This window comes from Theropithecus gelada, chromosome 6 (genome assembly GCF_003255815.1).
Source record: "Theropithecus gelada isolate Dixy chromosome 6, Tgel_1.0, whole genome shotgun sequence".
Taxonomy (NCBI): Eukaryota; Metazoa; Chordata; class Mammalia; order Primates; family Cercopithecidae; genus Theropithecus; species Theropithecus gelada.
In genome coordinates, this window is record NC_037673.1 from 158,623,990 (window position 1) to 158,768,168 (window position 144,179).

Consider the following 144,179-nt stretch of genomic DNA (forward strand, 5'->3'; position numbering starts at 1 on the left):
AGTACTGCTTCCTGCATACCTTTGTGGTGGTATCTTGACTTCAAAGAACCATGAAACACTCCCCCACTTTATTTTTCACGATTAATGAAAGGGATTTCCTCTGTGGTGGATGAACTAGTTTGGTATAAAGGGGGTATCTTCTATATATTAGTATCTATAGTAACATTCTAGGCAAGAAAGTAGCATGCTAATACCACTCATCCAACCTAAAAACTTTCAGGATTATTACCAAGAAGAACAAAATAATCAATCCCCTACATAACAAACAGAAAACCCTTTGCATTGTTAAATGACCTCCTGATTATACCCCTCTGCCCACCCTTCCTTCAAAAAGCGGCCCTCCTATTCTGTGGTGTGTAATCTTTACTCAAGCAGCTATCCCTGTGCAATTACATTTGTCAAACTTCAAGCAGTTTTGTGCCTGTGCATTTTCGCTGGGGTTGGAGAACTGACAAGGGAGGAATGAATTCTGAGTAGCATAGAATTTCTCCATGTCCTTTAATTCTATCAATGTTTTCTTCTCTCATTCAAATTGAATTCACCAAATCTGTCTGCCTACAGGATGACTTACTGAGACACTCACACCTCCCCCACTGTCTGCTCCCCCAGCTCTAACAATGCAACCATGATTTCTAAGACTGTACGAGTTTAAAATAAGGATTCTTGGCAGATCTGACGACCACAAACCTTCTGTCATTGATGATGTAGTTTCTGGGCTTGCTAAAGCATCTCTTGTCCCCATGAATGCCAGTCCTTGCGTGCTTGTGTGTGCAGTAAAGGGTTAAAAAGCTTTGGAAAGACACCACGCATGTGTTAATTCGTGCTGCAGCAGCGTGCATCACTTCCACTTTGACCTCATAGTTAATCTGCGTGATAGTTAATCACGCAGAGTCTCTAGTGATTTTTTTCCTATTTATTTTAAATACACACACACGCACAGGGCGCTGCCCCCTGTAAAAGAAAAAAAATGAAAACAAACAAATAAATAACCCCAAAGAGATGGACCCAGGGGAGAATGCGTAAGTGTGAGGGGCATGAGTATACACGAGTGTGCGCGTCTTTCCCTCTCCCTTATTTGTCTCCGTGTGAGTCTCTCCTTGTACCCTCCCCCTGCCTCGATGATATTACTCCCCCAGACTTGGAAGCCGCTGCCAGAGTGACGCTTTGATGGTATCTGCAAGCGTTTGTGCTGATCTTATCTCTGCCCCCTGAATATTAATTCCCAAATCTGGTAGCAATCCATCTCCCCAGTAACGGGACCTACTAGAGGCAGGTGGGGGGAGCCACCACAAGATCATAAGCATAAGAATAATACAAAGGGGAGGGATTCTTCTGCAACCAAGAGGCAAGAGGCGAGAGGAGGAAAAAAAAAAAAAGCGATGAGTTCGCCAAATATATGGAGCACAGGAAGCTCAGTCTACTCGACTCCTGTATTTTCACAGAAAATGACGGTGTGGATTCTGCTCCTGCTGTCGCTCTACCCTGGGTAAGATGTGCCCTTTTTGGCGTCGTTTTGTTCTGAAGAGGTGGGGAGAAGGTGTGGGGAGGGGGAACTCTGGAGACCACCCAGATTTAAAACACTCTCCTAGGATGGGAGGCTTTATAATTTAGGGGAGAGTGAATACATGGGGCGGGGACTGGAGGAAGAAAAGTGGAAGGTCACTTTCGTTAATGTATTCATTTATTGGATTTTATTTTATTTTTTGTTTGGTTTTAGAGTGGAAAAGGTAACCTCATAAAGACTAAATATTTGGGGAGTAGCATTTTGACGTTACTGCAGTCTGATGTCGGAGTGGGCTGTGCTGATAGACGCCGGCATTTGAGGCCATGTTGCAAGCGTTTTGGGTGGGGGTCTGATGAAGAAATTTACAAACGGGTCCTGGCGCACACCGGAGAGATATGTGTGAGGGAGCTGGGGGGAGGGGCGGCGAGCGGCCCTGTTCCTGTGTACTAAGGCATCGCTTGCTTCTGCACCTGGCATTCTTAAGGTCAGCCAGGTTTTGCATCCAGTCCCATTGACCCAACAGCCAACTCCCCGTGTGCAAACATGGTTCAGCACCAGGGACAGCAGTCCTGGTTAGGGCCAAAGGGATAGAGAGGCTTGTCTAACCTGATAGAACGTCTCTAAATATACTCAGGGCATCCATAAAATCAGACAGAAGGCCAGTGAAGCCACGGGACACTAATGAAATATAGAGATCCTGATCTTATTGCCTCTACTCCCTCTTTGATATGGGAAGAGGACTATTGGGCATAGGGTGGAGAATGTAGTTAAATTATTGCATAGGGGAATATGTGTCTGGAAAAGAGTTGGCCTTGCTGCAGTGTTGGAAAATATGCTGAACCAGGTGATTGTGATGCCAAAATCGTGAAGTATGCATTAATGCTTTAAAACCTTATTGCACTGAATAGAAACAAAAAGGACAGGCTGGAGACTGGACTCCTGAAAACCCTGAGAATGTATATGCTCTGAAGTGCTTGGCATTTAAATTTACTTGAACTTCCTTGAGCTAAGAGTATTAGAGGAGTAACCATCCATGCAGTTTAGTTGGCTACTGGTCTACCTACCTAAGTACCTCCCCCACTCTCCAAACCTTCTAGCTAGGACCAAAGGCATGTTAGAGGTCCACTATTTACATTACTTGCATTCTTCTATACTTTCATTTTGAAATAAAGTTCTATAAATATACCTCTCATATCCTACCAATGTAAAGAAAGAAACAAACGAAAACTAGCTGTAGAAATTATATCAAGACAGTGCCCTAATATTTTTTTGTGAGATGACAATCTTACATGGTAGTTGTAACAAATGCAGCTGAAAGGGATGGAGGTTAAACTAGTTTTTTTAAAAAAATCATTGAAACTAGACAACTTCTCTGACCCCCTCTTATCTAAGATGGGTAGTAAGACAGATAGATTTATGATAAAGAAGTCCAACAAAACAGAGAGAAAATCTCACTTTAGAGTTTCTAAACAGAGGGTCTGCTTAACTCTTCCAGCACTTTTTGTACCTTCCTTATTTACTATAAAAATAGAATGTATTTTCACTAGGATTATAAGATTTCAGTAGTTTTCTCAGAATAGGCGAGGGCCTTTTACTGGAAACAGTCTTATATGTAAGATAATTTAGTGAAATCCTGAAAAAAAATTTTTTTTCGATTCAAAATTTGAACTCATTTTTATACTTAAGGTTGTGGATAGCTGTTAATTTGTTTCAGAAATTAGAAAATAGATAGTTACTTACTAATAGAAAATATCTTTCCTCTATTTTTATCATTAATGAAACCTGTGGATTAAAATCTAGACAAGACACAAGGGAATGTCTTTATTTTTGACTCATCTCCATCCTAGTAAACAATTGTCTAACTTAATAGATAAAAATATTATGCATTTTATCTTCAGTAACCCTATTTTAACCTAAACATGTTTCACTTTACTGTAGTTCATAGTAAAATATTATTTCAGGTGTCTTCTTGTTGCCACAGCCCCACCTTTTCCATTTCAATGTCATATAAAAAGTAAATTTGATGATACGTTCTAATTTTCAATTTGTACCAGACTATCTTAGATGAGTTTTTTAAAAGAGCTCTAAAAACATGAGCTATCTGTAATGGAAACTCCCCAAAGTGGTAATCTTTGCATTCTCTCATAGTGACAGAGAATGGAGTCATTGCTGTTTGGTGCAGAGAATGTGATCCGAGTTTCAGTCTGCTGCAATCCCATAAAAAAAGTCATTTGAATCGTTTAGTAGGACTGGAGGTAAATAGAAGCTTTGATCTCTAAAGTTGATCCTAAGGAAGGACAATAAATAACTGGGAAATATTTGAGACACGAGGAGCCCATAGGAAATGGTATTTATGAAATAATACTTTTGTGGTAAACAGTAGTAGCAGAACCACCTGGAAAGTTAAAGAGAAATCAAAATAAATAATTGGTTTTTTATTTATATAACTCAAAAGATTGTTTTCATCCTCATTAAATGACAAAGTTTATTAGTCTGTGTCTTTACAAAAGTAAAACAAGGAGATAAATAAAGCGTCGAAGTGAGAATATTAATAACTAATATGTCTTCTTATAAATGAAATAGTTAATTTGTGAAACTCAAAATTTTTAAACATTCACATATCTTGTGCTGTCATAAAAAATAACCTGCAGAACTTGCTAAAATGGAGATTCCTACACTATACACTGAATGCTTTTGAATCATTATGTCTGGGGTGGAGAACAGGAATATTCAACAGGAATATTTTCAACAAGTACCCTAGATCTCACTTTGAAGAAAAGTGGTCTATACTTTGCTGATTTCCAAAAGTTTATTTATTGCTATTTTTAATATTTAAAAGTGTTTTGATAATTCATACTTTATTATTCAGCTGGGCAGGATGAATCAATTTAACATCAATAATCTTTTATTTGTATGTCAATCATTGAGAAAATTATACATATAATAAAGCGTGAGGAATAGTATAAAGAACACATCCACATTAGTTATGAGAAGATATTGGTTCCAAAAAAAATAAAACATACATACATATATAATGTGTATGTGATTATATTGAAAAACTATATATATACCACATATATGTGAATAGAGATTTTAAAACAAATCTTATACTCTTATAAACTTTTTTGGTGTAATTTTATTCCATGTCAGAGTAAAAATACACTAAGGGGAAGAAAAAATATAGAAAAACATAAAAAATAATTTAGAGTAAACAAGAATAAGTGAAACATAAAGTGTTTTCATTTTATTAGAATAAAATAAGATTTTATAATATGCTTAGAGTGACAAACAATTATTTTTCAAGGATAGACTGAGCAGAAATAAATTGGACTGAATTTTTGATGATCCATCCAAACTTTAAAGTGCTCATTCTGAATTTTTTTCAAAAAAATGCAGTTAAAGGTTTATACATATTTTCTACTTTTAGCTGTTGCCTAAACTAAGATGCTTTCCATGATGTTTCTTATGAGCTGCTAAAGTGTTTTTATTCTATAATTTTGTTTTACATATTTCTTTAACAGGCTAAGACTAAGCATGTAGAAAAAAATATTTTGATTCTTCAATATACCCTTATTTGTTTACAGAATTAATCTCTACAGACAGGCTTTTTATTCCTTATCTTTCTAAATGCTCCATCTGGTATCCTCCAGAAAAAAATTTATTTCTTCAGCATCCTAAATTGCTTTACTTGTAGACAAAACATTTCAAATAGTCTATCCTGAGGTAGACTGGGTAGACTATTTGAATGGTAGGGTTATTCTACCTTCCAAATTTGAAAGGTTATCCTGAAGCCACCATTAACCTGAAAGAAAAAATAAAGAAGAACAGAAAGAAAGTAAATACTCATCACCCAGTATTTCCTAGAACCCAGTTGCCCACTACTATCTAAACAAAACACCTGAATTGCAGGCAGAAGTTGAAAATTGGCTTGTAATTTAAATAATGAGTTATACAAACGCCTGTTTCATGTCCTAGATTCATTTAGAGCAGCTAATTTCCTCAAAATGATTGATTTAAAGCATATATATTTTAATGATAGAGGTCTCTGTTCTATACTTTAAAAAATTGTTTCATGCCAAGGATTTCCACTCAAATTGGAAGGAAGTTAAGACTAATTTTAGATACTGTATTTCTTTGCTATAAATATTATGCTACTAGGGTCCTGGCTACCTCTCTACTACAATTTCCCAGCCATTCCAAGACAGACTTTTCAGTTTAAGTACAAGTAGGCTTTACTGGAATTATACATACTTGTTGTTCTCCAAATACTTCTGCCAAATTGACTGATTATAGAAGACTGAATTATAATTAAAAGTTATAATCAGAGTAGTTTGGAGATGGTTTGACCACTACGGGTGTCAGGACTATTTAAACGCTTAAAGATTCAGGATTTCAGTTGAGATGAATATTCCAGATATGATACTTTATTCAGGTAGTCATGCAGAAGGCAATGCATCTTTCTCCTGCCAGGGTATCAGACACCTATGTGACCTCTTCAAAGTCAGAAATCAAATAGTCATAAGATAATATCAATTTTATGCTCCACTTGTGTCACGTTATACATACACATTGAATCAAATAAGACACACACACACACACACACACACTTAATCCTCACTATGACTCCATAAAGTATTTATCATCAACTACATTTGAAAGACTAGGAAACCAAGATTATAGACAGATTAAATAACTTGCTTAAACACAATAGATTAATAGAAGCAACATAATATAATAAGTATGAATGTGGATATGTCAACATGTATACATATATAATGATGTTTATATATGTGCATACATATGAATCATAATAACTTGGTTTTTTAGATCTGTCAATATTATCTTCTGTGTTTTTTAAATCAGTTTGGAGTCTCAGTCCATCAGTAGTGTTCCTAGAAGTGTAACAGGTGGACTGGATTATCTACAAGTTATTTACTAGTTTTAATATTCATGATTCTCTCATTCTGTCATCAGATGATAGAATCCACAACAGATACTTTACATCCATTCAGTCCACTGAATAAATCAAAATGTCTAATCTATATAAAGACATGGTTTAAGATACTCAATCTCCAATAATGACATCATTATTACATTTTCATTGTTTTGATTGAAAGGTCTAGACAGAAATGCTTAGTAACAGTCTAAAATTCAGTTTTTCTTAATTTAAGAGCATATTAAATGGAATTATTTACAGCTGAACCAAAATTATGTTTAGAATATATATTTCCTCATTGGTTGTGTCCACATAAGTAAAGCACAGTTTAATCTGCACTTAATTATTCATCCAGAACATCCAGAAACTTAACTATAGCATGTCATTCCATTTTTAAAGAGGAGACTTTGCCTTCTATTGAGCAAATCTGTAGGAAACTTGCTCAATGTTGTCCTCTAGTTTTCTTACACAAATTCTTAGAAAAGTGGAAGACAAAATTGAGGCAACTATACTCAATATTAAAGTAGAAATAATATTACAACTTCATATATGGATATGTATAATTTTAATATGTAGGTATTGAATGATGACATATTTTGAATCACCCCAATCATACGAGCAACCAGTTAATTAACGTTACTATGCGGTAACAACATAAAAGCTCTTACATTTTAATTTCTAGGGTAATAAGAAGTTTTAATTTCTAGAAAGTAATAGGGATTTTACATTTTTACAGGAATGTTTGCATTCACAGTTTTATTCTCTCAGTAGACTCATGAGTTAGATGAAAAAGATAATATTTTCTTCTGACAACTGTAGAAAATGAGATATTGAGAGATTAAGGGACTTCTTCAAGGATCCTTTACTATTAGCTGTAGAACAGAATTAAGATCCCCTCCTTGAATTCATATCGCAATACATCACATTGAACAAGTATAGTCACCCCCCGCCTCTCGCTTTTTTTTTCTAAATGTAAGGAAATACTTTGGTTGTTTAGAAATGTAAAAGTCCTCTCTAACTTGCGTTACTGGGGAGGGTTATTTCCTATTCATTTGTTCCCCATACTACAGAATAAATATCCTTTTAAAAAGGAAATAAAAAGCTCCTTTAAAGTTACACATTAGTGGTTTGGGGTAAAAATAAAACTTAACTTCAAATCATATTAATCCCTACAGTATTATGATATAAGAGCACAAACTATGGTAATAATTCTATATTATTATAAAAATCATTGTATAACTCTGCATAGATAAAATACCATGTAAATGCTAAATAAGTAGCTCTGATACTACACTCTCCACCCATTCATAAAGAAAACCACATAAGTACCAAATAACATAATCGTGGAGAAAACAAGGGATGTTTTAAAGCAAAGATCCTTTGTTATAATTGAAACCCTGCCATGAACCCAAGTGTTGCTGTAAAGCCAAAGTCTACCTAGTAAGACAAATATACAGTGTGTATTTGCTTAAATACACCTAAAGAAATAGCAGAACTGACTGTATATTTATATCAGTAAAACAGCTAAAACAAACTGGATATAATACGTCGTTAAAATCTTGATAGGAAAAAATAAATGACTGATGCTTTCACGTGTTCTTTTTTTGTTGGTTATCAGTTCTTTTTATAAATTGCTTTTGAAAACACACTTGAGATACATAATTGAGGAAAGCAACTCCAAACATAAAAAGAGAAATAAATGTGTAATTTATTAATTAATTTATGAAATGAATTGTATTTGAGTCAAATCTGGGATTTTTGCATTATAGAGAATACAGGCCAAATTTCCCTAAAGAATTTTCTAACCACTTGTTTAGAGAATGCTAAGAGGTTGTAAAAGTTTTTGTGTTTGTAGTAGAGATAACAATTGGCCTCTTAGTCTTTTTTGATGGTGGACATTTATGAGTGAATCCTGATTTCCGTAGGCAGAAGTGGAGCTACCTCCCACTATGGTAGGAGATAAGAAATTGAACAATTCCTTCTACTCCTAAGCCAATAACCTTCTTCCACAAGTACTCCTCTGCCATTTAATCCTTAAACTTCTACACGTAGCTGCGAGGACGGGGAAAGAAAAGGCACCGAGGGCTGTTTTACTAGTCTTTTAAGTCTGTTCCTTCTTAGCAGTGTACCATCTATACTAAATGAGAATAGGATGTTTGTCTTCTTCTTTTCTCAGGATCGGAAAATTAGTCATGATAACATAGGGAAAAGTTTGTATAATATTGTGTTCCCTGTGCAATGTGTTTCTCTCACATATCCACTGATTAACTCACCTTTTGGAAGCTTTCGCTCAAACCTCACCTTCTCAACAAAGCCTGCACCTACCACTCAATGTAAAATTGCAAACTTCACTCCACCCTGTACTTCCAAGTCCTCTAATCCTCTCTGCTTTACTTTGCCTTAGTACTCACTTATAGCCTTTAGTAATTAATCAGAAAAAGATGCATTATTTATTGGTTTATTGTTTTTACTTTTTAATTTTCTAACTCTCTCAGCTAAAAGCTAGGGCCCACAAAGGAAGAGATGCCATTGATACAACTCACCTTTCATAGCACGCCTAGTCTCTAACAGATGTTCAATAATTGTATGCTTAAGTAATACAAATTGCACTCATTTTCCCCCAAATTTTTATTCTTTTCAATAAAAGGAAACATTTTCAACTTGTTTTACAGTATCTCACTCTAAGTCAGCATATATGGCTGTCAGAAAAAAAATAAAAGAAAATAAGCAAAAAAATAGTTTCCACAGCATAGTATACTTGTTAATAGCATAAGCTATGGAGACACACTTGATCAGGGTTCAGTTTGTTGACCCTCAGTCAACCAGTTTCACTCTATCTTTTCATATATATATAAAAGATGAAGATTTGGAAAGCTGAGGCAGGAGGCTCGCTTGTGCCCAGGAGTTCCAAACTGGCCTGGGCAACATGGTGAGACCTTATTTCAAGAAAAAAAAAAAAATTATCTGGGTATGGTCCTAGCTTCTTGGGAGGCTAAGTCAGGAGGATCACTTCAGCACAGGATTTCAAGGCTGCAGTGAGCCACGTTTGCACCACTGTACTCAAGCCTGCATGACAGAGTGAGATCCCGTCTCAAATAAAAAGGAAGATAATAATTTTTCATAAGTTTATTTTGAGTAGGAATTGATACAATACATATTAAAGGGCACAGAGTAAGTGACCTTTACTGGGTATTATTTTTGCTACTGTTATTGTTATTGTTGGTTTTGTTATTAATACAGAACATTATTTATCCCCTGATATATCCCTGGAGGCACAAGTAGTCCCCCCATCCCTGCTAAATTCTGAACTTTGTGGGAGTGTAGAAGAGGGATTTTTTTAAAGTACAACTTTTCTAATTCTTCAGTTTGTTGCTTTGACTTGTATGAGATAAGCAAATTGGGTAGAGGTCCCTAAATTTTCAGAATGCCTATTTAAACATTGAACTTAATAATATCTCTAACAGTGTGGAATAGCTTCTATTTAAATGAGAAAAGATGTACTGTCATACAAGACTCCTTCCTGAAGATAATTTTGTCACTGTATGGAAAGAAGGATATTTTCCCAAAGATATTGTAAAACATTATCACTGAGTTGCTAGGCAAATGTATTCAACTCATTATTCAGAGCAAACTCAGGTTGCTACTCTTGATGGTCAAGTTTATATTGGACAGCATGAAGTGGAAGCAGTTGTTGTGGAATCTGGAGAGTAATGAGGAAGGAAACAATCTAAGCTGGCATTTTGCTCTTCAGGGTCATGACTAACTTTTCAGTTTTCTTTGTGCCTCATACATCTGATCATATAACAAAATTCGACATCATCTGTCACCTGGGTTACTTCAACACTGCCCAAAATACCTTTCTGAATATGTTTTTGCTACCTTCCAATTCACTCACCACATAATAGACTTTTCCCCCACAACTATTTTTTTTAAATAAAGACATAATATAGACTCAATAAATTATTCAGAATTTAATATACAGTTAGATGAAGTTTTTTTCCAAATGTATGCAGCATTATAACCACCACCCCTGTGTGTGTGTGTGTTTGTGTGTGTGAGAATGTGTGTGTGTGTGTGTGATTTTTCTATCACATCGCATGTTTTATTGGGCTTCTTTAATAGTCATCATTCTTCCTCTCTCCAATCCCTGCTTGCCCCTGGTAGCCCCTTTTCCGATTTCTTTAATCATAGATTTTATTTTTCTGTTGCACAACTTCATAATAATGAAATTAACAATATGCTTACTTTTTTGTGCCCAGCTTCTTTTGCTCAACATAATATTTTTGAGATATAATACTTTTGCACATATCATGAGTTCTTTTTCATTATTATGAATTCCATGGTATGAATTACAGTACATTTACCCAGTGTCCCCTTGATGCTTCTAGTTTGAAGCTAATTGAAAACAAACTGTTATGGATGTTATTGCACAAGTGATGCTGAAGGCATCTGTTATTACTCTTGATGAAATGTCTAGGACGTAGCATGGATGTATTTTATTGTAAGAAATTTAGCAAAACACTATTTCAGTGTATGACAGTTTAAGTTACTTTAAGTCATTGCAACCTTACATATCATCTGTCTTTGCATTAGTTATCTAACTCTACATCACCAGTTATTCAAAAGTTAGCAATTGAAAATAAGAAATACTTCTTATTTTGCAGTGTTTGAGGAGCAGGAATCCAAGAATGGGTAGTTTGGTGATTGCAACTTAGGATCTCTCATAAGATTGCAGTCAAGTTGTTGAACAGGGTCCTGGCCATCTTAAGGTGCTAGAAAATCAATTTTCAGGCTCACTCCAATGTGGCTATTAAAAGGAAGTTCCAGTTTCTTGTCTTATGAGCTCTACATGGTGTTGGAGAGTTGGAAAGAGGAGACAGAATGGATTGGGGGAGGAAAGAAGGAGGGAGGAAGGGAGTGGGAGAGAGGGTTTTCAAGATGAAAGCCATGGTCTTTACAATAAAGTGTCAAAAAATTATACACCATTGCTTCTGTCATATGCTGTTGATGATACAGACCTATCCTTATGCATAATGGGAGGGATCTACATGAAGTTCATTCCTTAATCTGCTGCTGCTACTAAAACAAAACACCGTAGATTACATGGCCTATAAACAACAGATATGAGTTTCTCAGTTCTGGAGACTGGAAGTCTGAGATCAGGATGCCAGCATGGCTGGGTTCTGGTGAGGGCCTTCTTCTGGGTTGCAAATTGCTCTTCTCATTGTATCCTCACAAATAGTGTTATGCCACATTAAACTTCATCAGATCCCTTTAAACACTGGGCTTATTTTCCTATCACCTTTCACAGGCATTGCTTTCAGAGCAGCTTACCATATGTGTGTGTGTGTGTGTATTTTTTTAAAATTTATTTATTTATTTTAATCAATTTATTTATTTATTTATTTTTTGAGACGGAGTCTCGCTCTGTCGCCCAGGCTGGAGTGCAGTGGTGGAATCTCGGCTCACTGCAAGCTCCGCCTCCCGGGTTCACGCCATTCTCCCGCCTCAGCCTCCGGAGTAGCTGGGACTACAGACGCCTGTCACCACGCCCAGCTAATTTTTTATATTTTTAGTAGAGAAGGGGTTTCGCCATGTTAGCCAGGATGGTCTCTATCTCCTGACCTCATGATCCGCCCGCCTCGGCTTCCCAAAATGCTGGGATTAGAGGTGTGAGCCACCGTGCCCGGCCACCTCTTATCTATTTTTTTTAAATCATGTCATCTTTCTTCAATACAGAATTTTCATCAGAGTGATGGCTCAGTGTTTGAGATGTAATTTTGTCATAGATATTTTCTATTTAAAGTTTAAAAAGTGAGGTCATACATGGAACGATATTTAGCTAAGCGAATTATTGTATTTTAAAGCCTGAAATAATAAAAGTGACTTTGTCTAGACAAACAAAAATCTACAACCTTTCAGTCACATTGCATGTCACCTCATAAAAAATATTTTATATATAATCATTAAATTTATTAAATTTGTTTAAATTAAATGCTTTAATATTACATAATTAATAATTTTAAAAATGCAAATAAAATGAACTCAGTGTCATAAAAACAAAAATATATGAGTACTCACATACTCCTCAAAACATCTATTACAGTTGATTGTAATTTTCCAGGTACTCTTGTGCTCAACAGGCCATTTACACAGTTTCCATGGTCCATGATGGAAGTCCTCTTGGGAGATCGACTTCCCTTTGCATGTGCAGCTCAATTTCTCTGATGACCAAGCATCACAGTAAATTCTAGAAAGTCATATGAGGATGGAGAGATTTCTTGATTCAATTTTAGTCTCCTTTACTTCAGGTTGTATGTGATGTACCAAGCAGATTCTTAACGGTTGTTTAAGTTTTAATAAAATATATCAGAAAAGTGCAAATGCGCATAAAGCACAAAATTAGAGATTGTAGTTGTATACTCTGATTCAGGTAACCCACACTATACCCTCCTGGATTACTAGTTATTTTGTTAATCACGTTTTATTAATTCCTACCCACTATGTTGCTAGCACCGTGCCTGCTGCTGAAGATACGGTGCTGAACAAGGCAAACAGAATCCTTGCTCTTGTAAAGCCTATATTCTAGAAGAAGGACATAGTTTTAAAAATATAATATATTATATATAATGTAATAATATATAACACTGCTTTTATAAATTTACTTATAGACAATGTCATACCTATATATTGATTTACTTCACTTATCGATTCTGATATAAGGTAATTGTGTACCCAGATATACATCCTATACTCAAACATTATTTATTTTTATTTTATTTACTTATTTTTATTGAGACAGGGTCTCACTCTGTCACCCAGGCTGTAGTGCAGTGGTGCGATAGCTCACTGCAGCCTCCACCTCCCAGGTTCAAGCAATTCTCCCACCTCAGCCTCCTGAGTAGCTGAGATTACAGGGGTGCACCACCATGCCTGGCTAATTTTTGCAGTTTTAAACCAATAAACCCACATGATTCTGTTCATTTTTCCCCTGAAATAAGCTAACATAAGATACCATTTGGCCCCTGTTGAGCTCTGAGGTAATGTGTTAAATGCAGAATGAATATAAATGCAAGGTGGACAAATTCCTTCCTGCCTGCTTCCTGCCTTCCTGTCTTCAATAAATGTTTATTGAGTTTCTAATACTTGCATGGCACTGTACTAGGAAATAGACCTTGCTGTCTGGGGGAAAGCAGACAGTAAACAAACAAATTAAATAAACTTCAAATTGTGATAGCATTGAGGAAATAACAAGTGTGGTGTGATGAACATAATCCAGGAAATTTTACTTTGCATATACTGGCCAGGAAAGGCAATTATGAATAATGGATAAGAAGTTGAGACTATGAGAGGAGGAAAGGCACCCAGCAATGAAAAGATTGAAGGGAAGACCACTATCATCATAAGTAACAGCAGGTACAAGAATCCCCAAAGAAATAAGCGCTTGGTGTAATTTAAGTATGAAAAGAAGGTCCAGGTGGCTGGAAGATAGATTGAGACTGAAACAGTCAGGGGGAAGAACTTGGGAGGCAGAAAACTATTTCCTAATGTATGGTCTCAAAACCATGGTAAGTAATTTGAATTGTATTCTAGGGAAGGAGTTTGGATTGGTGTAAGACTTCATATACTAATACCAACAGTTTCATTCTTAGGGAAAAGTGTACCTATATAATCTGGGGAATGGTGAGAGTTGCATTTTACCTACCAGTTTTCAGTTGCTTGCCAATTAACTCAAGCGCTGACTTTTAGCTTCATCAGAGTTATGTAACGTGTTGTTCTAAATCCTACTGCAAAATCTTAGTGAGACCAAGAACCAGTTATTGATTTTACTATTATGTCAATGATTTAAAACATACTTATTTTATGGCATTGTAATGAAATTATTGCATTATATTTAACTAATGTGTGTAAATGTGTAAATAGGTTTGTTTTTATAGAGCTAAATACTTTGCGTCTAATAAATGGCAAAGACTATTGCTAAATTCCAAGTTAATTATTATGATTTGGACATTAATTGAACGTTTAAAATTTTAAGGGATTCTCATAGAGACCACTGACAAAAGTATACTTATTTCCTATCCATAAAATTTGTTATTGAACTTAATCTGTGTATAAATCCAGGCAAATAGTAAGACAGAGATTAAAAATTGTATACAAAATTAATAAGAAACCAGAGTACTAGTTCATTAATGAAATTTTATTTCTCCCCACAAAATTTTTAAAATTTTAAGCCCAATTATCTCATACTTTATTATTAGAAAATTTCCACAAATATCTAATGGCAGAGAATTTTTTTAAAGTTTAATGATGATTACAGAATAATAATTGTATTTTTAAGTTATCATACAGCATAATTGACCTCTTAGTGTATACTTACATACATTTTAACACATATATTAGTTCATAAGCATCATCCAATCAGTATTCTTGGTTTGAGTGGTACTTATGGTACTCACAAGAACAAAACAAAAGCAAACAACAACAACAACAAATCCTTTACTCCTTGAAACTGATCTGTTATTCATCATTGAAGATTTTTCTTTCAAGAGTATAATTAGAGACACATACAGTTCAGTTAGCATAATACTTTTGAGATTCATCTAAGTTGTCGAGGTGTCAAATAAACACAAGAAAAGAGGTTCAACATCATTAGCCTTTACCTGTTAGACAAATGCAAATTAAAATCATAATATGATATCACCTCACATCTATTAGAATGGGCAAAATAAAAACCACTCTGGCAAGACCAAGTGTGGTGAGGATGTCAAGCAACTCGAACTACATAGCTAGTGTGAATGAAAATGGTATAGCTACTCAGGAAAACAGTTTTGAAATTTCTTATAAGGTTAAATACACACTTAATATATTACACAGTAATTCCACTCCTAAATATTTACATGGGATAATTAAAAACTTATCTTACAGAATACCAGATTTTAAAACACAGTGACTGTCTAGCTAAGTTTTTTTTTTTCCAGAAACGCTTACATAAAAATGATCACGTTCAGTTTTCTAGACAAAATGGAGTTTTTTTTTCCCTTGAGAGTACATTCTTGATTGAATTAATTATTAACTTTTCAATGGTTACGTGTTCTGCTTTGATACTACTGGTGATTATGTACCCGATGATGTAGGAAGACTAGAGAAAGTAATAATAGGGAAGATGGGGGAAGAAGTATGGATTCTATAAAAGCCTAATTTTACAAAATGCACATTAGTGTTGCAGCCGTGTGTAAGAGATGGTAATATACTGCCAGCAAAGACGGTAACTTATCTTGTTATTTCATTAAGGCACTCTCATTTTCTAATATGAATTCATAATAATTTAAGGCTTTTAGCCTTATTGAGTGTTAAAAGATTTAAACTTGTAAATCTGTAAATTACACAAACAGCCCTCTTCTATTATATAAACCTTTCTGACTTAACACATGCTTAAAATTGGGGTGAAGTTAGGATGTTTTCAAATTTCATTGGGGATTTTTTTGTATTGTTCCAGAATTCCAGGAACAAATGTAATTTTGGACTTTCCGAAATGGGTTCATGAAGAACTAATTTGTTCACTCTGAATATGGAACTTTTAAAAAAAGTAATAATTCTAAGTGCTAAGAATAGTGCTTAGCTCATAAGAGATGTCTGTGAATAAACACAAACGAGTGAATGAACACAAATTTCTATAATCTGGAGTATTCATAATTCCTAGTTATGTAAATTCATATTATATAGAGATAAAAATAAGCTATTTATATAACGAGAGTAGGAGGAAAGAGGAACAAGAACAGTACTAACAACAAGACTAAAAGATAAGGGTAAGAAATGACTTGATTAACTTTTTAAAGTGAACAATAAAACCTTGATTTTGAGAAAATATTTTATCTATAAAGAGTCAATGAAAACTTAGTAGTAGTCTTCTAGAATTGGCCCTGACCACGAGGACAGTTTTGGCATTTGTTTACCTTGAATCTGAAAATAAAGTTTTAGCACAATTTTAGAAAAGAAAGAAACAAACAGAAAAGTATAAGAAAGATGAATAAGAAAAATTTCCAGAATTATGGTCATTCAGATGTATGCACATGTGTTGTTAAAACTAGTGTATGAAAATGAAAATTTAATCAACTATCTGAAAAATTTTGCTTTATCATTTCAAACATCTAAACATGAAAATAAAATTGGAATATTTCATTTCCTGTCACCATAGAACAATATGAATTTTCAAATACATTTGATACATTTGAATATCTGCCTAAATATGGAACCAGCCTTCATTTTCATACACTTGTTCTCAGTGACCTTTAAATGATTCTAAATCTGAGACAGTTTAATCTTTTGTTCATGTGTCACGTGAAAGTGCACAGAAAATCTCCTATCCATCTGTGAACTCCTTGCAAATATTTAAAAAATTATTCATGTTTATATATATGAACATTTTTGCTAGAGGAAGAATCAAAAGTTTTAACAGTTCCTCAAAATATTTTGTATTCTAGAAGAAAATTTTCTTCTTACCCACATAAATTGAGATTTGAAAGTGAATGCAAAAAAACCATTGACAGAAATAACCTCAATGTCAAGTTGGAGGTGCTGACAGATAGAGTTAAGTCGTGTTCTACAATGTGAGAACGTTTTTGGTATTGTCTTGCATTGTTATTTAAGCGTTGTTGTTTTTCTAGCTGTTCAGGTATTTGTCTCCTTAAATAGATAAGGAGTGTTTTGATATCAGCATTATACTTTGTACTTCTTTCCATCTGCAACTGTTTTCAAAAAAGAGTCTCAAATATAAGCCGTTTAGTGAAGGATCAAGAAATCTAAATCTGTAAGTCACTGTTTCCCAAATTCAATGTTTTCTGCCACATCTAAGTAATACACGATCATTTATGACTGAACTTTTTTCATAAAACAAAGTAGTTTTTAGTAAGATTATTTTATTTAATGCATTTAATAAAACAATACAAACTGGAAATCAGTGTCACTTTTCATATTAGAAGACAACAGCAAAGTAAATTCAATGATACCAGAACAATGTTATCAAATTTTAATTATGTATTTGGTCTCCCAGATATGCCAAGCTTGCTGTTGCTCTCTTTAGAAGGCAGATTAGCAAATTGAAAAGAGTGGCTAAAGATAAATTAGAAATAAACCGAGACTTTGCCCTCAGTATAATTAGATATGCTGAAAGAAAATGTAAAAGGGAAAAACTTTCTAATTATATGTTTCAATATCTTTTAATACCATACCTATGTGACACTTAATTAAAATTGTCTGTGTACTACAGCAGGTGTCCCAAGCTTTAGGAAATGCTAATACAGGGCTATCTTAATAGCCCAAAAATATTGAGGATGATGCTATTTTGAATTTTCAGTTTACCATGAAGCGATATAGCAAGTGACATCTGGCTTACCTAAAGCAGTTACCAAAGTAATTATTTACTCTAAGAAAAGAAAGTCCAGGTTGTTCTGTCACACTATCTTGCAGTAGCTCTTAATTACGGCTGCACCTTAGAATTAGTTGAATACCAAAGTCTTGGTCTCATGGAGACCAATTAAATCAGTATAAGAGGTAGGAGTTCAGCACTGGCATTTCTTTAAACCCTCCACTTAATATTAACACACAGCCAGGGTTAAGAATGACTAACCTATGTCCTATTTTGAAAATTCAGTATTTGCCGCACCTTGCATATTTATAATGTATTAGTCATCATATAAATGAAGAAATACAAAGTATTTCTTGCTTGATATATTTCCTGAGGGTAAATAATTACGTCCTTCTCTTTTATGGTTTGCATATCTTCTCTGATTAACATGGGTCTTGGATTTTCATAGAACATGGCAAGAAATGCAATCTATGTGTGTTTCTGGAGTGAAGGACTGGAAGCCTTCTTTATTACATTGACTTTATCACCGTGTTATCATTATAGTCCAATAACAAGACAAGTATAGTGTGTAAGTTCTACCATCTGATAAAAAAATGCTGCATGAGACCAACATATTTATGAACCCACTTCAGGTTACTGCCTTTAAAATCTTCCACGTTAGTGTGTAGTGTGCAAGAAAAGCTGTCCCAGTTTTCCCAAGGTCATGCAGATTATGAGGCTGTCAATATTTTTGTATGTAGCGATATTTCACAAATTTGCACTGTTGTACAGTATTTCATTATATGTACATGCCATATTTTATGTACCCATTTTACTGCTGATTTGAGTGTTATTTATTTCTGTATGTGACAATGCAACTGTGAGCTTCCTTGTACATATATTAAGTAGAACATAGTCATCGTAGCTTTTATTCTGTAGCAAGGTATACACGAATGAGAAAATGAAAATACTATTTTTAACGTGTTGTAAATAATTCTACTGAATGCTTTATAAAGAGATAAATGAGAAATATTCCAGTTTAAGAATCATTTCTCTACATTTCTTTCTAACCACAATTTAGCATGCACATTTTTCTTTCTGTCCTACCCAGCAGCCATGGACAGCTGACGTGACTTTAGGATTTGTTCTTGTGTTAACTTTGGCTTTGTTTCATTTTTTTTTTTTAGTCCTTTTTTTTCTTTTTTTTACTTTTTTAAAAACTTTTATTTTGAGTTCAGTGGTAGGTACAAGTGCAGGTTTCTTACATAGGTAAACTTGTGTTATGGGGGTTTGTTGTACAGATTATTTCATCACGCAGGTATTAAGCCTAGTGCCCATCAGTTATTTTTCCTGATCCTCTCCTTCCTCCTAGCCTTCACACTCTGAGAGGCCCCTGTGCATGTTGCTCCTCTCTATTTGTTCATGTGTCCTCATTGTTTAGCTCCCACTTATAAGTAAGAATATGCAGTATTTGCTTTTCTGTTCCCGTGTTAGTTTCATAAGGATCATGGCCTCCAGCTCCATTCAGGTCCCTGCGAAGGACATGATCTCATTGTTTTTTTATGGCTGCATACTCATCCATGGTGTAGATGTACCACACTTTTTTTTAATCCAGTCTATCACTGATGGACATTTAGGTTGATTCCATGTCTTTGCCATTGTGAATAGTGCTGCAATAAATCTACTCATGCATGCTTTGTTTCATTACAGTTTAAAAAATGTTTTAAACATATGTCATTTGAGTTTTCCCATGCAGAGAATCATCAGCACTTGATGAAGAGAGCAATGGCAACCACACAATAGCGATTTATATAGACAGCTCCTTTTAGTATTAACTCTAATTGTTACATGGGCACATATATAAAGAGAGTGAGCTACTTACTAAGTTGATTTCCACAAATACTGAATCTTCTTTTAAAAAATGAATACTCACGTTTTGAAAACTATTCATTGGGTGCCTTGCCAAAAGCCAGACACTTAAAAAGTTTTAGAAAACAACACCTTTGAAGACAGAAGCAGTTCTTGTCCTTAGGTGCTTAATGCTCTGCTTTTAACCTTCATAGCTAAACTTGATTAGTTTGTTTTCTTAAGAAGTATTAATGTATAAAAAGCATGGAAGATTAAAATATAACTCAATGCATTATCAAACACTGAAATAAAAACCCATGTAGTTACCAACTATGTCTGAGAATAAAATATTGCCAATGCCCCAGAAAACATCTTCTTTGCTTCCTAATTTCTGTCCTATTTCTCTTACCTCAAATAACTGCTGTCCTGACTTTGAGCACTGCAGGTAATTTTTCTTGTCATTAAATTTTATGTAACAGAAGTATTGCATATTTGTCCATGTATATAAATGTCCAGACATCTTTTGCTCAGATTTTCACTTTTCAAATTTATGTTGCTGCATGTAGCAATGTTTCACAAATTTGAACTGTTGTACAATATTTCATTATGTGTACAAGCCTTATTTTATTTATCAATTTTGCTGTTGATTTGAGTTCTATTTTTTCCTGTATGTGACAAATAATGCAACTATGTATTTTCTTGTACATGTCTTTAAGTAGATGTGTTAATGCATTTCCTTTTGGAAATAATCAAGAGATTAAATTTCTGGGTTATAGAATCCACAAAATGTTCATTATTAGCAGATCATGCCAAAATATTTTCCCTCCAGCAGTATAGAGTCCTATTTACTCTACATCTTTTCCCTTTTATTTAAGAAGGGTTGAGGCAAAGAATAAAAACAGTAAACTATGATAGGGAGGTGTAATCCATAGAAAATAAACTATAATGATAATTTCAGAATGTAACCTGACATTGATTATTTATTTCTGTTCTACTCTCCACAACGAGCGTAGTCACTGCCTCTCCACATTTTTCCTCCTCACCTTCTGAACTATCACAGTTTTAATTTGGTATCTGTGAAACTCACGTGCTTTTGGGGAAGCTGTTTTCATATTTTATGCTAGTGGTAGATTTATATAATGAAGGTTAAATATTTATCATTTTCTCATTCTCTAGTCACTGATATCAGTGTAATGTGTCTGATCTCATTTAGGCTAGTGATATTAAAAAACAGGAGGCTTTTGGGGGGGGCTTTTAGAAAAGTGACTCTTTTCTTCTTTTAGAGAGAGCTTTTGGAAAAGTCTATCTCTCTGTTTTTGTGGATACATACAAAGAAGCATAGAGGTGAAAAGCTGTTGCCAGAATCTTGTGACCACATAGATCCTTCTTTGGGTTGAAGTTGACACCATGGAGGATAGAAGAGAGAGATAGAAAAAAAATCTAAGATTTTGAATACATAGTTAAGGAACTGAGTCGAAACTCCCAGAAGCTCATCTTACCTCAGGATTTAAAATTATACCTGTTAGTGTCTCCCAATTTAGTTTGAATGTTGTGATACTTACAATCAAATTCATCTTAGCTAATAAAATCCCACAGACGTTTATTTGATATGCATCATTTGTGGCTGTTAATAAAGTAAACAATTTGCATTTTCTATATTGCAAACTAAGTGTCTGATAATTGATTCAGCCAAACACACCAACAGCTGTTAGCCTAATATCAAAAAAATTAAAAAGGATGTGAGGTGAGAAAAACATTTTAAGTAGGACAATTTGTTAGCCGAATGGTTTACTTTCCTGCCCTAATTCTACCCTCTTTGCATGTACACACTCACGTGTACCCACTTATGCATAGAGCACCCTCTGAATAGGTTTTGTACAGGGAATTTGCATGTCCTCACTGGGAGGAATAAAATCCCACAGGCCATTGAAGGACCTATATGAAGAAGCAACTAGCGCCCCAATAGCCCTGTCCATTGAACACCACTATGTCTCTAAAGAGTAGCCAGTCCTCCCGGATAGTACTGCGTAGAGTCTTCCTTACCACGATATACTGAGTTCCCTTTGCCTTCTGAGGATGTACACTCACCTACTCTGCCTCTTCCTACACTGTTTACCAAACTCCACCTTTTGCAGTGGCTGAAGGACATCCTTTAAACTGAACTAGCTTATATGTGTGTCTTGTCTCTGTTATATACATTGTTTTCCAAACAGAGGAAAGAGTTTAAATGAGGCAGATGATCACATCCATTATGTTAAATTGCAAGCTTTGCTTTTATTCCTCAGTGTGGTGAGATCAAATCATTGGTATCTGCAGTGGCAAGTTTATGAAATCTGAACGTTATTAACTTTGTGCTAAAGGCATCATGTCTTTTATTGGACTCAGGCATCAACTAATGTATTGTCCTAAGGGAAAATGAACTGGAACAATCATTTATTTTGGATGATCTTATTGTTTAATGAATGTATAGCTGTAGATTATTTGGTCTTAATTTCTTTCTCAAAGTCATAAAGAATAATGGTTCAGTGTTTAGTTTTGGCCAACTAAAGTGACAATTGTGATTGTAACAGTGCTTCTTTATCTGTAAAACAGGAATAATTACAGGAATATCAGTGTTTTGAGGATTAAGTGAGAGAATGTATGTGAAATCTTTATTAAGGTTATACCTAGAACATAGCGAATATTTTTAATACTATTACTTCTCTGAGGAAAACTGGTGAGCATAAAAATCATTTCCAAAAATCTTCATTGAGCATACACTCATGAAATTTATAGTTTAGTAATGAAGGCAGATAATAAACAAGTCAGTAAATGCACATTGTGATAAATTCTATGAAACAATCTCCTGGTAGAACAGATGATGGGTGGGTGGGCAAGAAATGTAGATAAGATAGTCAGAAATGGTCTCTATGATTAGATGCTTTTATTGAAACATGCTAAGTAGTAGATGGAGGAGTGGAGCAAAGGAAAGGTTGAAGGCAGAAAGGACAGTTACATGCAAATATTCTGGAGTTTGGCCTGATTTTCAGAACTCAGTTAACTCTCAGTTAACATGATAATGTAGGGAACAAGAGATTCCTGTATTAATGATACTTTTGGGACATGGGTTTCTCAGTGGAATCTACAGTCTCATGGGAATCTGGAGTAGCAATGAGTCCCTGTGCATGTGGTAAAGGAAGGAATAGAGATTTATGAGATCTAAGTAGTGGATATTCACAATTTTAGAGGTGACAATGGAGCAGAAAATCCAATGCGTGGGGATTTTTATTAGAAAAGGTCAAAGGTATCATTTTCCTGTGTGTATGTCTTGAGAGATTTGTTTTGACCTATAAAATAATTTGCATATAAACTCATTGCACTTATTAAAAAGTAAACCAAAAATTGTACCAAACAAATATTAGTGAAACCAACGTTGTGAAAGAAGGAAACACTAAAAATATAAAAATAGTTTAAGAATACAAATAATCAATTTTTAAAATTCAACTACTTACCTGCTTTAGAGAAGGATAAATATATATTCAGTCTTTATTATATCAAACACCAATAGATTTAAAGACATCTGAACAAGCAGACAAATGCCTTTATTTCTCATCCAAATATTTGCTGTTCTACTATCCTGGGCAATGACTAGATTTTCCTCCTCTACCCGTAAACTGAGAGCTTTATTAAATATATAGAAATCTGAAATACCTAGGTGGAAATTTAAAATTCCAGAAACTGCATGACTAATCTTCACAATGGCAAACATCCAGAATATGTACCCAAATTAAAAAGTCTAGAATCTTGTTAACTTGTCAGCAACCTCTCGTTGAACAATCTGTATGCAGTATTTGTTGTGTTTTATAAGCCACTTTTGTTCTTCTAAATAGGATTGATTTTTACTTCTAATTACAAGTATGAATTCATGTTTGTAATCATGCCTAAATTCAAATTATGCATAAAACTGTAATGACGAGAATAAAAATGAATAATCTAATATACAACATGGAGATTCAGATTTAGATCTAAAGCAGGAACCTGAGAAGTTTTATTTTAAAAAATCCCACCCCAACACATACACATACATGTACACATACAAGTACATATACACGTACACATACTCATACACATACACACAGAGCCAGGAATATGTGCCACTGATACAACCACTCTATAACTGAGATCCTCAAATATTAATATGCATATGAATCATTTGTGAAACTTGTTCAAATAGCAGTTCTGATTCCAGGGTCTGAGTGGGTCCCAAAGCTCTGCATTTCTGGCAAGCTCCCAGGTGATGTTGCTGCTGTGGCCCCAGGCTCTCAATAAGGTGATTTTCTAACCATTTTTTTGAATGTTTTCAAAGATGAAAACTTCACATTCTTTTCTGACACCATCACTCAGAAACTATCACTCAGATGACAAAAATGTTTTCATTATGGTTAGCTAATTGAAGGATAAGTTTAATTTCAGTTATTTTACTCTGTAAGAATATATTTTTAATTATGTGGTACCAGGAGGAGTAATAACTTCTAAAGGCCGTTCCATGTAGGTAAGTACCTTTAGCCAGAAGTTCAAATATGTTTGCTCTCTACCCACTCAACTGTTGAGTGAATTCCTCAAATCATTATCAATCTGTTTCTGCCGAGACATTCTTATGGAGCCTACAATTCCACAGAATGTCTCATCTGATGGTAAGACTTCATTATTCCTAGAAAGCCTACCTGTGAATGCAGAGGTTTTTATGTCCAAAGCACTCTAGAGAAAGAAAAAGCATAACTTTAATAAAAGAAGTTCCTTTCTTAAAGACAAATCTGGAAACAATCCCAGATTATGCATCAGCTCCTTTAATTTAGACCTCAGCTGGAAAAACTGTGGAAAAGAATAACTTTATTTATTTATAGTGTAGACACCATTATTTTTCTTCCTGACAAACATTTGTTTTTAGTTCTCCTCAACCCATATTGTATTAAAAGTCTTGAAGCAACATATGTAGATGTAGGGTTTTGGTACATGTTTGGAGCTGGTGTTATAAATCTATCAGTGGTCACTTTATAAAATGATTAATATAATGTTTATAATAATATTTGTTCCATTATTAATGAATTATGCTACTGATTCATTAATAATATAGTAATTGTCATGGACTTATTTTCAGTACTGTGTGTCAGGCACTGTGCTAAGCACTTAAGCATTGTCTTAACCTTACACAAGAATGTAATATGAAAACTAATATTAAACCTATTTTAAAGATGAAAACTTTGAGGCTTAGCAAGGTTAAATAACTTCCCCAAAGTCGTTAACAGTAAGTGTCAGGCAAGACAAGAATCCAGAAACAGAACTAGCATTTCCTGATTCCCAAATATATACTCTTAAGTACTCTATTTTACCTCTCGATGGCTAAGTAGACATCCTGAAGTGTGAAAAAAAACTAGGTGATGACTCTGAAGGAATTGTTGGAGCAATTCTGGAAATAGTCTTACTTCTAAAAAAGTATCCCTTATCTTTTCACTTTACGTATTTTCCCTCCTGGTCTGCCAGATAGTAGGAATGACGGTAACACAACACCATTATACTTGACTCACTTATTTGTTGGCGTGGGAGGTGTCATAAACAAACACATCAAACAATTTAGTATATATCCCCTTTTCTTGAAGAAAAATTAATAGGGTGCATGTGTCTTATAGACCTGAGAGAGAGACAGGGAGACAGAGGAGAGAGAGAGAGAATGAGATAGATTTTTTGAAAAGGCAGTTTTGCATGAACAATTTAAACTGTAATAAATTCTATTATGGTATCTGACGAACCAATCATATTCTTTTCTCAAGAGTTATTGGAGGGATTTGAAAATTACTTTGCCAGAGAGCCTTTTTTTTTTTTTTTTTCTTTCCCCAAACCAGGAAGATTTGGGTCAGGGGATTAAAGTTTTATTAGGCAGAGTTCAGCAGTGCTCTGGAGAAATGATGAATTGAGGCCCAAGAGGGATTTTTTTTTTTTTTTTTTTTCTAGCAGCACACTGGCCTCTGCTTGCATGGAGGCTTTTCTCTCTGAGAAATGACGGAAGCATTGCCCAGCCCATTATACCCACTATGGGCACTGTGTGAAATTAATGCTCCTTTAAACTTCCTATGCTCACTAAAGTGCAAGATGTAAGACAGTATGTTAGGCCTTTTGCAGATATATTTTCATGATGTTTCCTAGTCATAAAACTTTAAAGGAATGAAAAAAAGAGGTTACTGTAATCACTAAGTTGACCCATGACAGTAATTACTCCTAAGACTTCATGCTCTATCCTTACTTTAAAATCAGATTAGTCACATAATCATCTTCTGCAATACTTAGTCATCAAGATCTATATATACGAAGTATATAAAACATATATGTGCATTCATGTGTACACACACACATACACACATAGGTATGTATATTTAACTACCTTGTGCAAGTATATATACTTGATGACTGAGTATGACTGAAGAAAGGTGATAAATCTGACTTGAGAATATATGAATATATACATTTATTTATTCAAGGTAAATGTGGCAATTACGTCATAGCTGACCAAATTCATTCTATACTATATGCTTAGTAATATAAGGTAAAGATGGGGGCAGGGATGGGAAATGTTATATTTTAAGTTTGTATTTTTTTTTTAATTTTACTCTAAACTACAAAAGTAACCAATATTCATTCGGTGCTGATAAAAATGAAAATGGCAGATCTTGCAAGGGTGTGCGTTGCCCCTGGATCTGGAAAATATCATCATCTTGGCGGGGTTGCCCTGGGACTTGGGCTAAGGGGATTGGTAAGCTATAGGAATTCCAGTCCCCTTCCAGAGTCATTCTCAGGTGGCTTCCAGCCCAGTTGCTGAAGGGGTTTCTGATAGGTTTGGGTATAGCGAATACAATCAAAGAACATTGTGTGGCTTTTTGATCAGTTATAACAGGTCATTTCATTTCTATGACTGTAGTATATTAACCATTGGTATGAGTTTCCAGCTTAGAAATATTTGCCATGATAAAGGGTGGTTTAAAGTCTGTAACCACATTCTTCTTCATAGTACCAGGTTCTTCACAACCAAAGATAAAAGAACCGCCCTTGCCTTCAGTGCTAGTGAGGGGAAAAAATACACATAAACACACCGTGGAGGAAGCAAAGGCAGAGAGACTGAGCGCTCTCCTTAGTGTTCAAGTTAGTGGGGAGAGGCAGGTCTGGCAGTTCGTGGGAGGGGATCTAATTATCAGTCTCTTACTTTCATTAATAAGTTGAGGCAAGTGAACTCTTCAAAGGAGGAAAGAGGAGACATTATACCTGAATTCTTAGACTACGTATGGTCATTTAACCATCACTCTCACACAAATAGTTTCCTTATAATTCCTTCAGGAGACTGGGAAGTAGGCAGAAAGAATATCAAATACGGGAAAAGTAAAAGTAACTGGCAAAACATGGTTTATTTGTACATGGGAGGGCAAAGAATTCTGAAAACCTGAAGTGTGCACTTGAATACATTTAGTCTCCATCTATGCAGTTTAATTAGAATAACCCTCAAGTAAGACTTTTCAGTTTAAACATTGCTTTAATCCTGCTTTATTTCTTCTTTTCCACTGGTGGTCTGTGGATAAAAGTCAACTTGAGTATAATCTATATGTTTTTGACCAATATGTTTTTTTCTTAGCTTCACTAGCCAAAAATCTGATGATGACTATGAAGATTATGCTTCTAACAAAACATGGGTCTTGACTCCAAAAGTTCCTGAGGGTGATGTCACTGTCATCTTAAACAACCTGCTGGAAGGATATGACAATAAACTTCGGCCTGATATAGGAGGTTTGTTAAAGTCTTTTGTGTTGTGCTATAGATAGGAGCACATAAACATGTCTACTTTGTTAGAAAAAAACCATCAGTGTAGTTCAAGAGCAAGGAAGATTTAAATTATACTTTTTTATATGTTGTAAAAGTAGTGATTAAATAGCATTCCAGCCTAGGAGCGGGAGGAGTGTCAATAAATTCAAAATGAAGAAATAATATTTTCAAGTGAAGCTTGAGAGCTAGAGTTAGAAATTCAAATATTCCTAGATATCTCAGACAGAAATTGTAGAAAAAAAAAAGCAATGACCCCTTTATGAAGCAACATAAACAAATCAAACAAGTCACTAATAGTAAAGAGTGGATAGGTTGTTTACCTGTTTTTGTGTAACAAACAACCAGAAAATCTCAATGACATATGACAATAAACATTTATGTAATACCCCCCTGAGAGATATACTAATCTAGGCTAAAGCAAGCTGGAACTGCTTATTTAGGGGAACTGTACTGTGCATGTTCCTCGTTCTACTCCTGGGACCAGCGCCTAGCTAGGATAACCCTTCTCATAGTAGTAGAAAACAGCCAGAGAGTAAGTAGAATCTCATGAGGCTGAATGTTTAGGCCTAGCACTGGTACATTCACTTTTATATATATACTATTAGCTAAAGCCAATCAGATGATCCAGCCCAAAGTTGAGAGGTGGAGGAATAGCCTCACCCAGGAGAAGGCAAGAATGTGAATGCCAGTTATAGACACTTCAGTCCACCATGGTGAGTTAGGACATGACACTTTCAAGGAAAAAAATAAAGAAGAGACTAATGCTCTTGTTGTTCATTAAACGTTAAATAAAAATGGGGACCATGCATTTAGTCATGGATATTATACTACAGATTTTTAATATCAGTCTTCTCTGACAAATAGGTATGTAATGGGTTTCCATATGGTTTTCTCATATTATCTGTGGTATCACAGTGTACAATAAATCATCAAGGAAGATTAATTTTGTGTTGGTGAGAAGTGTGTGAGGATATTGTGGTAATTAAAGGAATCAACAGGGAACTGTGATCCAAAACCAATTTATATTACCAGTTTGCTCTTTATGTTCACTTCATGTTCTGAATGCTTATTTTTTTCTGAGTTATTAAGCAATTATTTTTCTATATGGGTCAAGTCAGGGACATGCTCAAGTCAATTTCAGAGCTTGAAAGAAACATGGTAAAATTCACAATATCTGAGAGAAAGATGGAGAAAAGCTAAGAGAAGCATTTTCTAATTTATTCATTTTTATGTTAGTTTTAAAAGGATAATTGGTTTCAAAACTCTACTATGCGTGCTTATTGCATGTGCATGCTTAAAAAAGATATTTCTTTGAAAACAAAATAGTTATTCAAATGTGGTGAATTAGTAACTGGTACCAAATTAGTTGTGAATAAATTACTTCTAATGTAGCTAAATAAATCTATTCTAGAAAACAAAGATTAAAACATTAAAATCTTGCACCTGTCTACGTGCACACATTTCTATGTTTCTCTTTACAGTGAAACCAACATTAATTCACACAGACATGTATGTGAATAGCATTGGTCCAGTGAATGCTATCAATATGGTGAGTTTCCAAGTAAAATTCTTTGTCTATTTTATTAGCATGTTGAGAGAAAATGCGATGTCATGGAAATAGCAAGAAACATGCCAGTAAAAAGTTTAAGTTTAAAACTTTAGAAGTGAAAGATAGTCATCCAGATCCTTTTTTTCTTGTAATATGAAGATAACTAAATGTTAACTATTTTTGTTATGAGAATTAAGTAGGATTATATATATAATTAATTTGTGTAAACACGCTATGCTGTTGAAATTCATCAATCGGTGTTTACTTGCCAAGTGCTACTGACTACAAAATAGGATATAGTACTCAAATACTTATTAGAATATCGACAGTTTTGTTCAAATCAGAAATGTTTCTCAGATAAAATAGTGTGTCAGATGTAATAATAAATGTAATTCTGTTCTTATGTAACACTTTCTACCCAAATGTGAAATACAAAACTAGACTGGAGTCCAAAATATCATATAATAGAGAACATAAAATGGAGTAGAGCAGAATGAAGTACAACATAACATAATGTAATATAATATTCTATATTATACCATATTATATATGGTATAATATAGTGATATATTATACCATATTATATATGGTATAATATAGTGATACTATAACTTTNTATAGTGATATATTATACCATATTATATATGGTATAATATAGTGATACTATAACTTTAAAACCATTTTTACCAAACTAGCAATAAAGATGCTCTGCTATGTCAGAGAGATTGATATGCCACTTGAGGTGATATACCATCACCTGCATACTCCAAGCTAGTAAGTTTGCTTGTTTAATCATTAAACAAATTCTAACTTCTTTATAGCCATAATTCTCAGAATATTTAGAGTTCTGAAATAAATTATAAATATCTAAGAATTAGAAGCTATATAGATAGTTTATTTAAATGCAGAACTTTCTTGTTTTAGGAATAACAGTCCCCAGAACTGTTCTAGGATCAAAGATTGTGAAATATTGTTTTAAGACTCAAAGTTTTTTATTTATGGCTTTTCTTGCCAAAATGCAGAATATAAATTAATTAATTATTCTTTCTACCGGCACATCACTAATTGGTTGACAAAGGATTTCATAAAACAGGTTCTTTCCTCATTACTTGTAGACTGTAAAAAGGAAACTAAATAGTGAACAAGGGTAGAATGGCTTTCTGGGGTAGAAATGTAGCTAATCACAATGACACCCAGTGGGAGGTGGTGCAAGGAAAGAAAACAGAACAATGTGAATGAGACAAAAGACTCAGGCCTAATGGTCTGAATTTCACACCATACCTGCTTTTCTTTTACTGAAGTAAAGCACTCTCCAGTTTAGTGATATGTATACTTGATGGAAATAATTACAGTAATTTGTCACTATAGCATTTAAGAATGCATTTTGTAATAGAGATTAGCACAGTATTAGAAATTATTTTTAATTGTTAATTTCATCTTGTTTAGAGAAAAGAACATTACAAGTAAATAGTGAAAAAAACCTCTCCTTGGGTGTTTGTTCTCTGCCAGGCATGATGCAAAGGACCTTTTGTTGATCCTTTTTCTATCCTAACACAGCCTACCCAGTTAGGTTCTTTATGATCCCCATTTTAATATAGGCCAACTGAGTTTCCAGATTTCCTGCTTAGGACTTTTTTGCATATTCTGTACTTTGTTTCACTCTATAGCCGTGGTTCTGAATCTGGACTTTTTTTTCCCTTTCAGGGGATGTTTGACTGTGTCTGAAGGCAATTTTAGTTGTCATTACTTGGCAACATTGAGTGTGGGTTTGTGCTTTGCTACTGTCATCTAAGGAGTAGAGGCTAGAATTGCTTCTAAACATCCTACAATGCACGAGACAGCCCTCACAGTAAGGAACTAGCCAGTTCAAAACAACACAACGCTCTGCTCTATAGACATGGAAAGTAAAGGATTGTATCAAGGCTATGCTCTTTTGCCAGAACTCACTTAGACAGGTCTACTTTTTCATAAAAGTATCTACAAAAGATGGCTGAAATGGTAATCTCCTCAGCAAAACTCTAGCTTTCTTTTGGATTATTCAAAGCCAAGATAGCTTTGCTTCAGATTGGCAAAGAGAATAGGAATGAAATATACAAATACTCAACAATATAATCTTACTGTGTACAAATTTTCTGTTTTATCATTTCGTTAAAACAGGAATACACTATTGATATATTTTTTGCACAAACATGGTATGACCGACGTTTGAAATTTAACAGCACCATTAAAGTCCTCCGATTGAACAGCAACATGGTGGGGAAAATCTGGATTCCAGACACTTTCTTCAGAAATTCCAAAAAGGCTGATGCACACTGGATCACCACCCCCAACAGGATGCTGAGAATTTGGAACGATGGTCGAGTGCTCTACACCCTAAGGTATTCTTTTGCAAAAGGAAAGGAGTAATTGTTAGGAAGAAAACAAACAAACAAACACAAAAATCAGCCACAAGTCAAAAGAAAGAAAGAAAGAAAGAAAGAAAGAAAGAAAGAAAGAAAGAAAGAAAGAAAGAAAGAAAGAAAGAAAGAAAGAGAAAGGAAGGAAGGAAGGGAGGAAGGAAGAAAAAGAAATGTCAAGACTACGTCTTGGTTGGCATGTTATCAAATAGTATATGACATCACAACATTAGTTTTTTTCTTTCTGCTATCAATGAGCTTTATCAAAGCCCTAATTATAGGCAAAGCTTATTTTTCCACAGCTGTTGTGAAAACTTTTTTTTTTCTCACAACTGACCTGAAATTTCCTTTGTCTTGCAATATCATCTGACCTTTGCACCTGTCTTGGCTTTTTATGTGTTTGCCTGTTCAGGTACTTTAAAACACAAAAATTAAAACATAACTGGTCATCCTCAGGACTGCCACCTCTTATGCTTGGAAATATGTTCATTTCCAAAGAAATAGTTGCTAAAAGAGAATTTTTGATGTGTATGTCTCCATACATTCTTCTCTTTTTAGCTTCACAATAGCAAGCACCTAGAATCTATTATCTTTAGTCTCCTGGCACCCCACTTCCCATTATGTTAATAGGCTGTTTAACTTAATTTATTGTCTATCTTGGGAATAGACATACTTGGGAGAAAGTTGAAGGAGCTATCTTTCAGCCTCTGAAATTAAATTCTGAAATTAAATTTTGAAATTAGAGTAAAATGCTACTTTAATAAAATAATGATTTTATGCCATTATCTTAGCACTTCATACTTTGCATTGAAAACATTTTTTACATTGAAGTTTCTCGTTGGTGGGAGTACATTATTAGATAAAATAATAGGTGAGTACATAGTCTTAGGAATCAGACATCTGACTTTGGTTCTTAGCTCTCTGTCTTATTATCTGCAGGAACTAGGGCAACTCTCCAGCATTTCTATATAAAGGGACTTAGGGGCAGCTATCTCGTAGGAGGACTTTTGGTGTTAGAACCTTTGTTTGCCTAGTAAGCATGATGTTTTTACATGGTCACATTTTTATTTAGGAAAATTAAGTGAGAACTGATGGAAATTATTGGGAAAGAAAGCACAACCACACTGTCCCACCCTGTACCGCCTCTCCCCCAACCTTGGCACCACAACTGAGCAGACTCTTTTACCTTCATTTCTTTAATTTCTATAAAACAGAGATACTTATTCTGACCTTATGGAGTTGCTACAAGGACAAAATAGGGTGATAAGTAAAGTGATTGACATAGAGCCTGATACATAGTAAATATAGAAAAATTAAAATTATTTATACATTTTAATCAAAATAAGAATAATGCAATTCTAAATCTTCGTATCTGAGAACTTCTAGCTTCAAATGATTCATTTTAAATGTGCTTGCTCAGCATACAAAATATAATATTGAAAGTGGCTCCAAAATCTTTATCAATTATATCAGTTATTAGAAAAAGCCACAATTCCAAAATGAATTCATTCCAGGCATTTTATATTCATCATGGCTTTCGTAAACTTAGAGATATAGTAATAACTGAATTTTTATTTATTTATTTATTTATTTAGAGACAGGGTCTCACTCTGTCACCCAGGCTAGAGTGCAGTGGCATGATCTGGGTTCACCTCAACCTCTACCTCCCAGAGGTTCAAGTGATCTTCCCACCTCAGCCTCCCGAGTGGCTGTGACCACAGGCACGTGCCACTACACCCTGCTAAGAATTTTTTTGTATTTTTTTGTAGAGATGGTCTCACTATGTTGCCCATGTAGTCTTGAACTCCTGGGTTCAAGCAGTCCGCAACTCAGTCTCCCAAAGTCTGGGGATTATAGGTGTCAGCCATGTCATCTGGCCAATGTCTGAATTTAGAATCTAGTGGGTACAAAATTCCCCTGATACATCAGAGCTCGGTCCAGCTTTCGAAATATGAAGTCAATCATACTATCTCAAGTGTCTTTATTGTTCTTATAACATTGTAGTCATTTTTGGACTTAATTTGTGGAATCACTGCATTAGTTAATTATGAAAGCCACCTCAAAAGTGTCACTAACGGAGATTCAATCAAAGCTTGAATGTCTATATAGAGAGACGATTTTGTTCTGGCTATCTAAAATGAACTATGAGTGTGTTTGTGTTTTTGTGCATGCCCAAAGACATTTAGATCTGTATCTATGTTTATATCTGCAATTATATTATTTTCAATTTTAATAATTCCAGTTTAATTTGGAGTAGTAATACTAATAAAATGTCAAATTTAATTGTAGCTTCCTTTATGACTAAAACTATTCTTCCCTTTGAAGAGCATATAAATATATAGTAACAATGATTAAAGCCTCCAGTTTTGAAGGTAGATAATCCTGGGCCCAAATTTCAACTGTGCCTCTAGTTATGTGACTTTGGACAAGTTCAGGTACAATAAATGCATGATAATACTTGTTAAATGAGGAAACAATTCACTCTACCCAGTGCTTCATAGTTAATTAAGGGCTCAATAATTATTAAATATATTTTAACATCAGTAATTGCTCCGTTCTCTCATAGAATTGTAGATTTTTAATTGTTTTCAATTAAAAGTTATACTAATTGGAAAATCTCTTAAAAACAAATTTCCCTAAAATAATACTTTTATTACATCAACAATAATATCTGCACAGTGTAAGAAATATAGCTAAAAATATGAAATTTTAGAAATCATCAACCCATTACCATTACAATTTGAGACTACATTCATACTTACCCAGAGGTGGTAAAGACATCTGACTTTCAAATCTTCTCCCTCCTGGAGTTCCAGCCCAGGACTTGAGACTGAGAAAATCTGTATGCTTTAACAAGCACTAACTAAGAAGACTTAAACTAAGTAAGATTTACTGGCAAACATTTTTCAACTATGTCTGTGTATGTGCATTTAACATTTATTGTATTCTATCAGATATTCTACTCTATAATACCCATTTAATGACATCCTCTAGAATATCCTATTTCGTGACAGTGTAGTGTAGAATGAATGCCACACCATTGTGCAACACAGGTATTTTTAAACTCACCTTTAGCAATTAAAGCTAACAGCTAACAAGTTCTTACAAACAGAAGGTCCTGCTTTAATTAGCAGATAAGATCTTAGAATTATCAACATTCATTTACATGCAAACAGTAAACGAGCTTAAGTTCTTAAAACAGTTGGTTCTCTTAAATATATTCACTGAGCAGTTTCATGTGAGCAATTAATTTGCAAAGAGAAAAACCAAAACCAAAAACTTAAGTGATCATAAATTTTCAATAAATATAGTTGAGGTAAGTGAGGTGCCATTATTTGATCTGTGAAAATGAACAGACTAGATTAAGTCTTATGTAATTTTTTCCTGGACTTGGTGGATTTCTTCATTGGGGATTACTCTGTGTTTTCAATCACAATGTGAGATATTCTCTACAAAAAAAAAAAAAAAAAATCATTTAAAATTGTGCAAATTTACAATTTAAAATTATGTCTAAAATCCATCTTATGTTTAATATCTTTCTACTTAGGTTGACAATTGATGCCGAGTGCCAATTACAATTGCACAACTTCCCAATGGATGAACACTCCTGCCCCTTGGAGTTCTCCAGTTGTAAGTAATATTCCTTCTCCATTTGTATCCTCCCTCACTTACAGTCTTTCTGATTGCCATGTTAATTAATTGAAAGAAACATAACAAATTTCAAAGTTGTATTAAGTTATGTTACTGACTTCAATGATTTTGACCATCTCTGTCATCCTAATCCCAGCTTGCTCCGATTAGAGTGATTCCTGCAAAAGAAGGACTGATTTTATTAAGAATTACAAATAGGTTTCATTGAGTTGCATACTTTTAATATATTGGTTGCCTAGAGCCTTTTTTTTTTTTTGTAATGGATTGTAAGACCAACACTGGACTCAATAGAAAGGGTGCAATCTTTAATTATATATCCTCTTCCTTTTTCTCCTATGGGCCTAGGAAGGGACTATAGCAGCACGTTGCTAGATAAGGTCTACCCCACAGCAAAATTATTTCATTGATAACATATATGTGAACTACTATTTGACACACAATAAGATCAAATATAAAACCATTATTTTTATATTTATTATTTTTATCAGATAGATAATAGAATGTAGCAAGAGGATCCATGATGATCTAATGCAGATTATGCTTTAGTAACCTTTACAGATATTTTCTGCCTGAACCAAAGTCAAGCAAACTTAAATTTCCCAAAACGTTTTCCTTACTATTTGTTCAGCATCCATGAAAGGTCAATCACTTCTTTTAAAATTTTTGTCTGCCAGTTGTGCATATTGGACAGAATAAAAATCTGATTATAGATTTTAAAATTATGTTTGTAGAAAGGTAATTTCTCAACCAGGGAGTCCACTAAGTCATAGTAATCACAGTTTGAAAAAAGTTGATGATCAGAGAAGTAATCACATGTTTATCTTTTCATCAATACCAGAGGAAAACAGAGGACAAATATCACTGTACATCATATTTATCTAGAAAAATTCTCATTATAAAACTTATTTCATGTTTTACTGAATCAAAGAATAAAATATATTTAATTATAAAGTTAAAGCTTCCCTGAGTTTTAGAGAAATTAGCTTTGCTTATTTTTAATTTTCCAAGTGGGACTACTTCTTTCTTGTGTCAGCTAAAACTCAAGAACTGTTGATTTCTGTGGCATCAGGTGGCCAGTTGAAAATGGTCCTCTGAACCCAAACACAATTTAATATTACTTATTGCTATCTGAACAATTCAGTTACCAGCACATTCTCTGCACAAAGTTGCCTCATATCATCATTGTTTGTTGTTTTGTTTTGTTTTGTTTTGTTGTTTTTGACAGGGTCTCATTCTGTTGGCCAGGCTGGAGTGTGCAGTGGTATGATTTCGGCTCGCTGCAGCCTTTGCTTCTGGGGCTCAAGTGATCCTTCCACCTCGGCCTCCAGAGTAGCTGGGATTTTAGGAATGCACCACCATACCCAGCTAATTTTTGTATTTTTTGTAGAGATGGGGCTTCGCCATGTTGCCTGGATATTACCACTGTTTTCCTCAATTTTCATCACATCCTGTCATACCCCTCTCCATCCCCTGCAATAGTTCTCTACAGACTCTTTTTTTCCTCCCTCTTTAATTAATATAAACATATAATAGACAAAGCTGCATCAAAGGGAATAGAGAGGAGGAACTATGTGGGATTTTATTCCGAGTACTCAGTCAGTGTTCATAATCAAACTAATCTTTACATCCCGTTATTATTTATTTTCACATAATAACTGGCATTACTAGTACACAAACTGTTAAAATGGTTTCTGGTTTTCATTTATTTTCTTGAAAAAGTTAATTCTGCAGTTGACTTCATAATAATGTTTGTCCATTCAACAAATATACATTGACCATCAATTCCACGAGATAAGTACTATTATCCTCCCTATAAGGGAACAAACAATTTAGGAGGAAAAATATCCACTTATCTAAGGTAGAATGGCTGGGAAATGGTACTCATAACCACTACTTTATCTCACCTGCCAGTGTGATGTTTTCAACGAATACACTTTCTGTTCTATTAGTACAAGCTCATTGATATCGTCCTCTTAGCATTTCTACTTACTACTACTTTTAATTGTGTATTTCTGTGTCTATTAAAATGGAGTCCTGACAAATTGAGAAAGAAAGATAATAAATAGTTTAGTTTATTTTTTCCATCTATCTTCCACCTCAAATGCATCCTTTGGAGAAGTTTTGAGTCTGTTCTGTCTTACTATTTTCTGTTTCCATGTGACTCAAAATCTTGCTCTGTTAACTGCCTTTCACTGTGATACAAGACTTTGTATTTCTACTATTTATTATGGACTGGTCAGTTGGTATGTGCTATTCCAGATGATGGAAAATATGCATATGGCATATATAAAACCACATGTAGTATACCTTCTATGTCATTTAAATTATTTTCAAGAGTAAATTTGACCTTTGAAGTTTTGAATCTTACTTCCCATTAGGATGCAATGTCATTGTAATTTATGTCCTCACTGCAATGCCCTTTGGTCCAAGATCCTCATCTAGCTTGTAACTATCTTTCTCAGTCTTTACCTCTGTGTCGTGTTCATAGAAGATTGTTGCTATGTATTGCTACATATGCTAATTTATAATAATTTTTAATGTGAGCTTTCCTATCTCATGGCAGATGGTTATCCACGTGAAGAAATTGTTTATCAATGGAAGCGAAGTTCTGTTGAAGTGGGTGACACAAGATCCTGGAGGCTTTATCAGTTCTCATTTGTTGGTCTGAGAAATACCACTGAAGTAGTGAAGACAACTTCTGGTAAGATGCACTTGCAAAGAATTTCAAGTGACCTTTCCAGAGTTGAAATTTTGGTATATATGATTTAGAAGGTTTTTCAATACCTCTCTATGAATGATAATCAGAAAATTAAATGAAGTGTTTTAATTTTCTAGAGAAAATTATAATTGAAATTCAAGTAGAATAGATAAATATAAATATATTCTACCAATTTGGGCAAATTGGATTCAAATTGGATTAGTAAATTATTCCCTAATTTATTTAAGGAAAAATGAATACCAATTATGAAAAAAGAAAATATTTATTAGAAGTACTTTTTTTAGAAAGTATGTTTCCTAATGTACTGAAATCGCCACATTTCACACAGGAAGAGTGAATTTTTTACGAATGCAGAAAAGTGAGCATAGTGGATATGGACCCATTCTCCATTCAGTAGTTTAATATTTTAAACTTATCCATCAGTGGATAACAGAACAATTCTTGAGTATCAGAGAGGATTGGGTTCAAATCCCAGTTGCATCAGTTATAAGCTATAGACATCGGGCAAATGTATTGAATCTCTGAGATCAGCTTTTCCAGATGCCTAATGTGCATTTAAAAAATTGCATCACAGGGAGACAGTGTTTATGCAAAATATAAATAAAATGAAATGCTTAGAATGATAGCTGGCACTTAGCACTTGGTTAATAGTAGCTCTTACTAATACTAATTATGATTATTGGATGTGCATGATAATATGGTCAGGAATTGAGATTTATTTTAAGACAAGCTAAAAGTAAATATTTTTATATTAAATCTCATAATTTCTAATAGTATCAATTATTAATTTAAAACTCTATGTCGGGCAACTTACATACGTTTCCAGACCAGATCTGTCTCATGGGTGGCCAGTTTGAACTCTCAACAATGCTGCTTACATTTTCTATGTAGATTAATCCAACTACTCCTTTTAAAATTATGTTAATTTATATATGTTTAAATTTCAAATACAAACATTGTGTTCTCAGCTTACCATCTATTAAGATGTTATTTGAAACATATTTCCAAGAGTTGAGCTGTTTTATGTTGATTTAGTCACAAACACCTGATCATTTTCTAGAATTCATAGGAAATATTTTTTGCATGTGGAATAATTTGGAATCAGGCCTTCATCTACTTTACAGAGAGAAGCAAATAAAGGACCTACACAAAGATGGAAATTTATGATTCTACTTTCAAAAGTACCATCCTCCAAATCAAAGAATTATCTGACTGTAACATTGTTTTGAGCATTTGCAAATGTCTCATAAAGGCTCTTTTATTTGGAAAAAAGAATCTGAAAGAAGGTCATAGTAATGCTTGAGTATATTATTTTAAAATGGCCTTCTGTTCCCTTATGCACGAGAAACCTGACCATCAAGTATTAGAACATTTCTTTTTTTTTTAAGAAGGAGTCTCGCTCTGTCTCCAAGGCTGGAGTGCAGTGGCGCGATCTCGGCTCACTGCAAGCTCCGCCTCCCTGGTTCACGCCATTCTCCTGCCTCAGCTTCCCCAGTAGCTGGGACTTTAGGCGCCCGGCACCACGCCCGGCTAATTTTTTGTATTTTTTAGTAGAGAGGGTGTTTCACTGTGTTAGCCAGGATGGTCTCGATCTCCCGACCTCGTGATCCGCCCGCCTAGGCCTCCAAAAGTGCTGGAATTACAGGCGTGAGCCATTGCGCTCGGCGTAGAACAATCTTTCATTTGATTCAAAAAGGAAAAGTTAAGGATTGCCTTAGAACTGAAGTCTTCCACCTGCGAAAGAAAACACACACACACACACACACACACACACACATACAAACACACACACACCAGGTAAAATTAATCTCCAAATCTTCATGCTTCCAGATGAGAAATTGGCCATTAAGTTCTGTTGTATATTCATATTTCTACAATTATTCCAGGACTCTAAAACAGAACCCACAAACTCATGACTAGAAGGTTTCTTGTTCAGTTGTTTTGAGCCCAAGAGTGGTATGAAGGACAAATGGTGGAGACAGAAGGGTTGAGTTTACATCACAGAGCCTAACATTACCACCTCCCCAATGTCTCGTGTGGAGAATGATCTAGGGAATTTACTATCTATTAAGAGACACTTGTGGGAGAAAATTATCTACTTGCTTTAAGCATAGCAAAAAGAATTAACAAGGTCCCTCAAGGCTATTAATCTTCCTACAGAAATCACAGCAAAACAGTATTGAAAGATACTACGTTTCACAGTGTGTACCATCATGTAACTGATCTCATTAACTTCTCTGTGCGACCTAATATTGTGGATAGCCTCCATAGTTGGCCTTCTCTCCCACTCCTCACCCCGCTGGTTTGTATTTTGTGTGTAGTACTATTTCAATGGGCTCCGTGAAGAGAAAGGGCTGAATTGAGCATTAATGTTGATAATGAAAGGCAGCCTGATTTCTGTGACAGCTGATTTTTTAATGATTGGAAGTTTTTTCTCGATATTTGCTTGATTTTTGATGCTATTCTTATCTTCAAAGCATAGCTCTGTAACTAATGAATGTCTACAAGGAAGTTATGTTTACAACTTTCTTGGGAAATTATCAGGAGCTCAATCTTAGCCAATTATAACATGACTTTCTTTTACACTTGTGGTAAATGTATCTCCCTTTAAAATGCCTCTTTTGTAACTGGGCAAGAATATTGCCAAATTGCGACATAGCTTAGTGAAGGATTTTCCAACCCTTATTCATTCAAGCTTTGTTATATCCAAGTAGTGACTGTACTTCTGATTCCTATTTTTTCCTTTAATTGATTCGTGTGTGTGTGTGTGTGTGTGTGTGTGTGTGTGTGTGTTTGAATGCACAATGAATTTTATTATTTGTTTTAACTTTTAGGTTCAGGGGTACATGTACAAGTTTTCATATAGGCAAACTTGTGTCACGGGGGTTTGTTGTACGGATTACTTCATCACCCAGGTATTAAGCCTAGTATCTATTATTTATTTTTCCTGATCCTCTCCCTCCTCCCAACCTCTACCTTCCCAAAGGCCCTAGTGTCTGTTGTTCCCTTCTATGTGTCCATGTGTTATCATCATTTAGCCCCCACTTACAAGTGAGAACATGCGGTATTTGGTTTTCTTTTCCTGTGTTAGCTTGATAAGGATAGTGGCTTCCAACCCCATCCATGTTCTTGCAAAGAACATGTTCTCATTTTGTGTGACTGCATAGTATTCCTTGATACATGGTTTTTTTAATGAAATTAATTTTTCAAAGGAAAGTTAATACAAGGACCATAATTGGAAAACCAGAACATTTGACAAAAATATAAGTGATATAAAAATATGATTTAAAAACAAGTGAGTACTCTTACACTTTAAGTGCATATATTTGTGTTCCCTAGACTTTGAATATGTTGAAAACAAGAGAAAGACAGAGAAAAGGATATTAGAGCTTGAGTAAACAGCAATTAGCGCCAAATCAAGACATTCTCTTTGATATAAACAGAATAGTAGAAGAAGAATTTCACAGGAGAGAATTTACTCACCAGGAAATTTAATGCTATGTGAGAGTCCTTGCATCCACCACCTGAATCACCTCTTTTAATACTAGTTTTATCTGTACTACAGTTGAGAAAAATATTTCCCCTGAGGTAGGTCGATAAGATTTGAAGAATATTTTTAATTCGTTGTCAATATGCTAGAACAGATTCTGGATCCATGATTTCTTCTTCAAACTGTAATTCCTTCCTGATTGTTCTATATCTGGGAGAGAACAACCATTGCCCCAGTGAGCCAAGCGTGAACACTCAGAGTCATGTCTCTGCCTCCCACATCTAATGAATCATGAAGGCACTTATGCTTCTGAAATATCTTGTGTAACTGTCCTCTTTTCAGTTGCCATTGCCACTGTCCTAGTTCATGATTTTGTCTGCTCTCATCTGGAATGTGTCAGTAGCTTATTAAGTTATGTGCCTGTTGTCAATTTCTCTCTCATCTCCAGTGTATGCTTTTCACCTTAATTGTAAAAGCTAGCACTTACTAAGCACTAACTACATGCACCACAGCAAGCACCATGTGTAAATGATCTGCTTTCTCATAACCATAGTTACATTTACTGTTAACACTGATGGTATCACTGCAGATGAGAAAATTGAGACTTTGAGGGGTTCATTTACCTGCAGGGATCAAGTTCAAGTACCGGGACAGAAACTCAAAGTCATCTGCTCTGAGATTCATGCTCTTAATCACAACACTATTTGACTCCCATCATGGCCCAGTGAGCCCCTGATATGTCCCTTCCTCATGTCTCAATAATTCGGTAGGTTCAATTGAGCGCAAGCTATTGTTTCTAGTATGTAAGAATCTGGTCGCAGGAACTTTCCAGCCTTGTTTTCTATAATTTCCCAGCTTGTGAAAGAACCAATCTGTGAATACTTTTCTGTGTTTAACCAGTCTTACACTCACATTGAATCTCAATCTCTTTCTGTTTTGAATGGCTTCTTAATGCATCACTACCATCTCATCTCTATGACTTTAAGGCTTAAATCAATGGCATCTCTTCAACAGTGCCTTCACTGATCTTAATACCAAAACAACTTGAAGCAGTTTTTAAGAATGTTCACCACTGGAGTCAGACAGCTCAGGTTTCAACACCAGCTTTGCCACTTACTAGTGGTGTGACTTTATATAAATCATTTAATATATCCGAGCCCAAAATCACCAGTATCCACAGGGTTGCTCCAAGAATTAAAAAACATACTGCATTAAAAATGTGCCTGCCAAATGGGAAGAGCTTGGCAAATGGAAAGCAACAATATTACTATTATTATCACTATCATTATTATTCCATTAACTCCTCCAAGAGCATTGTCACCCGCCTTAAGAAAACATGATTTCTGCCTTGTGTTGCTTGGGCACTTGTTTTACCCTTCAGTCTCTGACCCCTTCCTCCACTACATAAGCTTCACAACAGAAACTTTTTAAAATCATCTCCAAGCCAGTCACCAGAGTGGTAGTCATCATGGACTATTAACCTGGTGGCTTACTTAGAGGTGATTATAGATAATTGTTATATTAATCACTTGTGACAATTACATTGATACAACAGTATATCATTCATCAATGAAATACATAATGCAGAATGCTATTATCTATGTTTTCCATTGCTCATTGTGTACTCTAAACTAGAAGAGTTTACTCTTTGTGTCATGTTGCCACGGCCAGCTCATCAAATTCTATCCATAATTTTTGACTCTTTTTTCTTCTCTGTTGTCATCCTGAGATGTGGGCTAGAAAAGTGGACAAATGGGTTTCTTACAGGAAACCTACATTAGTGGGATCCTTGTGCCATCATAATGAATCACAAAGAAATATACCACATTTCTCCCAAGTCAGAATACCACTAAATCATATTGTCTTTAGCAATGCATCCGAAACATCAGGGTTTCATGAAACATCTTCGTAACTATTTTTGGCATAACCATGTAAATTATTTTCTGTTTTTGTTGTTTTTAATCCCACTTTCTTCTTAGATTCCATGTTCTAGTTATATTTTCCTGATTTTTATCACAAGGAATATATAACTGGGAAAATGAAATTTATCTTCCTTTCTGCCAGTGACATGCAGATCACAATCGCGAAACACCAGCTCCATGGATGAAGTTCATGCTTGTTGCCTGATTTCTACAATATCCATATTCTGTATCTTTAAATGCTATGCATCATCATCCCATCATACTGTTCCCTTCCCTGAGGTTTTCTTGCTATGTTACACCTATCCCAAAGTCTCTGTTCCTATTTATTTTATTATTTAATACCAAGCTCAAGTCCAATCTTCTCTGCCTACATCAATATTTACATATGAATAAAATCCTTCCTCAAATAGAGAACAATAGCTTCCACCTTTTAGCTTGTTTCAATTTAAATGTCCTTGGTAAACTAAGGAGACATGCGTAAAACTTGACTCATCATTTAGATGATCTAGTTTGGCAGAAAAAAAGGAAGGTAAAAAAAAATACGAGTTAACGGTACTTTTTAAATTGAAGAGGTTGAAAGGGAAAAACAACAACAACAACAAAAACTAAATGAAAAAAAAAAAAAAAAACTAAATGAAAAAAGAGAAATAAACAACTACAGCACCAATCCTACAATCTCTTGTTACTCCTGTGTCTCAGTGAGTTGTGAGCCTATTTTAGTCAATACTAAATTTTTCAAACTACTTGAAGCAGCGTAATATCTTAAAATAAACCAGTGGATGATTGCACAGTAATAGATTTTAATTTTATTTTTAAGCTTCAATTTAGAAAGTTAGCTTTGGTCTCAGAAGAGAAAAGTGTATGAATTATGTAAATAGAGCTGGGCCTAGAGCAGCCATGGGGAAGTCACTTTCCCTCCCTGGAATGAAAGTTACTTATCTATAAAAGGAATGCATTTGATTAGATGCTTCTTTAAAGTCCTTGTCCTCAGCATTTATTCATAATCCCTGATATACCCAAGGTTACACTGTCAATGTCCTAATGTAAAAGCCACTTTCTTTATAAATGAATATTTTTCTAGAATGTTTTTCCATGATCAAGTTTTCAATAAAATTTCAAAACAAATACAAAAGCAAACTCCTTGGAATTTTTAATTTAGAGGAAGCAGTCCTCCCCCTCTATTTTGTTCTTAGTGATATGTTATTACACACATTAAACAAAAATGTTAACCAAAAATGATAACCTATTTTCTTTCCATTGTGATCCTGGAATATTCGTATGTTATGTTAAAAATCACACATTTGGATTTTAAATTCCAAGGTTGTGTTCACACTATCTAGCAGGGAGATAGTTTTTAAGGGGTGGAGGCAGATGGCATAGAGAAGTTCTGTGAAATCAAAGGAAAATTGTCTGGTTTCAAGGTGACACATGTCATTTCTGCTTATGTTCTATTGGCAAGAACTAGTTGCATAATCCTATAGAGATAAAATGGGGTTGGGAAATGTAGCTCCGTTTTGAGTTAGGAAGGGACAATGGATTTTATGACTTTCTAGTATCTATGTAATACACACAATGGTATTTTATTTCTCACAAAAGCTTCTGAGAAAGATATTATTTTTCCATTTGATAGATGAGGAAACTAAAGTTTAGATGGGCTAAGTTATTTGCTCAAGGATATTCAATGGGTAGAGTTATTTATTCAGATCCAGAATTTTTACTCCATAAAGAGATAAATTAAAATAAAAACTATTCCTAAGCTTGATAAAAGCTACTTTTACAGAGACTTGCAACAATGAAGTATTAGCACTTAATATGGTAGCCATATATATGAATCAACAGTATGTTAAACTGTAGGAATAGCAATTATGTTTAGATATAATAAAAGTATCAAGTGAGAAACTTAATTTAGCAATTATATCCTTTCATTTTTCATTAAAGTTATTTACTGCTTAGAAGATAGTATTATTTACTAGTTAAGTGGTCAATACTAGTCACTGGTTAATTGGATCTGCACATGACCATTCAAATCTGGCTTTAACTAAAAAATTATTGAATCCAGTGTATTTGTGAAAACTTGTTCTTTGAAAAAAAATCCATTTGAGAGACTATATAATAAGTGGTTTGCATGACTACTATTTATAATAAATTTAAAAATTAATATTTTGTCAGTCTATCAGAAGCAACCAGATCAAAAAATCATTTTTTTAATCCAAGTTGCTGATATTTTCTAACTCAACTGAAAATCCTATTTTGCTACATTTAAGAGAAATTTACATCAATGTGACTGATATAACTAACAGATCTCTCCTAAGCAGCTACTGCCCCAAAATAAATTTGAAAGAAATTTTTTTTGAAAATGCAAAAATGTGAGAGAATGAAGACTGAGCCTTTAGAGATGATACTCTACATGTAAACTAATTGAAGATTGCTTTTACCCTATTTGACGTAAGCAAATGATTTCTTCATCTTAGTCTTGCAGTTTCAGAAAATATTGCTATTCAGCATTGCAGATATGCACTTTTAAGCATATCACAGACTGGAAATGGGCAGCAAATAGCAATGAGGAAAATAATGTATTCTTTTTAACATATTTTACCTTCTTTTCTTTAAAAGGAAATTTTTATGAAGGCCACAACATTGTGTCGCACAACATTCTAGAAAAGAATTTGCTGGGCATACAGACTAGGGGCTGACCAGAGTTTATCTGCCATTTTCACCTGCCACTCATGTAATATATTTCATTTAAGAGATCAAGAACATCTAATTTTAGTGGTACATCCAGCAAAAGAGAAACAGTTAGTAAAACCCAAGGAAAAAGGATTGACCATTATGTTAAACATGGTTTACAATGTCACTTTTTTGTTTGCTTTCATTTTATTTTATTTTATTTTAATATTATTATTATTTTTTTGAGACAGAGTCTCACTTTGTCACCCAGCCTGGAGTGCAGTGGTGAGATCACGGCTCATGCAGCCTCCACCTCCCAGGTTCGTGCCTCAGCCTCCCAAGTAGCTGGGATTACAGGTGCATGCCACTACACCTGGCTAATTTTTGTATTTTTAGTAGAGATGGGGTTTCACCATGTTGGCCGAGTTGCTCTCGAGCTCCCAGTCGCAAGTGATTCAGCTGCCTAGGCCTCCCAAAGTGCTGGGATTACAGGTGTGAGCCACTGTGCCCAGCCTGGTTTGTTTTTATATATGGATATCTCTGCTGTTCAAGAAATTGACAGTGCTTTACAGTTAACATAGAAAACACATCATAGATGTCTAATTTTTCACATTTCTCTGTTTTCCAATTTATCCACTCCAAAATTAACTACTCTTTGCAGTACACCATGTTCCACAATGATGACAAGAAGATATACTAAAAAGTTCTATTCTCTTAAAATTAGTTCTTCTTCCATGCCCGCTACACACCTAATTGTTTTGCCTATAAGCACTTCACTAGCAGCTTTATCAGATGTCTTTCTTTAGAAACACTGGAGTACAATAAATAAGTTATATTGCTGACAAGACTCAAAGATGAAAGCTCCAGTTTAGACAAGTGAGTTTACTGGATTAGTTTCCAAACATAATTTGTAATCTGCCTATACTCACATGACTAATAGCACCATGTACCAATGATGTACTTTCATCATTACATCTACTATTCATTGCTAAGTGGTGAAGAGCTATGTACTGTAAAAGACAATGTGCAATTCAGGAACTGTGTAATGGTTCCTTGTTAAAGAGGTAATGCAATCATGGACACCAATTGTAATCGCCCAATGATCACTTTTCCTTGTGGGTGGTTTCCTGTTACCAGTATTAGTGACTAAGAGTGAAGTATGATTGGTACAAAAATAAAATTTTAGGGCTGAATCTTAAAGACCAAGCCCAGGTGTAATTTCACTTACAGGGAAATCACTCCAAAGAGGTAAAGTCAGAGCTTCTGAATTGGCAGCCAATTATTTGACTCCTGCCTGTGGCATGGGGCTTCAGGATGGGTAGAGTTAAATTTTATTTTATTTCTCAGCTAATATTAAACAACTGAGAATTTTCATGGGAAATTTAAAGACTTTTATATCTTAAACATCTGCGAAAGCCCTTATTCCCATGTAAAAACATTTATGTAGAGCTGAATTGTCACCTGTCTCAACGTGTGGGTGATACAATCTCCAGTTTACCAAAGTCTCTACTACTCCCTGTCCTATTTCCTATTTTTGGAGTTATGTTTTCTTCTTGAGTTACTGTTTTCATATTTTGTAAAGCAATGTGTATGTGTATCACTATAAAAATGGGGAAAATTAAAGATAATTAATCTCAAAATGAGATCGTGTATATATCTGTAGAGATGAAGAATATCATTTTATCTTTTACAATAAAAGATAACGGGAGGCTGAGGCGGGAGAATCCCTTGATCCCAGGAGGCAGAGGTTGTGGTGAGCTGAGATCGGGCCATTTGCACCCCAGCCTAAGCGACAAGAGCGTAATTCAGTCTCAAAAATAAATAAATAAATAAATAAATAAGATAAATAAAGGGCAAAGAGGATTTTTCTATCACAAAATGACACTCTAAAAAATGAATCCTAAAAGCATGACTCAACCAAAGTTTGCCTGAATATAAATATTAGGTGAATTGCAAAGAAGTACCAGAATCTTGTCAATCTAGGTCTCACCTCCTTTTGACATTCTGCAACTGGGCTTATGTATCATAAATATCTAACATAAGCAATTTTAAGTTCATTCAGTTTATCTCTACTTCCACTTTCATGGAAGATGAATTTTGAATAAAAATAAAATTGGGAAGTTCTATATGTGGACATCTGTGCCTGTAGTCTTCACTGTCATTTAGTTTCTTTTTCAACTCACATGTAAGTAGCTAAAAGCTTTGTTGCCATTTTTGCTTTGTTGCCATTTTGCTTTGTTGCCATTTTGCTTTGTTGCCATTTTCTTGCACATTAGCAGTCTTGCATTGTCAATCAAATCGATACTGTGTCCTTTTGTAGTTTTCTGAAGATCTACGTAGTTAATGTTCTGCAATAAAATCCTATTCTTTACTTACTTTGATAAAATGAGGCAGTTGCGTATAGAACTTTACATACCCTATGATTCCTATGTAAAGGTTTACATTTTTGTTGCAGTATCTGTAGCTGAATGACCTTAAGGAAGTCATTTTCTCTTTGAACCTGCAATTTCTTCACCTCAAAACAAATAAAAATCAGACTAGACTGATTTTGAAGGTCTATTTCACTCATAAACCACTGTCATATTTCCTGGTATTTAGCATCTCTGTTATGAAGCAAACATCTGGTGGGTATTTGCGTTCTCTATGTCCCCCAGAATTCCTAACAAAACTTTTGCCATGTTTTTTTTATTATGTCCCGTTCAGAAATTAACAGATCTACTCTGTCTGTCACATGTGGAGATCTTAGGTGAGAGAAGGGGGCCAGGGTGTTGCCATAGCGATGGTTGATAAGCTAGCTAAGGTCTGATAAAGTGAATTCAGCATGAAAACATAAACCTGCTGTGAATGGGAGGAGCAAGGGCAGATGCTAACTGAATTTATGTGAATGAGAAATTGGGGATGGGGTGAAGGTAGGACAGTGGCTGTGACATGGCTTTCAGAGAAGAAGGAATAGACACTTAGGTCTTCAAACAGGAAGAAGACTTGCAATCAAGAGTGCATAAAAGGACCTTAATTTATTAGCTTATTATTTTGTTTTAAATATTTTAATTGTATAAATTGGCTGAACTTGTATAGTCCTGTGAATCAGCACTCAAAATAATAATGGCACTACTACCTCTACAATAATAGTAATAATGATGATAATAATAATAATATGTGCTAACATTGTGAAGCACTTCGTATACATCAGCTCATTCATTTTTCATAGCCATTCTATAATGTGATGCTCATTTTCCAGAAGAAATTACCAGGTACAATCAACCTTGTAGTAAAATTGACAGAGAGGGTGGGAACCTTGTGCAATATCATGGTGTAAGTTACTGAATAGGCACTCATCTTTCCTGACTGACAGTCTGATTCCAATTATGAATTAAACACCAAGGGGTGTGTGTGTGTGTGTGTGTGTGTGTGTGTGTGTGTGTGTGTGTGTTTCCAGACAGACTTACTCTTGGCTCTATTTCTTTATCTAGTGTGTAATTTATGATTTATGTTCCTGTTATTGTTTTGACATCTATCCATCTATCTATCTATCTAAACTATCCTTCATCTATTTATCTTAAGCTGATTGCATGTAAGTATGGTAGAATCAGTCTATATTGGTCAGCTTAATCTAGACAATGCTATGGTAGCAAATAACCCTCAAAATCTCAGTGGTTTAAAGTAACAACAATCTCAATTGTTCTCCCTCCTGTGTTTCTTTATTCTGTGGTATATCATTCTCATAAGCCAAAGGGGAAATAATAGAAGAGTAAAATGGTCCTTAAAGCCTCTGCTTTGTGGGTCTTAAGTGATTTTGACTCATATTCTACTGACCAAAGCAAATCCCATGAACAAGTCTGATGTCCATGGAATATGATGCACAATGCTTTCACACAAAGGGACACCAGGGAAGGCCTCTATAGGGATGGACTTTGTAGAAAGGGGAAGCAAATATCTGGACTACAAAACCATCACCAACAATTAACAATAGTATAATCCTTTATACTACACGTGACTCGCCTACCTGGCCATGTCAGAGGGCCCAGTCACCAGTTCTCATGAAGTCTTCTCTAGAAGCAGTGGGGCAGGCAATACTCTGTGACATTTAATTCTGCAGTATGAGACCGTAACTTTGACAAAGATCCCATCTTCTTAAAGAGGTTGAAAGGAATTCCTAATCATGTGAATGGGGAACAGAGTCCCAGGCTTGTGATTTGCCAGTTTTAGTTTCTGTTGGTTTTCCGATCTCAAGATCATGTGTCAGGATAAGTTACTTTTAATAAGAGAAAGGGATACCATGCTCACAGAGAAAATATAGCCCAAGCATGAAAATATCTGTCTGAGAATTATCCTCTCAAAAAGAGACTGTTTTGGGTCAAGCCTGTCTCACTCTGTCAGTGACCTATAGCATGATTTCTAATTTATGTAAAATTGGTTTCAGAAGAGCAGGTGAGAACACATGATATTAACATGAAAATGATTGTAGGGTGATGGGAACTGTCATATTTTATAAACATAAGCAAAATTTTCTTTGTTGTACTGCTGGAACAGCTTTATTAATTACAAGTCCAAAATATTGGTCCTGTACTAAATTCAATGTTACAGTTATTAGCCAGTGGTAACTTCTAAGAAACGATAAACCAGAATCATCCCCTTATCAGTAGGAGGAAGTAATTGAACATGATTTAATAAAGAATGGCCACAAAATAATGTAAAGGTCAGATTGTCTTGATTGTTATTATTTTTTGCATGGAAAAATATCCTTAATGTCCCTAACAGTCCTGTGTAAGAGGAAGATATTGTCAAAAAAGTAGTTTCCAGCAACTTTTAAAATGTTTTCCTGTATTTAATCTTAACAATCGAGCTATGATTTAACCTTTTCTTTTATGAAGCATTCTTAAATTAATTATGTTCCTCTATTTTATAGATAAAGTACATGAAGCATAGTGCTAACAATAATTTAAAACATTGCCATATGGCCAGTTATTAGTAGAACTAAAGCTAATTAACAAGCATAGGGAACCCCAAGCAACTGTTCTGTCCTCTACCCAAGACTGAATTAGTACAAAACAGAATTGCCATTTCATTGGTTGACATTGAATAATTGAGTACTAAGAGATATTTTGGTCCTAAAAATCTGCCACTGTTAATATATGCACAGATAAGTAGTGTTCGTAATGATATGATGATGATAATGATGATGATGATGATGCAGATACTAAAGCCAACCGTTGTTGGGCATTTCACATATGAAAGACACCGTGCTAAGCACTTCACTAAAACTGTAAACCTGCAACAAATTTTTGCAGGGTTTTGAATTATAGATTCAAATCCTGAGCCAGTAGTTGATTTGAGAAGTCAGCCCCAGAATTTTTGTCAAGTCTTATTTGTAGGTAGTGGTGATTTGGTATAGCAGTTTTGTGTATTTTTTTCTCCTCAAATCTTTTTCTGCCATCCATAGTAGTTTTATCAAGGAAAAAAAAAAAAAAAAAAAAAAAAAAAAAACAACTATTGATATTCACAGAGGTTCCAATGCTGTGTGTGTGTGTGTGTGTGTGCATGTGTATCTGTAATAAACATGATAAAAACATGTATTTTCAAGGTACTCATGCCAATTATATACTGTAACAACCTGATAAGTTTTATTGACTGCAATTAATGGCCATAGAGGTTTGATAATTAACTCTAACCTAATATGCCTAGTTTTCTTTTTATAAAAACAAGAATGAGGCAGTAACAGGTGTAACTTGATCAAGGACATTTAAAATGCTTCCCATAACTGGACATATTATCTATGTCTCAAAGGAAAACTCTGGGTATAATTACATAGGTGCTATAATAGCACAACTAGGCTAGAGGTGAGAAGATCTGGCTTTAAGTCCCTGGTAAACTTATGAACATGTGAATATATTTGAGCAAAACTCTCTCTCTCTCTCTCTATATATATATATATATATGCATATATGTGTATATATGTATATATGTATATATATGTATATATATGCATATATATGTGTGTGTGTGTATATATATATGCCAGTAAGCAAATTGACACATGAAATAAATGAATCATTTTTCCCAACTCCACAAGAAGCAAGACTGAGATTGTGAGTCAAGTTCCTGCTTCTCACTCCTGGGTTCCTGTGATCAGATTTTGTCATCAGCACTTAAGAAGGATGACAAGCTGATAACTATCAACGGTGTTATTAAAGCAACACAAGAGGCAAAATTCTGACTTTTCTGTCACTTTGGTGGAAAATTGCTATTAAAAGATGAAGGCTAAATGTGGAAATAAAAGGATAAAGAATGCCTCACTCAGAGGAAGCCAGAGGAAGGCGGTATTGGGATGGTCCCTAAGATTAATGCACTTTAACCTAAAGTGAAAAAGGGACCTGTAGCATTGGACCGTCTTGAAGTCCCCAGGGGCATTTGAGAATGCTGGACCCAGTTAAATACAGTCCTTTAACTCATTTGGGAATTGAAAATTAAACTTTCAGATAAGAAATATAGGATGAAAAACAATTTGAAATTAGACTCCACAGAGAGATATAGAGAAATATTTAAGAGACTTATCCTTTCATATTAAAACATTCAATGCATTCTCTTGCCTGTATGTAGGGACGCAAGGAGAATTACAAAACTCTGTGTTAGCGCTAGTCTTTGTTCTGTCTGGGGCTGAGAGAAACAAATGCTTATTTCCTCCTGAAAACTGAGAACCTATTTTCAACTTTCCAAATTTCTCTCCAGATAATTGCTGTTTACTTCAAGATTCCATAGTTACCCAATGTTGTAATAAGTTATTAGCATATTTTATTTGTTGAAAACTACTGTGTGCGGCAAACTGCCCAGAGCACTTTGTTTATAGTATATCATAATTCTCTTTAGAACTTTGAAGTAGATATATGATCACTACCTCCTTTTAGAGGTAAGTTTCTTGATTATTTATTCTGGGCTCCCATGTTCCCAAACAGGGTTCAAGAAGGTAAATTTTCCTTGATCAGTCCACAGTCCAATGAAATGACAATGAACCAGATGTAACTGAACATTAAATAATTTTTATATGAATCTCTATATGCTAAGACTGATGAAGCACCTACCCTTACACTGAAATCTGTGCTTTTTACTACAACTGAGCACATCAATGCCTACATGCTTCAATAGCATGTCATTCTCATTTTTATTTTTTCTGAATGAAGAAATCATTATCCTAAATATACCTTAACTTCTTAAAATACCTTAGGATATGTTTGGAATATAATTTGAAGGTATTGGTACAGTCATAATGCTGTTTAAGAGCTATTGTAGTTCTTAATTGTGACGACTCCAGGGGCTTATTTTAGCAAGTTGCCTACTTCCACCCACTCCTCTTCCTGGCATTTGGAATGATCGCCCCCATGCTTGCCATGCCTAGTGCCTCTCAGACAGAGGCTGGTGGGAGAAATGTATCTGCAGCGTCCATCTGCCAGCCCTGCGCTGAAATAACTGGGGTTTACTTGAGGAGCCTTTGCTGAAACCTCAAAAAGTGGCAAAAGTGGTGTTTCCATAGCTGTGCCAAGTTAACATTAATTCAGGTGCTATATGGTTTATACTTGCCTTTCCCTGTCTTTTACATTCAATTTTTGGCCATGGAAGTACCAGGCACAACCTTTGCACCCGTACATATGTCATCTGTCTGTAATTCTAGATATGATAGTCATTTGATGTTGTGTCCAACACTTCCATCTTACCTCATTCCCTCAGGGGTTCTTTCTGAGGCCTAGGAAAATATAATATAATAGATCACATTTAAAGGGAATATTAAACTCTTTTTGCGATTATTACTGTAGCACTGAAGTTTCATGTCTGAACCTGAGGTTATGCCTACTTGAATTCTCTGTACAGTGGAGATGTTAGAGAGTTGCAGTTAGGACTCAAGAACTATAACTTTTGCTTGACTATTCATCTTTCACCATAAGATATAGACTTGGGAGAATTTTGGCTGAAGTATCAGATAATAGAGATGGCATGTGAGCTCTCATGACACCTCTGCAAGCTGCATGAACTTAGGCAGTTTCTAATCTACCTTAGCCACAGTTTACGTGCCTATAAATAGAAAATAAATATTCAATTTATCTGACCATCTAGGATCCTTGCAATTATTAAATGAGATTAAAGTATATGAAAATGACTCTGCAATTGCAAAGCACTATATAACTTTACAGGACAATTTAAACTGCATTATACAAGAAGAGAACTAGTCAGTTTAGATTAAGAATTCTCTTTAAAACCTGGTAGTAAAAGCCAGCATTGCTCTCTTTAACCAAGATATTACTCAATTAGAAACATTGTTCATTATTTGTTTAGTATTTGCTGAGCACATATTGTATATAAAACACTGTATCGAGGGATATCAGGTTCGAAGTTACACAAGGCAAGGATTCCCGTGTTAATAAGTTTAAAGTCTTACCTATTCATGTGAATCATTATAAAACTGTAGAAGCACTATGCTTTTTACTGAAACCTCCCTCTGTCAAAAGTATGGACGAATGACTGCGACAATTTGAACACTAAATGCTCATGAGTCATTCCATCGCATGTCCACATACTTCTGCTGAGTTTAATATTTATCCAGAGTCAGTTGTGTTTCTGCCCAAACCTGTTAATGAATGTTGAACTATTATTGCAATGATGCAATTTAAATATTACATAACGCCATATAATTAGGTGTGAGCTAATTATTTGCAAATGCTTATAAAACAGTGCATATTAGAAAGAATTTTTATACTTGATATTTTTAAAATTGATGAATTTGAATGTGATTTGTATATGAATGATGACACCTTGATAACCAGTTGGCAGACTCTAGCTCAAAGCAAAAGACCTTTGGATGTATTTTTTTTTTAATGGTGGACAAAGTGTACATTTTGTAGATTTTTAGTTAAAATGCATTTTGAAACATTCTATAAATCATATTCATTAGTAACTTATAACACATTCCTTTTCACCAACGGACCTAGTACAAGCTCTTTTTGTGTTTGATAAGAGGGTTTCTCCTTCATAAGAACGACTCTAGATACAATGCCACGAACATCCCATTTTATTGTTATCTCCTTAGCAACTAGCTTAGTGCCTGGCACACAGTAGGTGCTTTTTAAAGACATGCTGGAATTGAAGAAGGTAACTAGAAGAAAGATCATGAAATGGAAGCATTTGAAATGAATCTTGCAAATAGGGAGAAATTGGGTTTGATAGTGAAGTGGACAGAACAGAAAGAGCATCAATGTGTCCTCTTAAGATCAAGGGATTATCATTTAATGTAACTTAAGGCATTTGAATTTCTATATCTATAAAATGTAGAATAGCTAGCAGTCACAGGGTCACATAGAAACTGTGCATGCATAAATAAATTAGTGCTGCCATTAACTTTCCAATGTCTTAGTGTCACTGAAGGCAAAGTCAGGTTTAAAAACAATCTTAACTTTGAATTACATAAGAAGCATAAGAAAATTTGTGAAATTGGAAGAGTTTCAGATATATATTTCTTAATTCCTCTAGAATACACACAAACACATACAAATAAATGCTTACTTTAAAATTTGACAAGATATATATTTATGTAACTTGAACTAATTTTAAATTGTTTAGAACCAAAACAAGAGTTGAGTTGGCTAAACTTAGGGAGGAAGTTGACTACTTAAATGCAATTCATAGAACCTATACCCTAATAACTATGAGTTAGGCCTCTGCTGCAGTGTTGCGCCTATTAAAAGCAAATCAAAACAAACCAAAAATAAACAAACTAGACAAATGAAAACACACATACACAAATTTTAAAACAGACAAAAATAACTGAAGCCATTTAAAAAATTAAATGATTATAGAATTTACTTCCACTGAGTATATTAAAAGAGAAAACAGATAATCTATGTAATCCATTTGTCACATGTATTATTGAAGGCTTTCATCACTAGTGTAGAGACATTCAGGGATAGTCTGTTTTATACTTCAGATTATTTAATGCTTGTTTACCTTCATGACAGACAACACATTATATTTCAATTGTCTTGAACTGTCATTTTAAAAAGAGAGAAAAAATAAAAGATCAATGAAAGCCAAAAAGAAAGACTTTCAAAAAGACATCTCTAGATAAATGGCTTCATCAGTAAATATATTTAAACATTAAAATAAAATATTATTCTTATACAAATTATTTGAGAATGGAAAAGATAGAGCATGAATTTTGAGCCCATTAAAACCTGACATAATAGTAAAAGACTTTGTCAGGCAAGTAAGAAAATAAAAAATGAAGGAAGAAAAGGAAAGAAAAGAAAACATTAAAATTACCTTATTTTGTTGATTTTAAAGTTTATGTTTATTTTTCATTTTAATATCTCTAAAATTTAGACATTTAAAAATCAATGCTATAATATCTTGCAGTATATATCTGGGAAGTAACTTCTGGCACAGCCAAGAAAGTACCAGAGTGAAAATACCTTAGAATATATTCAACATGAAAATCATTGTATATTTGAAAACAAAGTGCTTAATCACAATTAGAAGATGACTAATTAGTTTGAATATTCTACAAAGAGTTAACTAATCATATTTGAGAAAAAAGAAGAAATAGAAGAAATAGATACTATTTGTTTTCTATCAATAAAATCTGAAAATCATCCTCCTGATATTATTTTTTTTTCTAATTTCTGTTTCTTCGCACTTCCAACATTAAAAGTCAAAGATGTGTTTGTTTGGAATTAGTCATGGATAAGACATAATCATCTTCGTTGGACTCTAATAATGTTCTATGCATATGAAACTTTTCTTTATCTAATGATTATTATTTTATCTAATTATTTTTGTATGATGATGGTATTCTCATACCACACATTTATATTTAAACAAATTTTCCTGTGGAACTTGATGGACATTAACCAAAAAAAAAATTATGTATTCTCAAAACAAATAAAAAAGTTTAGTTGAGCTCAACCTGTCTTGGGAGTTATAGCAAAAAGAAAAAGTAACATACTTATGTAAGTGTGTGTCTGTTTACATATAAACACATGTATATTTATAAAGACTGATGGTAGCTTCTTTTCACTGGGTATTTGCTATGTGTCAGGAGCTGAGCTAAGTGTTTTATGGCATTACTCAATTGATCATTATAGTAACTATGAGGACTTGTATTATTATTATTCTACAGGAGAGAAACAGATTTAGAGAAGTTAGGAAATTTACCAGTGAGTCACATAGTGTGTAGCAAAGCCGAGACTTGTAAATGGGCCAGTCTACCTCCAAAGGATGTGTCCGTAACCACTGTGTTAATGCTTTTGTATGTGTGTGAAACATTGAAAATAATTATAACTATAGATGCAACATCTTCAAATGATTGGTCATCAGGAAATCTGGGAGAAAAAAATGATTCTCTTTTATCCATATAAGCAAAATGCAGCAATGAATGATGAATCAAGGTGAGGAATAACTAGGGTTAAAGCAATGATCAGGAGAGGGCCTGAGAGGCGTGAGGAAACAAAGACGTTTCCTCAAAGAGAAAGTGGTTGAGCTGGGTCTTATTGTGAAATTTCAATTAGCTAAAGAGGAAAAGGGCGCATTTAGGCCAGTATAGTAGTATAAATAAAGGCTAATATGGCAGAATGACCAAGGGTTTTCAAATGATTGTGAATGTTTTTGTTTAAGAGTTCAATTGGCAACACCATCTTCTTGCCTCCCATGTTCTAAAACAATAGAAAAATACAACCAATAAAGTGAGTAGAAAGTGACCAAAGCATCATCTTTGTTATTGATATTCATGATATTGAAACATTTTGTTTATACCTATGAGAGAAATTGCTTTATAATATTAAATCCCAGAACTAGAATTACCTATCTAGCAGAATCAGTGTTACTCGCTCCTGGAAAAACAGCATAGAATAGGTATGCCCTTTAGAGAGCCCTCCCAAGAAAAAGGAATAGGAAGCAATGGGGCGATGCACATCCAGGTTTTTTTTTCCTCCTCCAGGGTAGAGTTAAAGGACAGACAGAGAGAGGCTGGTAGTGTTATTCTAATGGAGTTTCTTCAAGGGAAGGAAACATGAGGAGTGAAGAAAAAGCATCCCTCCAACTCGGCAAGACTTGAAAATCTGCATTTCTCAAAAAAGTGCTATTTCTTAATGTGCTGCATGACACACAATGCTAGAGATCCTGTCTGTTATTCCTAGCCCTTTCTAAATATTCCTGATAGCTAATAAATGGAAGAATTGAAATATGCTTCTGCAAAATGATGCAAGGAATCTCACAAGTCACCATGAAAGGGCGTTACCTACACATCAGAGCAGTCTCAAAATAAATAAGAAAATAAAACCCTGGGACAAAATATGCTATATTCCGAGAAAACAGAAACTTTCACTTTCTGATAGAGAAACAACTAGAGAAATCTATTGCCTATTTTTTTCTCTTAATTTCCAACATTTATATTTATTTATTCCCAGTTGAATTATTGAGCAAACTCTCTTTGGTGCAAGCATTCTTTTTAATCTTCTGGATATTCATTTTTACTCTGTTGTTTGCTCATCTATCCTTTCTGTTGTGAGTGTCTGATTTTAAAATACGTTTTAAAATGGTATCATGAAATATAATCAAAGAGTGTCTGGCTTCTAGTGACTAAGTTATTTCCCACCAAGAATTTGGGTGAGGATTCAAGGTAAATGTAGATAGCAGCTTCACTTTAAGGCATGATGCATAAGGTTTGAGGTCCTGTGCCATTTTTGATAGTTAGGATTCCCAGTTTTTAAACACTACTTGTTAACTACTGAAAAGTTACTAAGGCAAGAAGACACGTCAATTGTCCAAAGAACAGCAAGAAGTTCAGGTTGGTTGAGAGTAGGCATCAAGCAGAAGAAAACTTTGGTTTAATCAAAGTGGTGGTTTGGTCAGATGAACATAATGCAAGACAAGAGAATTGAGGGAGTGGTTGTAATGATCAACCAAAGAACTCACACAGAATAAGGAAGGAGTGACCACTGAGGGGATGAGGGAGGGTCGTAAGGTCATAGAATCAAGAAACTAAAGGTCTCCATAAAGTAAAAAGATTTGGAATGCTAGAGTATAAGAGTATAAGAGGGGCTTAATCAGAAACAAAAAAAAGATGTTGTTCCACAGTAAGATTTGTAAGATGTTGTTCCACAGTAAGATGTTGTTCCACAGTAAGATTCATGAAATAGACATTATGGAAAGGTTACAGTTATTAATTTAAAAATAGTAATGTCTTGAGTATGCCATTGAAGAGGGTGAATGAAATAGTATCGAGGTCAACCTCATATACCATCGATCTAGAGAAATGTAAGAAACTTAGAAGACAGAGATTTGTGGGTCATATTTTTGAAACCTCAAGAATTAATACAAAAGATGTGGAGTATGTGATAGTGCCAATAGTTAAAATCTTCAAGAAATGAGGGAGTAATGACATTTCATACTAAGATTAGACATAATAGATTCAAGTCAGCTAGTGTTGGTGCAGCTATTGAGAGTATGACTGAAGAAGTCGTACTTGTGGTTTCATCTTCACCCCTACAGATGAGGAAAGGCATTCCAGAGGATTGGATGTTTATCACAGTGTGCAATCCAGTGCTCCACCCACAAGTGGGGCTCTGATAAATGGAAAAGCCTATGGAAATCATTGTCCTAGAATAGTGTGTGAACTCACTTTTGACCTCTATTGTGGGGGGATGGAATTATATGAAGTGTGAGACTCCACTTGACATCTTCAGATAGAGTTAAAACTTTGGGAAAGGGAGATGTTATCCTAGCATGAGGTTTCCCTCTGCACACCAATGGTGGTAGATGGCCTAAGAAATGCTTCACATTGTCCCCAGGAGTAATTTCAAATACCTTAGCATGACATACATGAAACTTCATACTCTGTTCTTCGAGCCCATCTTTCTCCACCTTCCCCTTCACTTAATTCTAGCAGTCAATGTTATAGCCACATGAACTGTTTGTAGTTTTTCAAATAAGTGCAGCTTCCACATGCCCGAGGGACTTTTCACTTGTTTCCTCTGCCTGAAATGTTCTTCACTTGAAAACTCCTGTTTGTCCTTTATCATTACGTTGTGATGTGGCAATTTCTGAAAATATGCTTATTGTCCTTGTTCATGGCAGTTGTAACCATGCTTTGAATTGCTTGTTTACCTGAAGTCTCTCATTGTACACACAAGGCACTTTTCAGTCTGGAAACTCTCTTGTTTATCCTGTATCTACATTTCCTACCACTGGGAGTGGCTTATAGCAGTCAACATAAGCCAACAGTCAACAAACTCTGGTTGTTATAAGTTCATTTAATTTCCCATAGTAATTAATCATCCTGAACATTTTAAAATTTATGGTTAGAAAATTCCAGAGGTAATTTCCAGGCACCATTACCTCTGCAAACCTACCATCATTAGAATTCAACCGTAGCACTCTTAAGGATGAAAAGAAAGATAAAAAAGAGTCTTAAGTACAGACACATAAGTAATGGAGATGAAGATAGCAGGATTGCCAGAAGCTCATAACTCTTGTTAAGAATTTTTAAAGCAAAGTTATTAAATCTCTGCACACTGGAAAACCTTTGTGTTTTGAATATAAATGTAGTTTTTTTTCATGAAAATCATCTTGTCACTAGTGCCTGTACTTTAGATATTTGTGGCTAATGGCTTTTCCCCAAAATTAAAAGTATACTAGAAAAAAAAAAAAACCTAAGATCATTCTAAGTTTATTTGTTCTAGTTTGTTTTCTTCATCTAATCACCTATATGGTATGCTCTAGCATACGACTAAATCTAAGATTTTTGTAAGATTATAAAATTTGGGGTATCTTTACTTATAACATAGTTCAACCATCACTGGAAGCTCATATCTCCATATGTGAGCATCATTGAGATTGGGTCTTTAGGGCAGATTAGAGATTCTGTTTTTTCAATGAATGAATGAATGACAATGAATTTGAGGGCTATGGATATGATCCCATCCTCCTATGCACCATGATACCAAAACCCCATTATTAAATATGTTGTCTCTTGAATTCACAGCATTGTATCTTCAGGAATCCCCTAAAAATGCAAATTCCCAAGAAAGGCAATCATTAGACACCTAGTATATTATGCTTTCTATCAGATCAGTCAAAGGGAGGGAATGCAACACAAAAGGTTTGAGCATAGGCATGAAGAAACTGATGATCCAAGGATTTCAGTAACTTAAAGTCACACACTTAGTAAGAACCAGAGTCAGGGTGTGAATCCAGATTTGTTCTGAAAGCCACATGGATGTAGTGAGAGCACAGAGTGCTGCTCAGAGTAAATGGTCTGGCAGGTGCCCTGTGTGAAGTTATGCAGGAAGTAGAAAGCAGCTCTTTGGTCACATGGAACAGAGAGTATCAAGAGACCATTTCCCAGAGAAATGCAAAGCACGCATGATCTATAAGTTCAGTATTTATCATGCTTTTACTTCAAATTATTCAGAAGAAGGGAAACTCCTCTTTTCTTTTACCTGCTGGCCCAATTTCCTGAATACCCTCCCTTTCCTGGAGATCACAGAAGGTGGCTACACGCCAAGCCAAACGTCTCTTCTGCTTAAGTTTTCCCCAGTTCTCTTTTCTGGCTGAGATACAGTGAGGAGGTGTATTGATTTCAGCTCAGATTCTCATCTGGGTCATTCAACCCACATTCCGCAAGTGGCATTCTTTCACTGCTGGAAGCAGAGAGACACTGTCAGTCTCTCCCTGGAGGACAGTTGACTAAGTGTGGTAAGACTGTTTGCTGGCATCCCTTCCATTGTCTGGGTTTGTTTTACGTAACAGCATGCCACAGCTCTTCAAGAACAATGTTGGAAACGGCCCTGGCTTCCCTTCTCCTGACATATAGGAGGGAAACATGAGCATTTGCAAAATGCTGTTGCTTCAAACTCAGCTTTCAGCAGGCAGATAATAAATATTCCTCCGTGCTGAGCTCCTTCCTCTTCTCTCCTCTCCTTCTTCTATCACATGGTTTTCTATGAGAGTGAAGCTCTGATACTGTACTTCGACTTCTTGAGGAGGCAGGATGAAAAGCAAGGGGCTTCAGTTTCATCATTTCTAAGATGGAAGGATTGAAGGAGTTGATATCTAAATGTGCATAATTATGTGGTCATGGTTATCCTATTATTATTTCAGTAGCATGGACCGAAATCTCTGTGCATGTCTTTTAATGGAATGCCATTGTGAGAAATTTTTAAATTAAGAATCAAACAACTAAAATTCTACATCTAGATCTGGTACTAATTATGTGACCATGGGTATATAATTTCAACTCTCTGAGTCGCAGTTATAGCTGGATTAGGTGATCCTTGATATTCTTTCCAACTGCAAATAATCTATTATATCCTTTCTTTTTTCCAGTTGGTTTATCTTTTATTTACTTTAAAGTGATAGTATTTTAAAGAAATAATTTTAGAACTAAAAGCACAGGAAGCCTGTTCACATTTTATTAGTTGTTGACCAGCATATTTTCTTAACAATAACAATAGCCAAACTGGCATAGGAAAGCAACAAAGTTTATGAGCAATGTCTATGTCACCAGAATTTTCTTTGCCTTTCTACAGAAGATAAGCTACATGAAATCTTGGTGAATTTGACATTGGGTAAGGTTACAGATTTTACACAAAAGTTGATACATGGAAAACAGGAAAAGGAAGTGTTTATTTTTCTCCTTGTTCAGAACATAAGTCTTAAAACATCACTAAGGGCATCTTTCCTAACATGAAAAAGATTAAAAACAATTACGTTTAACTCAAAGCAACTATTTTCCATTCTATAATTCCTGTAGTTAGCAAACCAGTTTTCACAAACTATTCCTGTTACCTTTTTATCAACAAATTCTATATGTTGTTAAGGAAATGGTTGGAGTAAAAGAGTTATATGGTAATGTGAATAAATTCTACAAATTGTACATCCTATGGAAACTGCATAAAAAGAAAGAGTTTTTGTGGGTTTTTTTTTCCTCACTGCAGGGAAGGCTACAGAGGGCAAGAAAGTGACTATTATTTAAACACCAAAGTAGGCTACAAATTCATTAATGCCATCATCAAATCCTCCTTGAAAAATCTCTCTATATCATTTGGGCTGAGAAGTTGTTTCCTCAATGCTGAGAGAACAGTAGAGCCTTAGCAATAATGTAGCTCTTTACAATTAAGGACTATATTTTTCCCTGATTATTATTTGCAAATTATTAAAGCAGTTACTTCACAAGGCTAGGTTAACTCTGAAGTTTATTCAGGAACTCAAGCATGACAAAGGAGAGGGACAAATATATTAAATATTTTATGCTTAAACTGTAGTTCAGATTTACAACTTATAGTTTAGTTGTAAAAATGTTAAAATGACAGTATTGGTTAAAATATTAAAAGCACCCAGTGTAAACTGAGGGACCTGGCTTCACGTGCAGGTTCTAGGTGTGAGCAGTGACCTATGACAAGCTCCTGTACCTTTCAGGGCTCCTCTTGCTCACTTGAAGAAACTGGTCTAATCTATAAATTCTCTTTCAGCTCTGACACTGCATTATCAAATGCAAAATCTTTTTTTTTTTTTTTTTTTTTTGAGACAAGAGTCTTGCTCTGTCACCCAAGCTGGAGTGCAGTGGCATGATCTCGGCTCACTGCAAGCTCCACCTCCCTGGTTCACGCCATTCTCCTGCCTCAGCCTCCCAAGTAGCTGGGGCTACAGGCGCCCACCACCACGCCCGGCTAATTTTTTGTATTTTTTTTAGTAGAGACGGGGTTTCACCATGTTAGTCAGGATGGTCTCGATCTCCTGACCTCGTGATCTGCCCGCCTCGCCTCCCAAAGTGCTGGGATTACAGGCGTGAGCCACCGCGCCCGGCCATCAAATGCAAACGCTAAATCAGCAATGAAAGCACTGTCACTGAAAACTGTCCATATTGAGGCCAGAGAAAGTTTGAGTTTTGGTGAGCAGAGCGTCGTAGTATTGTTTTTGATGCTGATTAGTCATGGGGTACTACTTGTGAAAATAAAGCAAGTACCAACTCAAAAGAATGAAATTGCAGAGCCTTTGGTAATCCCCTATATTAATCCTATGGTAGCAGAAGCCAGATATAGGGCAGATGCCTACATACTTTGATTCACAGGATTCTTCTCTCAGAGCAGTGGCTCCTAGAAGCCTATTCTGCTCAAGAGTACAACCAAAATCTTCCCTGTGGACAGAAAATGCTTGACACTAACCTCCCCCCAACCCCCGGTTTGTCTTTTATAAAATGAAAGAGACTCAGTGCCTTATATGGCAAACAGATTGAGGCCAGAGTTCATTGTTTGAATACAAAATTAGCTGGGTGTGGTGGCAGGCACCTGTAATTCCAGCTACTAGGGAGGCTGGCGCAAGAGAAGAGCTTGAACCCGGGAGGCAGAGGCTGCAGTGAGCCAAGAGCACGCCACTGCACTCCAACCTGGGTGAGACTCCATCTCAAAAATAAGTAAGTAAATAAATAAATAAATAGGAGTAATTCTTTGGCATGTAAACTAAAAACCAAGACAAACTTGGTTCTGAATTCCAAATATAATCTGAAAATGCATATAGTTATCTGCTTTTTCCAAAGTTGTCATGTTATTTTACTTAGTGACACGATCAAGTCACAACAAAGGATTTTGATGTACGGAGGTAATTATGCTTAACAGTGGAGTAGAGGTAAGATGGCCCTGAAGGAACCCTTTAATCCGCAGAGTTTCATGTAGAGTACAAGGCCTGCTACCCTTTACTAGGCAGCATTCTTATATCATGGTTGAGCTGTTGCCTTCTCATATTTCTATGGCTGTGGTAGAGTCTTGCCAGGGAAAGAAGAAGGATAGATTGTCCTTCTTTCTTGACTTTACAATGCATGATAAAAGATCTTGTTAGAGGTACAGGTATAGAATTTTCAGATTTAAAACAGGAAGACGAAAGAATGAGACTAAGCATGTGATTTCCTGACAGGTACAGAAAAACATAAAAGATTTTTTTTTTTTTGTAAATGCAAACCCAAACAAACAACTGTGATATACAACTAGTTTCTTAAGATTATAAGACCCTATGAGTTATGTGAAAACATTTAAAAAGTGAAAAAAAATGGTAGTAACATTCAATAACATTTGTTAAGCACCCGATCTAAGTCTTTGTGCTAAAACACCATAGGAATCATTTATTTAATCTATTCAACAAATCTATGAGGTACAGATGATAATTTTTTCCTTTTTCATCTGTGAAAAAAACAGACCAGACAAGTAAGGTAACATTTCTTGCTCAACATTATAAAGCAAATAAAGGTCAAATTAAGAAATAACAGGGTTTTTTAAAATTTTTCATCAAATGTTGTATTCCTTAATTTTTCAAAAATAAATTTTAGAACTTCCATTGTTAGAATTTGACATATATATTATGTATGTAAATTTAAATAACACTATGAATTTTTAAATATCAAAATTAAATTTAACATTTACATAGAGTTTTCACTGATCTATTGTGTAATTGAATTTGTTATAATTTATAGGGAAGAGAAAGAGAATTAGAGAAGAGATGGGGTTCACCCAAGATCACACAAGGTCACATGTAGGCAGGAATTAGAAGCCAGGTCTGCTGACTTTGAATCCAGTGCTTTGCCCACCAACACAGAAATTTTCCTTATTCAGAGAAGTTGAGCTTTTTTGAATCAACTCTATATAGTATGTTAAAATGTACAGAGGTTTTAAAATATATATTGGCAATGATTTTTAACAGATATCTTAAAAATATCCTTGAATTTCACAAAATGAAAAACTTCCTGGGTGAAAGAATTCCATGGGGGCAGGGGTGTGGTAGTTTAAAATTGAGTGCTTGGAAATAAAGAGCAAGTAAGGTCAAGTTTTTAATCCTATAATTTTGCAGAGTATCCCCAGGAGTGATTTGACATCTTGGGGAACATTTTGTGATTTGACCTTTTGCAACCACTGCCTGCAGTTGCCTGAATTTGAACAATTTTTTTTTGTTTGTTTCTTTTCTAGCTGCTTTCAAAGCCATTTTAGAAAGCTCGGTATTCTGATAACATTAGGTTTCTCTACCTCTGTGGAACCTTTTCTTTAAGAAAATGTCAGTGCCTGGGTTACATTAATCAAGTCCAGCTTCAAATGCAAAGTTACCCAGACTCATCTAAAAGGTGAAAATGACAAGAAAGATAAAGCGTTACTACTAATACGCTTATTTCTCCAAAAGAGGTTTCTGGGTTTGGGGTTATATTTATTAATAACATCTCTCTCTTTATCTCTTGATTTTGATCCATTGGTGAGATAGAGTTGTAAATTGAAGAGATAGGATTCAAATATCATCTCGATTGCAGGTAGCCTTGGTTTGTAGGATTCGTTTTTATTTACAGCTGGGATTCTTACTTTTTCTCCTCCAAGGCTAATATTTGGTATTAACCAACTCAAGAGAGATGTGGGTGTGGGAGACCATACACTTGCTTGGAATAGCTGGATGACACTCACTGAGTCTCCATAGTAGGCACGGAGAGAGACCACGAGGTCATCATCTAAACAGTAATCCACGCCTTGATTCAAGAGAGCTTATCAAATGAAGGACAAAAGCAAGGAATTATGAGATCCATTCAGTAAGAAAACACCTAAGTGGTGAAGTGTCTTAATTTCACCAATTAGATAACCAAAATGAGTAAAGTGAGAGGAGAAACAGTGGAATCTTTTCTTTCCAATACTTCTAAAAGGGCGTATATTTCTTTTCACAGGTCAGGAAAAAATGAAGGAAGACAAAGGACATTATGACTCCTAAAAAGCAGTGTCCCCCACAGCAAGTCCAGCTGAATATGTGTACTGTAGGCTATAGTGAATGTTTCCTAAAAACCTAGTTTTGTGATAATATAGCTTTAGAAAATGCTAAGTTAAAGGCAAACATCTTCTAGTGCAGAAGCACACATGTGCTAATGTGCATGGTGAACCTCCAGTGGTATGACATGCTGTTCCACAAAAATCAAATGTTCCTGATTGAAGAAGTCATTATTTTTAGCACATTATGAAACCAATGTTCAATAAAAAATATTATTTAGAAACATCACTTTAAGAGTATTCCCGACTATTCTCTTCTTCTTTCTCCTCCACTGTATTCTCTTCCTACTTTCTTCTTTTTTTTTAATATATTAAATTCTGGTAGTTCTCAAACTTTGGTAGGAATATTAAACAAGCAATGAAATAAACTATGAGCTGAAAGAAAGAACAAAAATGTGTAATATTTATAATTATTAAAGAATACAAATTATTGATAAAGATTAAATTTATATAGAATAAATATTTATAAAGACTTTTAGCATGCATACTTTCAAATCCACAAGATAGCATCCATCTAAATATAATCTGAATCCATATGCCATGATTCAAATGTCCCCCAATGTTCATACTGCGCCCCTTCTAAACTTTGCAGCTGTTACCTTATTAGAATTACTGAAAAATAATTGGTAAGCCTTGGATTTAGGGTCAAAACTTGGTGAGATACCTACTCCAATATTAGTAGCTATAAGGAAGTTACCACAAATTTGAAATCTGTGTATATTAGTCAGTGAAATATTTTTAATAGTGAAACATATGTTTTGGGTGGCATTCAGAGTTCTTAGCAGAGCCTTCGGCACCAAGGGGAGGATCAAAAATGGTGGTAATTACACCAACTATTGATTAATTACAACCAGTTATTGCAACAGGTATTGCAAGAACTCTGTGAGGTTGCTATGGAGAATTTTGTCATCTCTATTTTACAAAATAGGAAACTGAGTCTCAGATTGGTTAGTTAACATAACCTCCTAATATCACAAATTAGTTTTTGACCAATTTGGGACAAAAATTTGGTTGTTACTAAAGATACTGTCCTGTTTTTATAAATTTATGGATACCAAGTAATTTTTCAGGAGAACAAGATTCTATCTGGAGAGTAGATGGAAAAAGTGGTTCCCCATGGATAAGGCATCTGTTTTTCAGGATAGACCTGTGGACCAGGCATTTTTCTGTTGAGAATTCTTTGTTCTTCTCACACATCACAAATAGAATTTCTACTCATTTTCTCTGTGAAATGCAGTCTCATCATTTCTATGTCAGAAGGGGAAAATGTAACATATCAACCCCACCTCTGTGGCTCTGGGATTCCAAATCAATTATAATCTCTTACTCAAAGGAGCATATCTAGCACTTACCTAACTATGTATGGTTGAGTAGAAGTAAATGACTGCAACATTACTCAGAATTTATCAGATCTTCACTGATACCTCTGTAGATCCCACTTTCTCTATTAAAGCTAATTTTATCATCAGAGTTAATAGATGCAACTAGACTGTTGTATCTGCTTCTTATTGGCATCTCTCTTCTGAAGTGCTGAAACTATTTCCATTGAATCATGAGAGCTAAGAATGGAATTTGAATTCACATTTTAAAATTTCTCCCGAAATGGGACTTCTGCAGAAGGTAAATTAGATCTGTTAGTGTCACAATCATACTCTATACAAACATTAACTACATATAAAAGAATATTTTGTTACCTTCTGACAAAACCTGTTGGTATGTAATTAGTCTGTTTCTCAAAATCTGAGTTGAACAGAAGAGCATAATTTTACTAATGCAAATATGTGAGCGCTAATAATGTATTACTGATTCTAATAGTGTATGACTCTAAGAGTATATTACTGGCTTTCATGGATGCATTAATATTAGTAGAAACAAGATTAAGATTCGCTGCTTTACTATTACTCCTGAAGGCTGAAGGCAGCCTTTTAACAAAGGCTAAAAAAAAAATTACTCAACAGGAAAATTACCTACCAATGTCACAGAAGTTATTTTGCAAATCGACTGTCCTCAAAAAGCTCTATGTACCACTTTATTTATACTCTGTGTTTGAAAGATGACAAAACACTTTCCCTACCATTAGCAAATGTGTTTCTCCCAATAGCCTTAGCAATAAGTTTGTTTATTCCTACTTTAGTGGGAGAAGTTTTTAAACAACTTACCCACATTTCTGTACCTTATTATCATGATCGCATGTGCTTGAATCCTGGGACTAGATCTGCTACTGTGAATTGCCCTGCGTTTATGTAAAACATGTTTTAATATCTAGCTAGATGTTTGCAGGAGTTACAGTTAATTATACTGGGAAATTGCTGTCTCTTTTGATGGATCAAAGTAGCAAATGTATTCATTTGTAGCTGTAGTTTTAGATTTCTGAGCTGGAGTTGTTTTATTTATGTGTATCCCAAGGTGACCATATTTGCTGCATTTTTTGGAATTTGATTTTGGACTCAGACAAATGAATTGCATTACAAAATTCTACATTGGGCTAGGCATCTGTGGTAGCTTTTTTGGAGGGTGAGAAAGAGAACCTCTTGCATAAAGAGAATTTTCTAGTAAAGGAAGGCAGAAAACTGGGATATTAGCAAAGACCTCACTCTGTGAACCTAGAGAAAACCACTACATTTGGAGGCTTTGCAAATACTGAGCTTTCTTTCGTCTAAAGCTATCTGCCAAGAGAAAATTTCTGCTATTGTTGAGTCAGGCGCAGGCTGGTATTCCAGACAAATGAGTTTTCAACTTCCTAAAGCTAGTATGTGCATTATATAAGGTTCAAGAGTAAATGAAGTCTCTGTTTGAGTTTGAGGGCCCCAGTTATCCAAACCAGCTTTCTATATTAACCATGTTCTTGACATTCAACAATTAGTCAGCGTTCCACATTGTTTTTGTTTGTTTTTTGGATTTATTGTCATAGTCCAAACCACTGATTTAGAATGCAGAGGCTGTTTTCTACAGAAGGAGTATGGGTTTATAAGGCAGGAGTCTTCGGCCTGCCACTAGGTAGCTCTGTCTCTTTGGATAAAGCATCCTTCTTTGATGAATGTCAACTGCTTAATCTCTAAGAGAATAGAATTGGTTGGTATAGATTTATTCTAAGACCCTTTCTAACTCTAACTCTCTTTTAAATATTTGGTAAGTTTCTCCTATGTTTATTACGGGTCAGAACAGTGTTCAATCATATTTCATAGATACTCTGCTTTGTCATAACTGACATTATCATACCATCCTATGTGCCAGGAATTGTACCAAGAATGGCATGTATATTCACTCTTTTTATGTTCACAATATTACTGCGAAGTGGATTCCATTATTATTCTTACTTTACAGATAAAGAAGTTGAGACTCAGAGACATAGGAAAGTTGCTTGAAATCGCATAACCAGTTAGTGACACGATTCGAATTTTGAACCCAGTTAATCTCACATTTGCCCTTGCAGTGGACACTGTTGATGCCCCTGCCACCCTATCACCTTCCTTGAACTCACACACCCATCTCTCAGATGTTTAGGAGTTGGCTGCTGACAGCTCACTACTTGCCACTTTTTCTAGAGAAATACCATTGGCCAAGATAAAGCCATCTCAGCTAAGAGACTGAGACCATCCCTCCTCGGCAGCCTGGAGGGAACAAATTACTGCTCTCCTTCTAGGGAAAATGATTCAAAGCAGTTCCCGTTCTTCACTATAGTTCTCCACCCCTGTCCTAGGTGGATATTCAGATGGAGTTTTTAAAGGATAAATTTTAACCAGAAAAATTATGTTAATGCACTTTTTAAAATTATATTTTCCTCAATTGCTATTTTGTTCTTCTTCATGAACTTAATAGATGAAATGAGAACGGCAAAGTTTTTAAACGAAAACACACCTAGTAGTCTTGGCGGACTGTGATGCTTGTGTTTTAGCAGCCAAACCCCTTTGTTCTCTTCTTTCACTAATTGGATCTGGCTGAGAAGCTCAAATCACTGAATAATACTTTACTAAACATAATGCAGCCACTCTGATAAAGTTGATTTCCCTTCTCTCTTTTTTCTTTTCTTGGCAAGCAGTTAAGATTGCTAACAGCTCACTGTGACCTTATATCCATTGACATTAAGTTCAGCAAAAATTTTTCCAGATGCAATAATTTGTAATGTAAAAGTTTAATATCTTAAAAACCCATGTTAATCTCCACCTTGGTCTTAAAGACTTTTGATGTATAGCTCATCTAGAATTTTCTTCTTGTCATTCTGAGCTAAAGCATTTATTTATGTAACAAATAATTGTGGAATTCCCTCTATGTCCCAGGCACCGTGCTAAATGCTCAAAATAAAATAGTGAGCAAAATAGCTAGAGCTGCATCCCTTATAGAGTTCATAAAATATTAATAATCTAGAATATAATTCAGTATTCATCATCATATATTTTTATTGTGATCTTACTGAGCTCTTACTATGATGTCTTACTGAGGACATTTGATGTAATAAGAGCTTCTTTCATGATGAGATACATTAATTTACATTTGAAAAATAAATGGAGTTAATTGAGTAAAGAAAGATGGGATATTAGAGTTGAGGCCAGAGGAGGCAGCAGGTGAAAGAACCCTGTGGGAAAAGGAAGCAGGGTGAGGAAGTCATGTAAAGAACTACAGGAACCCCAGTCAGTGAAGAATCACTATTGAATATGAGACTGAGAATATAGTGAGGGAAAACAAAACAAAACAAAACAAAACAAAACAAAACAACATATGAAGACCTAGAGAACAAGTTAAAGAATTTTATTGTGTCCTGATATCAATGGGCAATTATTGAAGAGTCTGGAAGTATTTATATGTATATGGCATGATCAGAGGGGTAGAGAACATTTCGGAAGTTGAGAGCAACATATTGCAAACAAGGTCAAAATAATGAGAAGTTTCCCCTTGGAAAAGCAGAAAATAAATCACATGGCTGAGCTCAAAGTGGGGAGATTATAAAGCTGGGACGGTTCAGGATGGATCGAAGCAAACCGGGCCAGAATCACATGTTAAGCAGTGTAAATTTCATACTGAGATGCTCAAAGGGAATGACCTGAACAAATACGTATTCTAGAAAAAAAAAAGCTTGGTTTAGCACTGTCCAGCTGAACGTTCCATGATGAAGAAACTGCTCTGTAATCTGGACTGTCCAATACGCTAGTCACTAGCTACATGTAGCTCTTGCACACTTGAAATGTGGCTTGTGCAACTAAGACAGTAAATTTAATTTTTTAAAGTGTGTTTAATATGGCTACTATGTTAGATAGCACAGGTGTAGCTGCATTGTGGAACATGTGTGGGGTGGTGGTGGTGGTGGCATAGGTGGTCAGAAAGTTGGAATGAAGAAAAAGAGTAAAGAGATTATTTAGCGATCTAGGAGAGAGATGATGGCAGGAAGAATAAAGACAGAAAAATCATAGAGGCATGAAATAAAAATATTTAATTTATTTGTCTAGGGCTCAGAGGATACAAATAGAATAATAAGAGAGAAAGACCTAGGTTAAATTTAGATTACAGACAGCCTTGATGCCAGGTTTAGAAGCCTGGTCTTTCTCTGAAGAGGAGCATAGACCTATTTAAGTTTGGTGAAAATAGATTTATTTACTCAGAATTTTCAAAAATGTGCCTGTCAGAAAGTTTAATTGTGGTGTGTAAGATAAATTAGCATGTATCTGTTATATTAGAGCTCTTGTGCCATTATGAAGTGATAATATATTGATATGACTTTCTTGGCCTGACAACTCCTTGATGGCAAAAGCTAGAGCTTAGCTATGTATTTTTTCCCTCTCTTGACCTCACAGGACCTGGTTGGCAGGAGATATTGAAAGTACTCCAGAAGAGTTAATGAGAGAATAAACAACCCCGAGAATGGTGGGCAAGTGATGAATGCAGAAACTGCCTGGGAGTAGCATTTATAGAAGTTAGCAACTGACTAATTTGGAAATCTTTTATACACAATAATGTTCTGGATCACTTAAGCTCAGGGATTGGGATTCTGCCCAAAGATTGGGTATTCTACCTAGACTTCTAGGCACGTGACAAACCATGAGAACATTTTGGTGCCAACTGAGTGGCAATATTTGAAAACTTTTTGTTTCTGTCGTGTTTATCCAAGACATTTAAGAATAAAATATGTTTTTATATACTTCCAGATTATCTTCCTAAAAGTTCACTTCATTGTATATCCCCACCAAGAAAGTGTACCTCTGATCCCTGTCCACATATTTTCAGGACCAAACATTACCAAAGAATTTATTTTTTCCTCAATCTGCCAGGCTGAAAATGAAATACTATTATTAGATGTTGGATTTCACTGATCCCCTCTGAAGTTGAGTTTTCAAATATTTTGTATTTATAAGTTCTTCATTCATGTTTTAGCTTAGTTAAAAATTTAGTTTTTTTTTCTCCTCAATGACAAATGGGAATTCTTTATGTATTGGTGATATTAGCCTTTGAATTCTTATTTATTTTGGAAATATCTCACCACACTCAAATGTGATGTTTTGCCTTTTAAAACTGGTTATTGCATTCTTTTTCTTTTCTTTTCTTCCTTCTTTTTTTTTTTTTTTTTTTAACAAAGTGTCACTGTCACCCACACTAGAGTGCAGGAGTCTGAGGTGTGGTAGAAGGATGTCCTTCCACCCACTGCAACCTGCAACCTGCAACTTCCACCTCCCAGGCTCAAGGGATCCTCCTACCTTGGTCCCTGGAGTAGCTGGGACTACAGGTGCATGCCACCATGCCTGGCTAATTTTTGTTTTTTTTTTTTTTTGTAGTGATGGGTTTTTACTATGTTGCCCAGGCTGGTATTGAACTCCTGGACTCAAGCAATCCATGTGCCTTGTGCTCCCCAAGTGAGGGGATTACAGGTATGAGCCACGGTGCCCAGATAGCAGTCTTGGTAACACAGAAGTCTTACATTTTACACAGTCAACCCATAACTTTTTTCCTTTATGCCTTTTAAATTTTATGTTATACTTGACAAAGCTTTTTCGACACTAAGATTATATAGATATTCTATAGTTTTCATTCTGTAGTATTTATATTCGCTCATAAATTTGGATCTTTGTTCCATGTTAAATTTATTTTGTGTGTTAGAGTGAGGTACAGATCTAATTTCAGAAAACAATTTTCCCAAATGAAAACTCAATCAACTCTCCTGCATGTCTTTGGTCAAAATCAGCCTCACGGATTTATGCCCCCAATTCAAGTGTTTAATGAGGGATGCTAAGGCTAGATCAAATGCATTGTCCCAGAACATCTCTCTGTCTATCTGGGTTGTAGAAAAAGAATAATCTTATGTCCTTTTAACACACTTAATTTAGAATCAGTTATGAGGCCCCCTATGTCTTAATCTCCACATTACCTAATACACTGCTCTGTGCATAGCAGTGATTAAACATATCTGTGGGCTTTAAAAAGGAGCTAGAGAAAGGAATGTAAAGAAGAGTACAACACTATTTATGCCCTCAAAGTTAACCTAGTAGAATAAGATATACTTTATTCAACTATGTTTTAGTTGAGTAAGAATGGCGAGAGAGGAACAAAATGAAGATACATTTGATACTTCGTTTTTTTACCATCCTGACAAAGCATTTAGGATATTTACAGATAATATATGCAAACCATTCAGCCCAGTGTCTACACATAGTAGGCTTTCATGACTGGCAACTTGAAAATTATTTTCTATTATGTCAGGGGTTTAATAGAGGCAAAGACTTCTCTACCGTGGAATCTTCAAGTTTTTAAGATGAGATAGTTTCATGTAGAAAATAAGAACCTAAACACTCCACTAAATATTAAATTTTAAAACTATCGTATGGTTATTTACCACTACAGCTTTAAAAAAAAACCCTACATTGATACTCTCTTCCTAAAACTAGACATAAGTATTTCACACAAAAAAAGATAAACATTAATGAGTGTTGTTTGAAATTATATGTCTCTGCTCTTCAATCATAGCCTTCATCTATAAACTCTAAATTAAGACCAAAGCAGGAATGAAACTAATACATAAAATACTATAACTTTAATGTCATATGTTAGGATAAATCAATAGGAGGAATAAATCTGAAGTGGCAGAAATAACCACCTTTGACTTGCTTGGCATTTAAACCTTTCGGGCATGGGGAATCACTGATGCGGTACTTTAAGGGGATTTCATTTTATAGGCCCTTTAGCCCAAGAGGTTTTAGGAATACAGAAAGCGACGAAGCCTTGGAGATATGACAGGCATCAGGCTGTCACCGTGAAGCTGCCTGGCTTTTAAATGGCTTGTTCTCAAGTTTGAGTCCATAATCCACTGGTAGAAAAGCTGTAGACTTGCTGGCAATGGTGAGAGATGCTCAGAAGCCATTACCTTATAATAGAAATTGATAGATAAGTGGACGATGGAAGTTTAGACTCTGACCTAAAGGGAAGTGGAGGATTGAATTGAGGTAATTATCTTGTTAACTTTGGACAAAATTAAAGTTCACCGTTAAAAATGCCAGATCATTAATACCAAAGTGCAGATCCTCATTCACTTACATGATAAGGTGAAAAGAAGTTACTAAAATTGTCTAGCTTTATTTAAAACATTATAATTCACAATTTTTTATTTAAACACATTTAAAATGTGCAGAAAGCTCAAGGACTGAGAAAATAGGAGAAAAGGTACCCCTGAATATTATTATTTAAATGAAAAATCTTCTTTTATTACTTTGCTTTTCCTAACTGGAATAAGAGAGGATGTATTTGCCTTTAGTATTCTGATCAAAGAAATGAGAAAGAAAAAGATGGATGTTAATAGAGGTCATCTCAAATTAAATCTTTTTACTCTTCAATCATAGCCTGTGTCTATTATATTCTAAATTAGGACAAAAGCAAAGACCAAACTAATTTATGAAATTCTATGGCTTTAAATAGCTTATGTTCAATAAATTAACATAGAGAAGCATATGCTGTGGGAAGTAGCTAAAATTTATTATCTTTGATAAAAAATTTCTACCTTCAAGTCTTTAGGCACAGTTGCTAAATAATTGCTACTTATTGATCTCTGGGAGGAAACTGGTGTCCCATTGGAAGCCGAATTCCCTGATCAGTGCTAGCTCATGATCACTACATCAACCAGGTCTGACTTAAACAAGTAACTGTATGACAGTCTACCAAAAGGCAGTGTTAAGAGGCATTCAAAACCCCACTTAGGAAACAGTGCAACGTTAGGCGACAGTCTACTCCCTCAAAGAGCATCCAGTAAAGGTCTTTCTATTTCAGCAGCTTTGCGGAGTATGGGGTAAAGCTTGAGAGTGGGAAATAAAAACTAGACTGAGTAGTAGTAACTCACTCCTCTAAGTCAATCTTCTCTGCATGAGGCTTCTAGGGCACCTTATTTTCAAATCAGATTAAATCAGGCATGTAAGTAGGGAAACGTAGGCACAAAGCCAACTAATCAAGCTAAAAGATATGATTTGAATTTAATTATCTATGCATTTTAGAGCAAAATATAATTTAGCAAAGGAAAAAAAAGCAACATTTGAAAAGCTATCTCATTTATTCATCCCACATTGTGAGTGCAGATACAATATTTGAAACTGATATTCTCTAAGAGTATTTTAAAAAGGTGTAGTAACTGGGATGTGTTTCTGTAGTATATTTTCTGATTTTAAAAATTAAAATGCTTTAAAATTTTACTTGGGATAATTCAAAATGAACGACATGGAATTTTAACAGCAATTTATGCATCATGATTTTAAAAAGTCAGAGACTTCAAACTGTGTCACAATAAATTGTTCTCATGCACGGCTACATGGTTATTCCTTTATTCTTTTAGTAGTTTTTCTAAATATAGTCTCTGGATTATTTACATAAATTTTGCTTTTTTTTTTTTTTTTTTTTTTTGAGAAGGAGTCTTGCTCTGTTGCCCAGGCTGGAGTGCAGTGGCACAATCTCAGCTTACTACAATCACCACCTCCCGGGTTCAGGCCATTCTCCTGCCTCAGCCTCCTGAGTAGCTGGGACTACAGGCACACACCACCACGCCTGGCTAATTTTTGTATTTTTAGTAGAGATGGGGTTTCACCTTTTTAGCCAGGATTGTCTCAGTCTCCTGACCTTGTGATCTGCCCACCTCAGCTTCCCAAAGTGATGGGATTACAGGCATGAGCCACTGTGCCAGGCCAAATTTTGCTTTTTAATTCAAATGTTCCATAATGTATCTTCTTGATTTTTAGAGAATTTTATCTGTAGAATTTATAAAGGCATGAATTCATTTGCACAATTACTTGACAAATGTTACTGAATGCCTGTTTGGAGTCATGCAGAATGCTAAGTACTAGCATTTGCAATGGTGGGCTTAAATGGGCACTGTTTGTGGACTCACGCAGATAAAGTCCAGTAGGGGGAAAGATACTGCAAAAATCACCACACAAATGAATGAAGATTTAAAATTTAAAGTAACTGCTATGAAGGAAAACCATATGATTCAATTAACATGTGAAAAAATGTCACATCATAGGAATTTAGTTATAAATTCTGAGTAAAATGTTCATTTATTAGTGTCAAGCACCACGATATTCCTGTCTGGTTTTTATAGATAAAGATTTTGTCCTAAGAAATAAGAGGAAATTGTTACAAAACCTAGAATGAATTGCAGACAAGATATGCACAATGTAGAAATACTGTTCCCTGCCCTCCTCACCAAACGAACATTTTTATAATGTTTGTGAAGTAGGAAGAGAGGACGTCAGAAAGCACAGAAAGAAGAAAATATATCGGTATGCTAAAAATGTTTCCTTCCATCTAGTAGACAAATTGGTTCTAAAAGAGTCAGGATTCAGTTCAGGTTGTGTTTCGTTTTTGTTTTTTAACCCAAGTGGGCAAAAATAGTTTTCAACATACCACTTGTAGAAAACTCTTAATTTAAATGTGTGTGCATGACCATTGAATATATGCTTATTTTAAAATGCTTTCCAGTGATTGATAAAGGGTTGTATGGTGCTATCTTTGTCCTGTTCCAGGAGATTATGTGGTTATGTCTGTCTACTTTGATCTGAGCAGAAGAATGGGATACTTTACCATCCAGACCTATATCCCCTGCACACTCATTGTCGTCCTATCCTGGGTGTCTTTCTGGATCAATAAGGATGCTGTTCCAGCCAGAACATCTTTAGGTGAGACACCTTTGTTTATGTTGCAGTTTCTCAAGATAAGTGGCAAATACAAGTAATTTTTACTTCTATTTCTATGTTGATCTGCTTTCAATTTAGCCTGCAATTGCATAGAAATACCATTAGTTTCATGTTCAAGAGAATTGTCGTTTTTTAAAACAGTGTTTAAGGTTTCCTACTTTTGCAGTTTGGTTCTCCTTAGTTACCTGGATAGCTTTTCTTGAGTAATTTTTCTTAAGAAATTTTAGTTAACTAGTTTTTAAAAACTGTTTTAATATGAACAGATGTGTTTGTTTAGGTCTCTGGGTCATATGGTGAAGCTGCTTGCACCAGCTCGTGAAAGCTGATTGTGTTACTCTCTTTCGAACTTGGTATTCGGTAATGTCACACTGATAATGTGAAATCAGCCAAGGAGGACATATTAAGAACATGGAAACAATAAAAATCAGGGCCTTCTATTTTCTAGAGTTAATTGTTACACATTTACCAGCACGCCATTGACTTTTGGCTATTTGCCACATGAGTAATTATTGGGATAACATTTGAAGTAATTGGCTCTTTACAGAAGAGCCATGGAAAAAAATATTTTTGAGAAAACATATTTACCTGTGAAATTTCGGGGGAGGAAGCGACTCAAGATTATTTGCAATTTGCTCAATCTAATATATATGGTGATCTTTGTCTTGAATTTTCACATCTTTTTCTTCAAATGGGGAAGAAGACTCACACAGACTAAAACAAAGCCCAGCACGTGCAACTTTTTAAAACCTGAACTAAAACTAAAGCTTGTGAGAGGTGAATAAAATTCAACACCTTTCATCAGCTATGTAAAACCTAGAACCACATCTCTTGCTGATAGTCTAAAGAGTCAGTAGGGTGTAATAGCTAGGAAATTGGGTTTTGAAGTCCCACAAATATGGGTTTGACATCCCACATTTAGTATAACATTAGAATGTCATTTAATCTCTAATTCACAATTTCCTCATATATAAAACATGTATAATTTCCTGCATCTAACTTATTGGGTTCTACTAGGGTTAAATAAAGTATTTGATGCAAATTGCACATAACAAAGTAAAGCCTCAGGAATGTTGGCTACTATAATCATTTTCTGACAAAATGGTCTGTACTAAGTTATTAAGCTGAGGGCAGAAGTGATTAGTGGGGGAAAAAAGACATCATTTGCATATCTGTCCTCTTCCAAACCTAATTTAGTTTCCCATCTGTTTCAAAAGAAAGTTATTTTGATTTTTCCTGTTATATGTGGTACTTTGTGTTACAAGTACTTCTCAAAAATTAAAATATCTTGTCTAATGCTACATGCTGAAACAAACCGCAAATATGTTGAGCCTATTACTTTAGGACTCTTACTCGTCACTGTGAATGGATATATACTGCATTACGTGCTTCTATGTCTCTCGCCAGAATGTCAGTCTTGTACATCTCTAGTACAGTGCCTGGAACATGACTGACCTCAAATAATTGTTCAATTAATGTATACACTTATGAATGGATGGAGCAAATACATTGACGTATTCCAATCCACCCACTTCCCAAAAACATTTTAAGGATGAGATTTCCAATCAGTCTCTCCTCTTGAAGCCTGGATTCTTGCTGGCCAAAATCTCTCTCATTACTCTTTGGGTAGCTCATTTAACCCACTCAGTAAATGAGTATTCACTGGCAAAGGGTTATGGTGGAAGAAAGGATCAAAGTGAGTGAGTTTTGGAATGAGCGAGAGGCCCTTGAGCAAACAGCAGACAGGTACTTCTATTTGTTTATAATTTGTAAGTCAGGAATGCTCAATATTGTCTCTATGTCTTTTCTATTCTTCACAACACCTGCATGTAGAAGTTGCTGTAATGATCATTATTATCACAATTTTTAGAGCTGAGCTAAGGAAGCAGAGTTGTAGCAAGGTTTGATGACATACACAAAGTCACAACATAAGGAAACAGTAGATCTGCACCTCAGCTGATGGGCCATAGGTTTGCTCTGGGTAGGAGGCCTTGTTGAAGGCCAATTGTAGGTACAGATGAGAAGCGGAGCTTAGCCAGTTTCTCTATTTTAACTTTGCTGTCTCACTTTTCTAGATCAGTGCTCCTTAAATTTAATTGCACATTTAAGTCACTAGAGGACTTTTTGAAGTGCAGATGCCTTAGTTCAACCCCAAGAAATGCTTATCTAATGTGTTTAGAACATGATTTAGGTGTTAGGATTGAAAAACAAGCAAACAAAACATCCCCAGGTGATTCAAATGTGCAGTCACCTTTTATAACCCTGCTCTAGATTTCACTGAGTCCCAGTACTTTTTCCAATGTTTACAATCCAGAGTTAAATGAGATGACCTTAAGCACATGCAGACCTTAAGCTTCTTGCCACAGAACAGTTAAGCCATGTTGTTTGATGAGCAAGATAAATTTATCCACGTGACTCAGAGATAATGGCTGTTTTCTGAGCACAGAGTCCTAGAGTATGGGTAGCCATCATCTTGGAGCATATAAAAGTGAATGTAGTTTGGTTCCTAGGTGGTAGTTGGTGAGGTGTATTTCTGGCGTACTGACAATGAATGAAATGAAAATACCATTTGGTATTTTTCACCCAACTGATTTGAGGTGAGGTAACATCCCTGAAGAGCTTACCTCATGCCAAGAATGGAGGAAGTGGTAAAAGCTATGGATATATTTCATCTACCCCAGGTAAGAGAAGTCTAACTTATTTGCTTATCAAAATGGAAGCGGTCTTATTGTTGGTTGAGGAGCCAATGTAAACCATCCCTACTCTGCCTCTCACTGTTGATGTCACCGCAGTCTCTTTCCTGTGACTCCAGGCAGAGCCCTGAAAATATCCTGAGGAATTTGTTCAAGAGTCTACCTCTACATGGCTGTGATGAATGTCTATGTAGCCTAAATAACATTTTCCCAATTTGCTGGATCAGTATTTAACTTGCATGTCAGAATTTGTTTCTTCCAAATTATCACATGCCACATTTAAAAAAAATTAACTCATCTATAGTACATACTATAAATACTGACATTTTCACTTGTCAAGGGTCAAGTATGGCCTCAGGCCTGATTGTAAAATGAAGGCCACAGTGCCAATTTAGTTTTTCAGTCCTCTGCAAAAATATCAGTTGTGATTAGGTACAATGAGGAACTTACATGAATTAATGCATAGACAACCTAATTAAATGTTTTTTAGTTTAAGAAATAGAACTTTCTTTCGTAAAATAAATACTATCAATACCTAATATTTATTGGGATTTTACTAGGTATTGGTACCTTACACACATTTTTAAATTTAATCTTCACGAGAGACTTATAAGGTTCCCCATCATTATCACCACCACTCCCAGTTTGTAGATGAGGATCTCAAACTTTCCTAAGGTTCTACCATGACAACATGGAAGATGCCAGACCCATAGCACCTCCCCAGTCAGGAATCTACAATAGGTCCCATCTGTCTGGCGTTTCATTCCGCATATTTTTCATGTATTTATGGAGCTAAAATACTGTGGTTCAGAGCACAGTATTTGAAGTCGGGCTGCCTAGGTTTGTATCTCATCTCTACCACTTTCTATCTTGAACAAATTTTTATTCTTCCAGTGCTCAGTGTTTGTTACCTGTAATAATAATAATAATAATACTTACATTATAGAATCATTATGAGGATCTTGTGAGATAATAGAGAGAAAGTGCTTGACACAGTACCTGGCCAAAGGAAAAGAAAGATCAATAAATCTTAACTGCTGTTCTTTGCAATCAAAAATATCTCCCAAAAGTCATAATTATGGATTCCTATTATCAAATGTAGATTGAGCATCTTTGATCTTTCATGTATATACTATGCATTGATTCATTGTTTCACACATTCATTGAACAGACATTTATTGAGTCCCAGCATGATGCTCCACTGCATTAAGACAGATTCTGTTGTTGTAGAGTATACAGACTAGAAAGGGAGAATGGTTATTACATAATCAGTAACCGTATAGAAAAGAGCCGACGGTCTTTATAAACATAGTTCACTTCATCACCTCTTTCCTCTATTAAAGGCTACCCTTCCTCTATTGTTATTTCAACCAACACTAGTCTTTCCACTCTCTGGAATTTCATAACACAGTATGTATTTAGGAAACTTTCATATTAAGTTACACTTAAATGACCTAAGAGAACCACGTGATTCTTGGAAATGTAGCTAAACCCTTCAAAAATGGCTAAAAGACTTGAACAATTAGGAAGATAACAGCAATTTTATTTCCTCTTATCCTTTCTTCAAGAGTGTTTTTGCTTTTCTCAGTTTTCTTCTAGCATATTCTACCAGTTACCTACTTATTAGAGAGTAAAAGCTTTACCTCTTTTCCTGTATGACACTGGTGCTTTTCTCAGTATCTTCCTCTTCTCTTGCCCTCCAAGTCTCTCTACCTCTTACTTTCTCCTTCCTTCCTTCCTTCCTTCCTTCCTTCCTTCCTTCCTTCCTTCCTTCCTTCCTTCCCTCCTTCCCTCCCTCCCTCCCTCCCTCCCTCCCTTCTTTCTTTCTTTCTTTCTTTCTTTCTTTCTTTCTTTCTTTCTTTCTTTCTTCTTTCTTTCTTTCTTTCTTTCTTTCTTTCTTTCTTTCTTTCTTTCTTTCTTTCTTTCTTCTTTCTTTCTTTTTTCACAGAGGCTGGAGTGCAATGCCACGACTTCAGCTTACTGCAATCCCCGCCTCCCAGGTTCAAGTGATTCTCCTGCCTCAGCCTCCCGAGTAGCTGGGATTGTAGGCACCCACCACCACGCCCAGATAATTTTTTGTATTTTTAGTAAAGACGAGGTTTCACCATGTTGGCCAGGCTCGTCTCGAACTCTTGACCTCATGATCCACCCACTTCGACCTCTCAAAGTACTGGAATTTCAGGTGTGAGCCATCATGCCTGGCCCGACCTGTTTCTTTTGAAGTTTCCGTAGCACTTCCGTTTGACGCAGGAGAATCTGACTGTCCTCTAGAAGTCTCTTGGTTGGCAGTAATAGTCATGATTGCACATCATTAAATGATGCAAACGTTATTTTCCTTTCTGTCCCCCATAAGAAATATAAATAACAAAACCTGGTAAAGGTGTGGGATTATTGCTTTTAGAGTGCAAAAAGATGCTTCCACTCAGGATTAGAAATACTGAACTAGAATCGTAGAATGGTAAGCTAGGTGGACCTTCAAAGAGTTAGTACCACAGATGAGAAAACTGAGGCCTAGAGTGTTAAGATGACTTAAGTTCCTATAGCAAGAGCTAGAACCTATTTGAATATTGAATCCATGTTGCCTTTAGTATAAATAACACAACTTTTACATAGGAGATCTCCTCATCCTTCTCTGGTTGATAAATATAGGTTGTCTTGACATTGTTCCCTGTCACTAAACAATCACGGAGAGGACAGGTTTGGATAGGTGCTGTTGTATAATTAGTAAAGTAAGAGCTTTGAAATCAGATATGTAATTTCTGTGTTCAATTCTGTCTGCTACTTACCAACTATTGGATGAGGTACTGGTTCTTTAGTCTTGTTCTTCTGATCTACACATTCAGAATGAAAATACCTGCTATGAAGATTCAAAGGAACAATGTATACGAAGTGCTTATCATTGCGCTTGTCAGAAGGAAGTTTGCAGTAAATATTACTTATTATGTTACTTCTGAGATACTTATTTGAATCCTATAATAATCTAAAAAGAATCCGTCAATCAGAGCATGCCACTTACACATAACCCACCTCCTCTATTTAACATCTTTGAATAATTTCTCCTTGCACTTGGAACAAAGTGTAAACTGTCTGCATGTGCCACATTTTATAGCTTCCTTTTTACCAAAATAATCTTAAGCCCCTTGTCCCTCCCCAGGTGCCAGGTCTTCTAAAAATTTAAAAAACAGACAAGATTTCTCTTTCTCAGAACCCTCCCTTAATCAAATAATAATCAAAAGGTTAGTTTCTTCTTACATTTTAAGCTTTACTTTAAACATCAACTCCTCAAAAAGGTCTTCTCGGAGCCTTCTATCTAACTAGATTCTCACCATCCCTGTATTCTCTATGGCACATACCATAATGTGACATTATACTTTTCTTTGCTGACATGATTCACAGTATATCTCTCTCACTAAAATATAAGTTACATAAAGGTCAGACCAAATCTATTCATCAGTGTTTGTCATTTTAACTGATACATAGTAGACAGGCAATAAATATTTGTAAATAGAGTGAATTAATTCCACTTATACCTTCTTTCCCATTGTTGAAACTGCCCATCAGAAGTCATGAAACAAGTGTAGTTTCACAAGTGACTCAGTTACCCAGCTTGCTTATGCAATCACATGACCTGATTTATTGTACCTCTCTTCAGGTATCACCACTGTCCTGACAATGACCACCCTCAGCACCATTGCCCGGAAATCGCTCCCCAAGGTCTCCTATGTCACAGCGATGGATCTCTTTGTATCTGTTTGTTTCATCTTTGTCTTCTCTGCTTTGGTGGAGTATGGCACCTTGCATTATTTTGTCAGCAACCGGAAACCAAGCAAGGACAAAGATAAAAAGAAGAAAAATCCTGTATGTATCATTTCCCATTGGGACCATTGAAATTTTTATGATTTTGGTTTAGTTTGTTTTCATTAGCCTATCTGCAGGCTAAGGCTCAGCAACTGGGGCTCCAAGATGAAAACAGAATGTATGAGTTTGGCCAGGCCATAATGATTCATTTATGGTCATTAGTTACTTGAGGGAGACTCAAGTCTGTTTCTATTTTTCTCTCTCTGTCAGAATTTTTATGCAAATATAGTTACCTGCTCTCTTTATTTTGTGGAGATTAAAGCCATTGTTGAGAAATGCAACCTTCTTCTAGTTGCTATTATTCCAGGTTTCACTGATTTTTTGAGATCGGGTGTCGCTCTGTCGCCCAGGCTGGAATGCAGTGGCAGGATCTCGGCTTACTGCAACCTCTGCCTCCTGGGTTCAAGCAATTCTCCTGCCTCAGCTTCCCGAGTATCTGGGACTATAGGCGCACGCCACCACGCCTAGCTAATTTTTATATTTTTAGTAGAGACAGGATTTCACCATATTGGTCAGGCTGGTCTGTAACTCCTGACCTCAGGTGATCCACCTGCCTCAGCCCCGCAAAGTGCTGGGATTAGAGGCGTGAGCCACTGTGCCTGGCCACGATAATATTATTAAATTACTGATGTTTTAAATTAAAACTTCCATCTAAGGCATTCCACTAGGAAGCTATAAGGTCCTTGAAGTTTCAAGGGTGACTATATTTTTGCAAATGATTTAGTGTGTGTGTGGAGGTGGAGTTTGTGTATTGTCACTAGAGAATTTCTATTTGTTTCGTTCTCGGAAGGTATCTTTTTGTTTTTAAAACAAGTGATTTACTATTATATGGGCAAGTTAGTTAGCCTCTTTGCGTGTGTGTATATATATATATATATAATTTAAAAACACTTGTCTTGTGGGACTGCTATGAGAAATAAATGTGACAATGAAGGGCAGAAAAATTAAACCCAAAATATTACATAGTGTTCGACACATGAGTGTACTTAACATTAGTAGTTGGTGATGATAGTTGATTTTGATGATTTATACACTTACCAGCCTGGATTGATTTCAGTGTCACGGTTTGAAAACAGGGAAGATGACTTCTACTTGCCACCAAACTTCAAACAGTGAGGATGAGGCACAAACACAAATGCCTAAAGTAACTATTTTTTATTGTGAGTGTTGAGTAGAGCACATAGTTACCCATTTACACACCTGAGCAAAGTGGCTGGCTCATAGAACTCCCCATGAAAGTTAAGGTCCATTCCCTTCCAAGATATGGGCAAAGAGAATCACCTGACTGTCCTGGATCCTGCTCTTCTGCTTTGGGAGCCGTAATAGTCTCTAGCTATCCAACCCAGAGACTTTGGAGGTTGAATTGTAAGGAGGGAATTTAGCTGATTCTAGGTTGTATTCCGATGCAGCTCCAGAAACCCACGTGAAATACTGGAAGAGTAATGTGTTTATTTGAATGTAAGATTTTGAAACATGTAAAGAAAGAAATATCATTATTCTTGATTTTAAAAAAATGCTTGTCTCTAATTGTTCAAATATTTACAATGCTTTATGCAGTCCTTCCCTTCCCTGTCTGTTTCGCCTCTCTCTGACTTTCCATTTTCTCTATCCTTGTTTTATTTTCCTTGTTGTGTTGTTTTTGTTTGCTCCCTCTTGTTCACTTTCCATTTCACTCTCCCTCAAGAAGGTGGTTCTATTGAGAGTTGGCATATTACCTGCCAGCTATAACAAGGACGTGAGGACTGACTTTCAAACAAGTTCTGATGAGTCCTTTGGAAAAAGCCCCTTGGCACTCTCTGTCAGCTAGGCCATTGCAGAGTGGATTTTGTTGCAAAGATAGAGGCAGATTCCTTTATTCAGGGTCATGGAAATGGCAGAAGAAGACAAGGCAGAGGAGAACAGGATAAAAAAAATTGAGAAAATGAAATTACCTGAGAATTCCATGCACTTCTTTTTAGGCAATTAGATGATTTATCAGAGCTAGCAAGAAAATAAACTGGGAATGAGAAGCTAAAAGTTTATTTTCCTGTTTAATATGCCTTTTGGATAATTGTGTCAAGACTCACCTATTAAATTATCCTTGATGATAATTAGAAAATAGAATCATGGTATTTTTAAACAGGGGAACCAGGCAATAGAAAACTTCCTCACAGTTGAACAACTCTGGCTTCTTCAGTCAAATAATTGTAGATTAATTTATTAAAACTTTCACTAGTAATTGCAAAATTACACTTAATTTTAAGCAAATACTTTATCCCAAGCTCAGAACTCTCCTTCTGTGTTTATAATTTCAGTTCATTTCACTTACTATGTTTTCAAAATGTATTTTTAATTTATCTTGTCTCTCTCTCTCTTTTTTCTTTTCTTTTTGTCTCCTTTTTATTAAAAACAAATGCAATTCTCTTTTCTGTCTACACACCCAAAGCTTCTTCGGATGTTTTCCTTCAAGGTATAATGTTTTTGGAATGGAAATTCACTGCATGCAACTGCTGAATTTAACTATTAATGCTTACATGGTGTTTTATTTTGTTTTATGAGTAGATATTTAAGCATTCTACTAGAGATAATATGTTGGAGAAAGTTCTATAGACTTCTAGAGTTGATTCAGCAACTATACACTAATTCACATAGGTATTAATCTTACACCAGGCTGAAAAGCTATAATCCTTATGAGCTGTCATAGGTAAAGAAGGCTGCTTTATCCATCAAAGCCAAAATGAGCTTCCTCTTTTCAGATGAAAATGGGATTGAGTCTTACTGGTTACACCTACTAAGTTTGTACTCTTTTAAAACTAAAATTTAACTCTGTAAATCTTAATTCAAAATGGATTGGTTCATTATTGTTTCGTAAACTTAATGATTTCTGTTTTTCTGAACTTTACCTGTAAGTTCTATAAGAACAATATTCGTTTTGAAAGGCTTTGAGTTAAAATATCCATTCCTTGTTTCCAAAGTGATCCTTGGGCCTGTTGGCTCTACCATAATATGTTGCAATGAGATTTCTATTTAAATATAATAGCTGATTCCATGATGTTAGAATTTCTGTTTACATTATCCTAAAACTAAATCATCCAAATTAACATTAAATGTATCATATACTTGTATAGAAATTTACTAACTGGTCTAGCAGGAAATTTGCCAAGTAGTAACATTCTTTTCTCAACTTACGTTCACATGTAGGTAAACATTGTTGGCATTCTTAAGCTTATAGATGGTGAATATTTGGAAAAGTATCATAGTGCTTTAAAACATAAGCCATACCTTTGTGGATAAAATCAGGAGAATTCTATATTTATATAGATTTTAACATTTTCTATTAACAACATGTAATACATTTGCTCAGTGTAACGGGTTTTCTATTTGCCTATAACTAAGCATGACACAATATTTGATTTCAGAATTGATGCATTTTTATTTATCTGTTCTACTCACATGCAGCACCATTAAATGCATTCATGTAACCAACTTCACATCTAATAGTTACTAGAATAAGACTCCATGTAGTTTTATTTAAATCTTTAACTTTGAGTTCTTTTGGTGTTCAATCTCCTTGCTATAGCTATTAGCTTGATAATATTATTTTCAGCTGCACTGCTTAAGCTCAAAATTTGAAATCTGCAAATGTGCTATCTTTCTAAGTTCAATTTTACCATTGTAGATCATGATGTCATAGCAATTTCCTGAGTACCCATTTTCAGATTCATCATCACATTGGTGACATTGTGGAAAAACAGACTAGGATCTCTCAAGAACAACTAACTGATCCCTCTCCTTCCCTACCCTCATCCCAGGCCCCTACCATTGATATCCGCCCAAGATCAGCAACCATTCAAATGAATAATGCTACACACCTTCAAGAGAGAGATGAAGAGTATGGCTATGAGTGTCTGGACGGCAAGGACTGTGCCAGTTTTTTCTGCTGTTTTGAAGATTGTCGAACAGGAGCTTGGAGACATGGGAGGATACATATCCGCATTGCCAAAATGGACTCCTATGCTCGGATCTTCTTCCCAACTGCCTTCTGCCTGTTTAATCTGGTTTATTGGGTCTCCTACCTCTACCTGTGAAGAGGTATGGGTTTTATTGATATGGGTCTTATTCACTGAGTCTCATGGAGAGATGTCTGTTCTAAGTCCACTTAAATAATCCTCTATGTGGTTGATAATGATCTGAATTTGTTTCTATGTCCAAACCTGGTAAATTTTATAATGTCATATTGTTTGTGCCCAGCCCTCCTTTGGTTAGTGTACTTTGAACTTCAATGTTTGCTGTGTTTCAAACCTGCAAGGCAAAGTAAAATTAGAGCAAGAACATTCAAACCAAATAATATATTTTTCAGCTACAGCAAATGAAACAGTGAAAGCCCTGACTATTTACAGTGGTGGTATCCTTACTAGATTCATAATGCAATTAGATAGAAAAGGTCCAAAACTGTACCCTATATTCACTCCGGGTCAAGTTGTGATAAATTTGATCCCAATAGAATACCTCTCTCATTTAAGAAAAATTACAATTCACTTTAAATATGAAAGCCTAGTCCAGAAATCTATTATGCCTTTATCTCAAAATAGGAAGAAAATTTCCTCCACATTCATGTACAATGATGTAAATATTTCAATAACTTAGAATGCTTCAAGTTTAGTGCATGCATCTCTTTAGATCCAAAATAAATGGATTGAAGTTATCATCCTATTGTCTTTTATTTTGTGTCCTTGGGCTATAAAAGAATCCTGAATGTAATTATAAGGATTTGGGTTTGGAAATGGAGGGAGTAATTTTCATTGCCTTCTCCCTCATGCATGAAGATTCGAACAGCTTATTTTTTCCTTGTATTACATATTACAACACTTTAAGTAAAATGTAGACTGAATAATCAACATTTGCCACCTCTAAATATGCCCAATTTCATAACTAGAGTATAAAGTAATTGTATGTGCTTGCCGCTATTTTTTTCTTCCTTTTAGGATGATAGATCATAACAGAACTTATTCTCCATCTCAAGATCTGCTTCTAGTGATTGTGAGTGCCTTGTGGGCAGAATCCTTGTCATTTCCTCTTTGGGTCCGTAGCACCTTGCATAGTGCCTGGCACATAGTTGGTGCTCAATAAATACGGTTTGAAGTGAATTGCCCTCACATGCTTCTGGCAAATCTCTGTGCTGGCCTGAAACCAGTGATTCATCTTCTTACATAGGTGTTGTCAAGTGATATTTGATTTTGTAAAAATAATCAGTAGGATCCAAAGAACTTTAGCTATTTATGTTCATCTTCAAAAATTCATTTTAGGCAAAGTCCATATTCCTTTTAAAACAATATTTATGTCCTATGTTTGTGTATAGAGATGACTCTACTAGGGCATAATTAGAGTTTGTGTATTATTTTTCCAGGTTTGGGGATGAGTCAGTCCTTACCCATCCACAATTTTGTTTGTGAACTTATAACAGGAATAAGCAAAATTCATACCTGACTAGTGTTTGGAATGTAGTATTCTGTGTGAAAAAGTACTGAAGATTAGATTTTAAAAACCGAAAAAACAAAAATGAATGACTTACATAGAGGTTGAGCCAATGACTGTGGTCTCATTAGATTATATTGTAATTAAACAAAGCAGTTTCTCCAGACTTAAAACATGATGAGTTGAGCTCTATCTTCATGTACTCATCCTGAATCCTTATTTTTCTAAAATAGCACCCTTTTTAATTATTTTTATGGAAATTATTACTGTTATAATTAAGTCATAGCTAGTATAACTTTACAGATAACCTAAAAAGAATAGAAGAGAGAGCAGCTTTGTCAGTATAAAACCATGTAAAGTCATCATCAAGTCATCTGGATGAATCTTGAAACACATTTAGCTGCCAGTTTTACAAACCTTTAATATATCAGTGCTCCAGTATATAACCTCAAACAAATGTAAATAGAATGAATTATTTTCTTGTTTTGAATTGTCAATATATTAAATGTTGACTCTTTGGGAGAGTTGTTGGCAAGTTTCATTGGTGAGAAACATGTTATTGTCAACTTGAAATGTGTTCTGTAATGGGGACACTACAAAAAGCTAGCTTTCCAATGTGTGCATAGTATTGGCAATATGAATATATATTATATATAATCTAACACTTATTATAAGCTGCTCCCTGTCTATGTATTTGGAAACCTTTTCACAAAGGGAATTGCCTAACATGTGGACTTTTACAATAAAAATGCTGCATTCTAATCCATGGTGGCATCTCAGTAGTCTGGCAGGACTGTTTGTCTTAGAGATTGTGACCTCTCTTTCCTGTCTCATTTCCCCAAATCCCCTGTCAGTGAGCTTTATTTGTGAGCTGTGTGACTGTGTTTTGCATGGCGGTACTCTTCACCTCAAAAAAATTAAGAGAGGCATGTGGGTTGTAGAGTGAAGAAGAAAGGCAGACATATAATAAAGTAAGTAAAAATTCAAGCCTTCTCTACCTCAAGAATTTTGGTATGGTTAACATTAATTCCAGTGCCAGACAAAGTTGGAATCCCAGCTTTACTATTTACCAGTTGTTAGACAATTGTCGATTCAGCCTTTAGAATCCTCCATTAAAAATAATTTATGTATTTGTTTACTTGTTTAGAGATGGGGTCTCCCTCTGTCACTCAGTCTGAAGTGCAGTGGCACAATAATAGCTCACTGAAGCTGCAAACTTCTGGGCTAAAGCATTCCTCCTGACGCAGCCTCCTGAATAGCTGGAACTACAGACACATGCCACCATGCCCCGCTAGAAGGCTCCATTTTAACAGCTGTAAATTAGATATACTAATGCTAACCTATGTAGTGACCCTCAACAAATGGTCAAAAGCTCTCTCCCTCACTTCCAAAGCCTTCCATGCACTGTTGTCATGCTCCCTTCACCCTATCAAACTAGCTTCCCTAATAGAATCCAGCATTATGCATATAAGCCTTTAAGTGACTCTACATCACTCTATTTTATTTTTAGGAAATATTTGCATTGTAAGTCTTTTAAACTATATGTTGGAAATTCCAGTCTCATTGGAAAAAACTTACACATTACATTAGTTATTTTTAAGGCCAAAGAACTGTTATTCATACCCCCCAAATCTACAAACATACAAAGTCGATTAGCCCTACTCCAGAGACAATGTCATGTTTTCTTGAAGTCTTTTGTAATTCTCCCAGGAATATAGTATGATCTTCACAACACAGTCGCCCTAACCATCCTCAGCCCCATTCTCTTGACCCTGCATGTCTTCCTGCATCTAATTTAAACATCTATTTCTCACCTTTCAAACTTATAAAAATGTAGTTTTCACTTAGATGTTGTCTGCTGTCTAACTCACTGCCCTTAACTTTAGCTGAGTGTATATCTTTATATGGCCTTCATTCCTTGTATTAAGTCTCAATATTATTCTGACTAGTAGCAACAATTTTTGTCTGCAATGAAGGTCAAATTAAGTTAACCAAATGATGTGGTCTTCAGGGATTATGTCAAAAATTGCTATCTCTATGCTTTGTCACTATGAATCTTTGTCAAAGGTGTAGAATATGGGGGAATGACATAGAAAAAAAGCTCGGCTATGTTTTTCGGTGCTCAGTGAACTGCCAAAAGTCACACAGCTAGTTAATGACAGATCAAGGGGTCATCTGAGCATTGCTCTTTCCACTGTGTCTCACAGTATTTCAGAATTTAGAAGTAATATTCTGGAATATTTTATCTTTCTGTTAATATTTTAGGATCTGCCAAACTGCAGGATGCTTTCTTTCTTTGATCTAAACCTCACTTTGACTCATTTTATTGCAATGAGACAGGAATTTTAGAATACCTCATAACAGAAGGAAGTCAATGGATTTTGTATTTATTTTATTCCTTCTCATGTAAAATGACCAATTGATATTTAATATTACCCATACTACTTTCAGAATGCTGTTTCAAAGAAACATCTAAACAACTCCAGACCTAGGGTTAGCCTTTGTCCTTTAGGGTATGGGGCAGTAGACAACCAAAAAGTTTCCATGGCTAGGATCTGCAGGTTCATTCTTTCTACTATTTAAGCAAAGTGGTGGCGAGTGACCTAACTCTTATGATTCTTTCTAAGGTTACAGATTATAGAGAAATTGCAAAATCCAGTTGTAACTTTCTTTTGCCACATTTTGGATAATAAAGAAATAGTTTCCTCTAATTATGGTTTGTATAACTAATTGGAAAAGCAGAGGCTCTTGCTCTAGATTAATTAGGTTCAAATATCAGCCCTGTCAACTTTTGTCTGCCTCGGTTTTCTCACCTGAAAAATGGAGATAATATTGGTGTATATCTCAGACTTTATTATAAGGAGAAACTGAGTTAATACTAAAGAATTACTGGATGCTAGTAATTTTCCTCAGTAAGGATATGAAGTTTCAGAAAATACAGGGTACAAGGACCATATCTACTTTGCTTAAAAATATTGATCATCATTTGTGAGGACTCTTTCTCATTTAAAAAAAAAAAAAAAAAAAAACAGTCACTGGACGAGGGATAGAAATTTCAGTTAACATCTGGGGATTTCCAAATATTTCTATCTTGATGATATTCAGTTTCTTTTTTTTTTTTTTTTTTTTTTTTTTTGAGACGGAGTCTCGCTCTGTCGCCCGGGCTGGAGTGCAGTGGCCGGATCTCAGCTCACTGCAAGCTGCGCCTCCCGGGTTTACGCCATTCTCCTGCCTCAGCCTCCCAAGTAACTGGGACTACAGGCGCCCGCCATCTCGCCCGGCTAGTTTTTTGTATTTTTTAGTAGAGACGGGGTTTCACCGTGTTCGCCAGGATGGTCTCGATCTTCTGACCTCGTGATCCACCCGTCTCGGCCTCCCAAAGTGCTGGGATTACAGGCTTGAGCCACCGCGCCCGGCTGATATTCAGTTTCTTACGTAAATGAGAGAATTTGGCCCCTTTTTCTCCAGCAGGCTTTTATTCGATCGCTTCTCTGCTATTTGCTATGGCCTGATGTTATTGATTATCATCTAACAGTCTGACTCTATTAAACTATGTCTTATCTCCACACAGGTATCTTGGCTCATTTACGTTATTTCCTCCTTGAGACTTCTACGAAAAAGCACAATAGTCCTAGAATGTCTTTCTCTGCTCAGCAGATTCAACAGTCTCTAATTAAAGACTCTACCTGGTCTGTAAGGTCTTCCCAGTTTCACTAAAGTTCAAGATGTTATTTTCTTTTATCCCTTCCAGTTCTTGATATGACTTTCAAATGGCCTACTCCTAATGTTTAGCTGAGTTAAATACTTGCATTCATCCAATCCGCTTAGTAAACAAACATTAAATGAACAATGCTGTGACAAGAATATATTATAAATAATTCACTATCAATTTGCATCTTAAATCATGATGGTCATCTTCTATCTCCATGCTCTATGAATTTGCCTCATAGTTTTGTTTTGTTTTGTTTTTTTTCCTGAGACTTGTATGTTTTATGGGTGTGGAATTAAGTGCCTCATCAAATAAGTTTTCATTAAGCATCTATACATTCAGTTTAATGTAAAGTTATCAGTAAATTCATGCCATGGGCCTAATATAGGGCACTGTGAGTGCAGGAAGAGATAAATTTCAGCTATGCTTGGCCCTGAAATGCCCATAATATGATACAAAAGTCAGAAAAGAATACAAATAACTCTAATGGAACTGCACACAAGTAGTTGTAGATAGAATAAGTCATTATTCTAACTGTGAGTGAAGTCAGAAAAGGGTTTCTCTGTATAAAAAGCATTCCTCTACATGTGAGGAGGTCCCTTCATGCTTAAAAGCCCCCTTTCTATAATTACTAATAAAAATCTTATGGACTGTTTGAAAACTATGTACATGCACATAGCAATATTGTTTTTAATCCATTAGCAAGAGTTAATCACTAAAATAGTATTTACCTTTTTATTTTTGTTTTCCTCCATATATATTTTTATAGCTGAGGGTTTTATATGTATATAAATATATGTAACAATATATAAATATATAACAATATATAAATATATAAATAACAACATATTAAAAATATATATAACTATATATATATATATATATATATATATGTCTTCCTCTATTTTCATAGAATAAATCCCTAAACATGAGCTTTGCTGAATTAAAATGTATAAGCATTTAACAATCAGAGTCCTGGCAGAAAACAAATGGTATACTCCAAGGAGTAATTGAAGAAAAATTAATGAAGGGTTACTTAGAAAGATTTAGGCAAGGTTAAAGTCTACCAATTAAAGGATGGTTTAGTACAACGGGTCTAGCGTCTATCAACTGAACTAGTTACCTATATCCATTGTACAAATTATCATGAACTCAGCGACTTAGAACAATATAAATTCATTATCATAATGAATTTCAGAAGGTCAGAAATTTCAGTGGCTGAAGTCAAGATGTGAACAAGGCTGCATTCCGTCTGAAGGATTTAGGGGAGAATTAATTTCTTGACTTTTCCATGTTCTAGAGGCCTCTTGAATTCCCTGGCTTGTGGTTCATGTTCACCTTTAAAGCCAGCAACTACATCAGTCCATTTCCTTCATCTTTCCTCTGGCTCTGACCTCAAGCCTCCTACTTACAAAGACCCTTGAGATTACATTGGATCCACCCAGGTAATCCAAGATAATCTCATCTCCAGATCCTTAACCAGGCCTGCAAACTCCCTTTTACCACATAAGATATCATATGTACAGTTTGCAGGGATTCAAGCAAGGACCTTTTTTGGGGAACTATTATTTTGCCTACCAGACCACCCCAGTCATTAAAGCACAAAAGGAAGGGACAGTTACAAGACCCAGAAAAGCTGTAGAACAGGAGCTGTGACTTTAAACTAATACAGCCACTGCCCAACAGTGGCCAGTCAAGGAGAGAGTGTAGGAATAAGTAATCAGAATTCTCTCTTCTCCTACCTAAAGTATATCAAATTGGTCAAACCAAATGGAAAGTAGTGGACAGGGAAATGCAGATAGGGTGCGCCAGAGGTCAGCCTCATGGGGCACAACATGTGATGAAGAACTTTGAAGAATGGATCCAGAGAAATGACTAGAAATGATCCAGAAAACCTCTCCAAAAATTAGCATGAGTGCTACAAAAGAAATCTTCTTTACTTGTACCCTACTTATCATAACTTTCTGAAATAAAGAAATTTGAGGTTTTCAAATAGATTTCTATGCCATGGAAAAAGTAGTCTTTAAAAGTTATTATGCTGGAATATTACAGATCCATATATTTTATATGGGGTAATCTGTTCAACCTGAACAACTTTTCAACAGGCTTTAAAACGATAAAGCAAAAGCCTTTATACAACTACTTTCTGGAAGTTAATGTGGGTTAATAGACATGCCCTTCTGGTGAGTCCTGTGGCAAGGGTGCCAATTTAGTCAGTGATTTGCAGGCCATAGCACCTTGAACTATTTTCACAAAGGGTGGACCTTCTGAGCCAATATTCCACATCTGTTATTGCAGACCTTAAAAAGGGACAGGGCTTCTGAGTCACTGAGAGCCCAAGGGTACAATTCTATACTGGGTTCAAGGCTGAAAATAGCAAAACCACAGACCTATTTCTGTAAACACAATGACTGTAAGGACAATTAAAACTTAATTTGGACAACTTAACCTAAAGTGAAAACAGTAAACCATTTGGAAAACAGACTAGCTTAGTACTGACACTCTGAACATAGCCTCTTACAGTGTACAAGACTATGACTTTCTCATTGACAGCCTTCCCATCCTCTTGAAGTCATGGGGGAAACTGAGTCCTCATTAGGGCTAGATTGTGGACCCTGTTGAACAAAAAAGAAGGACAATTTTACATGGCACTTAAATTTAGCTCTTCTCTTCTAAACCTCTATTGACTCTGTTTCTCCCCTTTCATTCTTTCAATCTCTTTTTTTCTTCAAAAATACTTGATGTTATTGTGAGGCAATGAAGATGTGATTCAATTCAGTAAGTATGTTGAGTGCCTACCATATGCCAAGAACGGCACTATGCGTTGGAGATATCTTGGTAAAAATTATTGGCTTAGGCCCTATCCTTACAGAATTTACAATATAATGCAAAAAGAGGTAAGAAATGTGAAATTAAGTGGGTGGTTAGTATTATTAATGCAGAGGTAAATATCTGATCATAAATGCCTCACACCTCTCCAAATTCTATATATATAAATGTGTGGGGTAGGTTTAAGCTACTTCAATTAATATTAATAGATTTATTTCTCAGTTACAGATAAACCTATGAAGTAGTGGATCATGGGGTTTCCTTAGGATAATGCATTTTTCATTTTTAAAAATTGCTTGTGTCTGCTAGAGGATCAAATCAGGTTTTTTTCATTATAAATGTATTTTCAGGCATGTATATGAAATTACACAGGCAACACGTATTTCTTTGGAAAACACATTGCTTTTCAGGCATAGTGATCTTTTACCAAGGGACTAAACGACAGAGAATCGTGAAGTGCTCTCAGTGGTGTTTTATATTAAATAGTTGACTTCCTAGTTTGTCACTGGGGAATTAGTACCAATTATTAAAGTAATAAATTCCTGCTGCTACCTTGAAAATCGGGGCTTTAAAACTTATATTGACCTATGATAAGCAATAATTGTACATTTTAAGCTAATATACATGCACCATGCATATCCATGCATTTGCAATATATACACTTGATGCAATATTTCTTGTAAAGCTACAGTTTCTCAAAGTGAGGGCCAAAGTTTACACTTCTAAATCTTTATTGCCTAACACAGTGCCTGACCCATAATAGCCACTTGAGAGATGAAGTTTTTAAAATACAGTCTGTCAGATGAATACTATTTGACTATTATTTGTGAAGTTTTTATTTAAAATACCCATTCTATTTTTTTATTTTAAGGAGGACTATATATATAAATATACATGTGTGTATGTGTGTGTGTGTGTATGTTTATGTGTGTGTGTGTGTGTCATCACCACAACATTCTAAAGCATCCTCTCACATATCTTCCCCCAGAAGAGTACCACTAACTTGATGAACATAATCAAAGGTAATCCTCAGATGTTAATATGAGAGTATCATCAAAGACGGTATCTACTGAAAATCCCCATGAAATTTAAGACAACTTACTGAGATTTGTTATTTAACAATTAACTATCAATGGCCACCAAGCGACTCAATTAGTTTTGAGGAGAAACAAGAAACACATTTCCTGAAATGAGATTTTTTCCAGGTAAATTCTAACAAGGATCAAGACTAAAATTACTTCCTTTCTTGATAAATAATATGGTTTAGATATTTGTTCTCTACAAATCCCATGTAGAAATGTGAACCCCAATGTTGGAGATGGGGCCTGGTAGGAGATTATTGAATCATAAGGCAAATGTCTCATGAATGCTTTAGCACCAACCTCCTAATGATAAATGAGTTCTCACTCAACTACTTCACAAAATATCTGGTTGTCGTAAAAATTCTGGGACTTCCTCCTTCTGTATCTTGCTCCTTTTCTCTTCTTGCACCATGTGGTGTGCTGCTCCTGCCTCACCTTCTTCTATGAGTAAAAGCTCCCTGAGGCCTCACCAGAAGCCTAGCAGACGTCAGCACCACGCTTACTGTATAGCCTGCAAAACCATGAGCCAATTAAACTTTTTTTCTTCATATATTACCCAGCCTCAGGTATTCCTTTATAGCACACAAAATGGACTAATACAACAAGTTAGCAATTATTTATAATTGTCTTAATTTCTTTAAGCCCTCAGTGAACACAATTTGGAGAGTTTATTGTATTTTTTTGCATAATGTTTTAATATTTAATCCAAGGTAGAAAAATAAAAGGATGATAATTTTCTGGTTATTCTGTTTAATGTCTACATCCTTCAAAAGCTTATTTTGATGGTTTCATATACATTATACAAAATGTAAGAAATAGGTCATCTTTACGTGTTTATAGTGGGTGAGAGTAAGAGCAAGATCTAGGCCAAGAGCAAGATGAGATAATGAGGAATAAATAATACAATGGGGAAATGATAAAGGAATTTATACTTCTCTGACCATTAATTCATTACTATTAGAAATAATTTAATCAGAATTCCAAATGTAATAATTTCTTCATATTGGGATATGATATTCTTATTTGCAAAAGTTATATTAGTCTTCATATTATCACTAGTAACACTTTGAGCACTAATATTTTTATTTGTATATTGAGTAGAAAATACTATTTATAATTTTCCAAATGTTCTGTTGTTTATGACAAAGTTTAATCACAACATGCTGCTCATCACTAGTACTCAATAAATGTCTGCTTTAATTACAATAATGACAAAATTATATGCTAAGAAAGATGTGACAGGGGGAGGGAAAATGATGACTGGTTAGAAGCAGCTACAGTGCATAGTACTCATGGAGGGGAATAAAAGGACCAAGAAAATACAGCACCTTCCACTGAAATATCCAGGTACTCTTATTGGGACTGATAGGGTAAACAATTCGACCCATAGAGAATGAAGAAAAGCAGGGCAGGATAATTGCCTACCTGGGAGCAACATCGAGTCAAGTGAACCCCTACCTCCTGCCAAGGGAAGTGGTGAGTGAATGTGCAACCCTGGAAAACCACACTTCTCCCATGGATCTTTGCAACCCTCAGATCAGGAGATCATCTCATATGCCACTCCACCAGGGCCTTGGGTCCGACACACAGAGCTGTGAGGAGTCTCAGCAGAGTAGCTGCTCAGGCATGCACATACTCTGACACTAGGGTTCCGACAAAGGTGACTGCAACTCAGGCAAGGCAGGAGGTATGTGAAGCAGAGTCATTTGTTTGGGGTAATACTCGAGGTTCCTTCCCTCACGCCAAGGAAATGAAGGACAACGTGGAAAAACACAAGGAGTGAGTATAAAAGCAGAAGTTTCACAGGCAAAAGAAACAGAAAAGAGAAAAGTTCTCTCTCTTGCAGAGAGAGAGAAGTTCCCCAGTGGGTCTTCTGGTTCTGTGGTGAAGTGCACAGGATTTTGTAGTAGAGCTTGAGGAGGCAGTGTCTGATTTACATAGGGCACATGAAATTGGTTGGACCAGGTGTGCCATTTGCATAGCACATGAAGAAGCTGTCCATCTCACCCCAATCTTTTATTATGCAGAGGGGGTCTCTACCTGGCTGGTGTCGTGTTGCCTGCTTTTTTACTGCACATGTAGCAAAAAAGAAAAGGGAAGAGAAGACCTCCATGTTGAATATATCTGGCTTCCAGGTATCCCTTTTCTATTGGCACAGCTGCTAGCATTTACCTATGCAAGATTTTGGCTTGCTTATCCATGTTTGCAGCCTGATTTTTCAGGCTGGGCTTCTTGTTAGAAAAGAAATGATTTGGGGGCTGCTTCTTATTAAAAAGAAATCTTTCTGAGGACTCTCTTACCCTTGCTATCTGCCTAAATCATTTCTAGGTCTTGTATCATCTGTACATACTCCTAGAAGGGTGCTGAATCCAGGGGCTGGGCAGGATTGGTCTGCAGGCCCCATTTCCATGGCACCACACAAGATAAGACTTATTATCTTGAAATTCCAGCCAGCCACTGGCAACAGGGTAGAACCTGCCTGAGACCTGAGATGGGACAGAGCCCCCAAGAAGAGGGGTGGGACACCATCTTTGCTGTTTGCACGACTCAGCCATTCCAATCTGCAGGCTTTGGAGAGTCCAAACGATCCCAACAAGGAAGGAACTCCCCAGTGTAGCACAGCCTCTTTACCAAAATGTTGATGGACTGCTCCTTTAAGCAGGACCCTGATCCATTCCGCACTGTGATGCACCTCCTAGCAAGGGCCTCCAGCCAACCCTGCCTGCCTGTATTCTACAGACAGAGCTCTGAACTCTCCCTGGGATGGAGAGCCAGGGGAGGGGCAGGCCACCAGCTTTGTTGCTTGGATGACTCAATCATTCCAGTCTCTGGGCTTTGGTGAGTCCAAGCAGTTTAGACAAGGAAGGGACCCCCCCCACCACCTCTACACAGCACAGCTGCTTTACCAAAACATGACTAGACTACTACTTTAAGTGAGATCCCAATTCATGCCTCCTCTGGGTGAGACCTCCCTGCTGGGATCTCCAGTCACCCCCCCATATTCTATGGACAGAGTTCTGATCTTTTCTTGGGATAGAGTGCCCAGGGAAAGGGGCAGGCTGTGACTGTTTGCTGTTTGGATGATTTCGCCATTCCAGCCTGCAGGATTTGGAGAATCCAAGCTGACTTGGTCAGAGGCAGTTCCCCAGCATGGCCTGGCTGTTTCGTCAAGGCATGGCCAGATTACATTTTTAAATGAGACCCTGATCCATTCCTTCTCACTGGGCAGGTCCTCTTAGCTGGGGCCCCTGGCAACCCCTTCCTGTGTTCTATGGCAAACAGAGTTCTAATTTCTCTCTGGGACACAGGGCCTCGGGGATAAAGTGGGCCACCAGCTTTACTGTTTGGGCACATCAGCCAGTCCAGCCTTTGGGCCTTGGAGAGCCCAGACTGATCAGGGGCTGAAGAGATTCCCTACACAGCACAGCTGCTCTACCAAAATGCAGCCAGACTACTTCTTTAAGCAGGTCCCTGATCCTGTTCCTTCTGACTGAGGAGACCTCCAACCTGGGGTCTCCAGCCACCTTCTATAGGTGTGTTCAAGCCAACAACAGGTCAGTGCCTTCCTGGGGTGAAGTTCCAAGAGGAAGGGGCAGGCTGCCATTTTTGCTGTTTCACAGCCTCCAGATGCTGGAATAACCAAGATAACTCAGGTCTGGAGTGAACCCCCAGCAAATCATAGCAGCCTTACAGAAGAGTGGCCAGACTCTTAAGAGAAAAACAAATAAAACAACAACAATTACAACAACAACAACAAAAGCACACACAAAAACCCCATCTAAAGGTCAGCCTAGCTAGACAAGCCAATATTCAAACTCAGGAAATGCAGAAAACCCCAGTAAGATACTCTGCAAGAAGATCATCCCCAAGGCACATAATCATCAGATTCTCTAAGGTTGAAATGAAAGAAAAAAATGTTAACGGGAGCTAGAGAGGAAGGCCAGGTCTCCTGCAAAGGAAAGCCCATCAAACAAACAGTGAATCTCTCAGCATAAACCCTACCAGCCAGACAAGATTGGATGTCAATATTCAATATTCTTAAATAAAATAAATTGCAACCCAGAATTTGATATCCAGCCAAATTAAGCTTCATAAGCAAAAGAGAAATGAGATCCTTTTCAGATGAGCAAATGCTAAGGGAATTTGTTACCACCACCAGACCTGCCTTACAGGAGCTTCTGAAAGAAGCACTATGTATTTTCTGGAAAGCAGAAATCATTACCAGCCACTACAAAATCCCACTGAAGTACACAGACCAGTGACACTATGAAGCAACCACATAAACATGGCTGCAAAACAACTAGCTAGCATCATGACGACAGGATCAAATCCACACATAACAATAGTAACCTTAAATGTAAATGGGCTAAATGCCCCAATTAATGGGCATAAAGTGGCAAGCTGGATAAAGAACCAAGACCTATTGGTATGCTGTCTTCAAGAGACCCATCTCACATGCAAAGACATACATAGTCTCAAAATAAAGGGATGGGGAAAATCTGCCAAGCAAATGGAAAACAGAAAATAGCAGGGGTTGCAATCTGAGTTTCTGACAAAACAAACTTTAAACCAACAAAGATCAATAAAGACAAAGAAGGGTATTACATAATGGTAAAGTGTACAATTCAAGAAGCAGAGATAATTATCCTAAATATATGTGCACCCAATACAGGACCACCCAGATTCAGAAAGCAAGTTCTTAAAGACCTTCAAAGAGACTTAGACTCCCACACAATAATAATGGGAGACTTTAACACCACACTGACAATATTAGACAGATCATCAAGACAGAAAATTAGCAAAGATATTCAGAATCTGAATCCAGCTCTGAATCAAACAGAGCAGATAGATATCTATAGAACTCTCCCCTGCAAAATAACAGAATATACATTCTTCTCATCACCACATGGCACTTACTCTAAAATTTATCACATAGTTGAAAGTAAAGCAATCTTCAGCAAATACAAAAGAACTGAAATCATAACAAACAGTCTCTCAGACCACAGCAAAATCAAATTAAATTCAAGATTAAGAAATTCACTCAATTCACTCAAAACCATACAACTACATAGAAATTGAACAACCTGCTCCTGAATGACTTTTAGGTAAATAATAAAATTAAGGAAGATATCAAGAAGTTCTTTGAAACGAATGAGAACAAAAAGATAATTTACCAGAATCTCTGCAACGCAGTTAAATCAGTGTTAGGAGGGAAATGTAGGCCAGGAGCAATGGCTCATGCCTGTAATTCCAGCACTTTGGGAGGCAGAGGTGGGCATCTTATGAGGTCAAGAGATGAAGACCATCCTTACTAACATGTGAAACCCATCTCTACTAAAAATACAAAAATTAGCTGGGTGTGCTGACACATACCTGTTGTCCCGGCTACTCGGGAGGCTGAGACAGGAGAATCACTTGAACCTAGGAGGTGGAGGTCACCATGAGCCAAGATCACGCCGCTGCACTCCAGTCTGGCAACAAAGCAAGAGTCCATCTCAAAAAAAAAGAAAAAGAAAAAAAAGAGAGGGACATTTATAACATGAAGTTTCCATATTGAAAAGCTAAATAATTCTCAAGTTAACAACCAAATATCACAACTAAAAGAACTAGAAAAACAAGAGCAAACAATACCCCAAATTAGCAGAAGACCAGAAATAATCAAGATCATGGTTGAACTGAAGGAGATAGTGACACAGAACAACCCTTCAAAAGATCAATAACTCACAGAACTGATTTTTTGAAGAAATTAATAAAATAGACTGCTAACTAGGCTAATAAAAAAGAGAGAAGATTCAAATAAATGCAATCAGAAATGATAAGGGCAGTATTACTACTGACCTCACAGAAATAGAAACAACCATCAAAGAACATTATAAATACTTCTATGCACATAAACTAGAAAAAAAATTTAGGAGAAATGGACAAATTCCTGGACACATGCACCCTACTAAGACTGAACCAGAAAAATATTGAATCTCTAAATAGACCAATAACAAGTTTGGAATTTGAGGCAGGAACAAATAGCCTTCAAACTGGAAAGAAAAAAAAAAAAAAAAAAAGCACAGGACCAGATAAATTCACTGGTGAATTCTACCACAGTTACAAAGAAGAGCTGGTACCATTCCTACTGAAACTATTCCAAGCAGGTGAAAAGGAGGGACTCCTCCCTAACTCATTAGATGAGGGAAGCATCATCCTGACCCCAAAACCTGGCAGAGTTACAATAATAAAAGAAATCTTCAGGTCAATATTCTTGATGAACATCAATGCAAAAACCCTCAACAAAATATTGACAAATCAAATCCAGCAAAACATCAAAAAGCTCATCCACCACAATCAAGTAGGCATTATCCCCAGGATGAAAGGTTTGTTCAACATACGCAAATCAACAAATGTGATTCATCACATAAAGAAAACAAATGACAAAAAGCACATTATTATCTCAATAGATTCAAAAAAGGCCTTTGATAAAATTCAACATCCTTTCATGTTAAAAGCTCTCAATAAACTAGATATTGAAGGAACATAACTCAAAATAAGAGTCATATATGACAAACCCACAGCCAAGATCATACTGAATGGGCAAAAGCTGTAAGCATTTCCCTTGAAAACCAGCACAAGACAAGGATGCCCTCTCTCATCACTCCTATTCAGTATACTATTGGAAGTTCTGGCAAAGGCAATCAGGTAAGATAAAAAAAAAAAAAAAAAAAGAAGGATATTCAAATAGGAAGAGAGGAAGTCAAACTATCTTTGTTTGAAGATGACATAATCCTGTATCTAGAAAACCCTATTAACTCAACCTAAAAACTTCTTAAGCTGATAAGCAACTCCAGCAGTCTCAGGATACAAAATCAATATGCAAAAATCACTAGCATATATCCAACAAAAGGCAAGCCAAGAACCAAATCAGGAATGAACTTCCATTTACAGTAGCCACAAAAAGTATAAAATACCTAGGAAGACAGCTAAGAAGGGAAGTTACAGACTTCTTCAAGAACTACAAACCATGGCTGAAAGAAATTCAGAGATGACACAAACAAATGGAAAAACATTCCATCATCACAGATAGGAAGAATCGATATCATGAAAAATGGCCATACTACCCAAATCAACTTAAAGATTCAATGCTATTCCCATTAAACTATCATTGATATTCTTCACAGAATTAGAAAAAGTTAAAATTCATATGGAATCAAAAAAGAGCCCAAATAGCCAATACAATCCTAAGCAAAAAGAACAAAGCTGGAGACATCACACTACCTGACTTTAAACTGTACTATAGGGCTACAGTAACCCAATCACCACTATACTGGTACAAGAATCGACAAAGAGCCAAAGAGCCAAGGCAATCCTAAGCAAAAAGAACAAAGCTAGAGGCATCATGCTACCTGACTTCGAACTATACTACAGGGCTATAGTAACCAAAACACCACTGTACTCTTACTAAAACAGACACATAGACCAATGGAACAGAATAAAGAGCCCAGAAATAAAGCCACACAACTACAACCATCTGATTTTCAATAAAGGTAACAAAAACAAGCAATAGGGAAATGATTTCCTATTTAATAATTCGTTCTGGGAGAACTGGCTAGCCATATTCCAAAAATTAAAACTGGACCCCTTCCTTATATGATATACAAAAATTGACTCAAGATGGATTAAAGACATAAATATAAAACCCAACACTATAAAAACCATAGAAGAAAACTTAGGTAATACCATTCAGGACACAGGTATGGGCAAAGATTTCATGAAGATGCCAAAAGCAATTGCAACAAAAGCAAAAATTGACAAATGAGATCTAATTAAACTAAAGAGCTTTTGCACAGCAAAAGAAACTATCAACAGAGTAAATAGACAACCTACAGAATGGAAGAAAATTTTTGCAAACTATGCATCTGACAAAAGTCTAATATCCAGCAACTGTTGAACTTAAACAAATTTACAAGAAAAAAAAACTTATTAAAAAGTGAACAAAGTACATGAACAGTCAGTTCTCAAAAGAAGATGTACATGAGGTCAACAAACATGAAAAAAGGCTCAACATAGCTGATCATTAGAGAAACGTAAAACCACAATTAGATACCGTCTCATACCAGTCAGAATGTATTACTAAAAAGTGAAAAAATAACAGATGCTGGTGAGGTTGTGCAGAAAAAGGAACACTTGTACACTGTTGAAGTGTAAATTGGTTCAACCATTGTGTAAAACAGTGTGGTGATTCCTCAAAGACCTAGAGGCAAACATATCATGTAACCCAGCAATCCCATTACTGGGTATATACCCAAAGGGATAGAAATCATTCTATGACAAATATGTACATATTCACACATATGTTCATTGCAGCACTTTTCACAATAGCATAACATGGAATCAACCTAAATGCCCATCAATGATGGATTGGATAAAGAAATTGTGGTACATATACACCATGGAATACTATGTAGCCATAAAAAGGAATGAGATCATGTTCTTTGCAGGGGCATGGATAGAGCTGGAGGCCATTATCCTTAGCAAACTAACTCAGAAACAGAAAACCGAACACCATATGTTCTTGCTTATAAGTGGGAGTTCAACAATGAGAACACATGGACTCAGGGAGGGGAACAACACACACTGAGGCCTATCAAAGGGTGGGGTTGGGAGGAGGGAGAGGATGAGGAAGAACAGCTAGTGGATTCTAGGCTTAATACCTGTGTGTTGGGTTGAACTGTGCAGCAAACAACCATAGTACACGTTTACCTATGTAACAAACCTGCACATCCTGCACATGTACCCCTAAACTTAAAATAAAAGTTGAAAATAAAAAAGAAAAGATATTTCTCTATATGTTTATACACATTTTTCCAATAAATTGTATTTCGTGGACATTGATATTTTAGATATTTGCCATATTTCAAGATTATTCCATTTTTCTCCTAGCACTTTTTTTTCTTTCAAAGCTATGTTGTTATATAACTTATAAAAACTTAAAAAATGTAAGAAGTACTTGAAGGAGAAAAGAGTTCTTACTCAAGACATGCCAAAATAAAATGCTAAACATAATGTCAACAACTGATAAATTGGATTATTTATTTTCTTCAAAAGACACATTAAAGAAAGCAACACACAGAGGATCTAGGAGTTATTTTTGACACATATGTAGGAAAAGGTCTCGCTAAAATTGTATGATTAACTCCTACAAATCAATAATAAGAAAACCCAATAAAAAATTGTCAAATATTAAGCGAGTTCTTTACATATGAGATACCAACTAATCTATTTAACTATCATGAGTGCATATTAAAACTGTAATGCCAAATCAATATACAACTACTGAAACTAGTTTGAAAAAGAAAAAATTTCAAGTGTTGCAAACATGTGAAGCCACATAAACCCTCAAACTCTACTTGTGGAAGTGTAAATTGCACAATATTTTTGAATAGTGTTGGAAAAATTGACTAAACCATTCATATCCAATGACCTAGAAATTCCCCTAATGAAAGCATAAACATATTCAGCAAAAATATAGTTATAAAAATATTCATCAGAGCACAATTTTTACCAGCTTGTACATTCAAGACATAGAATACTACTTTTTTAATAACTCAAATAGCGAAAACACTAAAATGCCTATCAAATGCAGAATGAATAAAAAAGCTTTGGTATAGTCTCATAATAACATATTTTGTACTGTAGAATATATAGTAAATATAATATAGAATAACATATTCTGTGCAGCAAGCAGATAAAATATGTATGAATCTCACATCTGTAATGTAGAACAAAATGAACATCGTATTTGCGCTACACTAAATATTTGTGTGCCCCCAAAATTCGTAAGTTGAAACCTTAATCCCAATGTGGTAATATCAGGAGATGGGGCCTTTGGGAAGTAAGTAATGAAGGTGAAGTGTTCATGAATGGGATTAGTGCTTTTTCAGGCTGGAAAGCTAGGTAGTTCTCCTTCTTTCACATAGGATACAATGAGAAATTGACAATCTGCAATCCAGAGAGGGTGCTCATCAGAACCTGACTATCCTAGTGCCGAGATCTCAGAATTCCATTCTTCAGAACTATGAGAAATGTATTCCTACCATTATCACCCAGTCTATGATATTTTGTTATAACAACCTGATCTAAGACACTAAGATTCCATTCATATAAAACTGAGAAAAAGCCAGGTGTGGTGGCTCACGCCTGTAATCTCAGAGCTTTGGGAGGCCAAAGTAGGAGGATCAGTGGAGGCAAGGAGTTTCAGACCGCCTGGGCAAAATTGTGAGACTCTGTCTCCACTAAAAAAAAAATAAAATAAAAAAATAAAATAAAATAAAATAGCAAAGTCTTGGTGGTGTGTGCCTATAGTCCCAGCCACTCAGGAGGCAGAGAGGAGAACCTTTTGAGCCCAGGTGGCTCCAGTGAGCAATGATCGTGCCGCTGTGCTCCAGATCAGGTGACAGAGAAAGACCTGTAGATGTGAGGAGAATTCTTGTGTGTGTGTGTGTTGTGGAGGAGAGCAGGGAGAAAAGGGCAGAGCATGAGAAGCACTTTGGGATATTGATAACACCATTAAACTCCTTCTTGATCTGGGTTCTGCACAGGTGGATAGGTTGCACCTATTTTGTGAAAAATATATGATCAGTACCCTTTTCAATACATATATTTATTTCAATAGAAACTTCAAAAATACATAAAGGTGGCTGGGCACAGTGGCTCACTCCTGTAATCCCAGCATTTTGGGAGGCCAGGGAGGGCAGATCACCTGACGTCAAGTTCGAGATCAGCATAGCCAACATGGTGAAATCCTGTCTCTAGTAAAAAAATTACAAAAATTAGCCAGCTGTGGTGGCAGGCACCTGTAATCCCAGCTACTCAGGAGGTTGAGGCAGGAGAATCACTTGAACCTGGGAGGCAGAGGTTGCAGTGAGCTGAGATCACACCACTGCACTGCAGCCTGGGCAACAGAGCGAGACTCTGAAAAAAAAAATTGCATAAAGGTGTATGTTTGCATATATACATATTCTATATTTCTTTATATATATCAACAAACAATATACATCTATGATAAATTAAAATACATACTTTGGTTGTGAAGCCATGAGGCATAATATAAGGGATCTTAAAGAAAATCAGATTAGTTTTATTTTAAATACTGGTTTTTCAACAAAAAACATTGTGACCTCAGGAAAAAATATAGCATATCCAGAGTTTTCTCATGAGGGACTTGAACTATATTAACTCAAAGTTTAACTTTTGTACCTTATATTCCATAAGCTATATGTGAAATTTCATATCCATCTCCCAGGTATTGATACTGCCTTTGAAAGAGTGTAAAGATAATGAGCACAGTTTCTAGAGTATCCGTAGATCATTGTTATGTTCATTTAGATTTATACTTGTTCACTTCACAAAATGCATGTTATCAGTTGACCACGGATTTTAACTATATAACTAGAAGTCAAATAAATTGTATCATTATTTCAGTAGTTGAAAAATATTCTGCAAGTTGTATGAACAGAGTAATTCATATGTTGTGAAAATAATGCCTATATGCATATCCATGGAGAATCATTAACTCTTACCAAATGAGAAAATCTTTCGTGCTATTGACACTCATCTATGTAACATACATTGGCCAAAACAAGAATTAGGCACATGAAAATTGGTTATCTTTGTGACAGATGACTTGAAATAGCTGTTTTAGGAATTGTAAGCCTGTCTTCCCTGACCAGAGTCACACGGTCTGCTAAACTGTGCCTAGATCTTAGCTGCTTTGAAGACCAACACCCAAAGAGAGTTCTGCAAGGAAAACATCAAGCCTTTGCCATCCATCTGAGAACGAACTACCAAAAATCGCTCCTGTTCAAAACAAATCATTAGTTGCAACTTCTCTGGGAACCTAACTGCGGGTCCCCCAAAGTAAATTTTGAGTACACCGCATAGCATATGTTCAATCAGAAAATCAAATTTTGTGGATGGATTAGATAGAGAGATGATAGATAGCCAGCCAGACAGAAAAAAATATTAATAATATGTATGCTGTTTGGAACATTAGAGACCATCAGTGATTTTTATTTTAAAAAATATCCCTCTGAGTTTTCTAAAATCTTTAATTGTACAAATTAATTTTATAAGCAGAAAATGGATATATTCTTAAATTGTAAAATTGCTATGACAAAAATCTGGATTTTTAAAATATATGCGGTCAGAGTGGGAAAGATTGTTCTCAGTAAATCAAAATCATACAAAAAAAAAAAAAAAGGTATATGCGTAGCAAAGTAGACCGCAGGGCTACATATACAATTCAAAAAAATAAATAAATAAATAAATAAATAAATAAAGTTTTTAAAAAATGTCAAGTGTTCTAAAAACCAGAAGTTGAGTGCATTTACTTTCCGTTGTTGTTTAAACACATTCCCTTTGTCCTTTCCTCCAAACCCTTCCTGTTTCAGATGACATTTCAGGGAGCTATTTGAAGGCTCAGCCCCTCCCACACCCGCACCTCCACTTTTAGTTCCTTTTTTTCTTTTTTCCTGAAAAATACAGAAAGTGCTCTTAAGAAGCAAGAGAGAAATAGCTTTTGAGACTGGAGTTGTCTCTACATTTCCATTATTGGAAGAGGTCAGATGGCACTGGTCAATATGTTCCACCATCCCACAGTGATATTTTAAATGTTGCAGAAGCGCCAGGGCTCCAAAACTGGGTCATGGTTGCCCTCCTCCAATTAGTCACAGCTACTCTGCTGTGAGGCTGATGAAAGAAAGTTGCAACATTCCTGTCTCCTAATGTGGACTGATTAAGAATGATTAAATAGTGTGCTTGCTGTCCACAGCACCCATGCATGAGATAATAGAGGACACTGTGGAAGGGGGGTATATATATGTGTATATATGATTAAAAACACACACATACATAATATATATAAAAGAATCTCTCACATTTTATAAAAACCCTGAAGATTATGTACTTCACTCAGTGAGGCTGTTATTCTACTATTCATTTATTCATTCAAAAATAGCTAGGAAATATTTACAAGTGATAAAATGATGCTTCTCGGTAGAATAGAACAAGAACGAGTCAGAAACCTCTTCTTTTTAAAAACAACTTATCTAATGAATGGTTTAGAACATCTGTTATGAAGCAGACATTATAATGTATGAAGACTAGAACAGGAAAGCCTGTGTAATAGCCAATGCTGTTGAGACCCATATCTACCATCTGTATCTGATGTACAAGAGCCCAACCTTCCACTGGCAGCTCTTGCACTTTTTTTTTTTTTTGCCTGGGGGCTTTTGGGTCATTGGAGTTTATCTTGTTGTCTACACAACAGGCTAAAAGTGTCAGGAAATTTATAACAATCCCCCATTCCTCCAATCACCTGTCTTCCCTTTAGCTGCCTTTAACCATAACTAATGGAAGTTGGTTCTAGGGTGATTACTCTGGTTTGTCTGAGACTGACGGGTTATCCAGGATGTAGCACTTTCAGTGATAAAACTGTAACTTTCAGTGCTATCAGGCTAGTTGCTCATACTAGTTAGTGTGTGAATATGGTAACGCTTTCCTAGGCTAGAGTAACTCTGAGGCACATATTTTACACTGTCTCCTGGAGAATCTAAGCTCCACTCACCCAGAGTGGTAATGTCCTTGATGATCTGTTTATTGATGACTTTCCCTTCCCTGTCTCTCTTCCTTACTGTGTCGTCAGTAAGGAAGATCACTTTCAAAATTATTGCACTTGAATCTTTCTCTCAGGCCCTGCTTCTAGGGAAAATTAAGCCAAGAGAAAGTCAAGGTGCCTACCCTTGAAGGGACATAAAATTCAGTGACAGTTGTGCAAAAAAAAAAAAAAAAAAAAAGTGGGTAATTAAGATGCAAAAGAAAAGAGGCAGTGTGATAAATTCTATGATCAGGGTAATGATTATATCCTCTGGGAGATCATAGGGAGACCTTGGGGAGGGAGAGAAGGCTTACAAGAGAAAGTTAACATCTAAGCTGAATCATGAAGGATGATGTGCAGTTAGCCTACTGAATGAGAGAGAAGGTCACATTGTTAGGCAGTAGAAAAGAACTTTTTTTGTAAATCTTAAAGGTGAAATAAAGTGCAGCCTGCTTGGAGATCTACAAATAGTGTCCAATGGTTGGAACTTAGAATGAAGTAAGTAGTTTGGATAGAAGAAGCCACAGATTTAGACAAATGCTGGGACATGAATGACCTTGCATGTCTTACTAAGGAGTTTGGATCTTATCCTGAAGGCAGTGGAATGACATTGACAGGCTCTAAGTAAGCAAGAAAGGGACATGACCAGATTTAACTTGAGAAAATCACTCAGACTGCATTGTGAAAAATGGATTGGAAGGGTCATGAACTGGAACAGGGACACCAGTAAGGAAGTTGCTGCAGTGATTATGGGGTGGGTTAAATGGTGTTTTGAACAGCGGGGATAGAGAGATTTGGCTGTATATTTCAGGTTTTAAGAAAGGACAAGCTACAAAACTTATGATTTATTACATATGATCTGCAAGAGAAAATGTCTAATTTCTTGAATGTATAAATTGATGAATAATTGCAAATTATTGCAATAATAAATCAAATGGAAAATTTCAATTTAGGTTCTGTTGGATTTGAGTTTTTGTGGAGAAGCCCTTGCATATTTATCACTAGAGGCAGAATGAAAAGTGGCTAATAGCATGGGGTTGGGAGTAAGACACATCTCAATTCTAATTGAATGTATTGAATAATTTATTAAATATCTGTAAACTTCAGTTTACTTATCTTTAAAGGGAGTTAATATTTGAAACTGCCTTTTAAGGTTGATAATTCATCAATGGATTTATCAGGGACTCATCAACAGTGAGTTCTCAATTATTATGATTCTTACATTTAATAGTGGTGCAATGTTACCACCAGGCTATACTTCCATAGATACATTGATATGTGGACTGGAGATAAGGAGTAAAACTTACACTGGAAATATAGCTTAAATTATTAAAATATAAAACAGTACATGAAGATCAGGGAATGGATAAGTTCACTGAGGAAAAGTGTTCAGAATAAAAAGAGGTTGTAACCACGAGGAAAACAAAAGAAAATTCTAGTAAGGAGGCTGAGAAGGACACAGTAAGAAGGATGTGGTGTGACATGCTCTCTCCCCCGCCAAAATAGAATACAATGTAAGGAAAGGTTGATGAACACATCAAATTCCAAGCAAAGATTAACCAAAACTAGGGCGGAGACATTCCATTCAATGAAGTAACAAAGAAGTCAATGGTGATTTTTATCTACAACAATTTCAGCCTAGCAGAGGTGACAGAAGCCAGGTTGTAGTTGTGTGAAACACAAATAGAGGGTGAAAAAAATGGATACAGCCATTTTTTTTTTGCAGACAGCTTCTTCAGGACACTTGGTTGTAAAGGGAATGAGAAAGATAAGAGAATAGCTTCAGGGAGTCCAAAAGAGGTGAAGGAAAAATTTTATATTTTAAAGATGGGAGAAACTTTTATTGGTTTTAATACTCTTGAGAGGGGTCAACAGAGAAGAAAAGGCTGAGAAAAATAAAATAAATTGTGTTAAATGACCCAAACCCTTAAGGACACCGAATGTGATGGGATCCAGTACATAGGTGAAGGGAAGGCACCTTTAATATCGTGCCCTTGCCAAAATATCTTGCTAATGTCTATGCAATTTCTAGAATAGACTCTTTTCTGGCCGTGACTGATAGTTTGCATTGTAGTCAAATTTGTCAGGGCTAGTTGATTGGATTTGCATGGCGTTAGTTATTAGAGCATGAAGCAAAGTTAATCAGCATCTAAGGGACAGATTTCCTGTTCTGTTAAGCTGAGCATCAGGGAGATTTTATCCCTCAGAAGTTAAATTGTTTCCACTTTGCATTAGTTTTCCAGGGCCATCATTTAAGCCAGCATACATCTTATGTGCCAGTTTTAGCCAGTTAAATATGATCCTTGAAATGTAGTTGAATTAATAAAGTGACCTGAGAGATTGGCATTGCATGGGAAAGGACAGGGAGTCAAGGATGGGGGGTTGGTATTACATATGCCTAATGTAGCACATGTCTTTTGTATGCCAGCCAGATTGGCTTAATAAATAATTTATTCTGTATTATTTACATATACATTTGTAACATATATATGTCAATTAAGGAAATAAAACCTAATTCCAAGAAATTGTATATTGTGTTTTGTATATGTATTATACATATTGTATATGTAGAATATATAGTAATATATTGCATATTACTATATATTATATAACATATAATATATTGTATAATATATTTATAGATAGCATATAATAAATAATAATGTATAATATATACTATATATTATTAGCATATATAGCAATTATTCATGATAATATATATAACATACTATTTTATCATATATAATGGTTAATAATTATCATAGATAATTATACTATATTACATATTATTATTATATAGTATAATTATTAATGACATATAATTATACATATATACACACACAATATAAAATTTCCTGGAATTAGGTTTTATTTTCTTAATTGACATTTTAGACAGCTTTCAATCTATAAATTTACTAAGTCAAATCAATACCAAAACTATTAATATTATTGTTATTAATTTGCCTCTCAGCTTGACTTGTACCAAGGGAAAAATTTATAACAGGGAAAGGTCCATTCCTTGCTCTACAGGTAGTTTTGAGATGTCTAAGTTGTTCTCAGCTCCTACAAAATCTCTACTAGTCTTTAGATATGTATTATATGATGTTAGTTTGCAAACAACATAATTATACACAAAGGATCACTGGTGCAGAAGTTAATGGACACTCTAGAATACTCATGAATAGATTCCAGGGATTCTGTAATCCTCTGAATTTATGCACATTATGTTTTCAACTCAAATCAAAGGAGAACCCACAGTCTGTATAGTTTGAAAGAAATGCTGAGTGGTTGCGTTCATCAGTTTTCCTATCCACTGACATTTCTCTTCAAAGTAGTCGCATCAGTTTAGACTCCCACCAGAAAAAATATAAGAGAATAATGTTTCTCACACTTCTGCTGATGAATATTATTTAAAACTTTTTAATGTTCTTTCTGATTCATAGGATTTGAATTGTGCTGCTTTGTTTTAAGTTGTATTTTTACAAATTTATGAGATTCAATATCCTTTCTCATGTTTGTGATCATTCAGATTTCTTATTTGAATTGATTGTCCATACCATTGGTTGTTTTTTATTTCTTTCTTCTTGTTTTATTTTCCCCCTATTCATTGATAGGTGTTTGTTCTATGTTTTGCATATTTTACTTGTATTGGAGAGGTATAGATGTTTTAAATATCTTCTCTTAGTCTACCCAGCTGTTTTTTAAACTTTATGATTTCTATGGCATGCAGAATTTTTTAATTCATTGTGGTTGAACTTACATGTTTTCCTTCAGAAAGTCTTCCCCACACGTAAAACTCTATTTATATATTTTATTGTAACACTTTTGTAGTTTTCATTGTTTTAATATTAAGGTAATTATTCCAGATATAATTAATTTGTATATATATATATTTTTTGCATTCATACAAGTTATTTTTTTTTATTTCAATAGGTTTATGGAACAGGTGGTGTTTGGTTACTTGAGTAAGTTCTTTAATGGTGATTTCTGAGATTTTGATGGACCCATCACCCAAGGAGGGTACACTGCAACCAATGTGTAGTCTTTATTCCCATGCCACACCCCATACTTTCCCCTGAGTTCCCAATGTCTAATGTATCATTCTTTTTTTTTTTTTTTTTTTTTTGAGACGGAGTCTCGCTCTGTCACCCAGGCTGGAGTGCAGTGGCCGGATCTCAGCTCACTGCAAGCTCCGCCTCCCGGGTTTACGCCATTCTCCGGCCTCAGCCTCCCGAGTAGCTGGGACTACAGGCGCCCGCCACCTCGCCCGGCTAGTTTTTTGTATTTCTTAATAGAGACGGGGTTTCACCGTGTTAGCCAGGATGGTCTCGATCTCCTGACCTCGTGATCCGCCCGTCTCGGCCTCCCAAAGTGCTGGGATTACAGGCTTGAGCCACCGCGCCCGGCCTAATGTATCATTCTTATGCCTTTGTGTCCTCATAGTTTAGCTCCTACATATGAGTGAGAATGTACGATGTTTGGGTTTCCATTCCTGAGTTACTTCATTTACAATAATAGTCTCCAATTCCATCCAGGTTGCTGCAAATACCATTATTTCATTCTTTTTTATGGCTGAGTAGTATTCTATGGTATATGTATTTGCATATATCTATATACACACACACACACATATACACAAACACACATATATACACCATAGAATGTTTTATATATATACACACACATATATGTAATGTTTTCTTTATCCACTTGTTGATTGATGAGCATTTGGGCTAGTTCCATATTTTTGCAATTACAATTTGTGCTGTTATAAATACGTGCGTGCAAGTATCTTTTTTATATAATGACTTCTTTCCCTCTGGGTGGATACCTAGTAGTGGGATTGCTGGACCAAATGGTAGATCTACTTTTAGTTCCTTAAGGAATCTCCACACTGTTTTCCATAGTGCCTATACTAGTTTACATTCCCATGAACAGTGTAAAAGTGTACCCATATCATGGTATCGACACGAGCATGAATTATTTTTTGATTTTTTATTATGACCATCTTTGCAAGAGCGAGGTGGTATCGCATTGTTGTTTTGATTTACCCTTCCCTGATCATTAGTGATGTTTAGCATTTTTCCATATACTTGTTGGCCTTTTGTGTATCTTCTTTTGAGAATAGTCTAAGTCATAAAAAGTGTTAGGCCACTTTTTAACGGGATTGGTTTTGTTGCTGTTGATGATTTGTTTGGGTTTCTTGTAGATTCTGAATATTAGCCCCTGGTCAGATGTAGATTGTGAAGATTTTCTCCCACTCTGTGGGTTGTCTGTTAACTCTGCTGATTATTTCTTTTGCTGTGCAGAAGCTTTTTAGTCTAATTAAGTCCCATCTATTTATCTCTGTTTCAGTTGCAACTTCTTTTGGGTTCTTGGTCATAAAGTTTCAGCTAAACCAATGTCTAGAAAGTTTTTCCAATGTTATCTTCTAGAATCTTAAAGTATCAGGTATTAGATACAAGTCTTTGATCCACCTTGAGTTGACTTTTGTATAAGGCAAGAACTGAGGATCCAGTTTCATTCTTCTACATGTGGCTTGTCAATTATTTCAGCACCACTTGTTGAATAGGATGTCCTTTCCCCACTTTATGTTTTTGTTTGCTTTGTTGAAAATCAGTTGGTTGTAAGTATTTGGCTTTATTTCTGGGTTCTCTATTCTGTTCCGTTGGTCTGTGTGCCTATTTCTATACCAGTTCCAAGCTGTTTTGGTGACTATAGTGTTATAGTATAAAGTTGGGTAGTGTGATGCCTCCAGATTTGTTCTTTTTGCTTAGCCTTGCTTTGGCTATGTGGGTTCTTTTTGGTCCCATGTGAATTTTAGGATTCTTTTTTTCTAATTCTGTGAAGAATGATGATGGTATTTTGTTGAAAATTGCATTGAATGTGTAAACTGCTTTTGGCAGTATGGTCATTTTCACAACATTGATTCTTCCCATCCATGAGCATGGGAAGTGTTTCCATTTATTTGTGTCATTTATTATTTCTTTCAGCAGTGTTTTGTAGTTTTCCTTGTAGAGGCTTTTCATGTCCTTGGGTGGTACATTTCTAAGTTTTTATTTTATTTATTTTTTGTTTGCTTTTTTTTATTTTTATTTTTTGGCAGCCATTGTGAAGAGGCTTGAGTTCCTGATTTGATTCTCAGCTTGGTCATTGTTGGTGTGTAGCAGAGCTAATGATTTATGTACATATTTTTATATTTTTAAAAGTAGGACCTAAGTTAATTTATTCCATATGTACAATTATTTAATCCAGCAAAAAGTATTCATTAATCATTTCCCCTTCAAAGTGTATGCAACCTCCTTCTCTTAATGATTTTGCATACATTTAAAGGTATCTTTCCAAAATTCCTGTTCTAATCCATTGTTTTATTGGTCTACTTCAGTATAACACAATGTCCACATAAGTTCTTGAAGGAAAGGTAAAAAAAAAATACATTGCTACAGTTTCGTTAATAATGTAAAGTTCAGAACAGACATTAAGAAGGGATTGATTATCATAAGTATGGCACATCTATGCAATGTGCTATATCCAACAGCTAAAGTAATGGTGTTCATTTAAGCACGGAGATAGGCTGAAATATACATATGCTCAAATACATATATTTAAAGTATGGCCTTAATATTTATATAGAAAGCATAAGCTTAAAAACAATGTATATGGTAAAATATATATACACATACACATTTAAAATATATATTTAAATATATATTAGAGTAATGACATGAATGTAAACATATATGTGTGAGAGTGTGTGTATATACATATATATCAAATTTACTGATTTGTCATTCTATATCTTCCCATTAAACCTCATGTATTTCCATTCTCCAATATAATAGATTTTTCTTTTGGTAAAAACTACCCAAGAGTTGGTAGCTATAATTTCCATTTTGTAAATAAGCAAAGCAAGAATTAGATGAGAGATAAGGTGCCTGAGATCATGCAGGGACTAACACAATTTACATATAGGTTTCCAAGCAGCCAATAAAATAACTCATTGTGTGACATGGCTTTAAGCAGGAAGTTTAATTCCTATAGACAGTAACATTTGTCTCTTATTCTTGGGTCATTGTTAAAACCTTAATCGCTAGATTAAAGTGGTGGATTTTTTTACACTTTCCTCTTGCTGCTTGGATGTTGTTTAATCTTTATTTCTAGCACCTGTGGATTTCCTTTCTTTTGTAAGCGTAAGTTTTTCCACAAAATAATTTTAATTTGTGTTTTTCAGAAGTTCAAGATGTTTGTAGCTAGAACTGTGCCAGAATCAGAAGTTAAATGAGCTTGTACAATTGAGGAATGGTATGTTCTCATGTACAAGATCCATGAAAATGTAGGCTTATTTTCAGTTTTAAATAAGCATTTAAATACAATGTAGCCTTTTACTTTCTTTTTTTTTCAAACTGGTGCTGTTAAAACAAAGACAAATTATCTTGCCATGATTGATGTAATGCTATTGCAGTATCCTTTGTTCTCAACTTTTCTTTATGAGTGTGAATCTCATCAAAACCTTTGGAAATAGCAGAATTTTCTTATTTATTTATTTATTCATCAATTTATTCATTTATTGCTGGCTTAAAGCTAATCATTCAAGCCAGGAGCTGTGTAGCATGCCTTCAATCTAAGATACTCAGGAGGCTGAGGCAGGAGGATCACTTAAGCCCAGGAGTCTGAGTTCATTTTGGACAACACAGTGAGACTCCCATCTCTTAAAAACATGTGTAAATAAAATGAAGTCAGTGGTTCAAAATCCTCATTTCAAATGAAGTCCTATGCTTTCAATAAAGAATATAAATACAAATTATTGGGCTTTAATTTTAATTTAAAAAATGATACTAAACTCTTAAAGGACAGAATTTGTAGTAATAACTCTACTTAATTCCATGTTAAAAACCATTTCTGTCATTTTCTTTATTAATATATAACTGGTATAATTTGACTGTGTCCACACCCAGATTACATCTTTAATTTCAGCTCCCATATCCCTATATGTTGTAGGAGAGACCCAGTGGAAGGTAATTAAAATATGGGGCAGGTTTTTCCCTTGCTGTTGTTTTGATACTGAACAAGTCTCATGTGATCTGATTATTTCATAAAGGGCAATTCCCCTGCACACACTCCCCTGCCTGCTGCCATGTCAGATGTGCCTTTACTGCTTCTTTGCCTTCTGCCATGATTGTGAGACATCCCCTGCCATGTGGATCTGTGAGTCCATTAGACCTCTTTTCTTTATAAATTACCCAGTCTCAGGTATTTCCTTAGAGTGGTATGAAAATGGACCAATACAGTCATATATTAGATACATTTTTAAATTTTGCTGTATTTGTTTTCTCACATATCTCTTGACCTATCCATCATTCTTTTAATTCATTTTCATTTTTAAGAGTAAAATGTCTATAGAGTGAAATGTACAAATCCCAAATGTACCATTATCCGACTGTTGACAAATGCATACATCTGTATAATGCAAACCAATTTCAAGATACATTATTACCATTATCCCCAGAGAGTTTTCCTCTAGCCCTTCCCAGAAGATTCCTACTATCAACTCCCAAAAGGCAATCATTGTTGTTTTTTATTTTTTTTACTATAGGTGAGTTTTACCTGTTCTACATGTTATACAAGTGGAAGCAAACCATATATATTCTTTGGTGTATGGCTTTTTTCACACAGGATGATGTTTTTGAGACTTTTTCCACATTATTGCACATTATGAGTAGTTGTTCTTTTATATCTCTGAGTTGTATACTATCATATAAATATATCAGAGTTTTATTTTAACCATCCTTCTTTCATGGAAAATGAATTTTTATCTATTTTAAGACTATTATAAATAAAGCCACTGGGAATATTATTTTTCCAATTTTTTAAGAGATGAGGGCTTGCTATGTTTACCAGGCTGAACTCAAACTTCTGATTTCAAGGGATCTTCTTGCCTCATCCTCGTGAGTAGCTGAGACTACAGGTGCACAACACCAGCTTCAAATCAGTTTGAGCTTAGGGTTTCATGTATCTTGGGTAAAAAACTAATAATGGAATTGCTGCATCATAGGGTAGATATACGTTTAATTTTATAAGAAACCACCAGAACTTTTTCTAAATACATTGCAATATTTTACAGTCCCATCAAAAATGTATGATAGTTCCAGTTGCTTTATATCCATTAAATATTAGTTGTCATTTTTGAAGATGTTGGTCCTTCTCATGGGTGTGTCTCATTGTGTTTGGCTTATTTAATTATTTTTCTAAAACGACTTAAGTGAAATTGAAACAGGGAAATATGCCATGTTTTTTTTCTAGATGTTTTTTATTTTTAGTTTAACTCTGTTGTGGTCAGATTACATATTCTATGAGATTTTATTCTTTAGAGTTGTACACTAATTTATTTTATAACCCAAGGTGTGCTCTATCTTGGTCAATATTCCATGTGCACTTATAAAAATGTACATTCTACTGTTGAGTATATTGTTCAGTACATGTCTCTTAGAGCAAATTAGTAGTATTGTTCTCTTCTGTAGCCTACTGAATTCAGAGTGTTTTATTTTTTGGTACAATCAACTGATAATAGAAAAAATGTTAAAATATCCAGCTGATTTTAATTTCTCTACTTTTTCCTTCAGATTTATCAGGTTTTACTTTTTTTTTTTTTTATTTCCGTAGTTTATTGGGGGACAGGTGGTGTTTGGTTACATGAGTAAGTTCTTTAGTGGTCATTTGTGAGATTTTGGTGCACCCACCATCTGAGTAGTATACACTGTACCCTACTTGTAGTCTTTTATCCCTCATCCCCTTCCTGCCCTTTCCCCTTGAATCCCCAAAGTCCGTTGTCTAATTTGTATGCCTTTGCAGCTTCATAGCTTAGTTCCCACTTATGAGTGAAAACATACTATGCTTCATTCCTGAGTTACTTCACTTAGAAGAATAGTCTCCAATCTCATCCACGTTGCTTTGATTGCCATCAATTCATTCACTTTTATGGCTGGGTAATATTCCATCATGTATATATGTGTATAGATAGACAGACAGACAGAGATAGATAGAGAGATAGATAGAGAGATAGATAGATAGATAGATAGATAGATAGATAGATAGATAGATAGATAGATAGATAGATAGATAGATAGATAGATAGATAGATAGATAGATAGATAGATATCACAGTTTCTTTATCCACTCGTTGATGGATAGGTATTTTGGCTAGTTTCATATTTTTGCAATTGCAAATTGTGCTGCTCTAAACATTCCCGTGCAAGTCTCTTTTCCGTATAACGACTTATTTTCCTCTGGGTAGATACCCAGAGGAATCTAGCATTGCTAGATCAAATGATAGTTCTACTTTTAGTTTTTTAAGGATTCTCCACACTGTTTTCCATAGTGGTTGTACTACTTTACCTTCTCACCACCAGTGTAGAAGTGTTCCCTGTTCACTGCGTCCACACCAACATCTACTCTTTTTTGATTTTTAGATTATGGCCATTCTTGCAGGAGTAAGGTAATATCATATTGTGGTTTTGATTTGAATTTCACTGATCATTAGGAATGCTGAGCATTTTAAAAAATATGATTGTTGGCCATTTGTGTATCTTCTTTTGAGAATTGTCTATTCATGTCCTTAACCCACTTATTGATGAGATAGTTTGCTGTATTCTTGTTGATTTGTTTGAGTTCATTGTAGATTCTGGATATTAGTCCTTTGTCAGATGTATAGACTGTGAGGTTTTTCTCCCACTCTGTGGGTTGTCTGTTTACTATGCTGATTGTTACTTTTAACCTGCAAACCCTCTTTAGTTTAATTAAGTCCCAGCAATGTATCTTTGTTTTTCTTGCATTTGTTTTGGGTTCTTCTAGCCTAAGCCAATGCCTTGAAAAGTTGTTCCAATGTTGTCTTCTATAATTTTAAAGTTTCAGGTCTTAGATTTAAGTCCTTAATCCATCTTGAGTTGATTTTTGTATAAGGCAAGAGCTGAGGATCCAATTTCATTCTCCTACATGTGGCTTGTCAATTATCCTAGCACTATTTGTTGAACAGGGCATCCTTTCCCCATTTTATGTTTTTGTTTGCTTTGTCAAAGATCAGTTGTCTGTAAGTATTTGACTTTATTTCTGGGTTCTCTATTCTGTTCCATTGGTCTATGTGCCTATTTTTATACCAATACCATGCTGTTTTGGTGACCATGGCCTTACAATGTATTTTGAAATCAGGTAATGTGATGCCTCCAGATTTGTTTTATTGTTTTTGTTTGTTTGTTTGTTTGTTTTTTGCTTAGTCTTGCTTTGGCTATGTGGGCTCTTTTTTGGTTCCATGTGAATTTTGCGATTGTTTTTTTCTAATTCTGTGAACAATGATGGTGGTATTTTTATGAAAATTGCATTGAATTTTTAGATTGCTGTTTGCAGTGTGGTCATTTTCAAAACATTGATTTTACCCTCCATGGGCATGGTATGTGTTTCCATCTGTTTGTGTCATTTATTATTTCTTTCAGCAGTGTTTTGTAGTTTTCCTTGTAGAGGTCTTTTACATCCTTGGTTAGGTATATTCCTAAGTTGTTGTTGTTGGTTTTTTGGTTGTTTTTTTTTTCCAGCTATTGTAAAAAGTGTAGAGTTCTTGACTTGATTCTTAACTTGGTCGCTGTTGGTATATAGAAGTGCTACTGAATTGTGTGCATTAATTTTTTATCCAGAGACCTTGCTGAATTCTTTTTCAGTTATATGAGCTTTCTGGAGGAGTCTTTAGGGTTTTCTAGGTAAACAATTATATCATCAGCAAACAGTGACAGTTTGACTTACTCTTTACTGATTTGGTTGCCCTTTATTTCTTTCTCTTCTCTGATTGCTCTGGCTAGGATTTCCAGTACTATGTTGAATAGGAGTGGTGAGAGTGGGACTTTATTTCTTGTTCCAGTTCTCAGAGAGAATGCTTTCAACTTTTCCCTTTTTCAGTATTATGTTGGCTGTGGGTTTCTCATAGATGGCTTTTATTTTATTGAAGTATATCCCTTTATGCCAGTTTTTCTGAGAGTTTTAATCATAAAGCGATGCTGGATTTTATCAAAAGCCTTTTCTGCGTCTATTGAGATGATCATATGATTTTTGTTTTTAATTCTGTGTGTGTGGTATATCACATTCATTGACATGTATATTAAACCACCCCTGCATCCTTGGTATAAAATCCACTTGATCATGGTGGACTATCTTTTTGATATGTTGTTGGATTCAGTTTGTTAGTATTTTGTTTAGGATTTTAGCATCTATGTTCATCAGGGATATTGGCCTGTAGTTTTCTTTTTTGGTTATGTCCTTTCCTGGTTTTGGTATTAGGGTGATAGCGACTTCATAGAATGATTTAGGAAGGGTTCCCTCTTTCTCTATATTGTGGAACAGTGTCAATAGAATTGGTACCAATTCTTCTTTGAATGTCTGTTAAAAATCTGCTGTGAATCTGTCTGGTCCTGGACTTTTTTTTATTGGTAATTTTTTAATTACCATTTTAATCTCATTGTTTATTATTGGACTGTTCAAGGTATCTAATTCTTCCTGACTTAAGCTAGCAGGGTTGTATTTCTCAAGGAATTTATCCATCTCTTCTAGGTTTTCTAGTTCATGCACATAAAGATGTTCTTAGTAGCCTTGAATTATCTGTTGTATTTCTATGATGTCAGCTGCAGTATCTCTCAGTTCATTTCTTACTGGGCTTATTTGGATTTTCTCTCTTCTTTTCTTGGTTAACCTTGCCAATGGTCTGTCAATTTTATTTATCTCTTCAAAGAATCAGCTTTTTGTTTCATTTATCTTTTGTGGGTTTTTTTGTTTCAATTTCATTTAGTTCTGTTCTGATCTTGGTTATTTCCTTTCTTCTGCTGGGTTTGGTTTTGGTTTGTTCTTGTTTCTCTAGTTCCTTCAGGTGGGACCTTATATTGTCTGTGTTCTTTCAGACTTTTTGATGTAGGTGTTTAGGGCTATGAACATTCCTCTTATCACCACCTTTGCTGTGTCCCAGAGGTTTTGATAGGTTGTGGCACTGTTGTTGTTCAGTTCAAACATTTTTGTAATTTACATCTTGATTTCATTTTTAACCCACTGCTCCTTCAGGAGCAGGTTATTTGATTTTCATATATTTGCATGGCTTTGAAGATTCCTTTTGGAGTTGATTTCCAGTTTTATTCCACTGTGGTCTGAGAGAGTTCCTAATATAATTTCAATTTTCTTAAATTTATGAGGGTTATTTTGTGGCCTAACATATAATCTCTCTTGGAGAAAGTTCCATGTGCTGTTGAATAGAATGTATATTCTGCAGTTGTTTGATGGAATGTTCTGTGTGTATCTGTTAAGTTCATTTATTTCAGGGTATAGTTTAAATCCATTGTTTTTTTTTGCTGACTTTCTGTCTTGATAACCTGTCTAGTGTTGTCAGTGGAGTATTGAAGTTCCCCACTATTATTATGTTATGGTCTATTTCATTTTTTAGGTATATTAGTGATTATTCTATAAATTTGGGAACTCTAGTGTTAGGAGCATATGTTTAGGATTCTGATAGTTTCCTGTTGGACAAGGCCTGTTATTATCATATAATGCCCCTGTTTGTCTTTTTTTTTTTTTTTTAACTGCTGTTGCTTTAAAGTTTGTTTTATCTGATATAAGAATAGCTACTCCTGCTCGTTTTTGGTGTCCATTTACATTAAATGTCTTTTTCCACCCCTTTATCTTAAGTTTATGTGAGTCCTTATGTGTTAGGTGAGTCTCTTGAAGGCAGCAGATAGTTGATTGGTAAATTCATATTCATCAGCAATTCTGTATCTTTTAGGTGGAGCATTTAGGGTATTTACATTCATTGTTAATGTTGAGATGTGAGGTACCATTCCATTAATCATGCTATTTATTGCCTGTATACCTTGACTTTTTGTTCTTTGTTTTAGTTTTTTTAAATTGTATTTTTGTTTTATAAGTCCTGTGAAATTTATGCTTTAAAGAGGTTCTGTTTTGATATGTTTCCAGGATTTGTTTCAATATTTAGAGCTCCTTTTAGCAGTTCTTGTAGTGGTGGCTTGGTAATGGTGAATTCTTTCAACATTTGTTTGTCTGAAGAAGACAGTATCTTTTGATCATATATGAAGCTTAGTTTCACTAGATACAAAATTCTTGGCTAATAATCGTTTTTTGTTTTTTGAGGTGGCTGAAGATAGGGCCCCAATCCCTTCCAGCCTGTAGGGTTTCTGCTGAGAAATCTTCTGTTAATCTGATAGGTTTTCCTTTACAGGTTACCTGGTGCTTTTGGCACAGCTCTTAAGATTCTTTCCTTTGTCTTAACTGTAGATAACATGATGAAAATGTGCCTAGGTGATGATCGTTTTGAGAAGAATCCCAGGTGTTCTTTATGTTTCTTCTATTTGGAGGTCTAGGCCTCTAGCAAGACCAGAGAAGTTTTCCTCAATTATTCCCACAAATAAGTTTGTCAGACTTTTATATTTCTTTTCTTCCTCAGGAACACCAATTATTCTTAGGTTTGGTCATTTAACATAATCCTAGATATCTTGGAGACTTTGTTCATATTTCTTTATTCTTTTCTCTTTGTCTTTGTTAGATTGGGTTAATTTGTCTTCAAGCTCTGAATTTCTTTCTTCTACTTGTTTAATTCTATTGCTGAGACTTTCCAGAGCAATTTGCATTTCTATTAATGTGTCCAATGTTTCCTGAAGTTTTGATTGTTTCTTATTTATGCTATTTCCTTGAATATTTACCCCTTCACTTCTTGTGTCATATTTTGGATTTCTTTACATTGGGCTTTGCCTTTCTCTGGTGCCTCCCTGATTAGCTTATAACTAACTTCTTGAATTCTTTTTCAGGTAAATCAGGGATTTTTCTTGTTTTGGGTCCATTGCTTGTGAGCTAGTGTGATTTATTGGGGGTGTTAAAGAACCCTGTTTTGTCATATTACCAGAGCTGGTTTTCTCATTTCTTCTCATTTGGGTAGGTTCTGTCAGAGGGAAGGTCTAGGGCTGAAGGCTGTTGTTCATTCTTTTGTTCCATAGTGTGTTCCCTTGATGTAGTACTCTACTCCTTTTCCTACGGATGTGACTTCCTGAGAGCAGAGCTGTAATGATTGTTATCTCTCTTCTGGATCTAGCCACTCAGCAAGTCTACCAGGCTCCGGGATGGTACTGGGGGTTGTCTGCAAAGAGCTCTGTAATGTGAACTCTCTGTGGTTCTCTCAGCCATAGATACCAGCACGTGTTCTGGTGAAGGTGCCAGGTGGGTGAAATGGACTCTGTGGAGTCTCTTAGCTTTGGTGGTTTAATGCACTAATTTTGTGCTGGTTGGCCTCCTGCCAGGAGGTGTTGCTTTCCAGAGAGCATCAGTAGTTTGTGGAGGAACAGGTGGTGGGCAGAGCCCTAGAACTCCCAAGAGTATATGCCCTTTGTCTTCAGTTACTAGGGTGGGTAGGGAAGGACCACTGAGTGGTGGCAGGGCTAGGTGTGTCTGAGCTGACTCCTTGGGTGGGTTTTGCTGCAGCTGCTGTAGCGGATAGGGATGAGATTCCCAGGTCAATGGAATTGGGTACCTAGGAGGACTATGACTGTCTCTACTGTGTCATTTAGGTTGTCAGGGAAGTGGGGGAAAGTCGGCAGTTACAGGCCTCACCCAGTACACAATCCAAGGGGCCAGTCTTACTCCCACCATGCCCCCTGCAACAGCATCGAGTCTGTTTCCAGGCAATGGGCAAGCAGGGCTGAGAACTTGCCCCAGACTACCCACCTACCAGCAGCAAAAGCAAATATGGCTTTCCTTCTTTCCCTGCCTGTGAAGTCTGCACACCGGATTCATGTCTTTCCCTGAGTTCTGACCAGGAGGCTTCTCAGTCAGTTCAAATTGTTATGAAGTTTAGCTGGAGATTTCCCTCTCCCTGTGGCCTTTTTCCACCACTTCTGTCTACCCTCCTGAAGAACTCATGTATGACCCGGCAAAATCAGCTTGATAGGGGACCCTACAAGATCCTAGGGCTTTTCCCACTGCTTCCTCTACCCCTGTATTTTGCTTTGCTCTTTAAATTGACTCAGCTCCAGGTAAGTTCAAAATCTCCCATAATCTAGGCCTTCAGTTTCCGCAGTGAGAGTGGCAGATGTTCAGCTGTGGATGTTTCCCACTTCCACAGTCTGGACACTCACAGTATTTGGGGTGTCTCCCGGGTCCTGCAGGATCAATCCACTTCCTTAAAGGGGTCTGTGAGTCCTCTCAGGTTTCTTGATTTATTCTTGTAGTTGTTCTGGAATAATAATTCACGGAGAGAGCCTCCGGACACTGCTCTGTCTGTCTGAGTAACAGCTGCAATCTAGACCTGCCATGGTTACTTTAAAATTTTGCATACCACCTGCATGAAAACATCTACTTTAGAGGACTGTGCTTTATTTTTAGAAATATAGTACCAAAGGTTATGCTTTTAGAAGACAGTTGCATTCATTTCATGACAAGTAATGCAACACTAGAGGGTAAAATTCCTCAAATTGGTTGACTAAATGTAATTCTACTGAGAAAAGCAATTTCAGATAGGAGTTAGAGAAATCATAGTACCTACATTTTGATTGATTGGATCAGTCAATGTTCTTGCCTTTTAGTTTAACCATATGTTCAATCATTTTATTTATCTTTGTTACAAATAGAACAGAGTAGATTAATTGAATTAGATAAATAAGCATAAGAATACTGCATTTCTTATAATAGTTTCCCCACTTATTTGGCTATTTTCCTAGCTTTTTAGAGCTACTAAGCATGACATTACCCAGCATCATAAATTATGCAATAACAGCGTGATCCCTTGGGTGAAACTGTAAAGATTTCCAAACAGTTCCTTGTAGAACTGCAATACACACTGCCCACTTTCCAACTATATTGTTGTAAATTTCCTCACTTATTTAACTGTAACCTATTTTGCACCATTAATACAGTATTTCCAAAAAGATAACTGTGAAAAATCATTGTATAATTAGTTGCTTATAATAATTTTTCCAAGGGTGTTAAGAAAGAGGTTTGAGGCCGGGCCCAGTGGCTCACTCCTATAATCCCAGCACTTTGGGAGGCCAAGGCGGGTGGATCACCTGAGGTCAGGAGATTCAGACCATCCTGGCTCACATGGTGAAACCCGTCACTACTAAAAATACAAAAAATTAGCCGGGCATGGTGGTGGGCACCTGTAGTCCCAGCTACTCTGGAGGCTGAGGCAGGAGAATGGCGTGAACCCGGGAGGCGGAGCTTGCAGTGAGTGGAGATTGCGCCACTGCACTCCAGCCTGGCCTACAGAGCCAGACTCTGTCTCAAAAAAAAAAAGAAAAAAAAGAAAGATGTTTGAGCTTTCCAGCTGTGTGGAATCAGGTTTTGTTGTTTTTCTTTTGGTTCATTCTAGTGCTTTTCTTAGGAAGAGAGTTTTGTGTAGACTCATAACAAAATTAATGGAAAAAACACAATATTACATATATATTTTACATATAATGGAAAGTAAAAATCAACCATTGGAGTTGGAAAATTAATTTTATGTTAAAGACTTCATCAAAAGCAAATATGCAGACATAATTTGGAAACTTGCCTATTATTCTTCTTATTCTTCTATTCTATAGTCTTAAATGAAATAAAAATGTCTCTAATTGTTGACTCCTACTATGTGCTGTTCATCTCCTCCTGCCAATCTTTTTCTAAATATTCAATGTCCTTTTTAAATTTACTTATAATTCATTTTTAGGAGAGTATCATCTAGAAGCCCAGGGATCTTGAATATGCCTATGTTCCTTTGCAGTAAGAAATATAACTTCCAGCAAATGCATTAGCTTCTTCTAAATTACTGTTTACCTTCTTAACAAACTTTCAAAGATGAAGTTACTATCCCTATTTTATAAGGAAACATAGATGATGTTTTGGTTACCCCATAGAGATGGATGAATCCCTCACCTAAAATTTGATTGGATGTTGAGACTGATAATTCTACCTACACATACACCAAGAGGGAATGAAAATGGCTATTACCTACATAATGAGACATTCTAGGAGGGAGCAGGGGTTGGCTCTCAAGTTGGTCCAGAAATGGCTTGAAAGGGTAGCGAAATGCTTGGTTTTAATGGTGGTTAGTTGATTAGGCTGGGTTGTGTTTTCCAATGCACAGTCTAGAGATTCCATGGCTTGAACATTCTGATGGTATCAAAGAAGAAAATACTCACCCTTTCTGAGCTTTCTCAGGCATTGCACGGAAAGGAAGGGGAATGGTGGGGCTTAAAGGCTGTCAACAATCCACATAGAAAATGGCCTAAGACTCTTCATTCCACAGGAATTCTATGCATTTGGCAGAGCACAATCTACAGGTGGTGTTCCAGGACACTCTGCTCAATAGGTAGGGGTTAATACTAAGGTTAAAAGGCCTAAAAATAAGAATAAATAGGCCACAGAAAACTGCATTCACATACAGGTTATCTCAGGCTGTGGATGTTCAGGATTCCCTTCCTATATCTTCCTGAGTCCTTACTCCCAGGCCACATAAATTCAGAGGGGTCACGTGTTGCTGAATGTAGGACTATGAAGCAGGATATATTTCTTAGTCAAGAAACCTTTTTTTTTTTTTTTTTTTTGAGACAGATTCTTGCTATGTTGCCCAGACTGGAGTGCAGTGGTGCAATCTCAACCCATTCCAGACTCTGACCTGGGGTTCAAATGATTCTTGTGCATCAGCCTCTCAAGTATCTGGGATTACAGGCTCATGCTACCACACCAAGCTAATTTTGGTATTTTTAATAGTGACAAGATTTCACCATGTTGGCCAGACTGGTTTCAAACTTCTGACCTCAATGATCCACCTGCCTCAGCCTCCCAAAGTGCTGGGATTACAGCGTGAGTCACTACACCTGGCCAAGATACTGATTTTATTGACATTTTTGTTTTTCTCTTCAGCATGACTCAGGCAATCGTCAAAATCTTCATAGAACTTCAGCTTCCTTGGGTCCATTCTAACATGGCAGAGTATGTATTATTATTCAGTGTCATTATTTTTGTGAACTCGCATATGAAATCTTGACCAACTGCCACTGCCTAGGTTTGCAGTTGTAAACCCCTAATATGGAAGGGATTGTGCCCATCAGTCTAGCTGTCATTCATAATCATGGACACACAGAGGAAAAGCAATCATTACTTACGGGTCAGTATAATATTACTCTTACATAACCCAGTTCTGAAGGGAACTATACACATTATCTAACTCCCTCATTTCACAAATGAGAAAGATGAGTCTTATCCAAACCAGCAAGTTCCAGAAAGCAAAAAAGAGGTACAATACTATAATTGCATTGTTTATATGAACTCCAAGAATATTAGTGCCAGCCAAATCTGGTGGTGATCTTGTTTAGAGAACCAAGTAGGTCCACTGAGAGTGTTTCTATACCATGAACAATTAAGAAGCAATTTCTCACTTGTTAAAAGTTTCATTTCCTCAAAAGATTAAAGCTAGAATTTAAAAATAGAATTTTTGTGTCATTCTTGGCAATATCTGAAACAGTAAATACTGATGTTGCTGCTGCTAATACCATCAATACTAATTACTGCTATTATTCTAATATTATTAGGAATACCACATTTTAAATTTGAAATAAAATTAAGTGTGATGGTTATTTGTGAAGGCTGTGGGGTAAAGAAACATTGGATTTCAGCCTTTCTATCTACGAGTTTTGTGACTATATCACAAACTATAAGAGTTATAAATTGAGATCTGTGACAAAAGTCATGAGACGTAGATACTTAGTTAAGTAAATACTGATTTACCTGATTATATTATTTTATTAAGACACATTCTGCTGCAAATATGAAAAACTATATTGTTTAAACACAGGTTTAAAAAATAAGGAAATTGATTACTGCAAACATCAGGATCACTTAAGGTAGAATAGATTTCAAGCCTGGTTCATTCCACTACTTGGTTTTGCCTTCAAGAACAAAGACCTCTATTTTATCTTTCTACCAATTTTTTTTTTTTTTTTTTTTTTTTTTTTTTTTTTTTTTTTTTTTTTTTGAGGCGGAGTCTCGCTCTGTCGCCCAGGCTGGAGTGCAGTGGCCGGATCTCAGCTCACTACAAGCTCCGCCTCCCGGGTTCACGCCATTCTCCTGCCTCAGCCTCCCGAGTAGCTGGTACTACAGGTGCCCGTCACCTCGCCCGGCTAGTTTTTTGTATTTTTTTAGTAGAGACGGGGTTTCACGGTGTCAGCCAGGATGGTCTCAATCTCCTGACCTCGTGATCCACCCGTCTCGGCCTCCCAAAGAGCTGGGATTACAGGCGTGATCCACCGCGCCCGGCCCTTTCTACCATTCTTAATCTTGATTTTATTCTTGGACTGTTTGTCATAGGAAGCAGAAGATATGTATTTCATATCTTGATACATCAACATTAAGAGCAAGGTTTCTCGACCTGAGAACTATCAGTATTCTGCATAATTCTTTGTCATGGGGCCTGTCCTGCACATGGTAGTATATGTAGCAGCATCCCTGATATCTATTCAGTAGAATACATTAGCCCCTTTCCAAATTATCCCTTGGTTATGAAACCCAAAATGTCTCTAGACAGTGATAAAAGACCTTTGGTGGGAAGACGGGTCAAAATTGTCCTCAGTTGAGAACCACCTTTATTCCCAGAGAAAGAGGAAGAGAAGACAGCACCTGTATTCCTGCATGAGTCTTTCCTCATGCTTTCTTGGTAAGGATTGGATCACATATACACGAGGGAACTCATCAGTCACATAGATGTTGGGAATGGAAACCTGAACACAATTGTGGTGCTTTTAGGAGGGGCACTGGGGTAAGGAACCAATAGTATCATCTCCAGTATCTAATTATTTGTTGCCCCAACAGACAAACTCTCAAATCTCAGAGACTTAGCATCATAAAAGTGCTATTTATTATTCACTTAAATTCTCACATGGGCAGTGTGATTTTTCTCCATCTTGTAATTTCAGGAGCTAAAAAACAGGAGAAGAGAAAGATAGAGAAAACACACTATTTGTTTTTAACCTTTTCATTTTGAATCAATTTCAGACTTACAACAAAGTTATAAAAATAATACAGAGGGTTCCCCTTTATCTCCTACTCAGCTTCCCCTAATGGTAACATCTCCTATAGTACAATTATCAAAACCAATAAATTACACTGGTAAAATATGACTGACTAAACTACAGGTCTTATTAGAATTTTGTCTATTTGTTCGCTAATGTCTTTTTTTCTCTGACTACCTTAGCCTGGAAGTGAAATGAATCACTTCACAGAGTCATTCGCCAGAACACATTACACAACACTAATCAACTGCAAAGGAGAATATTAACTGAGAGGAGGACATGGATACTTGGTGAGAACAAATGATCTCTTCCTAATATTTTTAGACAGGTATATGACTGAACACACTTAATCTCTCTAGAGATTCCAGAGATATATGTAAAAGCCAGAGGACTATAATTTCAACAACCTGTGCAAAGTGGGTGTTGCCATACCTGAGGCACTGCCCATTTGTAGCTTTCCTTCTTTATTGAAGTGTGTTGCTGGTTGGAATTTGTGAGAAGGCTTCTGGTTAAAATCCTGTTGTATCATTTGTCCTGGTCAGTCTTCCAGGCCATAAGGAGACACACATTTGTGCCTCTACACCTCCAAAAATAGCTGTACAGTCACCTAATTATCTACATTGAAAATTCATACTTGGCCATCTTTCTGAGATGAACTTTCTTTACAGTAACTTTAAATGAGAAGCTTGACTGCTCTGAGGCTCAATCTCCTTTGCTGCAAAATAGAGATAATAATGCCTCACATAGTGGATGAAAGTATTATATGAAATAATGTACATAAAGCAAGAAGAATGTTTGAGCCATAATACATGTTCAAGAAATAAAAACAAAATAGTTATGGTAGTATTATGGCAATGTTTTTGTGCATCACCAATTAAAACAGATTATTCAATAATGTTCTATAACTTTTATTCTTTTTAAGGTATGCTTGACATGTTTAAAAGGTTCAGTTTGCAGATCATTATTAATATAATTATATAATTGTAAATTTACATGTTAGGATGTTTGTGTAAACTACAAGAAAACCGACTGAGTTAATGTAATCTATTGGGAAAATAAGAGAAAATTTAAAAGTCCAGGATTCAATTATCTGTGGGCTCTTCATCTTTTTATGATATTTTTCATTGACTTTTCTCCCTCCTAATAATAATTTGTGTTTGTTTCTGTAATATGTTTTCTCACATTATCCCCAGAGAACTAAAAAACTGTTATTTTTAATATAGGCTTTTTTGCTTCCCAGAAATTGGGCTAAAAGAAGGTGAGAATCTATCAGAGTTGCCAAAAGAGAAATGCTTGGTGATAAATTATCTATCTGAGCATGTACAATGGACACACAAAATATTCTGAAACTGTCAAATCAAATGTGAGCATGATTAGAATAAAGCTGCTCGATGTCAGGGCCTTGCTTAAATAAAAGTGACAAGTTTTGACAGAATTTCTGCCTGGTGTGGATGAATGACTGCGATGATTTCTGAAATTACTTTTTTGTCAAGGAAACAAAGAGTCAAAGTTTTTCTGCTGTATACCATCTGCAGACAACACCTTGGTAATGAAAACCACCACAGTTTCTAGAAGCCACACATTTTGCAGACTCCACTGGTGTGGTCTCTCTCCTACCATCTTCAACTTATGACTGGTCTGACCATCTGTGGGTAAAACAATCGTGTGGTTTTTCAATACTACAAGAGAAAGCTGAGCTCAAAGGTGACTACACTCAGATCTTCAGAGTTTGCTCATTCTCTTCACCAATCCATTTTCCTAGATGGCAGTTTGCCTTCTCAGAGGATGGTGAGGTACCTTCTTAGACAAGAGTGATGTGCCCTCTTAGGGAAAAGGAAGCCATACAAGCATTACAGTGGCTTTCAATTCCAAACCTATTGAGAACCAACTGCATGTCTTAAATAAGCCTTTTTCTTTCTCTTTGAATTATTTTACTCCATATAAAATAGAAAGAATGCTTTCAACATTTATTAGATCCATGCTACATGTTGGTTACTGTGGTAAACATTTAAACTTATAAGATGTGCTAACTGTCTCTAAAGGTTTAATAGTTCATCTGTTTACTGAGCAACTGAAAATATAAAACATATGAATGCAAAGATTCACCAGAATATTTTATCTAAAATGAATAGGTGTATGCGTATAATTAATAACTCTCACCTATTTATCCATCTGTCTATCTGTATCTTCCTCTTCTTCTCAGTGTGTGTATCATATACTACACAGGCATACACAGTGAGAGAGGGAGGAAGATACAGAGAGAGTGACTAATAAGAAACTTGTAATTATTACCACTTTCTATGTGATTACATGTGACATTTTGTTTTGACTTTATGTTTTTAAGATGAATATACATTGCTTTTGTAACAAAATAAGCAAGTAAAAGTTATTTCATCCCTATTCAGAAAAAAAGACATTTTACATGGATCCAATTTTGCATTTTCCATTATTACCTGACTTTTATTTTCTCTAGCTAACACAAGTATGGCTCTCTCCTGTCTTGCAGACTGTTTTCTTATGAGGTGGTGTTAGAGAAAATGAAGGTGGCATGTGATACATATTCTATGTCAAATAATTTTAGAGTTTCTAGGAATTCAGTGAGTAAGCAGAAAATCAGACATCATGGCCTACATAGAATGACTGAGAGAAGCTGTTTTGTTCACAGCCTGATCCTGAGTGCCTAGCACCATGCCCACCATATAATAGGATATAAAGAGAAAATTAAAACCTTGGCTGAAGCAATGCAACTATGAACTCCCAGTCCTAAGTTTTGGCTGTGACACATGAGTTAGAAGAATTTTTTTTTTTTAGGTCTCAGTTAGTAAAAAAGCTAGTTTTAAAGATTCAAATAGCCATACTTTGGATAGACACAAAACTTTAAACTGGGTACAAACACGTGTCCATCTCCATTGTCTTCACGTAATATCCCTCTGGTATCTAGGGCTCAGCTGAAGACAACGGACTTTCACATAAACAATCATTTCGTTGTGACAAGATGTCTTGTGCTAGCTTTCTATTTCTATATAACGCATGTCCACAAAACTTAATAGCTTAAAACAACAAACTTAAAAACCTCACACAGTTTTGGAGAGTCAGAAGTCTGGCAGTGTAGGTGGATGGTTCTGGTTCATGGTTGCTGTTAAAACTGGGCGGGGGCTGCAGTCATCTCAAGGTTAGACTGGTTGTTGGCCAGAAGCTTCAGTTCCCTGCCACATGTGCCTCTCCAGGCCTGCTTCCCACATAGCAGCTACTTCACCCAGAGACAGTATTGAGAGAGAGAGAGCACAGTGACGTCTCCATGTTTCTATGCCCTGTCTCAGTCACACATCATTAATCCCATTTTGTTAGAAGTAAAACAACAAGTCTAACCCTGTTCAAAAAGGAGTTTCAAATAATTTGCTGACATTAAAAAAAAATTGTTTTATTTCATTTTATTTTTGGTAGAGAATGGGTCTCACCATGTTGTCCAGTCTGCCCTCAAATTCCTGGGCTTCAGTGATTCCCTGGCATCGGCCTATAAAATGTTGGGATTATAGGCATGAGCCACTGTGCTGTAGTGGACAAATTTGTAAAATCTTCACAGATGGCTCAATATGGGGAGAAAGTCAGGATTATAGTTCTGGCTTCCAGCAGTAATGAACTGTCCCTTACCTCTTCCATCACTGGGCCAGAATCTGTTGTATTCGGACTCAGTTAATGCTGTGAAGCTGCTATGTAAGTCTCGGTGGATGCACTGGTGAGTACTGAGATCGATTTAGGAGTCCACAGAGATCAGTTTCATTTTCTTGGATGGTTTCACTAACACTCATGCAATTCCAAAAACATGATGAAATTGTTTTTCAGTCCTTTATTGGTCTATCCTTGCCCATCCAGACTGGTTTTCTTCTTAAATTCCACAGGGAAACAAAAACTGGAAGACAACTTTTCAGGTTAAATATTTGTTAAAGTTTTACCTCCTCTTCTCACAGACACAGGGAAAACTGTACATATTAAACAAGAAAAGAAATGCCTTTTTTGAAGCACTATGTTATTCTCACTCTCCTAGCTTTCTCTTCCCTGACCCCAAACATTCACATAAGCTATTATTTTTAATAAGGTTGCTTTATAAAAATGACACATAAATTAATCAAGCAAAAACTGTGTTTCCTGAAAGCTAAAAAAACGAGTAATTATTATACTATTACATTCTCATCTTATGATTGCACAGGACTGCACAGTTTATAAATAACTATTCATATGCTATTTTATTTAATCTTCATGAAAAATCTGTGGGATAGGTAAAATAGGTATTCATCCTTCCATTGTACATATGAATAAAGACATACAGATGTTTGGTATCTTGGATAAAGTCATACAACTTCCACCTTATGGTTTAGAATAAATTAGAGGAGAGATGCAGGAAAGGAAGGGAAAGAGAGAGCGAGAGAGAAGGAGAGAATAGAAGACTGAGATTAATAACAAGTATCATCACACAGCAGACCTCTGACAGAACCCACATCAGAAAACAGGATTTTGAGGTGGCAGAGCTGACTCTCCAAGTTAATACAAACGTGAAGGAAAAAACTGTGAAGACTTTTTAGGTGTGATGAGTCACAGTACTGTGGAAAATTTTGAGGCTTAAAACCTGCATTTCACCCTGAAATTTCTCCTCCATTTGCTGGGAAACCAGTCCTTCTTGACTACAGTCAAAAGCATAGCCAAGCACAAACAAATTAGTTAGAAACGTGTTCTCCATGTCAGTCTATGAATTATCCCAGTGATTCTCAAACTTGAGAAAGTATTGAAATTATCTGACGATTCCTTAAGACACAGAATCCTGATCCCCTTCCCCAAAAGTTGTTGGATTCTACAGCTCTGCAGTGGGGCCCAATAATTTGCATTTTTAAACAAATTTCCAGATGGTGCTGGCATTGCTTCTCTGGAGATCTGACTTTGAGAACCCCTAGATTGTTAGGTTTGTTTCTATACTTCTTGAGTCCTCCTCTGGCCTTGGCTTTCCCAACTTGATATCCAACTTGTGTGCACTGATCCCGGCCAGCCTCAATGCTGGCCCTACTAAGGGTAGTCTTTCATTTTATTATCTAAACTGGGAAACTTTTGAAAGTGAAGGCAATACTAGTAATAACTACTACACTGGAATTGTCTTGATAAACAAGAATGTATATGCAAGCCCTGAAAGCACTAATTTGATTTGACTCAATCCTCTACATACATTTTTATTCCAAATGATTTTTTACATAATTAATAATTGAGTTAGGTTTTATAGAAATATAAATCTATATACACACATATGCTTATATATATACACATATATGCATATAGATACACACATACACACACACACACACACACACACAAATGCTCTTTTTCATCCCAGTTTCTGGAACATAATGGTAGATTCTCTGAGGAGCATGTTCAAGAAGAAACGACGGATACATTCCCTCAGCTGCTGGCTGACGAGCACTAACAATTCTTTTGTCTCTCTTAGGAGATAGCTTCATCTGAAGCCAACTTCCTCTTCCAAGGTCATGCCTTCTTCCAAGGACAACCTGCATCAGTGACTGATGACAGCATATATAGGCTCATTCCCTTGCTCTAACTTGTGAAGACTCCAAAGGGCCATCCCACCTCTAAAGAGGCTTCTTGGGGTTGGCTGAGGCATCTACTGAGAATGCATCACAGCTCAACTTCTTCCTCTGATCAAAACTCCTTTTCTTTTTCATAAGAATTGATCCTAGTTGATGTCTTGCATACTAATCTTTATCTCACAGTTGTTGCTTCCTGGGAACTCAACCTGTGACACACACAATAAATGTTCAATAAGATGAATTGCTGCTAGTGACTACATTTTCTTCAAGTAAAGTTTAATCCAGTGACTCCCTTAGACATTGTTATAATCATACTACCCTTTGATCTATAGCTTCTAAAATTAATATGGTAAATCCGGTAACTAAATAGCTTTCATAGAACGTACATAGTAACTTTCTACTTGGTAAATAGTGATAAATGCTTCATCTTGAAGCATAATTATGGCCTGCTCTCATTAGGAGGATTTGTCCACATAACACCAATCACTGGAATGATGTGGAGGGTAAGCAACTGTGCAGTTCTTTCAACTGTATTTATTTAATATTCATGTGAGTCTGGAGAGTGAGTGCGCTAAATCTTTGGACAACTCCAGGGTTAAGAGTTCCAACCCCCCTCCTTCCACACAGTAAAAAATCCACATGTAACTTTAGATCCCCCCAAAATTTAACTACTAGGAGCCTACTATTGACTAGAAGCCTTACCAATAGCATAAACTGTCAATTAACACGTTTTGTATGTTATTGTATTATATAGTTTATTTTACAATATGGTAAACTAGAGAAAATAATTTGTTATTAAGAAAACCATAAGGAAGAGAAAATACACTTATAGTACCGTACTGTGTTTATTGATACCATAAGTTTATGTCATCCGTTTACAAAATAAATCATCTGTCTGAGATGGTGGGCAACCACAGCTGCAGACCTCAATCTGTGGTGCATAGCAAGCAATTCAGCTTGTTCTTATAATGTCATGACTTTTCTCTGCTTCTTGGGAGCACTTCCATCATCACTAGTGGCATTTCGTATGGGTCCCACGGTGTTATTCAAGGTTTATGATAGTGTACTAAACACAATAAAAAAATTGCAAGAACCATGAGAGATCACCTTTTACTGAAATGCTCAATTTACTAGAGAGAAGGGTTGCTCACACAGAGATGATTAGCATCATCTGGCGTTTTAAGTAGGTACTCACAACTCTGAACTCACTGCAATAGCTACAGGAGAACTTCTTCTAGCAGTACAGTACATACTACAGTTAATTTTATACAGTGATGATTTTAAACTGCACTTTTATGTTTGTTTACAATTTTTTCCTGATGGGGAATGGTGCCATGAATGGTTTGTGTATGTATAAGTTTGATAAATTTTAACTTTATATAATAAATTTGTATATATTTAATGATAGTAAATGACAAAATAGACTAGTGTCTTATACATACATCTTATATATTCATGACATATCTAACTTTTTCTGATCTTTTTCAATATTTCTAGGCTACATAGTTCATCTACAAGTTTGTTTGAATTGTCACAATCTCCAAAAATTGTTCTAGGTTTATTGGAAAAAATCCATATACAAGTGGACCAGCATAGCTTAAACTCATGTTGTTCAAGGGTCAACTGTGGTAAGATATTTCCCCATTCTACATTTTGGACTGTTATATACATTCACTGTGAATTGCAGTGTGTGTATCTGTGCATGCATACATGTATACAGGATGATGTCAGATGTTGGGCAACTCTCAGTGTAGTGAAGTCATATATTTGAGCTTTCATACTTAGCTTTATTTCTTTGCATGTGAGCTAATGAGATGGGCTGGAAGCTATTCAAATTTCCTTGAGAACTCCCTGTAAAAGTATGTGATATTCTTTCTAAGAGGAAGACATGTTAGATTTACTGTTAGTTAATAGGAACCCCAGTCTGTGAGGTGGAGACATTTATACTGCTTGGCAGTATTAAGATCAAGCTTACAAAGAAGCTATAAATTTCTTAATCGTTGGCAGAAGCTAAGCTTCCTTTTTTATGTAATTTCTAGGCTTCCTTTTTTTAACCTCATTGCCAGTTTCAAATGGCTTGGGACTCTAAATAAAGGTCTGGCCCCATAACTGTCTCCTTTTACATGCTTCCTGACAGATTTTTTTGAGAGGTGAACAATTCATTATTCTATCTGGGTTTAAGAAAACCAATTCTCAAATCTGGCTCTTTTTGTATAAATGCATTCTAAGAGCTCTAGGTATGACCCTGAGTGCTTTTCAATAACTTAATTAAAACTCATCTGGGAGAGTTTACAGGGGGAGTAATGAATGTAATCAGGGAACAAGAATCCAAGAGAAAGAGGAGACAGCACATTTAGGTCAAGGTTTGTTAACACTGGCCCTGATATTTGGGGCTGGATAATTCTTTGCTGTGAGGGGCTGTCCTGTGCATTTTACACATCTTTAATAAGACTCCCCAACCCTCTGAATTGTGACAGCCAAATATTTTTCAGATATTCCAGAAAGTTCCCCACAGAGAGATGCAAAATTGTTCCAAGTTGGCAGTCACTGATTTAGATGTTAAGTAGCAAATGATGCAAAGACCCCAACAATAATCCAGATGATCTTCTCTTTACTCCAAGTAGCACCACTGAAGACAGAAATCTTGTGACCTGGCCTCCATTACATCATTTAACATCTATTTATGGAATAAATACTGACTGTATTTTCTGGCGTTTTGCTAGATCTACAAAACTTGGTTCCTATCTTCAGAGAGCCTACACTCAACTGAGGAAGACAGATAATGGATTTAGAATCAGACAAACATATATCTGAATACAAATAATGGAAGCCTTATGAAGGAAAATGAAAGCTGGTATGAGAGGGTAATAGACAGGGTCTGTCCTAGAGTTGCAGTTATAGAAGGACTCCTTGAGGTGCAAATGTTGTAACCAGTATCTGAAGATCTAATAAGAGCTGACCAGAGATCTAGCTCTGCTTTCCTGACTGAGTCTAATACTTGTTTTAAATTGCATTGTCCACAAGGTATTTGGACCCTTTCTTCTTCAGTTCTTTCTTTCTTAGTTATTTCTGAGGGCCTTATGCTTGCTAGGGTGAGAGAGAAGAGATGGGCCTGGGAGGCTGCAGGGCTCCCTAATCAAAAAACTTACCCCCGACCATGACTATGGTGCAGTGGCGATTCTTCTCACAATTGCCCTGGCTAGTCAAGACTATCTTTTTTGTTTGTTTATTTTGCTTTGTTTTTCATTTTTATTTTTCAACACATGCCATCATCACCCCCCTATCCTGGCTGTTTTAGAATAATAAAAAATACATATTATTGAATATACTAATACTATTTCTAAAAGCAAATCAAAGCAATTACTGTATTGAATCTGCCTTTTCAAATCATATTCTTTTTTTACCTTCTGAATAAAATTTGGAGAGAGGGAGTTGCATTCTGCTCCGGAGTTTCCAGGCTGGGGATCATGAACTCGATAGTCTTCTTATTCTGTTTGTATTACTCTGTTCTCACTCTGCTAATAAATTCATACCTGAGACTGGGTAATTTACAAAAGAAAGAGGTTTAATTTACTCACAGTTCCACATGGTTAGGGAGGCATAACAATCATGGTTAAAGGAGAATGAGGAGCATCTTACATGGTGGCAGGCAAGAGAGCGTGGGTAGGGGAATTGCCCTTTATAAAGTCATCAGCTCTCGTGAGACTTATTCACTATCACGAGAACAGCACAGGAAAGACCCACCCCCATGATTCAATTACTTCCCACCATGTCTTTCCCACAACACTTAAGAATTACAGGAGCTACAATTCAAGATGAGATTTTGGTGAGGACACAGCCAAACCGCACCACTGTTATGTACCACATTTTGTTGTGTAACAGAAACCTGGTATGGGACAGAGGAGGGAAACACCCTTCTCCAGAGAGGGCAAAAACATTTCATTTGCTATTTTGTAAATAGCTCTAAAATTTACCACATTAGTTAATTATATTAGTTTAGCCTTAAAGGCCCTAATGAGATGCAAAGTTGACAGATGGGATAACACATTAAACCTGTTCATGTCCACTACCATGAAAACTGGCATGAATTAACTGGACACATTAGGCAGCAAGAGCAGGACCCTAAAAATGCAAACTGAAACCACAATGAGATTATCATCACATGCAAGTTAGGGTGGCTATTACCAAAAAGTCAAAAGATAGCCAATGTTGTTAGGGATGTGGAGGAAAGGGAACCCTTGTGCATTGTAGGTTGGAATGTAAATTAGTACAGTCATTATGAACAATTCCTCAAAAAATTAAAAATAGAACTACTAGCAATCCTACTCCTGAGTATCGGGGAAATCCCCACCCCCGACATTTATTGTGGGTTCTTTTCTATTTCCCTAAGTGTCTCAGCTGGTTTGAGAAATTAAGGGAAAGAGTACAAGAGAGAGAAATTTTAAAGTTGGGTGTCTTGGGGAGACATCACATGTTGGCAGGTTCCGTGATGCTCCCTGAGCCATAAAACCAGCAAGTTTTTATTAGCAATTTTCAAAAGGGGTGGGAGTGTACAAATAGGGTGTGGATCACAGAGATCACATACTTCACAAGGTAATAAAATATCACAAAGCAAGTGGAGGCAGGGTGAGATCACAGGACCACAGGATGGGGTGAAATTAAGATTGCTAATGAAGTTTTGGGCATGCATTGTCATTGATAACATCTTATCAGGAGGCAGGGTTTGAGAACAGACAACCTGTCTGACCAAAATTTATTAGGCAGGAATTTCCTCATCCTAATAAGCCTGGGAGCGCTACAGGAGACTGGGGCTTATTTCATCCCATCAGCTTCGACCATAAAAGGCGGCCACCTCAAGGGGGCCATCTATAGACCTACCCTCAGGGCACATTCTCTTTCAGGGATGTTCCTTGCTGAGAAAAAGAATTCAGCGATAGTTCTCCTATTTGCCTTTGAAAGAAGAAAACTATGGCTCTGTTCTGTCCAGCTCACTGGAGGTCAGACTCCAAGTCTTATCTCCCTTGTTCCCTGAAGATTACTGTTATCCTGTTCTTTCTTCAAGGTGCCTAGATTTCATATTGTTCAAACACACATGCTTTACAAACAATTTGTGCAATTAACGCAATCATCAAAGGGTCCTGAGGCAACATATGTCCTCCTCAGTTTATGAAGATGACACAAGAGATTAAAGTAAAGACAGGCATAGGAAATCACAAGAATATTGATTGGGGAAGTGATACGTGTCCATGAAATCTTCAGAATTTATGTTGGGGGATTGCAGTAAAGACAGGCGTAAGAAATTATAAAAGTATTAATTTGGGGGACTAATAAATGTCCATGAAATCTTCACAATTTATATTCTTCTGCCATGGCTTCAGCCGGTTCCTCTGTTTGGGGTCCCTGACTTCCTGTAACACCTGAGTTTATATACAAAATAAATGAAATCAGTGTGTGGAAGAGATACCTGCACTCCCATGTTCATTACAGCATTTTTCACAATAGCCAAGGTATGAAAACAACCTAAATGTTCACGAACTGATACATTGATAATATTTATGAGACACATGTATATATTTTGTGTGTGTATATGTAAATATATATACATGTAAATGTCAATGTGTACATGTATATACATACATATGCATATGTACACACACACACACACACACCCCCTTACCCACACGATGAAATATTATTCAACATCAAGAAAGAAAGAAATCCTGTTACTTTCACCAAAATGGATGAAACTTGAGTTCATTTTGTTAAATGAAATAAGCCAGGCACAGAAAGTTAAATACCACATTATGTCATTTATATGTGATATCTAAATAAGTCAAATTCATAGAAGCAAGAGTAAAAGGGTGGCTGAGGGGAGGGTGGGGGATTGAGGAGATCAAAGAATGTTGATGAAAGAAAACAAACTATCAGTTATACAGGATGAATAAGTTTTAGAGATCTATGTACAGGATGGTGACCATAGCTGATAAAATGTATTGTATACTTGAAATTTGCTAAGAGAGTAGATCTTAAGTGTTCTCATCACACACACGCACAGGCACACACAAATGGTATCTATACAAAGTGATAGTTATGTTAATTAGCTTGATTGTGGCAATCATTTCACAATGTATACATATATCAAGACACCACCTTGTATACTTTAAATACATGCATTTTTTATTGTCTTCAGTTATATCTCAATAAAGCTAAAGAAAAAGATTATGAAAAATGGGAGGATGGGAAACAGGACTCTAAGGTCATGGAACAGAGGAGACAGCTTCTCTTCAGTAGGGGTGATAGGAGTGTCAGGGAAAGACATTGGCCTACAGGTAAACCTGAGACAAGGATGCCTCCAAATTCCTCAGCAGGGAGGGATACAGGAGAGGAGCCACAGAAATGGAGGACGAATGCATAGAGATGAC

General features: G+C 35.8%; 1 protein-coding gene across 4 annotated transcripts; it reads left to right on the forward strand.

Annotated features, from left to right (window-relative positions):
* Nucleotides 1-704: 704 nt before the first annotated feature.
* On the forward strand, nucleotides 705-90,604 carry GABRG2 (gamma-aminobutyric acid type A receptor gamma2 subunit). Of its 4 annotated transcripts, XM_025388539.1 has the most exons (11): nucleotides 705-1,486; nucleotides 27,287-27,438; nucleotides 28,956-29,023; nucleotides 31,181-31,401; nucleotides 34,967-35,049; nucleotides 36,296-36,412; nucleotides 37,631-37,771; nucleotides 77,670-77,822; nucleotides 84,183-84,388; nucleotides 86,814-86,837; nucleotides 88,180-90,604. In XM_025388539.1, exons 1-11 carry the CDS (start codon nucleotides 1,380-1,382, stop codon nucleotides 88,453-88,455), a joined length of 1,548 nt encoding a protein of 515 aa, XP_025244324.1. In that variant the 5' UTR covers nucleotides 705-1,379; the 3' UTR covers nucleotides 88,456-90,604. The 4 variants fall into 4 exon arrangements, with proteins under 4 accessions (XP_025244324.1, XP_025244326.1, XP_025244327.1 ...); XM_025388541.1 differs by lacking the exons at nucleotides 36,296-36,412; nucleotides 86,814-86,837 and adding an exon at nucleotides 16,922-17,047 and having other exon boundaries at nucleotides 37,634-37,771; XM_025388542.1 differs by lacking the exon at nucleotides 36,296-36,412 and having other exon boundaries at nucleotides 37,634-37,771.
* The last annotated feature ends 53,575 nt before the right edge of the window (nucleotides 90,605-144,179 follow it).

Coding starts and splice junctions, on each gene's coding strand:
- GABRG2 (XM_025388539.1), top strand. CDS start 1,380: ATGAGTTCGCCAAATATATGGAGCACAGGAAGCTCAGTCTACTCGACT. Junction 37,772..77,669: donor AGTAGTGAAGACAACTTCTG/GTAAGATGCACT, acceptor GTCCTGTTCCAG/GAGATTATGTGGTTATGTCT. Junction 84,389..86,813: donor ATAAAAAGAAGAAAAATCCT/GTATGTATCATT, acceptor ACACACCCAAAG/CTTCTTCGGATGTTTTCCTT.